This window comes from Nicotiana tabacum, chromosome 18, assembly GCF_000715075.1.
Source record: "Nicotiana tabacum cultivar K326 chromosome 18, ASM71507v2, whole genome shotgun sequence".
Taxonomy (NCBI): Eukaryota; Viridiplantae; Streptophyta; class Magnoliopsida; order Solanales; family Solanaceae; genus Nicotiana; species Nicotiana tabacum.
The window spans coordinates 28701793-28845971 of NC_134097.1; the positions used below are offsets into that span (position 1 = coordinate 28701793).

General features: G+C 38.4%; 3 protein-coding genes across 6 annotated transcripts; 1 reads left to right on the forward strand and 2 right to left on the reverse strand.

Moving 5' to 3' along the window:
• The first annotated feature begins 59602 nt into the window (after window positions 1-59602).
• On the forward strand, window positions 59603-62149 carry LOC107797283 (basic transcription factor 3). Its single transcript, XM_016620153.2, has 6 exons — window positions 59603-59723; window positions 60634-60701; window positions 61085-61233; window positions 61319-61375; window positions 61681-61719; window positions 61816-62149. Exons 2-6 carry the CDS (start codon window positions 60634-60636, stop codon window positions 61995-61997), a joined length of 495 nt encoding a protein of 164 aa, XP_016475639.1. The 5' UTR covers window positions 59603-59723; the 3' UTR covers window positions 61998-62149.
• Window positions 62150-64320: 2171 nt separating this feature from the next.
• LOC107797282 (pathogenesis-related homeodomain protein) lies at window positions 64321-71969 on the reverse strand. Of its 4 annotated transcripts, none has more exons than XM_016620152.2 (12): window positions 71708-71969; window positions 70733-70806; window positions 70062-70541; window positions 68077-68242; window positions 67680-67803; window positions 67466-67578; window positions 67001-67360; window positions 66677-66913; window positions 66495-66584; window positions 66119-66169; window positions 65557-65793; window positions 64321-64884 (listed from the first exon to the last, which is right to left on the reverse strand). In XM_016620152.2, the coding sequence occupies exons 3-12, from the start codon at window positions 70511-70513 to the stop codon at window positions 64612-64614; spliced, it is 2103 nt and encodes a 700-aa protein (XP_016475638.1). In that variant the 5' UTR covers window positions 70514-70541; window positions 70733-70806; window positions 71708-71969; the 3' UTR covers window positions 64321-64611. The 4 variants fall into 4 exon arrangements, with proteins under 4 accessions (XP_016475638.1, XP_016475636.1, XP_075092813.1 ...); XM_016620150.2 differs by having other exon boundaries at window positions 65557-65796; XM_075236712.1 differs by lacking the exon at window positions 70733-70806 and having other exon boundaries at window positions 71708-71959.
• Window positions 71970-72727: 758 nt separating this feature from the next.
• Window positions 72728-100357, reverse strand: LOC142172459 (uncharacterized). Its single transcript, XM_075236081.1, has 3 exons — window positions 100013-100357; window positions 99083-99913; window positions 72728-73090 (listed from the first exon to the last, which is right to left on the reverse strand). The coding sequence occupies exons 1-3, from the start codon at window positions 100355-100357 to the stop codon at window positions 72728-72730; spliced, it is 1539 nt and encodes a 512-aa protein (XP_075092182.1).
• Window positions 100358-144179: the final 43822 nt, after the last annotated feature.

Genomic DNA, 144179 nt, shown 5'->3' on the forward strand with positions numbered 1-144179 from the left:
AAAAAAAAATTAAGCGCAGCCCGCCAGAGCCTGTGTGAGCCCTAACCCATACGGGCCCATGAAAACCCAAAAAATCCCAGCCCTATAATAGCCCGTTATCCCTAGCCCGCTAACAGACCGCCCGCTAACCGAACGGGCTGGGTTTTTCCCGTTCAGCCCATCCCAGCCCGCCCGATAAACACCCTTGGTATTTTGACTCCTTGATGGAGTTGTTTTCCAATAATTTTCCAACCTCTTCGTGTACTACACCGTTGATTGCAGAATTGAACCTACATCGGACCTGTCTCACCGGGGGGTGGAGTGGGTCGACGTTCAGCTTGTGCATGGCGATTTCCTTCGGTATACATGGCATATCTGCATGGCTAAAAACAAACAACTCCACATTAGTGGTTAAAAATTGACGAAATTTACCTAGTTCTTGGAGCTTGGATCTGATGTAGGCTTTCTTTCTGTAATCGTTGCCATCTAATTAGACGGGGTCGAGGTCTTCTACGGTCGATTATGCGGCTTCGACCGTATCAGGATCTTTGATGACGTCCTCGTCAGACCTCGACCCAGTTGATTGCAATGCCTCTTTTTCTTTGTACCTCATTTCTTGAGTGGTCGTACTGTCTAGAGTGATGCGGTAGCATTCCTGGGATCTCCGATATTCTCTCGTATGCTAAATATTCCCCATGGAGTTGGGAATTTGATGACTCGATACAAATTGGAGGGGATAGCCCTCATGGTGTGTATCTATGGTCGCCCTATTATGGCGTTGTATGTTGTGTCTTAGTCCATGATATGGAATGTGGTCTCTAGAGTGACTCCACCGGCTAGGACGGGGAGCGTGATATCGTCGGATGTCTACTCAACTACATTATTAAAACCTGTTAGCATGATGCAACGCGACACTATCTTATCCTCAAGTTTCATTTGTGTAAGCACTCGAGGATGGATAATGCACGCGCCGCTTCCATCATCTACCATAATGCATCTCACATCAGTATCTAAAATTCGTAAAGTGATAACAAGATCATCATAGTGGGGGAAAGCCAAATCGTTGGTATCCAACTTATCAAAGATGATACTTTCTTCAAGTTCTTCATACTATTCATGGGTGATTGAGCATTTGAGCTTGTGGTTTGTGGTGAATTTCACGTTGTTGATAGAAGCATCGTGGCCGCCTCCAGTGATCATGTGGATGGTGCAGGTTGGCGAGTCTAGCTTTGGTAGTCCTTGAGGTTTTACGACCTCATGCATTAGAGCGATGCAATCCTCAGTTTTGTGTCCTCGTTCTTGGTAATTCACACAGGGCATCTCATTTTTGATATTCGGATCTGATCTCATCTTTTGCGGCCACTTCACCGTAGGTCCGAGCTTCTCCAAAGCGTGTTGATACCCAAATTTTTCCTATATATTTTTAATATATAAAATAACTTCAAAATAGCATATGTATGCATATATAAGTACGTCCAAATGTTTTATTATTTTTCCTTAATTTTTAAAGGTTTTTAAATTAATTTATTCCCCTATTTTATCCATAAAAACCCAATAATTATTATCAAAAATTATTATTTTTGGTAATTCATTTATTGGACTTTTATATTTGTGCTAAAATATAGCTAAGGTAATTTTTTCATATTTTACAAATTTATTTAGTATTTTTAAAGCTAAATTGCATATAATTGCAATATTATCCTCTTTTAGGATTTAATTGCGTTTATATTCATAAAAATTAAGTCCAGTATTTTTAAATTGATAATTATATATTATAAATCATTTTAGTACTATTTATTTCCTGAAATTAATTTACTATGTTTATAATTTTAAAAGAGGGATAACTGGCTATTTAAATGATAGACCAATTTCATTTCAATTGTAGCCTAATTTGAACCCCAAATCAGACCCAATTTCCCCGGCCCAATTTCGTTTAAACCCGACCCCTAACCCAACTAAACCGACCCAACCTGGATCCCCACCTAACCCCTTTAATCCTAGCTGTTGATTATTTAAATCAACGGCCACTATACGCCCTTTCCATTTTTAACCTTAAACGACCCCTTACCCTACCTCATTCTTTAACAAACGCCGCCTCTGAATCCCTTTCCCTCCCAATTCTCTCTGCAACCTCTTATGAACCCTAGTTGCCGCCCTCTAACCCCAACCTAATCCACCCTAATACCTTCCTAATTCATGGCCCCTCGTGGTCATTTGAGACATGTATCAGCCTCTCATGGCTCTTGGGTGTTTATTTCTATGGTTTCATGGCCAGTCCTCGAAGGAATCTGGTCCAATCTTTGCTCGACTTTAGTTCATGGCCTTTCTCCAGCCATCCACGACCTTTCTCCGGCCATTCATGGCCTTTAGAGGCAGATCCTTGACTTTCCTGGTTAGATCGGAATCTTTCAAGGTCTTTCTCACATTTTCTGGATTTTTCGAAACCCTAATCTTTAAAATCTTTTGATTTTTGTTCAGATCTACTTTAGATATGTACTTGCTATGAACGTTTTAAGTATTTTTCTCGAAAGTTCTTCAGCTTTTCTTTCAAAACGACTTTTCGTTAAGGTTTTCCTTTAAGTTTTTCAAAAGATCTCTTCTCTGATTCTCGATGTTGTTTGTGATTTTGTTATTTTTTGCTCATGTTGTTCTTCTATCCGAGTCAGCATGTTAAAACCCTAGTTCCCTTTTTGTCTCATCCGAGTTCTGAACTGTATGTTTAAATGTGTACTGGTTTGATTAAGTTCTTCGTTCTTGTTTGACTTACTTGATTCTGAGTTTTACCATCTTTTAAACTCGTTTATTATGGAAAACCATAGGTCTTTTGGTCTGAGACTGTTTGTTTGAAAGTATACTTGACTCGATTAAAGGTTCCTTGTTTCAAACCCTCTTTTCTTTATGTGACTTATCTGATTCCGAGTTTTACTCGACTATGGTTGAAACCCTAATTTCTCAAAAGGTTTCCTCACTTGTTGTTGTGAGACCTTTATTTATTTCCGATTCTCTTTACCTATTGCTATGATTTCTTCACTGTTGATTCTATGTAACTACCTGTCATACTTGACTACTATGCTTCGAATATTTTTCTTACTACTGAATCCTATGCTTATTTCTGCTACTCTTGCATGTTGTTTTTTCTACCAATGTGCTTGGCCTCGCATGTCTGATGCTTCTATTCACTCTATTTATATACTGATTGATCTTCCTTGATTGATCTTGATATTGAGACTGATTGCAAAAAAAGTTTTCTTACGAGCCCTAATTTCTACTCATCTATTTAAAGTTAATTGATTCCTTTCCTTTACTATGATATTTTACCTTACTGAATTTTTCCCAAAATAAGCATTGTGAGCAAGTGATTTTTGCCCTACAAGAACTACTCCCAAAAATTCAAAATAAAATGGTTTTGTGTTGTTTGTGATTTATTTGTATTTTTGTCTGTGCATGTTTATTTCTACTTTAATTAAGAAAAATACAAAAATATGTGTTGCATGTGCATTTAGGATTTAATTTTACAATTAGGAATTAATTAAACAATATTTGAATTTGCGAGAATGAAAATCACAAAAAATATGCACTTTGCATTTTTTGGCGTTTAATATCAAATTGTGTGATTATCTTTGTATTTAATTTTGTGTGATAATTATCATTGAGGGTTAATTAGTATTTTTCTAAGTTAATTTTGGCTTTACAATTTATTTTGGAATTTTGGTAATTACGAATTAAAAAGAAAATAAAAGGAAAAAAAGAAACAAGAGAAGAAGGGTAAAAATCGGACTGGGCCAGTTTTAAAAAGGAAATGTTCAGGCCCAATGTCACACCCCATGTCCAGGCCCAACCGGCCGGTCCAAGAGACCATACCAAACGACGTTGTTTCATCGCCAATCAATCTCGACCGTTCAACCATCCAATCCAACGGTCCAGATCACCCCTCCCATAACCCGTGTTGACCCATTCCCCATATCCGTTCCAATACCCGAACCGCCCCAGTACTACTCCAAACGACACCCTTCCTCCTTAATGAAGTGATCAAGGCCGTTGATCGTGAATGATCCAACGACCAAGATCAAATCCCCACCCCACTATATATTCATAAACCATACCCCGCCCCCTAAGCCATACCCCCCCTTCGCTTTCGTCTCTAACCTAGAGACATGCCCCAACACCCGCCGCCTTCAACCACCGCCCTCCGCCCACCGGAAATCGCCTCACGGCGGTTCCGGTGGTCCAAACAGCCCCAAAATTACACCATAGCCTCCCCACAACGTCCTCTTTATAAATCCCATATCAGCTTTCCTCGAATCAGTACCCAACGATTCGAATATTAGATCGAAGAATCGAATCAAACCCTAATCCGTCCAATGACCACCAAAATTACACCATAGCTTCCCCTCGACCTCCCCAACCTAACCCCTCTAACCATCACCCTCGAATCGTGGACGACTGCTTCGAATTTCAAATCGAAGGCAAACCCTAGAGGAACCAGCTTCAGACTGTGTACGAAGTTAAAGGTTTGAGGTCTTAACCGACTTTAGTCGAGTGTTCTCAGTCGAGAACACTCGATTAAGGTCCGTTTTGGCTTCAAAAGCTTCAAGACGAAGTTCAGACTGAAACGGATTGGGTTTGGTCTGAAGTTTCGAGGTATTTCTTTTTGTTTGCCTTTTTCTTTTGTTGTTGTCTTATTTCTGACTGATTAGTTCGTCATTTAGGTCAACTAATCCTCCTCCTCTTCCGGACCTTTTTTTTGGTCCAGTTTTTCTCATCTTGGTCGATTGGTATATGTTGAATCAATTGAATGGTCTGTATATAAACTGTTACGAAACTTTTCTCTTCTCATCATCGGGGATGTGCTCGCTGGTCGAGACTCCTTATTCTGTTAGTGTCATACCTTGAAATTAGAAAGAGGCTCGGACAATTTACTAAGCCGGATGGCCTTTTGGTTCCCGGTACGTAACCCCCTCCTCGACTCGAGTTGTCCGCTCAGGTACACAGGCTAGAACAAATACCCAGGTTATAAACCTAAAATAACTCAGCTTCATGCCGGATCCTTAGTAGGAACGTTTGTTTGCATCACGTGCATTTGACTTTGGAGGCTCAACACAGGGGTTGGGTCTGTCTAGGACAGGTGTACCGAAATGGCAAAAGACCATCCTGATGCATCTTACTTGCTACTTGTGCATCTGTTTGCTTCGGACTTGCATGCTGACCGGATTTTGAATATTTTGAGGAAAGAGAGATAGGGGTACGAGGGTTAAGGAGAGTTAATCGCCTATTTTGAAAAAAACCAATGTCCAAATAGTGTCGAAATTTTGCCGAATTTTTGAGAAAATGAAAAAAAAAGAAAAAAAAAGAGAAAAATAGTTTTATTTGCCAATGAAAAGAAGTCTTGTTTTATCAGCCCGAACTACGCTAGTTTGATTCTCACAGGGTGTGAGAACGTAGGCAACCCTCATCGGCTCCAACTTCCCTTTTGCAAAAATAGCCGGAAAAAAAAAATGTCAAATTTTTAAATCTTTCGTCATAAATAAGTCAGGTGATGCCATTCTTGTAAAAATAGCCGAATGTCCCTAAAAAGATGCCAGAAGGCTGTTTTTGCGAGAACAGCCACCTTTGGTCATTTTCAAGGTTTTTGTTCGACACAGCCTTTAAATCTTCTTCGAAGTACTGAAAGGCCGTATTATCAATACTGGAGTTTTATTTAAAGGTGTGTCAATTTTAGTTTATTCTTTCTTTGAGTCCAATGAGTCTTAATCACCCCAAACAAACATGCAGAATGAGCACGAGTCCAAGACTGCCGGTAACAGTTAGGAGCAAGATCCCTTTAGAGTTGCGCTTGTGGTGGAAGGATTTGGAAAAATCAGAGCGAGATAAGATCAAACTACATCTGGGAGGTCTCACCAGTTTGTTAAACGTTAGACCCAGATGTGACATCATAAAGGCTTTGGTTACATTTTGAGACCCGACCCACAACGTATTCCACTTCTCAGATTTTGAATTCACCCCAACCTTAGAAGAGGTAGCAGGTTATATGGACATTGCTGAGGGACTAAGGCACAAATATCTGATTGCTCCAAGAGCCGTCAATGCGCACAAGTTCATGGATCTACTGAAGATAAGCAAGGGAGGCCCGTACTCTGAGTTGGATAGGGGTTTTTCTACTCTGCAGTTCATATACCAGAGGTATGAGCAAATAGGAGGGATTCGACGATCCAAAAAGCGGGGTTTGCAGCAAAGGGAATCAGACAAAATGGGATGAACATAGGCGGTTCGCCTTCATGGTAGCATTCTTGGACATTGTGGTGTTTCCCCAGAAAGATAGAAACATTTATTTAAAGGTGGCGAGAGTCGTCAAAACCCTGATTACCAACAACAAAAGCACGCTTGCCCCTATGATAGTATCCGAGATATACCGAGCTCTCACAGTTTGTAAAGCGGGGGCAGATTTCTTCGAGGGGTGCAAATTGTCATTGCAGATGTGTATGATCGAGCACTTGTGTCATCATCCTCAGTACATGAGCTATAGATCTACAGACAAAAGCTGCAGTGAAGAATATAACAAGAGGGTTTTAGGGCTCAGATTGTCGGAAGGGTTTGAAGACTGGGTATCCTATCTCCGTGCCGTCACCACGGTACAAATAGATTGGACATTGGATTGGCTTCCTGTTGAAGAAATTGTGTATATGCCCGCCACTGGTCCTTACTTCCTCTTAATGGGATTCCGAGGTATTCAACCTTATGCGCCTTACCGGGTGATGAGACAATTGGGAAGATGTCAGGTGGTACACCCAGATGAAGATCTCAGTATTTATGCAGTCGAGGTTAGCAACGACGGCCAATTTCATGAAAAGACCGTTCATTATATATGGAGCGAATGCCAGTATTTGCCGGTAAATACTCGAGTGTGGGACCTATCCAGAGGCGAAGTCTCACCTGCTTATCTCGCCTGGTATAGGAAGAAGAGCATTGCAAGAGACGAACCAGAACGGCCAACCAAAAGACCTCACCTCCAAGATTTTGCCGAGTCATCGCAAGAACAATGGGGTTGGCTTGCAAAAGAAGAAAACTACAGGATAGAAATAGGCAAGCTGAAACAACAGATTAGGGACCTGGAGTTTGAAAAAAGTGTGCAAGTTGCTGCCGAAAAAGGGGAAAAGAACAAATTGGCCCAGAAAATGGGGCGCCGAAGGCCCAAACCCGACAAATAAGAAAAGATGCTGACAACTAACAAAGGAGTCGGTCGGACGAAAGGTTGATAAATGGGCTAAAAAATCAAATCACCGAATGTCAAAAAGGTTTAAAGAGATCGGAAGCTAGCGTGACGAGAATCCGAGCTAGATGGGCAAAGGGTACAGAAGCGCAAGCAAAGCATATGCGGCAAATAAAGAGGGATTACGAAGGGAACATCGCTATATTAAGACAAACAATATCCACTCTCAAAGAGCGGATCTTCAGACAAGCCCGAGATGCTAGAATAGATAGGAAGTGCTACTATGATCTGATGGCCCAAATGGAGAAACAGATAAATGAGTTTCAGGATCGACTCTTTTACAATGCTCAAGTGCTGGGGACGCGGAATCAACAAATAGAGCGATTGCTTATGGAAAGGGACAGAATCAAGGGAAGAATCGACGATATCGGGCACTACATCACCATAAAGTGCCTAGCTTGTGAGGATATGTCCCGTACCACCTTCTTTGCTTTAATAATGATTTATGTCCACCAGATCATGGAAGATTTGAAAGATCTGCAGAGGGGCCTTGCACCAAAGCCCGTGGCGAGGCCGAACGACGCCCCGCGAGCGCCAAAATTCAAAACTCTGAGACATTCATAGTTTGAGTCTGTATTTTCCTTGTCTTCACAGTCTGTTGTCTGTTGGAGTTTGCATTTCCCTTTTTGCATAAAGTCTATAGTCTGTATCAAGTCTGTCAGTTTCCTTTCAAAAATGTTTTGCCTTGTAATAGAACGTTTTGCTACTGAAGATTGAAAAATCCAAAAATGGTGTCTTTATTTTTTGCACTTATGGTCAGAACTACGCACGGTCTGATTCATGCGGGGACATGATACGTAGGCAATCCACATAAGATTCGACCACCATCAAAAAGAAAAAATGTATATATATATATAGAAAAGAGAAAAAAGGAGAAAACAAAGAAAATAAAGGAAGGCGTTCAAAAGGAGCACAATTATAAGAAGCCGGAATGACGCACGTAACTGAAGCAAATGCATGATAGAAAGGGTTAACTGCCTAGTTGCATTACATCCACAATGTGTGTTTTCCTATCTGTTGAAAACCCTAACGCTAACAGGTTGCTCCCATTTTGTTCTCTTTCAATTACCAGAAAGGTGGTTGGTTGTGGTTCTAAAGTAACGCTTCCCTGCAACACAAAGGCAAAAAACAATGGTAGAGAACAACAAAACTAAGTGGGTTGGTACCGATGCCCGAAAACAGTTGGTTGAACAGGACTACGGATTGGTAGAAGAGGTAAAAATATTGAGACAGCATGTGGCAGACATGTATCGGGCATGGATGACTGGGAAAGCACCACCCCTGCCACCGCCTAGCTTCCTGAACTCTGTCCTTACCCAAACACCTAACACGATAACGGATGATCCTCCATACTCTCCATATCTACCCACTTATGACAGCTTTCCCAGCCACCCGAGTAGCTCCATCACTCGTCGTCCAACTATATTTTTTCAACGCTACTCCCCTCCCCAATGCTACTTCTCTCCACGGGACTCCCAAAGACATGTTTCACTTTCCAAGTACCCAACTCCATAAAATGCCTATCCACCCCCACGAGCACAACAGAAACCCCCTGGATCAGGTTTTAGGCCAAATCAGGCATTTAGGAACGAGAGGTTGCTGAAACGAGAAAAGACTCTTACCCCTATCGGAGAACCTTATGCAAGTCTGTTTGAAAAGCTAAAGCATGCTGGCCTAATTGAGCCGCTCCCCGGATATACTCCAGATCCACTTGCAAGAAGCTTTGATCCTACTGCACGATGCGCATACCACTCTAATGTCCCAGGGCATAGCATTGAGAGTTGTCATTCGTTGAAAAGGGAAATAGAAAGAATGATTCACGAAGGAGTGATTGCGATCGACGACAGTAATAAAGAGCATATGAATCCTCTTAGGATATTGACTAAAGTTGAAGATGTTGAAGCGGATAGTGGTCTTGATGCGATACTCAGTGACTAAGATGACGTGCTTGGTAATTGGGAAGACACTCCTTTTCTTGGTCAGTCGGAGCGGAGCTTTGGTGGTTCATTTTGTTGTCATTTCTATTGTCCAGGTTATTTGCAGGGTTGTAATCCGGACATTGTCTTGTGTCAAACCCTCTTATCCTTCCATTTTTCTCATAGTGGTTTGTTTAGTGTTGTCTAGGTTTGTTTAGGTTTGTTCCAAGGTTGTACCCCAGTTGTTTTGCTTGTTTTGTTATACGAACCGTTTCACCGCTTGTCTAATGCAAATTCCGGTCTTGTGTTATTTCCAGTCATCTTCTTTGTTTAGTTCTTTTTATCCTTTTGTTTTGTCTTTGTTCATGCCGATTCTAGTGACATGACATGCGCGCATAGTTTGGGCCTAATCTTAAAAGTTAATTATAAAGTCATTGGGAAATGATCGGGACACTTAAGGGAAATAGGAACAGCTTGAGGTCATTCGAAGCCCGAGCCACGTGAAACTGGGGCAAGTAAAACATAAAGAAAACCATAAAAGCAAGTTATCCATATTGGCAAGGGGGTCGTTCATGGTAACGGAAGTGAGAGTGTTGCCCACGGTGCTTTAAAAATGACAAATGAAAAGGCGAATGTGTGGATATGGTTATCAAGTCTGGCACAATCAGAAGATGTGGCGAATGTTTAATTGTGTTGTTTGTGCTTGACATGTTTTGAAGATTGGAATGACGAAGGCATTTTATTCTTCTATCTAAACACTTTATCCTTCGTTAACCCTTTGAGCCTTATTGGTTTTCTTTCATACCCCTCGTTCGGAATCAGAAGCAAAGATTAGAAAACACAAGCATGGAAGATCAAGAAAAATAAAAAGAAAGAGGAAAAGAAAACAACAAAAACAACAAAACAACAAAAGAGAAAGGAGAAAGGAGAAATGAGAAAAGAGAAAGAAAAAGAAAAAGAAAAAGAAAAGAAAATAATAAATAAGTGAAAAGGAAAACAAAAAAGGAATTGGGAACTACGTTTGACCTGATTCCTCAAAGAGGATATGTAGGCGCTTCACGGCTCGGTCATAGTGTAACAAAATCAAAAATCCCCAAGCAAGAAACTGGGGCAGAAGTTGTGTTTGATGTAAAGAAATCTGGTTCCGAAGGTTGTAAATTTTGAACCCAAATTGATTCATTTTGAGTTGCTAATACCCTTTCTTTCTAGCCCTATCCAAAATCCCACGTTACGGTCCAAAGAAAGACCTTTTGACCAGTCTTCGTAAGATGCCAAGTCATGCAAATGGAAGTCGAGAATAACACTCTGATCCCTGGCAGAAAAGTAATAAAATGAAAGAGTCTTATCGGTGAAAACCTTCACGGGCACCTTGAGGCGGCTATAAGTTGAGAGAAAAACCAAAATGAGAGAGGCTTGATAGTGAAAACCCTTCGGGCACTACAAGTCGAATAAAGATTGAGAATCAGATAGGAAAGCACCAGACGAAGATTGTGAAAGGCGATTAACGACGGAGGATAGGCCACATGTGCATGTCATGGACAATAGAGTTGGTATCCACATCTAATAGGTTTTTCTTGTTAGGAGTCATCTCTTTCTTTTGTCTTTTACTCCGTTCCTTTTACCTTTGTCATTTACTCTTCTTGAGTCTTTTTGGTCAGATCAAGTGAGAAATGACTTCAAAATTTGCTATCAGCTTTCCAATTACGCAAGACGAAATCTGACTAGTACATCAAAGTGGTATAAGTCAGGAAAGAACAAGCGCAATGAGCTGGTAATAGTCAACATGCTTTGAGGTTCGCGCAAAATACCCAAGATTGGTCCATATCAATTCATGGACAATGCAACAAAAGAAGGTCTAGGGTGATTGAACCAAGGGTATATTCAATGATGAGATTGACAAAAGGGTGGATTAGTGTCAAGAAGGATATCTCCAGCAGAAATCGAAGGTTATAAGGCCAAGGCCAGTGGAAAAATCAAGAAATAACAACGCGGAGAGCGATGGACATAATTTGGAAATTCATAGGAGACTCAAAGGTTGGGGAAATGCCAGTTCACGAACAGTACCACAAAAGAAGATATTGGGGCTACACGGGAAAAAAGGTATTTCAGTAACACAGAGGATGGAGAAAGTGGTTAATCAATAAACATACAAGATCTTCAAGTGAAATCAGCTGTCATGAAAAATACATGGGGTCAGATAAGAAGACTGGGAAAATGGTTGAGAGGTTTGTGAATAAGGAATCGTCAAGAAGGTCGGAAGGTATCAGCCAAGGCATAACATGAAAAAAAAGGAAAACCATCCCCAGCAGGAGTATCACAACCAACCACCACGTTTTAAACTGACCAAATTCTTTCTTTGATTTGAAATAGGGACAGGAAATGCTATTGATGACGGAAAGGTATGATATAAGGAAAGTTATCAAATTGGGGCAGAAAAATTTTCGTTCATTTTTTGAAAATTTTCCTGAAGTCAGGTACCCACTTGAGGAAGAAGGAAGATAACACAAGTTTTAAGGGAGGTAGTCTTTGAAGGAAGAAGATAACAGGAAAAAAGAGGGAAACAGTTTGTAGAGGAATGAAACACCAGTCTTAAGGGAAGTAGTCTTTGAAGGAGGAAGATAACATATTTTGAAAAGAAAAAAAAGTGTTATCCCCAGCAGTTTTGCGGAGGAATGAAACACCAGTTTTGAGGGAAGTAGTTTTGAAGAAGGAAGACAATACAAGTTTTGAGGGAAGCAGTTCTGAAGAAAGATAATTCAAGTTAGAAGGAAAATGGTTCAGGAGGCAAGGGGGAACAATGGCAATGCGTTTTATTTTGAAGTTGTTGTTGAAGTCAGGAGCCCGCCTGAAGAAAGGAATGGCGTTTTATTTTCGAAGTTGTTGTTGAAGTCAGGAGCCCGCCTGAAGAGAGGAATGACGCTTTATTTTTGAAGTTGTTGTTAAAGTCAGGGGCCCGCCTGAAGAGAGGAATGATGTTTTATTTTGGAAGTTGTTGTTGAAGTCAGGATCCCGCCTGAAGAGAGGAATGGCGTTTTATTTTCGAAGTTGTTGTTGAAGTCACGAGCCCGCCTGAAGAGAGGAATGGCGTTTTATTTTTTAAAGTTGTTGTTGAAGTCAGGAGCCCGCCTGAAGATAGGAATGGCATTTTATTTTCTAAGTTGTTGGTTGAAGTTAGGAGTCCGCCTGGAGATCTGAATGGCGTTTTATTTTCTAAATTGTTGTTGAAGTCAGGAGCCCGCCTGAAGAGAGGAATGGCATTTTATTTTCCAAGTTGTTGTTGAAGTCAGGAGCCCGCCTGAAGAGAGGAATGGCGTTTTATTTTCGAAGTTGTTGTTGAAGTTAGGAGCCCGCCTGAAGAGAGGAATGACATTTTATTTTCGAAGTTGTTGTTGAAGTCAGGAGCCCGCCTGAAGAGAGGAATGTCATTTTATTTTCTAAGTTGTTGTTGAAGTCAGGGGCCCGGATGAAGAGAGGAATGACGTTTTATTTTCGAAGTTGTTTTTGAAGTCAGGAGCCCGCCTGAAGAGAGGAATGACGTTTTATTTTTTAAGTTGTTGTTGAAGTCAGGAGCCCACCTGAAGAGAGGAATGGCGTTTTATTTTTAAGTTGTTGTTGAAGTCAGGAGCCCGCCTGAAGAGAGGAATGACGTTTTACATTTCAAGTCTTGAAGTTGGGAGCCCGCCCATATAACAGAGGAATACATTTCAGTCTTTACGTTTCAAGTTTTGAAGTCGGGAGCCCGCCCGTATAACAGAGGAATACATTGAAGTTTGAAGTCAGTAAAGCGGAGGGTTACAACAAAGATCCCCAGCATAAATTAAAGTTCAGAAGTCGGAAGGAAGGCAACACTAGTCAGAAGAAGGCAGTTTAAGATTCGAAGGAAAATAATGCGAAGCTCACAAAAAGGAAATAAGAAGTTCAAGTTCGGCAATCAAGAGAGAATACAAGTCAAGTCAGAAGTAAAGAAACATTGGAGGAAACACAAGGCAACAAGACAGTGAGGCAACAAGGCAACAACAGTCACATGACCAAGTTTGAGAATAAATCTTTGTAATTCATAGACCATAGCTTAATATAACTTCTTTATTTTTATCAAGGTGTAACAAGGAGGTCAGTAAGCAGGTAGCAGCAGCAGCAATAGCAATGACAACAAAACTACAGCTTCATGGTAGTCCCAGCTACCGAAACTTCCCGAACTACATTGACTTGATTCCCTCTTAGTCAGGGATATGTAGGAAACCTTTGAAGCAGAGGTTCGATCAAATCTTTCAAAAATGCTTCACACGGAATAGCCTAACGGTCAAAAATCGCTCGTATCCACTCACTTTATCTTTGCACGAAAACTCTCCGTGTTTCCGGACAAAGAGGGGAAGCTGTGAGCACGTGATTTTTGCCCTACAAGAACTACTCCCAAAAATTCAAAATAAAATGGTTTTGTGTTGTTTGTGATTTATTTGTATTTTTGTCTGTGCATGTTTATTTCTACTTTAATTAAGAAAAATACAAAAATATGTGTTGCATGTGCATTTAGGATTTAATTTTACAATTAGGAATTAATTAAACAATATTTGGATTTGCGAGAATGAAAATCACAAAAATATGTACTTTGCATTTTTTGGCGTTTAATATCAAATTGTGTGATTATCTTTGTATTTAATTTTGTGTGATAATTATCATTGAGGGTTAATTAGTATTTTTCTAAGTTAATTTTGGCTTTACAATTTATTTTGGAATTTTGGTAATTAGGAATTAAAAAGAAAATAAAAGGAAAAAAAGAAACAAGAGAAGAAGGGTAAAAATCGGACTGGGCCAGTTTTAAAAAGGAAATGTTCAGGCCCAATGTCACACCCCATGTCCAAGCCCAACCGGTCGGTCCAAGAGACCATACCAAACGACGTCGTTTCATCGCTAATCAATCTCGACCGTTCAACCATCTAATCCAATGGTCCAAATCACCCCTCCTATAACCCGTGTTGACCCATTCCCCATACTCGTTCCAATACCCGGACCGCCCCAGTACTACTCCAAACGACACCATTCCTCCTTAGTGAAGTGATCAAGGTCGTTGATCGTGAATGATCCAACGGCCAAGATCAAATCCCCACCCCACTATATATTCCTAAACACCTCGCCCCCTAAGCCATACCTCCCCCCCTTCGCTTTCGTCTCTAACCTAGAGACAGGACCCAACACTCGCCGCCTTCAACCACCGCCCTCCGCCCACCGGAAATTGCCTCACAGCGGTTCTGGTGGTCCAAACAGCCCCAAAATTACACCATAGCCTCCCCACAACATCCTCTTTCCAAATCCCATATCAGCTTTCCTCGAATCAGTACCCAACGATTCGAATCTTAGATCAAAGAATCGAACCAAACCCTAATCCGTCCAATGACCACCAAAATTACACCACAGTTTCCCCTCGACCTCCCCAACCTAACCCCTCTAACCATCACCCTCGAATCGTGGTCGACTACTTTGAATTTCAAATCGAAGGCAAACCCTAGAGGAACCAGCTTCAGACTGTGTACGAGGTTAAAGGTTTGAGGTCTTAACCGACTTTAGTCGAGTGTTCTCAGTCGAGAACACTCGATTAAGGCCGTTTTGGCTTCAAAAGTTTCAAGACGAAGTTCAGACTGAAACGGATTGGGTTTGGTCTGAAGTTTCGAGGTATTTCTTTTTGTTTGCCTTTTTCTTTTGTTGTTGTCTTATTTCTGACTGATTAGTTCGTCATTTAGGTCAACTAATCCTCCTCCTCTTCCGGACCTTTTTTCTGGTCTAGTTTTTCTCATCTTGGTCGATTGGTATATGTTGAATCAATTGAATGGTCTCGTCGATTGACCCATTCATGTATATAGTTTAGTAGTTCTCATCAAGTTGTTTGGTGTCGTTTGTTTTGTTCTCAGCCTCAGGGTTCCATTCAGTATATCCTCAGGGCCCCTACATTTTGTGTTTAAAGCTATTTTAGAACTATGAGTGTGCTGTTATTATTGGTTCGAATTGTTTTATTTTATGTGATGTTTGGTTCCCTTTTCTTTGTTGTCCATCATTTTGCATATGAGTTCAGTTTGTTTGTCGATTCAGTACGTTTACAGTGATCGTTCATTTTTGCCTAAGTTTGATTTAGAATTATGAATGCAGTCAGTTATTCCCATATACATGTGCATCTTAGCAGCCTTGCATCAGTCTGCTATTTGATCTAATCTGAGTTCTAAGTTCGAACTGCTAGGTGAATTAAATTAAATTGGTTATAGCTGTTGTAGTTTGGTGATTAATTAGGAATCAGTTTAGTTATCTGATTAAGGAGATTGGTTATAGCTGATGAGGTAAAAGGGATTGGGTAGGACAGTAATTTTAGGGACTCTAGGAGGGTATTTTGGGATTTAAAAGGTTTGAAATTGGTTTAAGTTGAATGGTCTGACAGTAGGGTACTAAAGTGCCATTAAACTAATGAATTGTTTAAGTGCTAATGGGGAACAAAACATAATGGTAGGGGAAGGTTTAAAGGAAATGGATTAACAAATAGGTGCCCATACCTATTTGAATTTAAATAAGGAAAGGACAAGGGATAATGGGAAAAAGGGACTCTAGTGGAATTGAAAAAGAGATCATGGGCAGAATTAGTTTAAGAATTCTGCATGAGTGCTCTTGAGAGCTGGCAAGGTTAGTGTTTGGTATAAATAGGGGTCTGGACAGAGTTAAAAGGGGTCCTTTTTTTTGAGTCTGGGTCTTGGTCTTTTCTTTTGGGGGTCAGTCTTTGAGAGAGTGCTTTAGACAACCATCTCACACTGTTACATTGATCTCAAGAGCAGAAGTAGTTCAAATCTTTCTGTTCTTGTTCTGTGCTTGGGTATTCAGGACATTTGAAGATATTTGGGGATTTACTCGAGGGGGCTGGGTATTGCCTGAATTGTTGAAAGGTGTCTTATGACTGCCTAGTCTAATTTCTAGTAGATTCAGTGTTTTGGTTAAGCTTCTTTCTTCCTGGGCTTTGTGACTGTGGTTTGGTCTTGAGCTTGGCCCTGTTTGTTGCTGTTGATTGTCAACCTGTTGGTGTTATTGTTTGTTGCTGCTACTGTTGCATTGCTGTGGCTGATCTTTTCTTCTTCCATTGTAATTGATTTCCAGGTACACAACTATAACTTTGGCATTTGTAAGCTGAAAACATGGAGTTTGAATATACGTGAAGAGTTGAAATTTTATTTTGGTTTCTATATGACTGATGTATTTAAATTATTCAATCATTGCTGTTAGTATATAGATCCCTGTTAGTATGTAGTAAGTGGACTGAAATGGAGTTGTATGAGAATTATTTTAATATAGTTCATACTGAAACATGTTAGCATCTGGTAACTGATTCTTGTAGTTAAAAATGAGCTTGTTAGACTATTAAATTAATCTGGACTGTGACTGTTAGATTACTGGATCATTGGATTATGTTCGACTAATTCTGAATGTCAATTTTTATGCCAATGGCTAATTCAGGAAAGTACCACATCAATTGAAAGGAAAAGGAAAGTGTAGAATGTAAATAGTATTGGAATTTGGTTAAAGCATCGACTGTAGGCATTAGCTATAGTTAGTTTAGTGTGTGTGTTCAGTTTAAACACTTAAAGCTAGAAATAACTGGAGTTAGCATTCTATTTTGGAACCTGTGATATTGTGCTTGCATTAAGGGCCGTTGTTCAAATTGGTGATAGCAGTCATGTAAATGTCGAACTAGATGTTAGGATGGCAGTGGCATAAGACGTTGGCTGATCGGTTAGTTAAAAACAGAGTTGGGGTGTCAATTGCATGTTTTGGAAAATACAAAATCATTTTGCGAGTTGTTTACCTGCTTTCAGTGCATTATTAATTCGTTTTAATTACAATAGGTAATGAATTAGTGAATTGGTATTAAACTAATGGCTTAGAAATTTCATTCAGGATCGTTTAAGTTAATATGAGCAGTCTGGGCCATACCGTGGCCCAATTGTATGGATCATTCGAATTTGGTAACAAGCCCACCCCCATTTAGGCCACTAACATGCTTGCTAGCCCGATGCTTTGATCAAAGGCCCCAAAATTGGGCATTTTTAAACACGCAGGTTTTTAAATATAGTAGTTCATAAATTAACTAAGTTTTTTTTTATTATTAGAGACAATGATATTAAATAGAAAATCGTAGTTTACTTTAGGTTTTCCTTTAATAATAAAACGAGACGAGCCTCGCCAAAGAAGAGAAAAAAAAACAAAGATCGCGGGGCTCTCGTTAAATGTATATATTAAAATACTGAGATTTCGGTACGGGCCGTTTAGCGAATTTTGCGGTTTTCCCCAAAATAATAACGTGCTAGCCACTTTAGGCGCGCTCTTAATAATTTACTCTCTTAAACTCGGGTGCGCATTTATGTGACCCAAATCCAAATCTCAACGGAGTCGAAATGTGTCAATAACGACGGGTGCATTTATGTGGCGCAGTTTGAGACGCATTTTCACGATGTTGAAATTCTCTTTTAAAATAATAGTAACAAAAGCGGTAAAAAGTTAAAATTTGCACATAGGTTCAACATTTATTAAAATCAGATAAATAAGCCAAATATGACAGTTGAGCGACCGTGCTAGAACCACGGAACTCGGGAATGCCTAACACCTTCTCCCGGGTTAACAGAATTCCTTACTCGAATTTTTGGTTCGCGGACTGTAATACAGAGTCAATCTTTTCCTCGATTCGGGATTCAACCGGTGACTTGGGACACCATAAATCTCCCAAGTGACGACTCTGAATCTTTAAATAAAATCCCGTTTCGATTGTCCTTTAATTGGAAAAACTCCCCTACGCCCCTCCGGGCGCAGGTAAAAAGGAGGTGTGACAAGCATATTTTTGCACTTAGACTCGATTGTTTCCTTCATGCTTTTACTTCCCCTTTTATGGCAATAATCAGTCTGTCTCCAAACTGATTTTCTTTCCTTAATTGGACATTCTGCTACCCGTTAAACAATGATTCCTTAATTAAAGGGGAATCATTTGGGTTAATTGATTCTGACTTGTGATTGTTTACATGTTTGTGTTAATACTTTGCTTATTGTCACCTACTTTCAAAACTATAAATACCCACTCTCTTTTCTTTCGAACACACGAACCATCTGAGTTCAGAACACACATTTCACTCAAAATTCTCTCTTTTCTCTACTACTACTTGTGCTATTGCTTTGTCTAGCCGGCTGAGCCAAGGCTAGGCTGTGGAAATTTGCTTACCTTTCCTTTCTGCACTTTGTTTCTTACTGGTATGTCCTTGTTAATTTTCAAGCATCAACAACAACATGTTCTGTAATTGTTCCAACTTCTCTCATGTTTGTCTATTTCTGCTTATGTTTATGCAATCAAGTTACATTACTAGCATGTTGAAATGTGTCTCCTTTCCCCTTTTAAATTAAAGCTCTCCTATGTATGAATCCCAAACCCCACATTCCCTCTTTGTGTTTGTGTTCTCTGGCTGGTTTGTGGGCATGCCAACATCATCTATTGTTGTGCATGTCCAAACCTGACTCTTCCTGGGTCATATGCTTCATGCAATGTATTCTCAAAACCCCTGACCCCTTTGTGCAACTGCTGATTCTCAAGCTTTACTACTACTGTTTTTAAATCCCCTTTACCATTTACTATTTTCAAATAAATCTCTTTCAACTGTGTTCTGCACTTCCTCTATACTCTTAGAACCTAGGTTTTGCCCCTCTTGTGTGAGCCTTGCCTTGAGACCCTTGAGCTCCCTCTGAACTTGGACACATAAGGGCTGGCCCCTTTCACACTGCACTCATCTCTATCTGGTTATGCAAACCTGGGTGTAAGCACTGCCCGCGGTCCCTTGAGACCCTCGGGGAACTTTGACACACCCAGGCCTGAAAAAGTCTTTGAAACAAGTGGTACTTGAGGTGGTTTATTCCATAACTCAGAGAGAAAGTCAGAATCATGCTTCCTATGGTTGTAACTTCTTATTTTGCTTTTCTGGTGTAATTTATTCATTTTTTGTCTGTAATAATTTGTAACAAATATTGGGGTTGGCTAGTAAAGATGGATGGGTAATTATGCATGTTTAGCTATTAGAAGGGTCGAGAACATGCTTATAGGATCTGTTTCTTTAAATTCTGCATGTTTTAATTCTACATTTAGATAACATGCCTATAGGATCTGTTTTAAATTTTGCATGTTTTATTACCACACTTAGACACCATGCCCATAGGATCTAAATGGCTATAATCAGACGTCATATTCATAAGGTTAAAATCAGTATTTTTCATAGAAATCATGCCTATAGAAATTTCAAGTAAATCCTGCGTGCTTGTTTCAAGTTCAACTAGATATTATGTCTACAAGAATTAAAAAATCAGTGATAATAGAGATCATGCCTATAGGATCTGAAACTAGTCTAGTTTAAAATCAGTTTGACTCGTACTGTTCTGAATCAGTTTTAAACAACCTACTATTTTTATTAATACAGTTTATAAAGCATGCCTATAGGATCCAAATTGCTCGTTTAAAATTGTCTCTGCTTTGCTCCATTCTGAATCAGTAATAGATATCATGCTTATAGGATATCACCAATGCACACTTAGGCAAGCCTTAAGTGATAGTGATAAAACTAAATCCCCCTTTGTTTAATTAGCAACTGCTACAACCAGCAGGCAGGCCTGATTTGGACTTCTTATATAAGTTATGTAATAAATTGGTCTACTTCAACAATTAAAACTCCCCTGCCTTAGTACTTTAAATTCTGACCTTAAATGTAAGTCATGCTATTTATATGCTTTACTTGAGGAGGTATATATGAGCCTCCTAGTTGTTTATATGTTTCCCTAATGTGCAGTCCTATGTGTTTTGAATGTCACCTTAGTCTCTTACCTTTAAAAACTCAAGAGTCAGTCTAAAATCCTCCCTCTTATAGGTATAGTAGTCCTAAGTTCCTCCGGGACTGATAGGAATAGGACGGGTAATAGCATGCAATAGAGGTCGAGACCAATCCACGCTTTAATACCTTAATGGGGTGGGAAGGGTAGGTATGGATATGATGACCGGTGCGCTAATACCACGTATATCCCCTCTTCTGAGGAGTGTCATATCGAGTATTGCATTGATATGATCCATATTATAAATAAACCTAGGACCCCCTCCTTCTATATTTTCAAGTATTTTTTTTCAAAATTCGCCTTTTAATTATTTTCAATCTCTTATGTGTTCAAACCCAAATCCCCTACTACTTGAGCCTATACTTGTCTCTTTGCTAATTGTACAAATTCACAAAACCATCTGGCCGAGAACCACACTAGTGGATCCTGAGGGGTGCCTAACACCTTTTCCTTGGGATAATTTCAAGCCCTTACCCTATCTCTGGTTATCAAGAAAACTTAGAAATGAACCCTATAGGTGTCCTAATGCACCTTAAATCATTAAGTGGAGACTCTTCAAATGCAAACCCAGTTCCAAAAGGAATGAGTTGTCATATACCCAAAATGTCATAAACCCTATTTTTCGATGCGAAGAGGGAAAAAGGGGGCGTGACAAAGTGTACACTATTTTTGTAGGCAATACACAAAAATTGTAAGCGGATAATAGGGGGCATACTCTTTCATTCTAGTGAGTCCATGATCTTGGTCAGGATGGGCCCTCTTCGTGGTGCTGAGAGGATGTGATGGCGATTCTGACATACGGTAGATGTCGTTCCTTGTTGGGTCGTGGAGGTCCCTCCAGATATCATTCCTTTGATCTTTTCTGGATTTGGCTTGCACCGAGGTCAGTCAATGAGTTAGCCCATTGAGATCGTTTTTGTCTGCTCGGACCTCGGCATAATATGCATTGTGTAGTTCATCCCAAATAGTCAGGGGATACTTCATAAGTCGACTTAATAGCTTTCTTGTCGCTCTTGAGCCATTTCTGCTCAGCTCGTTCTGGAAAGCTGCAACAGCCATTCCTTCTTACACATTAGGTAAAGTCATTCTTACTCGGTTGAATCGGGCGAGGAACTCCCTCAGTCCTTCTCCCGACGATTGTTTGATAGTGAATATGTCGTTCACTCCTGCCTCTACCTTTTTGGCCCTTACATGGGACGTTACGAACTTATAAGCCATTTCTTTGAATGTTTCAATGGAGCGTGCAGACAATTGTGAGTACCATGTTAATGCTCCTCCAGTGAGGTTCTCATCAATTTTTTTCGACAAAATAGAAGATACTTGCTCTTTGCAGAGATCATTGCCTTTCACGGCGGTGACATAGTGAGTTACATCACATGGTTTTCGGGATCTCATATTAAAGGTCTTTGGTATGGCATGCGGGGTAGCTTCATCACTGTATGGTTGCTCAACGAACCGACCAACATCTCTCTTTGGTAGAAGCTTTGGGGCACCTGGTATTTTGTCGACCATTTCTTGATTTTCTCTCATTTGGTCACGAAGTGCTTTGTTCTCGTTCTCCATTTCCTCCATCTTTTTCAAAATGGTTGCGAGGGTGTCATCATATGCACCATTAACGACGTTATGAGTAATACCTATTGTCGGAGGGGGAAGTGGGTTACGACTCGACCATTGGTGGTATAACACAAGTCCTTGCATTTTCTGCGACCGTCTCGTGAGCGGGCTTGTAGAGGATGTCGGTTAGCGTGTCAGTTAGCCAAGCCTCGAGGAGCTTTTTTTACTGCTGGTGGCGTCTCTTCCACCACGAACGTGGAAGCTCTTTTACCGAGAGATGTTGTGATGCTGCAGTGAGGAGGAGGTGATCCGTCTCGCTTGGTAAAGGCATTGGGCGTTGTATTCTTGCCCTCTACTTCAAACATCTCATCAATGGTGTTCAAGAGATTGGTTGTCAGGTCGCCCATTATCCTCGTTCTTTCTTTTTTGTTACCTGCCATATCAGATCTGTGCATACAAGAAAAATGGAATCTTGTTCTGTTTTTTTTTTTTAACAATCCATGTTAGTTGCATATCTAGAGGGAACTAAAAATTTAACTGGGAAATCCCCACAGACAGCGCCAAATTGTTTGACCAAAAAGTATAAACTTTCGGTTAAACTATTAAATTTTATATAATAGGGGGTTAAACTTAGTTAATGATAATATCTCTTGACAACACGGGTAACATAAGATAGCATCAATTTGAGATCGAAAGTAATACACATTTAATATTCAGAAAAGGCGTGAGCAATAATGGGGGAATAATAAGCAATAAATGACATTTAAGTAAATAGAGAGAACGATTTACTTTTAATTTTTTCTCTTTAAAGATCGAAATTTCATTTAATTTTCTCTCTTTCTCTTCTATTTTCTCTCGTTTTTAAACCTTTTCTTAGTTTCACTTGATCGTACATAAATAGAAGAATAAAACTCAATTAATTGGGTTCATAGTTACTTCCATACTTGTATTTATAAACTAAGAGCCATTTCAAAGAAAAAAGTAGAATTTTCTATATATTTTACTTTATGTACAAACTAAACCATTTGACGAATCAATTACGCCTCACTTATGAATTAATTGTGCTTAGAAGTGGCAAATGAACATGCTTGGTCAAATTTAAATGGACCAAAAGATCAACCCAACAAACTTATATGAACGGGTCTACTTAAATTTTACTTGCATAAAAACGGGTTGGTCATGTTAGGCGAATTGGATCGTTGCCTTTTGAAACAAATGTAAAAGCTAATAAAATTTTTTGATAGGAAATTAAGCAATTTTGTTTTGTCTTATAATACCTTCGTCATTAGGAAGAAATTTCCTTAACACCTAATGAAGTTCCAACCTAAGGTTAATTAAATCATAATCAAAAGACGAAGGGTAAATTTGGACTTTTATTCTCAAAGAAAACATGTGAAGTTCACTAATTTTACTCTTCTCCTTCTTTGGGGGTCGATGTTGGGCTCTACGAAACCTTTACTTCATATCAAAGGGTTTGAGATTGGAAGTTAGGCTTGCTAATGCTCAACTTCATACCCCACATGTTTAAAATTGATTTTGAAGCGATTAAATTTTAAATTTTTATAAAGTTTAATTAATTTTTAGATATGTATCCTAAAAACGTACATTGACTGGGTTAGACAAGGTACAAATTGATCCTGTCACCTTTACTTGTGCCCAAACTAAGTAACAAAAATAATAATCTGTTATGAATAGTTTGTATATTGGATACTACTTTGTATACTACATTGGATGTTATATTGAATGCCCATATGTGAATAACTTAAAGATTAAATTTCATATTTTATGTCCATCATCTTTACTTTTTATGCCTATAAAAGGCCATGTAATTGCAATGGAAAAATACACCAAAGTGAAAGAAGAAAACACTTCTCCCTTCTTTCTATCTCTTCTTATTTACATTTTACTGCATTACTTTTATTTTATAACACGTTATCAGCACGAAGCTCTAATTTTATTCTTAACTCCCGATAAGTTGAGCCATATTTTATTAAGGTATGTATCATTATAATCATCTTATTTATGGCAGTACATATCATATGCTCACTGTTTGCAGATTACTTGTGCGCTTGGGCATCTTAAATAGTTTAAGTACATTGCAGTGATTAAATAACTATTTCCTTCCGTGCTCAACTCTTAGAGGACCTCAAAGTCATCAAACTAGCTATGCACTAATGTCATGGACTCCCTGGATCAAAACATATCTTTAAGGCATTTTGAAGAACTGTGAGAAATGAATTGACAAGCAATAATTTTTTAATTACTTTATATTTATTGGAACATATAAATAATGTTAGTCATATTCAATTCTATTAACACATATATATCAATAATATAAAGTGAAATGAAACAAGTATGTAATTTCTACTTTATGGCAAGAATAAAATGAAATAGTAGATTGTTAACATGATATAGCTCTATTTTCATTTCTTTTACCTTAATCGTTTTGTTTTCATTAATTGTTTATTATTATAATTATTTCTCTAACTTATTCATCTTTTATGATAGTTTTCACTATGTCAAATTTATCAAAACTTGAATTTGTGGCACTTGACATCACCGGAAGGAACTATTTATCATGGGTTCTTGATGCTGAAATTCACCTTGACGCTAAAGGTCTTGGAAATACTATTATACAAGGAAATGAAGCATCAAATCAGGATAAAGCGAAGGCCATGATTTTCCTTCGTCATCATTTACATGAAGGGTTAAAAACTGAATATTTAACCGTAAAAGATCCACTTGAATTATGGATTAATTTGAAGGATCGATATGACCACCTAAAACTTACGGTATTACCGAAAGCTCGGTATGAGTGAATACATTTAAAGTTGCGAGACTTTAAAATCGTAAGTGAGTATAATTTTGCTATCTTTAAAGTAAGTTCTCTATTAAAATTATGTGGAGACACTATCACAGATGAAGACTTATTGGAAAAAATATTTTCTACTTTTCACGCTTCAAATGTGGTGCTACAACAACAATACCGTGAAAAGGGTTTTAAGAAATATTCTGAGTGAATCACATGCCTACTTGTGGCTGAGTAGAATAATACTCTATTAATGAAAAATCATGAAGCTCATCCCACCGGGTCAGCTCCATTTCCGGAAGTGAATGATGTAGCAACATATGATAAGTTTGAAAGAAAACAAAATAATTACCATGGTCGTGGACATGGTCGTAAACGTGGACGTGGCAGGGGGCGAAACAATTATCGTCATTATGGTGGAAATAAATTGGAGAACAATAAGGGTTCTCAAATTAATCATTCAAAAGGTAAAGCTAGTATGTGTCACCGATGTGGTATGAGAGGTCATTGGGCACGCATTTGTCGTACGCCAGAACATTTTGTCAAACTTTATCAAGCCTCCCTCAAGAAAAAAGAAAATAATGTGGAGGCACACTTGACCTTTCAAAATAATGATGATGAAGCAGGTCCCTCAAATAAATATGATTCTAAGGCACATCTTGCATATAAAGATGATGATTTTGAAGGCCTAACAAATATTACATATTTAGAAGTTGGAGACTTCTTTGAGGATATTGACTGAAGAACTAATTATCTTACTGGGGAATGAAGCTATAAAAGTTGTTATTTTTATGTTTGCAACTAGTTTATTTTTCTTGAGTGTATTTTCCTAATGCATCATGTGTTGCTAGTTTCTACATTCCTAATGTATTTCTTAATTTTTTTTCCGCTTGTCTTTCATATTTCTTATGATGTATTATTTTTTTTATGAAGAAGAATATGAAAATTCCCCAGTCTTCAGTTGGACTCAAGATTAATAAAGATGATATATCTCTTCTGGATAGTGCTACAACACACACTATTTTAAAAGATAAGAGATATTTCTCTTATTTGGTAATGAAAGAAGCGAATGTTAATACAATATCCGGTAGTACAAGATTAATTGAAGGTTCTGGAAGAGCCAATTTATTACTACCAGGAGGAACAAATTTGGCTATTGATGAAGCACTATATTGTAGTAAATCTCAAAGAAACTTATTAAGTTTCAAAGATATTCGCCAAAATGGCTATCATATTGAGACTACAAATGATGAAAAGATTGAATATCTTTATATTACTACAATAATGTCCGGTAAGAAATATGTACTTGAAATGTTATCTGCTCTTTCCTCCGTCTTATACTACACAAGTATTAGCAGGATTGAAACACATGCCATAGTAAACGAGAAGTTTACTAATCAAGATAATTTTATTATTTGGCATGACCGGTTAGGCCATCCTGGTTCTAATATGATGCGTAAAATAATTGAGAATTCACATGGACATGCAATGAAGAATCAGAAGATTCTTCAATTTAAGGAATTCTCTTGTGCTGCATGTTCTCAAGAAAAATTAATTATTAGACCATCAACTATTAAAGTTAGAATGGAATCCCCTGCATTTCTGGAACGTATACAGGGTGATATATGTGGGCCTATTCACCCTCCATGTGGACCATTCAAATATTATATGGTTTTGGTAGATGCATCTACAAGATGGTCACATGTGTACTTACTATCAACTCGCAATATGACATTTGCGAGATTGTTGGCTCAAATAATAAAGCTAAGAGCACAATTTCCAGATTATGCAATTAAGACAATTTGTCTTGATAATGATTGCCACACCTCCTTTTCGCCCACGCCACCGCAAAGGGGCGCAAATGGAGTTTTTCCAATTAAAAGACAATCGAAAAGGAATTTTATTTAAAGATTCAGAGTCGCCACTTGGGAGATTTATGGTGTCCCAAGTCACCGGTTGAATCCCGAATCGAGGAAAATATTGATCTCTGTATTATAGTCCGCGAACCAGAAATCCGAGTAAGGAATTCTGTTAACCCGAGAGAAGGTGATAGGCATTCCCGAGTTTCGTGGTTCTTGCACGGTCGCTCAACTGTCATATTAGGCTTATTTATCTGATTTTTAATACATGTTGAATCTATGTGCAAATTTTAACGGTGTACCACTCTTATTATTATTATTTTTTACCGAGAATTGCAACATCATGAAAATACATATCGAACCATGTCACATCAATGCACCCGTGGTTATTGACACATTTCAACCCTGTTGAGATTTGGATCTGGGTCACATAAATGTGCACCCGAGTTTAAGAAGATAACATTATTAAATACGCGCCTAAAGCGACTAGCGTATCATTATTTTGGGTAGGGCCGTGAAATTTTGCTAAACGGCCCATCCTGAAGTCTAAGTAATTTTACCAACACGTATAGAGGGCCCCGCAACTTGTGTATTTTTGTTTGTCGAGGCTCGTCTCATTCATTATTTTTAAAAGGAATTTGCAACGTCGTGGAAATGCATCACGAACCACGTCACAATCAATGTACCCGTGAATAGCGACACATTTCGACTTCGTTGAGATTTGGATTTGGGTCACATAAATGTGCACCCGAGTTTAAGAAAGTAAATTATTTAAAGCGCGTCGGAAGTGACTTGCGCGTTGTTACCTTTTGGGGAAGGCCGTGAAATTGGCTAAACGGCCCATCCTTAAGTCTAAGTATTTTAAAACAAATATTTATTGAGGGCCCCGCAATTCTGTATTTTTTATTCGGCGAGACTCATCTCATTTTTATTCAAGGATATCCTAAAGCGACTATATTTTTCTATTAAGTTCGTCTCTAAAATAAAAGAGAAGAGGTCCTAATTAGTTACGTGTTTATAAGCTCGTGCCTCTTATTATTTATTAGATTAAGACAAATGCAAACAGAAAATTGCAACAAAGCTTACTCAAGGGAGATTGTATCGTTCCTTATTCTATTAGTTAATAACACTAAAGTTGAGATTATGAATAGAACACGAGATTGACACCCAGTAATATCAAAACAAACTAACTATTCTTTGATTAATTTAAACTAACATTATTAAATGAATTGAACTATTGAAATTACTATGTGTAATACAAAGCCATTTTTTTAAACTCTTTTTACGACTTGTCGAAGAAATGCGTCAATGCTTAAAAACTGACATCAGGCTGACATCAATCACTAACATTTGAGAATATTAGTTACTAACATTATTCACATTGCTATTTAAAATGATGTTACTTACTCAAGTGAACTCGCAATTTCAGAACTAACCCTATTAAACCAACATGCTGATTTCCATGAACTATTTGAACCTGTTTTGTGGCATAACCTATTTGAAACTATTACACGACTACTGAAAAAGAATTAACTACAATATATTTCATAACTAGTAATCACAAACTAAGATTAATTACAATTGATATTGACATATTTGTAGAAATAGATTCAACAGTCCAGTTTATGCATTCCAAAGTCATTCTAATACATACTATGCGATATCAAGTGAACTACTGCTTATACATTAAATTAAACGCAAAGAAACAGGAGAAATTCAGAAATCCATTCTAACAACTCTTTACTTCCTTTCCATTAAATTTGAAAGCTTTAGAACATGTACCTGGATAATGGAAATACAAGAAGATGAAGGAGCAGTCAGCAACAATAGTAACACAGCAAAACAACAGCAACGCAACAGCAGCAATTCAAACCAAATTCGAGGCTCAATTTTTTTTGAAGAAAACCAAACAAGCTCGATAGAACAGCCCCAAAAGTTTGTAAAAGACTAAACAACAACAACCAACATCACCACAAACAGACTCAACCACGCGTGTATTAAACCCAAAACTGAACTCGTAGACCACTGAACCAATTAAGCATTCAAAAAGGAATCAGGTTCACTATCCCGAATTCGAGTTAATCCTACGGATGCAATGAAAAAACCCTATCTTTCTTTTTGTTTTCCTCTTTTTAAACTCTTCAACACTCTTTTTAGATTTTCAGAATCTTTTTTTTTTCTAAACTGTGTAAAACTCCTCTTATTTATATCCAAACTTTCTTAACTTTCCAGCTCTTAGGAGCATTCTGATTAAGAAAGTATTTCCCTCCATGATATTCCCTGCAGCCCATTATCAAGTGTCTTCTTGTTTGAAGTTATTTTGTTCCCCACACTTGCATGCCTTGTTCCCCACTACTATATGTCTTGTGCTCTTTTTAATTCACTTGTCCCCCACTACCCTTATCTTTTATTTATTTAATTCCGTTATTCCCCACTACTATATGTTTTGTCCCCCACTATATTAAACAATGTATTATTTTAACATTATTAGTGCTTAGTGGACGAAGCACTCAAATTAATCATTTTTTAAAACTTTAAATCCCAAAATACCCTTGAAACTACTGAAATTACCATCCTACCCCGATCCTTTTTAATCTGTACTACAAACCATATCAGCTATAACCAAATCAAGCCTAACAATTGATTAATTGAACACATGAAACTAACTTCTAATCAACAACATTAGGACAAATCAACAAAGCCAGATTCATATCAAAACAAACTTAGCAGAACAAACAAGTAGATCCAAATCACTAAACACAATCATCAATTGAACTCAAAACAGTAGGAAAGTCGTCAAAACGCACGCACATATAATTTCAATGAATATGCCGTAGGATACTTCATGCAAAAATTTTATCAAAATGAACTCACATATTAAAACGAAACCACAAATAGGTCCGTGAATAACATAGATTCGAGGTAAGAGATATGACCTTTACTACTGCACTTTCTTGCTCCGTTACACACAGTGAAAACGAAATTCCAAAGAAAAAGCAAAAAAAATCCGTGAACGAGCTATGGCTGACCTTTATGCTAATGATCTGACGTCGAACAATGATGAACTTCCGATGAAACACAGCTTTGTTCACGACACTGTTTCGACGCTTGATTAACAGACACGGACTCGAACGGAACCTCGACGCACTGCTTTGACGTACGACTGAGCCCGACCTCGGATGACTGGTCTCGTTTTGGACTGGAGGGTGGTTATGGAGAAGGATTGGGAGACGATGAAGGGGTCGTTGGCGTGACAGTGGAGCTGGAGCAGCAGTGGCTTGGAGATGTTGCTGCTCGACGGAAAAGGGTGGTCGATGGTCAGCTGGCGACGGGCTGGCTTGGCTGGAGGTGAACGGCGAAGTGAGGAAGACGTGAAGCAGTTGATGATGAAGCTCAGGCGTGGTGGTTTGGAGATTAGCATAACACCCTCACTCTCATTACCACGAATGGCCCCTGCCGATTTGGGCAGACTTGACCGATGCGACATGATACATTTCGATAGGGTTTCTTTATGTTCTATCTACCCCAGTTTCACACAATTCGGGCTTGAAGGGATCTCAAAATGCCTTTACTTATTTCCCTCAAATGTCCCTATCATTTCCCAAAATTGTTTCATTGTTTCATGACTAAACCGACTTCTAAAACCAGGCCTAGAATTACGCGTGCATGTCATGTCACTAGAATCAATCAGGAAAAGAAAGAGAACTAAACGAAAATGACTGGAAATTACAGAAAACAGAAAATTGCATTAAATAGATGGTGAAAGGGTTTGGACGACAAAACAAACAAACTAAACTGGGGTCACAAACCTAGAATAAACCTAGACAACACTAGACGGGTTACTATGACTAAATAAACTAGGAAAAATAAAAGGATAGAAGGGTTTGAGTCACGAGACGATATCTGGATTACAACCCTGAAATAACTCGGATAACAGAAATGACAACAAAATAAACCACCAAAAACTCCTCCCTGACTAACCAAGAAATGAGCGTCTTTCCAATTGTCAAGCTTGGCATCTTATCCACTGAATTCTGCATCAACATTACTGGGACCTTCACAAACGTCCATCTCATTGTTCTTAACAAATTGCTTTTGGGTTCCCTTTGCTGGCTCGTTCTTAAGATCAACCTCTGATAGTACCGAAAACTTTACAGCGTGCGGACCTCCGAGGATCTCAGAAGAATTCTCATATTCCTTTTCAAAACAAGTCATATTCACCATATGCATCTCATTACGAATAGGCGATGGACTTTGGCTAGTGTCTGTTGCATTTGGATTTTGCACAACAATGTCACCTGCATCAATAAGCTTCTGAATTGCTTTCTTCAAATTCCAACACTTCTCTATGTCATGCCCCGGGGCATCTGAGCAATATGCGCACCTTCGAGAAAAATCAAACTTCTTTGACAGAGGGTTTGGCATTTTTATATGAATCGGCTTCAACATGTCCAATTGCTTCAACTTTTGGAACAAACTGGCATATGATCCTCCAATAGGGGTGAAAGCCTTTTCTTTTTTCAGCAACCTCTCATTCTTAAATGCTTGATTGGGCCGGAAACCTGATCCAGAGGGCTTTCGGTAGACTTGTGAGGGTGGATAGGCATTTTGTGGAGCTGGGTACTGGGAAAGTGATGCACGATTTTGGGAGTTCCGTGGAGAGAAGTGGCATTGGGGAGGATCATTTGGTGCACAAGGATATCCACGGGGACGATGTCGAGACTGGAAGTGTTGATCGGGAAAGCCCATCGGATCATCTTTTCTGTTTCTCTTACTTCCACTCAAACTTACTGGGGTGTTCTGAATGTCTTTCGAACAACTCATGATTTTGCCTGACTTGATTCCCTCTTCTATGAGATCCCCCATTTTTAACACATCTTTGAAAGGCTTTCCCAAGGCCGGGATCAAATGACTGAAGTAGGTGGGCCCCTGGGCTTATAGGACAAGCTCAACCATTTCTTCTTCACCAATCGGGGTATTGACTCGAACAGCTTGCTCCCTCCATCTGAGCCCAAATTCCCTAAAGCTTTCCTCCGGCTTCTTTTCCATTTTGACTAGGGAGGAACGATCTGGGGTAATTCCTGATCTGTACTGAAAGTATAGAACAAAATCTTGAGCCATGTCACCCAAGTAGGCCACTTACCAACATATTGACGAATATACCAGTCCAAAGCTGCCTCAGTCAGGCTCTTACTGAAATATGCCATCAGCAGGTCATCTTTCTCACCAACGCCTCTCATTTCACTGCAATAGACCCTCAGGTGGTCTACCGGATCTCCATACCCATCATACAAGTTAAATTTTGGCACTTTGAACCCCACAGGCAGGCGAACGTTAGGGGACACAGACAGTTCTTTGTAAGTCATGCTACCTTGGTCTTCCCTGCCTTGTTTGTTTTTCAAGGATTGTTCCAAGCCTTTCAGCTTCCTGGGTATCCCATCTTTCCCTTCTCTTCCTGTGAACCTTTCATTTTCAATGTGTAACTTATCCCGAAGGCTCTGTTTGCCTGAGTTGGGAACTTTGTGGGCAACCTCTGAGGGGTAATATTGAGCATCGTGAGCTTGGAGATAAGGGGGTAGATTTGAGGGTATGGAGGATCATCTGGCATTGTGTTCAGAGCTTGGGTAAGGGCGACATCTAGGAATCTAGGTGGAGGGGGTGGTGCCTTCCCATTCATCCAGGCCTGATACATGTCCGCCATGTGCTGTTTTCGGTTATCGGTACCAACCCACTCAGTTCTATTATTCTCTGCCATTGTCTTTTGCCTTTGTGATGCAGGGAAGCGTTACCTTTAGAACCACAACCAACCACCTTTCTAAAAATTGAAAAAGAACAAAACGAGAGCAACATGTTAGCGTTAAGGTTTTTAACAGATAGGAAAATGCACATTGAGGATGCAATGCAACTAGGTAGTTAACCCTTTCTATCATGCATTTGCTTCAGTTACGTGCGTCATTCCGGCTTCTTATAATTGTGCTCCCTTTGAATGCCTTCCTTTATTTTCTTTATTTTCTCATTTTTCTCTTTTCTATATATTTTTTCTTTTTGATGGAGGTCGAATCTTATGTGGATTGCCTACGTATCATGTCCCCACATGAATCAGACCGGGCGTAGTTCTGCCACATAAGTGCGAAAGTAAATTTTTGGGAATTTTCCATTTTCTTTTGAAACATTATAATACAAACTAAACATTTTTTGGAAAGGAGAACAAACACGAAGTAAAACCAATTATGGACTAAAAAAAAAACTACTGACACATTTTGATGCAAAAGAGAATATACAGACAGACAACAGACTCTAAAAACAAAAACACTGACTCGAACTATGAATACATTAAAGCTCCAAAAGTTGGTGCCCGCGAGGCATCGTTCGGCCTTGCCGTGGGCTTAGGTGCGAGATACCTTTCAAGTTGCTCCAGTTCGTACATTGTCCATTTGACGAAAATCATTACTGCTGACAAGAAGGTAGTGCGGGTCATGTCTTCACACTCCCCATATTTCCTGGTGATAGCCCGAGCAATAGTCAGAATCTTGTTCCTGGCTCGGTCTTTCTCTAGGAGTAGGCGTTCTATCTGATCCCCTCTAGCCTTCAAAACCCGAGAGTCATGCAGATGTTGTTTCTGTGAATGTTGTATTTCATCTTCCATCGAGGCCATTGGATTATAGCAGTGTTTACTCTCGGTTTCAAAAGCCTTGGCTTGTTTAGCCGCCTCGCTCTCTAGGGTGGTCACCTTCCTTTTTAGACTGACAATGGTCTTTTCATGATCTTTCCTTGCCTACTGTAAGTACTGTGTGCGCTCTTTCGTTCTCTTTGCCCATTGTGCCCGGAGTTGTGCTATGGTATCCTCAGACTTCTTCAAATCATCCCGGCACTTACCGATTTCCTTTGCTGCAAACCCCGCTTTCCAGATCGTCGAACCTTCCTATATGCCCATACCTTTGGTATATGAACTGCAAAGTAGAAAAACCCATATCCAATTTAGAGTATGGGACTCCCTTGCTTATCTTTAGCAGATCCATGAACTTGTGCGAACTGACGGCTCTTGGAGCAATCAGATATTTGTGCCTTAGCCCCTCAGTAATGTCCATATAACCTCCTACCTCTTCTAAGGTTGGGGTGAGTTCAAAATCCGAGAAGTGGAATACGTTGTGGGCCGGGTCCCAAAATGTAATCAAAGCCTTTATGATGTCACATCTGGGTCTGACGTTCAACAAACTGGTGAGACCTCCCAAATGTAGTTTGATCTTATCTCGCTCTGACTTTTCCAAATCCTCCCACCACAAACGCAACTCCAAAGGGATCTTGCTCCTAACTGTTACCGGCAAACTTGGACCCGGGCTCATTCTGTATGTTTGATTGGGGTGATTAACACTTATTGGACTCAAAGAAAGAATAAACAAAAATTGACACACATTTAATTAAAATTATGGTCTTGTCAATACGGCCTTTCAGCACTTCGAAGAAGATTTAAAGGTTGTGTTTTACCAACCGGACAAAAGCTTGAAAATGACCAAAAGTGGCTATTTTCGCAAAAACAGCCTTCCGGCGTCTTTTTAGGGACATTTGACTATTTTTACAAGAATGGAATCACCCGACTTATTTATGACGAAAGATTAAAATTTTTGACATTTTTTTTTTGCTATTTTTGCAAAAAGGGAGGTTGGACCCGATGAGGGTTGCCTACGTATCCCGCACCCTGTGAGAATCAAACCGGCGATTAACTACCTATTTCGACGCTATTTGGACATTGATTTTTCAAAACCGGCGATTAACTACCTCTATCTCTCTTTCCTCAAAGTGTTCAAAAGCCAGTCAGCATGCAGGTCTGCAACAACAAATGCACAGGTAGCAAGTTGGATGCATCAGGATGGTCATTTCATTTTTGGTAAGCCTGTCCTAGATAGACCCAACCCCTGTGTTGAGCCTCCAAAGTCAAATGCACGTCATGCAAACAAATGCTCCTACTAGAGATCCGGCATGAAGCTGAGTTATTCTAGGTTTGTAACCTGGGTATTTGTTCTAGATTGTGTACCCGAGCGGATAACTCGAATCGAGGAGGGGGCTACGTACCGGGGACCCGCGGGATCGTCCGACTTTGTAACTTGTCCGGCCTCTTTCCTATTTCAAGGTATGACACTAACAGAATAGGGAGTCTCGACCAGCAAGCTTATCCCCGGAGGTAAGAAGAGAAGGGTTTCGGTACAGTTTATACACAGTTCAGATAACATCAAAGCGGTAAAAGCAGCATTTAGCACATCAGGCCCAAACATGTAACAAAAATCAGATAAAGCCAAATATAACAATTTATCTTAGCTCGAATTCTGAACCCTGAACTAGAGATTCTGGGTGTTCTCCCCAGCAGAGTCGCCAGAGCTGTCACACCTCCTTTTCGCCCACGTCACCGCAAAGGGGCGCAGAGGGAGTTTTTCCAATTAAAGGACAATCGAAACGGGATTTTATTTAAAGATTCAAAGTCGTCACTTGGGAGATTTATGGTGTCTCAAGTCACCGGTTGAATACCGAATCGAGAAAAATATTGATCTCTGTATTACAGTCCGCGAACCAGAAATCCAAGTAAGGAATTCTATTAACCCGAGAGAAGGAGTTAGGCATTCCCGAGTTCCGTGGTTCTTGCACGGTCGCTCAACTGTCATATTAGGCTTATTTATCTAATTTTTAATACATGTTGAATCTATGTGCAAATTTTAACGATGTACCACTCTTATTATTATTATTTTTTACCGAGAATTACAACATCGTAAAAATACATATCGAACCATGTCACATCAATACACCCGTGGTTATTGACACATTTCAACCCTGTTGAGATTTGGATCTGGGTCACATAAATGTGCACCCGAGTTTAAGAAGATAACATTATTAAATACGCGCCTAAAGCGACTAGCGTATCATTATTTTGGGTAGGGCCGTGAAATTTTGCTAAACGGCCCATCCCGAAGTCTAAGTAATTTTACCAACACGTATAGAGGGCCCCACAACTTGTGTATTTTTGGTTGTCGAGGCTCGTCTCATTCATTATTTTTAAAAGGAATTTGCAACGTCGTGGAAATGCATCTCGAACCACGTCACAATCAATGTACCCGTGATTAGCGACACATTTCGACTTCGTTGAGATTTGGATTTGGGTCACATAAATGTGCACCCGAGTTTAAGAAAGTAAATTATTTAAAGTGCGCCGGAAGTGACTTGCGCGTTGTTATCTTTTGGGGAAGGCCGTGAAATTGGCTAAATGGCCCGTCCCTAAGTCTAAGTATTTTAAAATAAATATTTATTGAGGGCCCCGCAATTCTATATTTTTTATTCGGCGAGACTCATCTCATTTTTATTCAAGGATATCCTAAAGCGACTATATTTTTCTATTAAGTTCGTCTCTAAAATAAAAGAGAAGAGGTCCTAATTAGTTACGTGTTTATAAGATCGTGCCTCTTATTATTTATTAGATTAAGACAAATGCAAACGGAAAATTGCAACAGAGCTTACTCAAGGGAGATTGTATCATTCCTTATTCTATTAGTTAATAACACTAAAGTTGAGATTATGAATAGAACACGAGATTGACACCCAGTAATATCAAAGCAAACTAACTATTCTTTGATTAATTTAAACTAACATTATTAGATGAATTGAACTATTGAAATTAACTATGTGTAATACAAAACCATTTTTTTTTAACTCTTTTTATGACTTGTCGAAGAAATGCGTCAATGCTTAAAAACTGACATCAGGCTAACATCAATCACTAACATTTGAGAATATTAGTTACTAACATTATTCACATTGCTATTTAAAATGATGTTACTTACTCAAGTGAACTCGCAATTTCAGAACTAACCCTATTAAACCAACATGCTGATTTCCATGAACTATTTGAACCTGTTTTGTGGCATAACCTATTTGAAACTATTACACGACTACTGAAAAAGAATTAACTACAATATATTTCATAACTAGTAATCACAAACTAAGATTAATTACAATTGATATTCACATGTTTGTATAAATAGATTCAACAGTCCAGTTTATGCATTCCAAAGTCATTCTAATACATACTATGCGATATCAAGTGAACTACTGCTTATACATTAAATTAAACACAAAGAAATAGGAGAAATTCAGAAATCCATTCCAACAACTCTTTACTTCCTTTCCATTAAATTTGAGAGCTTTAGAACATGTACCTGGATAATGGAAATACAAGAAGATGAAGGAGCAGTCAGCAACAGTAGTAATACAGCAACCCAACAGCAGCAATTCAAACCAAATTCGAGGCTCAAAATTTTTTGAAGAAAACCAAACAAGCTCGATAGAACAGCCCCAAAAGTTTGTAAAAGACTAAACAGCAACAACCAACATCACCACAAACAGACTCAACCACGCGTGTATTAAACCCAAAACTGAACTCGTAGACCACTGAACCAATTAAGCATTCAAAAAGAAATCAGGTTAAGTGTCCCGAATTCGAGTTACTCCTACGGATGCAATGAAAAAACCCTATCTTTCTTTTTGTTTTCCTCTTTTTAAACTCTCCATCACTCTTTTTAGATTTTCAGAATCTTTTTTTTTTCTAAACTGTGTAAAACTCCTTTTATTTATATCCAAACTTTCTTAACTTTCCAGCTTTTAGGAGCATTCTGATTAAGAAAGTATTTCCCTCCATGATATTCCCTGCAGCCCATTATCAAGTGTCTTCTTGTTTGAAGTTATTTTGTTCTCCACACTTGCATACCTTGTTCCCCACTACTATATGTCTTGTGCTCTTTTTAATTCACTTGTCCCCTACTACCCTTATCTTTTCTTTATTTAATTCCGTTATTCCCCACTACTATATGTTTTGTCCCCCACTATATTAAACAATGTATTATTTTAACATTATTAGTGCTTAGTGGACGAAGCACTCAAATTAATCATTTTTTAAGACTTTAAATCCCAAAATACCCTTGAAACTACTGAAATTACCATCCTACCCCGATCCCTTTTAATATGTACTACAAACCATATCAGCTATAACCAAATCAAGCCTAACAATTGATTAATTGAACACATGAAACTAACTTCCAATCAACAATATTAGGACAAATCAACAAAGCCAAATTCATATCAAAACAAACTTAGCAGAACAAACAAGTAGATCCAAATCACTAAACACAATCATCAATTGAACTCAAAACAGTAGGAAAGTCGTCAAAACGCACGCACATATAATTTCAATGAATATGCCGTAGGATACTTCATGCGAAAATTTTATCAAAATGAACTCACATATTAAAACGAAACCACAAATAGGTCCGTGAATAACATAGATTCGAGGTAAGAGATATGACCTTTACTACTGCACTTTCTTGCTCCGTTACAAATAGTGAAAACGAAATTCCAAAGAAAAAGCAAAAAAAAATCCGTGAACGAGCTATGGCTGACCTTTATGCTAATGATCTGACGTCGAACAATGATGAACTTCCGATGAAACACAGCTTTGTTCACGACACTATTTCGACGCTTGATTAACAGACACAGACTCGAACGAAACCTCGACGCACTGCTTTGACGTACGACTGAGCCCGACCTCGGATGGCTGGTCTCGTTTTGGACTGGAGGGTGGTTATGGAGAAGGACTGGGAAACGACGAAGGGGTCGTTGGCGTGACAGTGGAGCTGTTGCAGCAGTGGCTTGGAGATGTTGCTGCTCGTTGCTGCTCGACGGAAAAGGGTGGTCGATGGTCAGCTGGCGACGGGCTGGCTTGGCTGGAGGTGAACGACGAAGTGAGGAAGACGTGAAGTTGTTGATGATGAAGCTCAGGCATGGTGGTTTTGAGATGGACGTTTGTCTGTGGTCGGAGAGCTGATGGAGTCGATGGTGAGGCTGGTTGGTCGTGTCGCTGGTTTGGTGGTTCGTCGACGGGAATGGAGATGGCAGTTGCTCGACTGAAGAGTGGTCGACGGGCGTTCGAGCTGGAGTTGCTCGCTAGTGGTTATGGGGATAACAGAGGCAGACTAGTCGCTTGGTTTCGACGATGAGGCGGAGGCTGGGCTGTTGGTGGTCGCCGCTGGAGAAGACGACGAAGAAGATGAAGCAGCAGGGGTGGGGCGGGTGTCTTTCTTTTTAGGGTTTTTTTGTTGTTGTTAGGGAATGAAAAATGAAAAATAGAAAAGGGGTGTTGGGGTTCGTTTGGGTTATGGGGCGGACTGGGTCGGGTCGACCCGGTGGGGGTTTAGTTCTTTTGGCCTGTGGTTTAAAATTGAAGAAAAGGCCCAATCCGATTTTCTTCTTCTTTTATTTCCATTGCTTCTTTTTCTTTTTTGTTTTCTTAAAATAAAACTAAAATTCTAAAAATTCTAAATTAACCTATAGAACTAAATTAATTTATAAAAGTACTAATTAACTCTTAAAACAATTAAGACACAATTACATAGCAATTAACGATAAAATCACACAATTTGGACATTAAATGCTAAAACTGCAACGTACATTATTTTTATGATTTTTGTTATTGTAAAACCAACTTAATTACTCCTAATTGTAGAATCGAAAATGCAGATGCAAACATTTTTGTATTCTTTTTATTAATTTAACACATATAACCCAAAATTCACAACAATTGCAAACAAACGAAAATTATTTTATTTTGAGTTTTTTTTTTGGGAGTAGTTCTCGTAGGGAAAAAATCACGTGCTCACAGCTGCCCCTCTTTGTCCAGAAAGACGAAGAGTTTTCATACAAAGATAAAGTGAGCGTATACGAGCGATTTTTGCCCGTTCGGCTACTCCGTGTGAAGCATTTTTGAAAGATTTGACCGAACCTCTGCTTCAAAGGTTTCCTACATATCCCTGGCTAGAAGGGAATCAGGTTAATGTAGTTCGGGGAAACTTTGGTAGCTGGGACTACCGTGGAGCTGTTATTTTGTTGTTACTGCTGTTGCTGCTGATGTTACCGCTTACTGACCTCCTTATTACACCTTGATGAAAGATAAAGAAGTTATACTAAGCTATGATCTATGAATTACAAGGATTTATTCTCAAACTTGGTTATGTGACTGTTGCTGCCTTTGTTGCCTGGTGTTTCCTCTGGTATTTCTTTATTTCTGATTTGACTTGTATTCTCCCTTTATTGCCTATCTCGAACTGCTTATTTCCTTCTTGTGAACTTCGCGTTATTTTTCCTTCGAATCTTGAACTGCCTTCCTCTGCTGGGGATTTTTTTTTTGTTTTCCGCTGGGGATTTTGGTTGTATTCATCTACTTTACTGACTTCAATACCAATTACTTCTTAAAATATAACACCTCTATTCTCCAGGCGGGCTCCTGACTTCAACAACTTCTTAAAAATATATCACCTCTATTCTCCAGGCGGGCTCCTGACTTTAACAACTTCTTGAAAATATAACACCTCTATTCTCCAGGCGGGCTCCTGACTTCAACAACTTATTAAAAATATAACACCTCCATTCTCCAGGCGGGCTCCTGACTTCAACTACTTCTAAAAAATATAACACCTCCATTCTCTAGGCGGGCTCCTGACTTCAACTGCTTCTTCAAAATATAACACCTCCATTCTCCAGGCGGGCTCCTGACTTTAACTACTTCTTAAACTGTAACACCTCCATTCTCTAGGCGGGCTCCTGACTTCAACTATTTCTTAAAACATAACACCTTCATTCTCCAGGCGGGCTCCTGACTTCAACTATTTCTTAAAACATAACACCTCCATTCTCCAGGCGGGCTCCTGACTTTAACAACTTCTTAAAATGTAACACCTTCATTCTCCAGGCGGGCTCCTGACTTCAACTACTTCTTAAACTGTAACACCTCCATTCTCCAGACGGGCTCCTCACTTCAACTATTTCTTAAAACATAACACCTCCATTCTCCAGGTGGGCTCCTGACTTCAATAAACCTTAAAATATAACTCCTCCATTCTCCAGCGGGCTCATGACTTCAACTACTTCTTAAATATACGTTTTATTGATGTTGCTCCTTTCTGCCTCCCGAACCATTTTCCTTCTAGCTTGAATCATCTTCATTCAACTGCTTCCCTCAAAACTGGTGTCTTATTCCTCCGAAAATTCCTGCGGATAACCCCGGTGTTTTACTCACAACTATGTTATTTTCCTTCTTCACATACTACTTTCTTTAAAGCTGGTGCCTTCCTTCCACTGGAACTACTTCCCTCAAACTTGTGTTTTCACTTCTCTGAAACCTGTCGAGGATAACACTGCTGGGGAATTATCTTCCTTCTTTAAGACTAGTTACTTTCCTCCCTTTAACAATGGTGGGGATGACACTGATTCAAAGACCACTACTCTTAAAACTCGGGTTATCTTGCTTCTTCCAAGATTGTTTTCTTTAAAACTTGTATTGCCTTCTCCCGTAAACTGCTGGGGATTCCACTTCCTTCAAAACTTGTGTTATCTTCCATCTTCCCCAAGTGGGTATCTGATTTCAAGAAAATTTTCGCAATGAGAGAAAATTTTCTGCCCCAGTTTGATAATCTTCTTTGTGGCCATGTCTTCCCACTGTCAATAACATTTCCTTTCCCTGATTCAAATCAAAGAAAAAATTTGTTATTTTAAAATGTGGTGAGTGGTCGTGCCACTCTTGCTGGGGATGGTTTTTCCCTTTTTCCTTTCCCTGCTTTGCGTTTTATTACAAAACTTGCTGGGGATGATATTATTTGCTGGGGATGATATTCCTGCTGGAGATGGTTTTTCTTTTCTCTTCCTTCTCCGCTCTGTGTTGTCCGACCATCGCGGAACTTAGTCAATAATCTGTCGGAGTTGTTCCTGTATCTCGCAAATCTGCTGGGGATCCTCTTGGAGTTTGATCCATAATTTTTCCACTAGTGTTTTTCTGTTTTTCCCCAACTTCCCCCGGAATCCTAGATCAATCCATCATTTGGTCTTGCAACGAACGTCTTTCTCGTTCTATTGCATTATTGTTTGGCCCGTCCTATCCACATTGTGCTTTTGCACCATCTTGGCAACTGGTAAATAAGCTCTGAAAATCCTTTTCAAAAACAAACTACTGGGGAGATAAAGTCTTTAAACCAAGAAATGAAAAAGTGATGATTTTAAAAGATAAAAAGAAGAAATTTTTCTGAATAAATGCTGGGGAAAAGGAAAGAAAAGAACTCATCTGAATGATATAACCGATCCCAATGATCATGTCGTGCATTCCGGATTAACCAACCCAGTCTATTTGTATCAATCAATCTTTCGGATGACGTCATCTTGCTGGGGATAAACAAGCACTCAACTCTTTGCCAAATGCGGATCCTTTCCGCCAATCTTGTCTTGTCGCCTCATAGTGCCCTTCGAGGGTTTTTTACTAATAAGACTCTCTCGTTTCTCTCAACTCCCATCGTCTTATGGTGCCTGTGAATGTTTTCACCGATAAGACTCTCTCGTTTTATTTCTCTCATCTTCCGTCGCCTTATGGTGCCTGTGAAGGTTTTCACCGATAAGACTCTCTCATTTTATTTTATTTTTCAGCTGGGGATTGGAGTGCCGCCGATATGACTCTCTCTGCTGGGGATTCTTTTCGGCTATCAATTCATTTCTAGTTCATGATCCTCTTCTCTGCTGGGGATCAGAGTGTTATTCCCGACTTCCGTTTGCATGACTTGGCACTTCTCGGATACTGATCGGGAGGTCTTTTTGGACATCAATATGGGTTTTTGTGTATGGCTAAAAGAAAAGAGGGTAAAAGGTTCAAAAATAATTTTGATGGGTAAAACATTACAACTCTTGGAATCAACTTTCTTTCCCAAAATTATAAACACAACTTCTGCCCCAGTTTTTCTTGCTTGGGGATTTTTTTTTTTCACTATGACCGAGCCGTGAGGCGCCTACGTATCCTTCTTTGAGGAATCAGGTCAAACGTAGTTCCCAACTGAATCTCCTTGTTGTTATATTTTTCACTTCTTTTCTTTTCTCTTTTTCTTTTTTTTTCTTTTTTTTTCTTTTCTTCTTTTTTTTTCTTTTTTTTTCTTTTTGAATCACTTTCCTTGCATTGCTTCGTTCCTGTTTCAAGCAAAGAAAATTTGTTAGTTTTGAAAGTGATGGCTGGTTTGTGGCCTTGACTTTGAGGGCGATTGCTCCTTCATTTCCCATGATGACTGATTTCCAATCGATGACCTTGCTTGCTTATGGACCAACTAATTTCTCTGCCATCCTTATCTCAAAAAATACCATTTCTCAGTTCAGACCCAATTCCCTCTATCTGTTGCTCTATTCATGAATTGATATATACCAACCTTTGCATTTCTGATGGACCCCAAAGCATGTTGATTATTACCAACTCAGTGCGCTCGTTGTTCTTTCCTGACTTATGCTACTTTGATGTGCTGGCCAGATCCCGTCTTGTGGAATTGGAAAGTTGGTGGAAAATTTTGAAACTTATTTTGACCAAACAGACTTAGGAAGAGGAAGTAAACAAGACAAAAAGGAACAGAGTAAAGGACAAGGAAAAAGATGATTCCTAACAAAAAATCTACAAAGTAAAATCCTATCAGACGTGGATACCAACTCTAATGACTATGACATGCACATGTGGCCTATTCTGTCAAGTAAGCCTGATGTTCGACTTTTGTGGTACCTTTAAACCATGAAACTAGGCTTCGATGCTCCGATTATCCAGCCACAATCCTTATTCGACTTGTAGTGCCCGAAGGGTTTTCACCATCTGTTACAACCCATATCCACATGTGTTAGTTCATGCCATATATTAGTTAACATAAATCCAAGAAGAAATTATCTTTGAGATGATAAGAAGTCAATCTTATTGGTCTTAAGTGATACAAGAGTGTATAAGGGTGATTAACCAGTATTAGAAGTTAAACGAATCAAGGATGTTGTAACTCGTATTTTCAGGTAATCTAGCGGTGCTTAATACACTGAAGAGGTCATTTATTAAGGTATTTTAATCATATAATATCCGTATCATAAGTCTTGAAGTCAAACAAGTTATGAAACAAAAGTCGACAAAAGTTGTCGCAACTTAGGTTCATAATTTTACTTAAACATTAGGTCAAATGTTTCTAGTCTTTTCTCATAATTTACAAGGAATTACGGGGTGATATACCAACCAAATTAAAGATTTATGCGTCTAGTTTCCAACGCATTAAACAGTTCATCTATACGATCTTGGAGTAGATAGATATTCGAATTTTCGCAAGACTGCGCCAAGCAACTCTCTATGGGACCCACTAAGGCGGTTTAAGATATTTGGACCTATATAGGATGCCTCCAACCCGTTTTAAGTCATTTCTTCTCACTATTTTCAGACCTTAGAATCCTAGGAACATCCTCTCAAGGTTCTCTCAAGATTCAAGACCCAAAAAAGGGCAAACAACACAAATCAAGTGTCGGGAATTCCGTGGCGCTAGTAAGTCTCTTGTTCTTCTTGTTGTTGCTCATTTTTGTGTCGTTCCAGCTCGTGTGGGAGGTTGTTTTAAAGGGTTTATGTTCTGTAAATACTCCCTCATGTTCTTAATATCAATCCTAGGTGATTTCAAGCCTTCTAAAGTGATTCTAGTGCCGAAAAACACTAATTGATCGCTAGTTTCGCTTTTTTGTTGTTGTGGCAGCATTGGAGGGATATTTCATGGAAATTTAAGGTCAAATTGGAGTTGTTCTTTCTGTATAAAGGTAAGGAACCTCTTACTCTATATGTATTTAAGATTATCCAAGTTGCAGCTAAGCCATTGAAGCTAGAACTTGTGAAATATATATCGAAAGGCTTGGAAGTAATGTTATTGTTTTGTGGCCTGTTTTGCGTTATTGTTGGGCTGCATATTTTACTACTATCTTGTGGAGCTTTGGAGGAGTAAGGGTGTGGATAAACACCATATATATGTAGGGTTATGGGCTGATAGTTATTCGTAACATTTCCAGGTTGTTTGACACGACTACGGTGGTCGTCGTATGTATGAAGTGATTAGGCTGTGTGTGGACTATTTTGGGAGGCTCAATATGTTTATTATTGATGTTGTTTGGGCTGTTTGGTGACTGTTTTGAATGGTGTGAGGTCATATATATAGGGGAGGTGCTGTCCGTTTCATCGTAAAATAGGTTGTGGTCGATACATAATAGTTATGACGCTTAAATGATAACGATAGTATCGTTTCTCTTATTGTAGACTAAGGAGTTTTGACAATTGCATAGCTTGAGATTGGGGCAGTATATACAAGGTATGTGAGGCTATCCCTTTCCTTCTTTTGCACGACTTCGATTGTACATAATGTAATGAACGATCTTCCAAGATACTCTACTCTTAGAAGCTAGCAGTACTTACATTGTTTTCCCTCTTATGGAACGATTGATGTTAATGTTGCTTCTCTTAGTCTTATGTTATCAATGTTGTTGGTACTTCCTGATTCTTATAAGGTTCATAGTGAAGAGTTAGTCCTAATAACGTGTACAGAGGATACCAACCTTACGTCACCCCGAAAGGTTTAAAATGTGATTCCATGAGTCGAGCATGCATTATATATATGTATCTATTTTACTCTACCGAGCCACGCTATAGTTGGCCGGGTACGGCACCTATTGTGCAACCACTGATCAGTTGGGTTTTACCGAGCTCCACGTGGCCGGGTACAATTCTACCGAGCCTATTATGGCCGGGTACGATATGATGATGATGATGCCCCCACAGAGGCAAATGCTTTAAAGGTTTATGTATTTATACATATGTATCATGCATTTCATGTAAGTAGCCCTCAGAGGTACTAAGATGTTACAGGTTGTATATTCTCTATCCTTGCTTACATTACTGATCGTATTTATGGTTCCTTGCCTTACATACTCAGTACTTTATTCGTACTGACGTCCTTTTATTTGTGGACGCTGCATGTCGTGCTGCAGGTCCTGATAGACAGGTAGGTGCAGCTCCCCCACCACAGTAGACTATCCAATTCAGCGGTGATTGGCGAGATCCCTTCTCCGGACTTGCCTTGGTCTTGGTATGCAATTTTTATTATAGACATTATGGGTATGTCGGGGCCCTGTTCCGGCTATGTTGCAACACTTATGTTCTTTTAGAGGCTCATAGACAGGTGTCGGCTCATGTATAGTTTGGTACGCCTTGTCGGCTAGTTTTTGTTGTGTAGTCTTTCATAGTAGCGTGGTAGCTCATACCTTATATGTAGTTTCTTGATTGTCTGGTCATCCCCTGCTATGTATGTTCATGTCGTCATATTTTATTGCTGGTTGTCTATGATCTAGGTCTACCATTTATATTGATCTCGTCAGCCCTAAAAGATAATAATGAAGGTTAGATGAAATGTGCATTGGTGCTCGGCAAGTGTGGTCGGGTGCTAGTCATGGCCCTTCAGTTTGGGTCGTAACACCATCAAGCCTCTCTCATTTTGTTCTTTCTCTCAACTTATCGTCGCCTTACGGTGCTCGCGAGGGTTTTCACAAATAAGACTCTCATTTTTCCTTTCCCTTGTTTGGATCGGAGTGTTTCCCCTGATATGATTCACCTCTACTTGCTCGACTTGGCATCTCTCGAAGACTGATCGGAAGGTCTTTCTTTGGACCGTAACGTGGGCTTTTGGATAGGGTTTCAAAAAGAAAGGGAATCAAAAAGGCTCAAAACAATTCACATGGGTTCAAAATTACAACTTTTGGAATCAGATTTACTACCACCACCACAACTTCTGCCCCAGTTTCTTTGCTTGGGGACTGTGGATTTTTATTTTGATGGGACCGAACCGTGAGGCTGCCTATGTATCCTTAAAAGGAATCAGGTCGAACGTATCGTGTCATAGAAATTACCTTGTTGTTATGTTTTTCTTTCCTTCTTTTCACTTTTCGTTGTTTTGTTGTTTTTACTTCTTTTTTTTCATTTTTCTTTTTCTTCTCTTCTTCTTTTTTTTCTTTTTTTTCTTTTCATTCTTCTTCTTTTCTATTTTTTCTTTACTTATCTTTCACGCTTGCGTTTCTGATCTTTGCTACTGATTCCAAAAGAGGGGTATGAAAGAAAATAAATAAATAAGGCTCAAAAGGGGTAACGAATGATAAAGTGTTTAGACAGCAGAACAAAATGTCTTCGTCATTCCAATCTTCAAAACATGCCACGTACAAACAACACAATTAAACAAACCAAGGAAAACATTCGTAACATCTTTTGATTGTACCAGACTTGATAACCATGTCCACACATGCGCATTATATATCTGTCAACTACAGAGCACCATAGGACAACACCATAACTCTCATTACCACGAACGACCCCTGCCAATTTGGGCAGACTTGCCCGATGCGACATGATACATTTCGATAGGGTTTCTTTATGTTCTATCTACCCCAGTTTCACACAATTCGGGCTTGAAGGGGTCTCAAAATGCCTTTACTTATTTCCCTCAAATGTCCCTATCATTTCCCAAAATTGTTTCATTGTTTCATGACTAAACCGACTTCTAAAACCAGGCCTAGAATTACGCGTGCATGTCATGTCACTAGAATCAATCAGGAAAAGAAAGAGAACTAAACGAAAATGAATGGAAATTATAGAAAACAGAAAATTGCATTAAATAGATGGTGAAAGGGTTTGGACGACAAAACAAACAAACTAAACTGGGGTCACAAACCTAGAACAAACCTAGACAATACTAGACGAGTTAATATGACTAAATAAACTAGGAAAAATAAAAGGTTAGAAGGGTTTTAGTCACGAGACGATATCTGGATTACAACCCTGAAATAACTCGGACAACAGAAATGACAACAAAATACACCACCAAAAACTCCTCCCTTACTCACCAAGAAATGAGCGTCTTTCCAATTGCCAAGCTTGGCATCTTAGACACTGAATTCTGCATCAACATTACTGGGACCTTCACAAACGTCCATCTCATTATTCTTAACAAATTGCTTTTGGGTTCCCTTTGCTGGCTCGTTCTTAAGATCACCTCTGATAGTACCGAAAACTTTACAGTGCGCGGACCTCCGAGGATCTCAGAAGAATTCTCATATTCCTTTTCAAAACAAGTCAAATTCACCATATGCATCTCATTACGAATAGGCGATGGACTTTGGCTAGTGTCTGTTGCATCTGGATTATGCACAACATTGTCACCTGCATCAATAAGCTTCTGAATTGCTTTCTTCAAATTCCAACACTTCTCTATGTCATGCCCCGGGGCATCTGAGCAATATGCGCACCTTCGAGAAAAATCAAACTTCTTTGACAGAGGGTTTGGCATTTTTATATGAATCGGCTTCAACATGTCCAATTGCTTCAACTTTTGGAACAAACTGGCATATGATCCTCCAATAGGGGTGAAAGCCTTTTCTTTTTTCAGCAACCTCTCATTCTTAAATGCTTGATTGGGCCGGAAACCTGATCTAGAGGGCTTTCGGTAGACTTGTGAGGGTGGATAGACATTTTGTGGAGCTGGGTACTGGGAAAGTGATGCACGATTTTGGGAGTTCCGTGGAGAGAAGTGGCATTGGGGAGGATCATTTGGTGCACAAGGATATCCACGGGGACGATGTCGAGGCTGGAAGTGTTGATCGGGAAAGCCCATCGGATCATCTTTTCTGTTTCTCTTCCTTCCACTCAAACTTACTGGGGTGTTCTGAATGTCTTTCGAACAACTCATGATTTTGCCTGACTTGATTCCCTCTTCTACGAGCTCCCCTATTTTTAACACATCTTTGAAAGGCTTTCTCAAGGCCGGGATCAAATGACTGAAGTAGGTGGGCCCCTGGGCTTATAGGAAAAACTCAACCATTTCTTCTTCACCAATCGGGGTATTGACTAGAGCAGCTTGCTCCCTCCATCTGAGCCCAAATTCCCTAAAGCTTTCCTTTGGCTTCTTTTCCATTTTGGCTAGGGAGGAACGATCTGGGGTAACGCCTGATCTGTACAGAAAGTATCGAACAAAATCTTAAGCCATGTCACCCAATGTAGGCCACTTACCAATATCTTGACAAATATACCAGTCCAAAGTTGCCTCAGTCATGCTCTTACTGAAATATGCCATCAGTAGGTCATCTTTCTCACCAACGCCTCTCATTTCACTACAATAGACCCTCAGGTGGTCTGCCGGATCTCCACACCCATCATACAAGTTAAATTTTGGCACTTTGAACCCCACAGGCAGGCGAACGTTAGGGGACACAGACAGTTCTTTGTAAGTCATGCTACCTTGGTTTTCCCTGCCTTGTTTGTTTTTCAAGGATTGTTCCAAGCCTTTCAGCTTCCTGGGTATCCCATCTTTCCCTTCTCTTCCTGTGAACCTTTCATTTTCAATGTGTAACTTATCCCGAAGGCTCTGTTTGCATGAGTTGGGAACTTTGTGGGCAACCTCTGAGGGGTAATATTGGGCATCGTGAGCTTGGAGATAAGGGGGTAGATTTGGAGGGTATGGAGGATCATCTGGCATTGTGTTCAGAGCTTGGGTAAGGGCGGCATCTAGGAATCTAGGTGGTGGAGGGGGTGGTGCCTTCCCATTCATCCAGGCCTGATACATGTCTGCCATGTGCTGTCTCAACATTTTTACCTCTTCTACCAACCCGTAGTCTTGTTCAACCAGTCGTTTTCGGTTATCGGTACCAACCCACTCAGTTCTGTTATTCTCTGCCATTGTCTTTTGCCTTTGTGTTGCAGGGAAGCGTTACCTTTATAACCACAACCAACCACCTTTCTAAAGATTGAAAAAGAACAAAATGAGAGCAACATGTTAGCGTTAGGGTTTTTAACAGATAGGAAAACGCACATTGAGGATGCAATGCAACTAAGTAGTTAACCCTTTCTATCATGCATTTGCTTCAGTTACGTGCGTCATTCCGGCTTCTTATAATTGTGCTCCCTTTGAACGCCTTCCTTTATTTTCTTTGTTTTCTCATTTTTCTCTTTTCTATATATTTTTTCTTTTTGATGGTGGTCGAATCTTATATGGATTGCCTACGTATCATGTCCCCGCATGAATCAGACCGGGCGTAGTTCTGCCACATAAGTGCGAAAGCAAATTTTTGGGAATTTTCCATTTTCTTTACTGAAACATTATAATACAAACTAAACATTTTTTGGAAAGGAGAACAAACACGAAGTAAAACCAATTATGGACTAAAAAAAACTACTGACACATTTTGATGCAAAAGAGAATATACAGACAGACAACAGACTCTAAAAATGAAAACACTGATTCGAACTATGAATACATTAAAGCTCCAAAAGTTGGTGCCCGCGAGGCATCGTTCGGCCTTGCCGCGGACTTAGGTGCGAGATCCCTTTCAAGTTGCTCCAGTTCGTACATTGTCCGTTTGACGAAAATCATTACTGCTGACAAGAAGGTAGTGCGGGTCATGTCTTCACACTCCCGACATTTCCTGGTGATAGCCCGAGCAATAGTCAGAATCTTGTTCCTGGCTCGGTCTTTCTCTAGGAGTAGGCGTTCTATCTAATCCCCTCTAGCCTTCAAAACCCGAGAATCATACATGCGTTGTTTCCGTAACTGCTATATTTCATCTTCCATTGAGGCCATCAGATTATAGCAATGTTTACTCTCGGATTCAAAATCCTTGGCTTGTTTAGCTGCCTCGCTCTCTAGGGTGGTCACCTTCCTTTTTAGACTGACAATGGTCTTTTCATGATCTTTCTTTGCCTGTTGTAAGTACTGTGTGTGCTCTTTCGTTCTCTTTGCCCATTGTGCCCGGAGTTGTGCTATGGTATCCTCAGACTTCTTCAAATCATCCCGGCACTTACCGATTTCCTTTGCTGCAAACCCCGCTTTCCAGATCGTCGAACCCTCCTATATGCCCATACCTCTGGTATATGAACTGCAGAGTAGAAAAAGCCATATCCAATTTAGAGTACGGGACTCCCTTGCTTATCTTTAGCAGATCCATGAACTTGTGCGTACTGACGACTCTTGGAGCAATCAGATATTTGTGCATTAGCCCCTCAGTAATGTCCATATAACCTCCTACCTCTTCTAAGGTTGGGGTGAGTTTAAAATTCGAGAAGTGGAATATGTTGTGGGTCGGGTCCCAAAATGTAACCAAAGCCTTTATGATGTCACATCTGGGTCTGACGTTCAACAAACTGGTGAGACCTCCCAGATGTAGTTTGATCTTATCTCGCGTACTGACGACTCTTGGAGCAATCGGATATTTGTGCATTAGCCCCTCAGTAATGTCCATATAACCTCCTACCTCTTCTAAGGTTGGGGTGAGTTTAAAATTCGAGAAGTGGAATATGTTGTGGGCCGGGTCCCAAAATGTAACCAAAGCCTTTATGATGTCACATCTGGGTCTGACGTTCAACAAACTGGTGAGACCTCCCAGATGTAGTTTGATCTTATCTCGCTCTGACTTTTCCAAATCCTCCCACCACAAGCGCAACTCCAAAGGGATCTTGCTCTTAACTGTTACCGACAAACTTGGACCCGGACTCATTCTGTATGTTTGATTGGGGTGATTAACACTCATTGGACTCAAAGAAAGAATAAACAAAAATTGACACACATTTAAATAAAATTCCGGTCTTGTCAATACGGCCTTTCAGCACTTCGAAGAAGATTTAAAGGCTATGTTTTACCAACCGGACAAAACCTTGAAAATGACCAAAAGTGGTTATTTTCGCAAAAACAGCCTTCCGGCGTCTTTTTAGGGACATTCGACTATTTTTACAAGAATGGAATCACCCGACTTATTTATGACGAAAGATTAAAATTTTTGACATTTTTTTTTGGCTATTTTTGCAAAAAGGGAGGTTGGACCCGATGAGGGTTGCCTACGTATCCCGCACCCTGTGAGAATCAGATCGGCATAGTTCGGGTAGATAAAACAAACTTCTTTTAAAAACAAGACTCTTTCAATGGCAAATAAAACCATTTTTCATAAACAAAACCCCTTTCTTTTTTTCCTCTTTTTTATTTTCTCAAAAAAATCGACAGAGTTTCGACGCTATTTGGACATTGATTTTTCAAAACCGGCGATTAACTACCTCTATCTATCTTTCCTCAAAGTGTTCAAAATCCAGTCAGCATGCAGGTCCGCAACAACAAATGCACAGGTAGCAAGTTGGATGCATCAGGATGGTCATTTCATTTTTGGTACACCTGTCCTAGATAGACCCAACCCCTGTGTTGAGCCTCCAAAGTCAAATGCACGTGATGCAAACAAACGCTCCTACTAGGGATCCGGCATGAAGCTGAGTTATTCTAGGTTTGTAACCTGGGTATTTGTTCTAGACTGTGTACCCGAGCGGACAACTCGAATCGAGGAGGGGGCTACGTACCGGGGACCCGCGGGATCGTCCGGCTTTGTAACTTGTCCGGCCTCTTTCTTATTTCAAGGTATAACACTAACAGAATAGGGAGTCTTGACCAGCAAGCTCATACCCGTAGGTAAGAAAAGAAGGGTTTCGGCACAGTTTATACACAGTTCAGATAACATCAAAGCGGTAAAAGAAGCATTTAGCACATCACGCCCAAACATGTAACAAAAATCAGATAAAGCCAAATATAACAATTTATCTTAGCTCGAATTCTGAACCCTGAACCAGAGATTCTGGGTGTTCTCCCCAGCAGAGTCGCCAGAGCTGTCACACCTCCTTTTCTCCCACGCCACCGCAAAGGGGCACAGAGGGAGTTTTTCCAATTAAAGGACAATCGAAACGAGATTTTATTTAAAGATTCAGAGTCGCCATTTGGGAGATTTATGGTGTCCTAAGTCACCGGTTGAATCCCGAATCGAGGAAAATATTGATCTCTGTATTACAGTCCGCGAACCAGAAATCCGAGTAAGGAATTCTGTTAACCCGGAAGAAGGTGTTAGGCATTCCCGAGTTCCGTGGTTCTAGCACGGTCGCTCAACTGTCATATTAGGCTTATTTATCTGATTTTTAATACATGTTGAATCTATGTGCAAATTTTAACTGTGTACCGCTCTTATTATTATTTTTATTATTTTTTACCGAGAATTGCAACATCGTGAAAATACATCTCGAACCACGTCACATCAATACACCCGTAGTTATTGACACATTTCAACCCTGTTGAGATTTGGATCTGGGTCACATAAATGTGCACCCGAGTTTAAGAAGATAACATTATTAAATACGCGCCTAAAGCGACTAGCATATCATTATTTTGGGTAGGGCCGTGAAATTTTGCTAAACGGCCCATCCCGAAGTCTAAGTAATTTTACCAACACGTATAGAGGGCCCCGCAGCTTGTGTATTTTTGTTTGTCGAGGCTCGTCTCATTCATTATTTTTAAAAGGAATTTGCAACGTCGTGGAAATGCATCTCGAACCACGTCACAATCAATGTACCCGTGATTAGCGACACATTTCGACTTCGTTGAGATTTGGATTTGGGTCACATAAATGTGCACCCGAGTTTAAGAAAGTAAATTATTTAAAGCATGCCAGAAGTGACCTGCGTGTTGTTATCTTTTGGGGAAGGCCGTGAAATTGGCTAAACGGCCCGTCCCTAAGTCTAAATATTTTAAAACAAATATTTATTGAGGGCCCCGCAATTCTGTATTTTTTATTCGGCGAGGCTCATCTCATTTTTATTCAAGGATATCCTAAAGCGACTATATTTTTCTATTAAGTTCGTCTCTAAAATAAAAGAGAAGAGGTCCTAATTAGTTACGTGTTTATAAGCTCGTGCCTCTTATTATTTATTAGATTAAGACAAATGCAAACGGAAAATTGCAACAGAGCTTACTCAAGGGAGATTGTATCGTTCCTTATTCTATTAGTTAATAACACTAAAGTTGAGATTATGAATAGAACACGAGATTGACACCCAGTAATATCAAAACAAACTAACTATTCTTTAATTAATTTAAACTAACATTATTAGATGAATTGAACTATTGGAATTAACTATGTGCAATACAAAGCCATTTTTTAACTCTTTTTACGACTTGTCGAAGAAATGCGTGAATGCTAAAAAACTGACATCAGGCCAACATCAATCACTAACATTTGAGAATATTAGTTACTAACATTATTCACATTGCTATTTAAAATGATGTTACTTACTCAAGTGAACTCGCAATTTCAGAACTAACCCTATTAAACCAACATGCTGATTTCCATGAACTATTTGAACCTGTTTTGTGGCATAACCTATTTGAAACTATTACACGACTACTGAAAAAGAATTAACTACACTATATTTCATAACTAGTAATCACAAACTAAGATTAATTACAATTGATATTCACATGTTTGTAGAAATAGATTCAACAGTCCAGTTTATGCATTCCAAAGTCATTCTAATACATACTATGCGATATCAAGTGAACTACTGCTTATACATTAAATTAAACACAAAGAAACAGGAGAAATTCAGAAATCTATTCCAACAACTCTTTACTTCCTTTCCATTAAATTTGAGAGCTTTAGAACATGTACTTGGATAATGGAAATACAAGAAGATGAAAGAGCAGTCAGCAACAGTAGTAACACAGCAAAACAACAACAGCAATTCAAACCAAATTCGAGGCTCAAAAAAATTTAAAGAAAACCAAACAAGCTCGATAGAACAGCCCCAAAAGTTTGTAAAAGACTAAACAGCAACAACCAACATCACCACAAACAGACTCAACCACGCGTGTATTAAACCCAAAACTGAACTCGTAGACCACTGAACCAATTAAGCATTCAAAAAGGAATCAGGTTCATTGTCCCGAATTCGAGTTACTCCTACGGATGCAATGAAAAAATCCTATATTTCTTTTTGTTTTCCTCTTTTTAAACTCTCCAACACTCTTTTTAGATTTTCAGAATCTTTTTTCTAAACTGTGTAAAACTCCTCTTATTTATATCCAAACTTTCTTAACTTTCCAGCTCTTAGGAGCATTCTGATTAAGAAAGTATTTCCCTCCATGATATTCCCTGCAACCCATTATCAAGTGTCTTCTTGTTTGAAGTTATTTTGTTCCCCACACTTGCATGCCTTGTTCCCCACTACTATATGTCTTGTGCTCTTTTTAATTCACTTGTTCCCCACTACCCTTATCTTTTCTTTATTTAATTCCATTATTCCACACTACTATATATTTTGTCTCCCACTATATTAAACAATGTATTATTTTAACATTATTAGTATTTAGTGGACGAAGCACTCAAATTAATCATTTTTTAAGACTTTAAATCCCAAAATACCCTTGAAACTACTGAAATTACCATCCTACCCCGATCCCCTTTAATCTGTACTACAAACCATATCAACTATAACCAAATCAAGCCTAACAATTGATTAATTGAACACATGAAACTAACTTCCAATCAACAACATTAGGACAAATCAACAAAGCCAGATTCATATCAAAACAAACTTAGCAGAACAAACAAGTAGATCCAAATCACTAAACACAATCATCAATTGAACTCAAAATAGTAGGAAAGTCGTCAAAACGCACGCACATATAATTTCAATGAATATGTCGTAGGATACTTCATTTGAAAATTTTATCAAAATGAACTCACATATTAAAACGAAACCACAAATAGGTCCGTGAATAGCATAGATTCGAGGTAAGAGATATGACCTTTACTACTGCACTTTCTTGCTCCGTTACACACAGTGAAAACGAAATTCCAAAGAAAAAGCAAAAAAAATCCGTGAACGAGCTATGGCTGACCTTTATGCTAATGATCCGACGTCGAACAATGATGAACTTCCTATGAAACACAGTTTCGTTCACGACACTGTTTTGACGCTTGATTAACAGATACAAACTCGAACGGAACCTCGACGCACTCCTTTGACGTATGACTGAGCTCGACCTCGGATGGCTGGTCTCGTTTTGGATTGGAGGGTGGTTATGAAGAAGGACTGGGAGACGACGAATGGGTCGTTGGTGTGATAGTGGAGCTGGAGCAGCAGTGGCTTGGAGATGTTGCTGCTCGTTGCTGCTCGACGGAAAAGGGTGGTCGATGGTCAGCTGGCGACGGGCTGGCTTGGCTGGAGGTGAACGATGAAGTGAGGAAGACGTGAAGCAGTTGATGATGAAACTCAGGCGTGGTGGTTTGGAGATGGACGTTCGTCTGTGGTCGGAGAGCTGATGGAGTCGACGGTGAGGCTGGTTGGTCACGTCGCTGGTTTGGTGGTTCGTCGACGGGAATGGAGATGGCAGTTGCTCAACTGAAGAGTGGTCGAGGGGCGTTCGAGCTGGAGTTGCTCGCTGATGGTTATGGGGATAACAGAAGCAGACTGGTCGCTTGGTTTCGACGACGAGGCGGAGGTTGGGCTATTGGTGGTCGCCGCTGGAAAGACGACGAAGAAGATAAAGCAACAGGGGTGGGGTGGGTGTCTTTCTTTTTAGGGATTTTTGTTGTTGTTAGGGAATGAAAAATGAAAAATTGAAAAGGGGGGTTGGGGTTCGTTTGGGTTATGGGGCGGACCGGGTTGGGTCGACCCGGTGGGGGTTTGGTTCTTTGAGCCTGTGGTTTAAAATTGAAGAAAAGGCCCAATCCGATTTTCTTCTTCTTTTATTTCCATTGCTTCTTTTTCTTTTTTGTTTTCTTAAAATAAAACTAAAATTCTAAAAATTCTAAATTAACCTATAGAACTAAATTAATTTATAAAAGTACTAATTAACTCTTAATAATAATTAAGACACAATTACATAGCAATTAACGATAAAATCACATAATTTGGACATTAAATGTTAAAACTTCAACGTACATTATTTTTATGATTTTTGTTCTTGTAAAACCAACTTAATTACTCCTAATTGTAGAATCGAATCCTAAATGCAGATGCAAACATTTTTGTATTCTTTTTATTAATTTAACACATAAACATGCACGAACGAAATGCAAACAATATAAGAAAAATAACCCAAAATTCACAACAATTGCAAACAAACGAAAATTATTTTATTTTGATTTTTTTTTGGGAGTAGTTCTCGTAGGGCAAAAATCACGTGCTCACAATGATGGTGAGTTTATATCCCAAGCCTTTAATAATTATTGTATTTCAACTGGGATAACAATTGAGCATCCGGTTGCTCATGTTCATACATAAAATGGTCTAGCAGAATCATTGATCAAACGCCTCTAATTAATTGCTAGACCAATGCTTATGAGAACAAAACTTCTCATTTCAGTATGGGGTCATGCTATTTTGCACGCAGCAGCACTTGTGCGGATAAGGCCCACAAGTTATCATAAAGTCTCCCCATTACAATTGGCTTTTGGTCAGGAGCCAAATATTTCCTATCTTAGGATCTTTGGTTGTGCGATATATGTTCCAATTGCTCCACCACAACGCACAAAGATGGGTCCTCAAAGAAGGTTGGGGATATATGTTGGATATGAATCTCCTTCTATTATAAAATATCTAGAGCCGATGGTTGGAGATTTATTTACGGCAAGATTTTCTGATTGCCATTTTGATGAATCAGTATATCCAACATTAGGGGAGAAAATAAGCAGCTGAAAAAGAAGATAGATTGGAATGCATTATCACTGTCTCATTTAGATCCTCGAACAAATCAATGTGAACAAGAGGTTCAAAAGATTATTCATTTACAAAATATTGCAAATCAATTGCCAGATGCATTCACTGACCTACCAAGGGTGACTAAGTCACATATTCCAGCTGCTAATGCTCCAATTCGAGTTGATATCCCGGCAGGACAATTAATTAAAGCAAATGAGTCTAAGCCATGCTTGAAACGTGGTAGACCAATCAGTTCTAAAGATAAAAATCCTCGAAGAAGAAAAGGAGCAAGTGATCAAAGTGAACATAACACAGAGGTAGTGGCTCAAGAAGAGCCCCAAGATGTAACAAATGATAAGACCATAGGAGAGGTCCAGGTACCTGAAAATAATGAAAATGAAGAGATATCAATAACTTATGTCTCAACCGGAAAAAGATGGAACCGAAATAATATTGTTATCGATAACATTTTTGCTTATAATGTTGCTGTTGAAATAATGCAACAAGATGAGGATCTTGAACCAAAATCTGTCAATGAATGTAGACAGAGAAATGATTGGCTAAGATGGAAAAACGCTATCCAGGCAGAGTTAACTTCACTTGGAAAACGTAAAGTCTTCGGACCCATAGTTCGAACACCTGAAGGCATAAAACCAGTAGGGTATAAATGGATTTTTGTGCGAAAACGAAATGATAAAAATGAAGTCGTTAGATATAAAGCGCGACTTGTGGCACAAGGGTTTTCCCAAAGGCCTCGAATTGATTATATAGAGACATATTCTCCTGTAGTGGATGCTATCACCTTCAGGTATCTCATAAATATGGCAGTGCAAGAAAAACTTGATATGCATCTAATGGATGTTGTTACAACCTATTTGTATGGATCATTAGACAACGAATTTTTTATGAAAGTACCTGAGGGATTTAAAGTGCCAGAAGCATATAAAAGTTTTCGAGAAACTTGTTCAATAAAGCTTCAGAAATCTTTATACGGATTGAAACAATCAGGTCGTATGTGGTACAATCGCCTAAGTGAATACCTGTTGAAAGAAGGGTACAAGAATGATCCAATTATCCTTGTGTCTTTATAAAAAGGTCTGGATCTGAATTTGTTATAATCGCCGTGTATGTTGATGATTTAAATATCATTGGAACTCCTGGGGAGCTTCCAAAAATAGTAGATTGTTTGAAGAAAAAATTTGAAATGAAAGATCTTGGAAAGACAAAATTTTGTCTTGGTCTACAAATTGAGTATATGAAAGATGGAATATTTGTCCATCAATCAACATACACCGAAAAGATTTTAAAGCGATTCTATATGGATAAAGCACATCCATTGAGTACCCCGATGGTTGTGAGATCACTTGATATAAAGAAAGATCCATTCCGACCTCATGAAAATAATGAAGTGCTTCTTGGTGCCGAAGTACCATATCTTAGTGCAATTGGGGCATTAATGTATCTTGCCAATAATTCCCGACCAGATATAGCTTTCTCAGTAAGCTTATTGGCAAGATTTAGTACTTTGCCAACACAAAGACACTGGAATAGTATTAATCATATATTCAAATACCTCCAAGGGACCATTGATATGAATTTATTTTATTCAAATGAATCCAAGCCATCATTGATTGGTTATGCAGATGCAGGATATTTGTCTGATCCACACAAAGGTCGATCTCAGACAGGCTATTTATTTACAAGTGGAGGTACAACCATATCATGGCGTTCGACAAAACAAACTATGGTTGCTACTTCTTCAAATCATGCAGAGATAATAGCCATTCACGAAGCAAGTCGAGAATGCGTTTAGTTAAGATCTATAACTCAACACATTCAGCAAACATGTGGTCTTTCTTCGAAAGAGAATATTCCAACAATATTGTATGAAGACAATGCTGCATGCATAGCTCAATTGAAATGAGGATATATCAAAGGAGATAGAACAAAACACATTTCACCGAAATTCTTTTTCACTCATGATCTTCAAAAGAATGGTGAAATAGATGTACAACAAGTTCGTTCAAGTGATAATTTGGCTGAGCTGTTCACTAAGGCGTTACCAACCTCAATATTTGAAAAGCTGATATATAAAATTGGAATGCGTCGTCTTCGAGACATTAAGTGATTTTTCATCAGGGGGAGTAACTACACGCTGCACTCTTTTCCTTAACCAAGGTTTTGTCCCACTGGGTTTTCCTGGTAAGGTTTTTAATGAGGCAGCAAGCAATGCATATTATAAATAACTATGTACATCCCAATATTTTTTTTTAAAGTTTTTAATGAGGCACATTATCTTACATGGACATCCAAGGGGGAGTGTTATGAATAGTTTGTACATTGAATACTACTTTGGATACTACATTGGATGCTACATTGGATGTCCATGTTGTGAATAACTTAAAGATTAAATTTTCTATTTTATGTCTATCATCTTTACTTTTTATGCCTATAAAAGGCCATGTAATTGCAATGGAAAAATACACCAAAGTGAAAGAAGAAAACACTTCTCCCTTCTTTCTATCTCTTCTTATTTACATTTTACTGCATTACTTTTATTTTATAACATAATCTACTTTCCGTCACATTTCCTCTACTTTCTTTGCTAGTACTTCCTTTGTCTTACTTCATACGACATAATTTTTAGGGCCAAATTAAAATTTGGATATACAATCTTTAAATTTAGTGCAATAAAAGTTATATATATATTTTAAAATTACATAAAAATATACTATAAATTATAATAATTAATTATTTAACATATTTAAAAAGCATATAAAAAAGTCACGACCAAACATAAGTCTGGATAACTCTCTAAATAATAAATTATATCACATAAAGAACATCATTAAGCGCTATTTACAAACGTCTTTTGAAATGAAAAGGGCAAAAAGGGAAATCCAGAAATCATACGCATTATATAGCATGATAAAGTTATCGGATACCAAGCAAACCCTCCATCTGTCTTTCATTTTACAGCCCCTTTGCTTCCCACTGCTGCTAGGGTTTTAGCTCACTCTTCAAGGTTAGCTCTCTGTACCCCCTACCACCCCACCCACCCACCCTACTAATCTCTGTAATGGGTCTCCAATTTTATGCTTTTCTTAATTATTCTTGTTTGTATGCATCTTTATTTGTACATATCTCTAATTCTGTGTTAGTATGGTTTTTTTAATGGGATAATATTATTGAAGAATAGCTTGTATTTATATTATTGATGGGCTTGGATGAATCTGTTTTATTGATTGGATTATGGTTTATGTTTATTGGATCTTAATCTGTTGAAAAAGTTGCAACCTTGTGCTGGGTTCCAGGTATCCAGTGGAATTAGGCGACGGGCATGTAAGGTGGCCTGGACACTATAATCATAAGAGCAGTTGCAAACTTTATGGAACTTTGACTGTTTTCTCCTATACTAAAAGTGTGTGTATATGGTACAATAAGGATATTTTTGCGTTGCCAAATTTTTCTTTCTGTTAGATAATGCAGTTCCAAGTGTAAAGTGAATTTGGACATTATTTTTTAAATTTTAATTAAATTTTACATATTCTTGAACTATATTAAAGGGTTGTTGGTGACAAATTTATGGTTTAAAATATTCATAACATAGTTTAGAGCGATAGTTGAGGGAACTGGTGCTTACCTCTAAATATGAGAGTATTGTTCTTGGGGGTAATGATATACTTAAGATGTTCTCTGGTCTTGCTTTTGTTTAGTTGGTACCTACTGTTAGCTCTAGTACTCATGTATACACTTGTGTTTCAGACTCCTATAGTATTTTTTTTAGTTTCAACTTTGTGGCTGTTGTTTAGTGTAGTTTATACTTGGAGGTTGTTACAGATATACTGTGCCTAATGAAATAGAAATGCAAGTTTTTAATACATTATTTTGTTTTTTTTTGAGAAATATTGATTTATGGTGATTTTCTTGGACAGATGAATGTAGAAAAGCTGCGTAAGATGGCCGGTTCGGTCAGAACTGGTGGAAAGGGTACCATGAGAAGGTCTGTTTATTTTTCTGTAGCTGCTGTAACTAGTCAACTACACCACATGGGAACGGGTAGTGTACTGTATTAAAAAAGAATGTCTGTCTTGTTGCAAACTTAAAAGATATAGGTTATGCAGTTTTATTAAGGTCAGAACTTAAGCAAAGAAAGGAGAAAAAAAGGAGGGCTTATTGTCTCCTTTCGTATCTTAAAAAAAGGGAAAATAAGAGCGAGATAGTCGCTAACCTTGCGCCTTCCCTTCTGCTTACACCATTTCTTTGTGAATGCTCCATCCAACACCTTATCAAGAAAAAAAAGGGGAAGCAGGAGGAGAATGATAAGGTATCTCTTTGTGTCCTGTCATGTTTTTAAATAGCGCTTAATGAGTGCTTCTTCTGCAGAAAGAAGAAGGCCGTTCACAAAACAACTACAACCGATGACAAAAGACTACAGAGCACCTTGAAAAGAATAGGTGTCAATGCCATTCCTGCTATTGAAGAAGTCAACATTTTCAAGGAGGATGTTGTTATCCAATTCATTAACCCCAAAGGTATCAAATATATTTATATTTCACTTATTAGTTTAGTCATTTGTTATTTGCCATTTTAATAACCTTTTTTTTGAATTCTTTTCAGTTCAAGCATCTATTGCTGCAAACACATGGGTCGTTAGTGGTTCCCCCCAGACAAAGAGTATGTGTTCTACTCTTTCCTCATGCTTTGGTTTTACTAGGTAGCTGCTACATTGTGAATAAAACCACAGCTTACCTCTATAAACTATGTCCAAAAGAAAAAATAGCATTTTCTTCTACCGATTTTTCCGATGTAAGGGTCCTTGGTTGTTTGAGGATATACTCTTCTGCACTGTTTACCTCCTTTTGCTTAATGTTTTGAGCACGTATTAGTATTAAAACTCTTGGAATTGGTGATAAGGCGCTCATTCTTGTTTCTTGTATGATGCATGACAATTTCTAAGCTATATTTCTTTCTTCTTGCAGAATTGCAGGATATCCTTCCTCAAATTATTCACCAATTGGGTATGTAGTCATTATTTTGACTGCAGTTTAGATATGACCACTGCTTTTGAACAACTAAACATATATTGATTTTTCAAAAAATTACAAATTTTTCAGGTCCTGATAATTTGGAGAATTTGAAGAAGTTGGCTGAGCAGTTCCAGAAGCAGGGTGCTGCTGCAGGTACAGGTGAGGCTGCAGGTGCGGCCGCAGCACAGGAAGACGATGATGATGAAGTACCAGATCTCGTGGCTGGTGAAACTTTTGAAGGTGCTGCCGAGGAGGGTCACACTTCTTGAAGTTTTTGTTAAATTTTGTGGCATCCCTTACTTTCAATGTTTTGATGTCAGTTTTACATTTTAGCTTTTGAGTGTTCTATTTGATTTCTATTTGCGACACATCTCAAAAGAATTCCTTAAATGCTTTTAAGTAAGCTACTTTGCCCTTCAAAGTCTACTCATCTATGTGGGAATAGTATGTGTTGATCTGTACTATCTAGTCTTTACTGGCCTCTCAGCCATCGGGTGATAAATTGTGGGGAGAACTTATTTTTCTTCTCGTTTTAAAAGGCCAATGCTAATTGTGTCTGGATTTCTTTGCTGTGCTTAGTAACACAGAAGTTTGAGTAGTTATAGTTCTCAGATTGCTAGGGCAGCTCTCTCGACGGACGACTTATAAACTTCTAAGTTGCAATTGCAATGAAGTAGAACATTTGTTAGTGATTTCTTTTACACATTTCAATTCCAAACTAATTATAGAGATCAGTATGAATCTTTGGTATACATTACATCTTCAAGATTTTTGGTAGTCTAAGGGATTGTCAGGGGTGCATCAACTGTTGTTAGGTAGGTTTTTAATTTATTGCACTTCACCTTTTTCTATTTGAAGTTGGAATTGTTTATGCTTTATCTCACATTTATTGTTCAGCGCTCAGTGATATGCCATGAAACCTATAGCTGATAATGCAAAGCAACTATCCTGGGAATTGAGTGAGCGTTGTAAAACAGGCTCCTATGTTTGGCAACTTATTTGAAAGAAATCACTGGATACCATTATGTCAATGTGTTCCCTAAAGTTTAAAAATAAGCTCAAATTGAATCATCCAAATGAAAAATAAAATATAAAAGAGGTTGGTACAATCGGGAGTTGCAACTAGTTGATGTGAGGCGTTTAGGTGTTGTAAAAATAGCCTTGGCGTTGCACAAAACACAAATGGGAGAAGGACAGTCACGTTTGTTAAATGGTTCACAAGTTCTACCGAATGACAAAATTTGGTATATATAGTTGGTCATATGCATGTGTTGTTCAATTGTTGACAACGGCAAAACCTTGATACTATCTTCATTCTATTTATCTTGTTTAATTATTCATAAGTTTAGCAAATGACTTTCTATTTTCATGATATACCAATCAGAATGAGGGTCCTACCTACGTACATGACGTGTGGGTGGGTGGGGGTAGGGAGGGGCGGGGGTTCAACTTAATGCGGGAGAGGCATGAGTGCAGTTCGATCTTGTGGTGTATTCGTTTATAGCCTCTTTCTCGTTGATCATTGTCGAATGGAAAAATCTTGCTTGTGTTCAATTTTTCACAAGTTTTGCAAGACAAACAAAACTTGATATTATCTTCATTCTGCCTATCTTGTTGAATTGTTTACAAATTTTGCCGAATGGATAAATCATGTCTGTGTTGTACATATGTTCACTCAACATTTGTCAACGATTCAATAGCAGAGGCATGAAGGGTGGACAGTGCGGACTTCACAGACGACATAAAAAATAGATGGAGTAATGTTCCAATTTGTCATCGATTCAAGTGGTCAGAAAATAATTCTCACTGACAGTGAATCATTCTTTCATATCAAACTGTCTAGTGAGTCAGAAAGAAGAATAGCCTCTCTTTTATGTACACAACATTTATCTACATTAAGAATGAGAATCACAAATCAAGAGCTGGTTCCCAATGACCGGAGAAGCAATGTGTTCCCAAATAGAGCAACAAGTAACAAAACAGTAACTGCGTGCTGTCATAAGGTATTGGTGTTGGTGTAACCAGAAAACAAGATGAAGCGAGTAGAACGTAATATGCCTCAATTGTTAGGCTACTACGCGTTTTGCTTTAGGGTGTGGCCTAGCGGTCTAAGCATTAATAAGGTGACCTACCAGTCAATGAAATGAATTGAAAGTTATGAAAAATCACGGTCCAAATACAAGCAATGTAAAAAGCCAATCAGGTTATAAACCAAAGTGGATAGGAGTTACCTATACATGCGAATAGTGAGAGGTAGTTGGATGATAGTTATGAAAAATCAGGGTTCAATTCTTAGTGCGGGTACCAAACGTTAGATGATTTCTTCTCATTTATCTAAGACAGGTGGGTAGCCTAATGAAATAGACGATGAGCGTGCAAATGAGTCTGCGCATCATCATTTATCAAATGGAAAATGCCTTTTATACATTTCCTTTCAGAGAAATATCATATAACAAAGTTCTAATGCAACTCAATAAGTAAGGCAGATTTGTAAAAGTCAATAAGCCAGAACTCCAAAGTAGAGAACAAAATATATTGCAAAACAAACAAGCATGCACCATTGCGCACTTGCATCCGAGACAACACATCGCATTCAAAATTTAATATTGCAGGAAACATTATGTGAAACTTCTCTCAAGATCCTCATGCCACATTTTGAAGGTTAAGCACCGAAAAACAAATGCCCCGGTTACCTATTCATGTAACTGGAATTGATCTACTAAAAAAAGTTACCATCTTGTACACTATTTAATCATAAGTCCTACGAAAAATTGAAAACTGTACATGTATATGCTAAAAAGAAGAATTATGCTTCTATATTTGCCTGGAATAACCTCCTTGTTTGTCATTTGTTGATTTGTCAAAAGAAAAGGATGTGAAAAATCACCTTTTCTCCTGTAATTCTGCAACAGGTACAAAGATAACCGAAGATTCATCTACACGTGAAGCATCTGCTCTTCTATATCTGCGATTTGGAAGCCTTAGTAAAATGTCCTGTAGTCTCGCTATTTTGTCCTTGATTCCGCAAAGCTTCTGCATCTCAGCTTCAGCTTCTTGGATTCTTTCCCTTTCCTTGGAATTGAGTTTTCTCCTTTCCTTTTTTGCTCTCTCTCTCAGTAGTTTCAAGCTCACATCATCGCCAAATTCTACAGTTGTCTGCTTGGAACAGAAAATTCTTAGAACACAAATATAACGTACCTCGGCCTTTCAAATAGACTTCTCAAGTGAAAAATGACTAAAATGGGAAATAAATCTGTTTTTTCAACTAGAGTACACATTGAACAATAACTAAGAAAGGAATACGGGAAATGCTACTTGTATAAACTTCTACGAAAACTGAAAAAGTTTGAATTTTGAAATAGGAAATAGCAAGCAAATTGTGCTTGAAATAGCATGCATTGAGATAAAAACGGGAGGGTTTCCACGATTGCGTTCATAGATTGGTTGCCTATTTCTGCAGCTAAATTTGCATTCATTATTTTTTGAAAACCTGTAGTACATGTCACTTCAGTCATGGTCACGATCCTCTAACCGGCAAAAAGTATCTTCTCACCCAGATGATAAGCTATTTTCTTTCCTAATACTCTTTTGCCTTTGTTAATTTCCTTTTAATTATTCTTTTAAATAATTTTCTTTTTCTGATAGTTAAACCCACATGATAACTTTCTCTAGAGAGAATATGATCCCGAGCTAAGAAATGAAGCGCAGGCAAAGACTATTTTCTTATACTTCAGAATAGAAATCAGTCATCCAATATGCTATAGCATATATTTATTAATGTAGAAGACACCAAATAGAACTGCACATGGGTTCTCCGATAAAATGTACCTCTAATTTGTCAATTGATGGTTTTACGGCTTTTTTGCCATGCTTTTTCTTGGAAGTACTGATCATCAAGTTGGCAGTTTCTTCATTAGGTGATCTCTCAAGGTTACATGCATGGGCTGCATTTTCTTCTTCATCCCTTGACGAAATCTGATCTGCAGGTTTATCCTTTACAGTCTCATATACACATCCTTCTGATGTTGTAGGACTAGTAACTTGGCACGGTTCTGCACTCTCAACCTGCTGATACCCATGAATGTAAAAGGACTTCAGAACAGAAATATTCAGCTCTGGGCCAAATGTACGTCAGCCCCTGAAGTTTAGAGTTCATAAAGTAGCCCGTAAAAGAACAGAAAAGTAACTGATAAAATGATAATGCCAAAGGTAATGTAATGATCATCATAGTCATGACAAAAGCAGAAATGGCAAGAAAAAAGATGGAGAAGGCTCTGAGAAACTTAAGGACTAAAATTGAAGTACGGATCATCAAGGAGAATCGGAAGAGGCTCTGGGTAACTTAAGGACTAAAATTGACGGACACCTGTAACTTTAGCTCAATCCTTACCTTTCGAGCTTTAAGAGCCATATACCGTGCATTCTTGAACCATTTGTTAACCTAGAAATAGCATGAAAAAGACAAATAAGCAAACGGCAACAAAATATAAAGCTAATAGTTTAAAGTAGCTTCCACCAACCTATCCCTCAACAGACATCTCATCAGGCCTTAAGGTTTAGGCTTTCGAACATTCAATTTATACCCCGAACATGTAACAATATCAGTTGCTAGAGTAACACATTAAACTTCGTGGATTATTGACCAATTAAGTTGCCAATTTCTAACAGTTTTGGCTTCAAACGTTAGCTTTAATAATAATGGAAGACTACAGTACTACAGGAATTAAACTTCCAGGTGTTTATCAACAAACTAATATTATCATTACCTTCTCCGATTCAAGTCCTAGCTGCTTGGAGAGGTTCTCCCTCATTTCTTTAGATGGAAGTTCATTCTCAGCAAATGCACGGCGAAGTTCCTGGTAAAGATCAGAAGTATTGAACGGTTAGAATAGTGTAAAAGATGATACTCTTTGATGTAACAGCAAATAATGCAAAGACGCATATCTACCTCGACCGCATCAGGAGGAATCCTGAATATTGCTCTCTTCGCTGGTTTATCAAAAGACTCTTTTTCCTCATCATCCGCTCTTTTTTCAGGACAATTTTTCTCACTTTCTAAAAGGGTTATAAGGGTGCTTGCAGCATCTGATTCAGACTCCTTTCTTCTACGCTTTCTTTTACCTGGACCCCAATCTTCGTCTTCACTATTTTGCTCGATTGCAGGAGCATGCTTTCCAAACATTTCCTGTGCCACATAAGAGCATCAATGGTTTCTCGCTAACAGCATGCAGTAGAAAGTTAAATAGCAACTTATGGACACTAATGTACTCACATCATTTAATTTGATATAATCAACAGCTTTTCTCTGTCGGGGCCCAGATAGAACTTCAAAGTCAGTCATCTCCTCATAATCTAACCCAGCAATCTGTTCAGAAAGATAATCTTTTCCACTGCTTCCGTCTTCTGGCTTTCCTGTTAAGGCTAACAATTCATCCTCAAGTGATCCCAACATGCTTGCACTGCTTGCTTCACTGGAAGAACCACTCTCAAAGCTGTCAGTACTACTATGACTATAAGCAATTTTTTCGGGATCATAGTCATCATCTTCAGAGTCATCAGATGGCCAGTCTTGTTCTGGGCATAACAGGGATTCCCCACCTTCGGGCAGAAGAGCTTCTTCCTTAAAGATATCCTATATTAATCGAATAGATACATAATCATTAAATACTGATCAATAGATATTTCTTGGAGGGGTGAAAGATGATTTTATGAAGAGTACAACAATGTATTAGCCAACCTCCCAATTACTATCCATAGCAAAGTGGGTGCCGATATGAGCATTTGTTGCGTCTATTATTTCCATCTTACATTTGCAAAATTTGCAAAACCAGCCTTCATCATCTGGCGGTACTGCAAGTTAACAGAAGTTACAAATTTAGACGTAACACGCTGCTCTGCATAAGCAGTGGAAGAAAAAGGAGCAATAAAAACACATATTCAAGCGAACTTACTATTTTCTGTTGATAGTGGAGGATCAAGACACTTCTGATGGAACGCGCAGTTGCATGTACCATCACAAAGTATGATATCATTGTCAGGGAATGCCTCTTGCAATTTGCATTTGGCACAGATAATCTGAAAATAAAGCAGGAAAAATCTAAATTCTGTACCAAGTTTGATTATCTGTCTATTTATGCATTTTCCCCCTATTTCAGCTTTGATGCTGCTATAAGTTTGTAAGAGGGTAGGGAAAAAGGGAAGTTGTGCAAACATAAGTATGCACAAGCAAAAACATGAAATGAAGTGTAATAACAAATAGAAAAGAGAATCAGCCACTCATGGTACTGGGTGACACGCAAGAGTTAATTAACAGTCGAAGACAAAAACGTATTGTGAAAGGATGCTTACATGTTCATGATGGACAGATCCATCAGGAGCAATAGCAGAATCCTCGATCTGCCCGGGAGAGCTAAGCAAATCCAGACGGTGAACTATCTCCCTTATTCCAAGCTTGCATTTTAATATTTGTTTCTTCGCTCTTTGTAATTCTCTTTCTGGCCTAATTTTTTCTCGGCTGAATGAAAAACCGAAAGCTGTCACTTGTCACATGAGCTGCTCACTTGAAAGCAAAAAGTTATACTAGCATTTACAAATTGAATATGTCTAAAGTGGACACTGAGTGTAATTGATCCTTTCATTCTGCTGATTCTACTGTCAGAGGTTTAATTTTGGGGTAGTCACTTGTGGAGTCAAACAATATTCGGATTGCAGGTCAGAAAATGATGGGCATGGAAATTGTTACCCTAGTTTAAGACATAAATACATCTTCTGGACTGGAAAAAAATTATATCGTGTTTTCTCTTGTCATATACGAAGGCATCGCTGATGCTCAGATCCATATTAATGTTTTAGATCTTTACTATTTTTTTATTTATAATGGTGGTGTCCGGTCCAACTTGTGTGTAGCATCGTATATTAGAAGTAATCAATCTAATATTTCCCTCATTATTCCAATCTCAAATTTGATGCATATCGTCTTTTATTTCTCAAACCACATAACGGATCTTACTCACTATTTTCCTTTTTCGATTGAACTTACTCTTTTTCAGCATCAATATCATCATTAGCAATGAATGATCAAAAATAAAGAAACATTAAAGAAAAATCATATACAATGTTCAAGACCCATTTGGCCTTGGATGGAAATCCAAATAGATCTCTCTATCTCTCTCTCTCTCTCTCTCTATATACCATAAATGGAGTGCGAGAGAGAGGAGCTACGTGTGGTTTGGGTAAATGACTGAAGCAGTAGAGAAGATTAGAAATAATTACGTCTGTCAAAGGTGCTAGTATCACACATAAAGGCTAACTTCAGAGAAAGTGGCATGAGATGGTTTGGCCATGTCATACGCAGACCTCTAAAATGCACAAGCTAAGAGATGTGACACTATAATGATTGAAAATGCTGAAAAGGTACGAGATAGATCTAAAACTACTTGAGGAAAATTGCCTCAAGACCTACAATCTCTTGAAACCTATCCAAACTTAGTGAATAAGAACATAATGGAAGCAAAGAATTTATAAAGGAGATACCAACTAGTCAGGTTTCTGTTGTTGAAACACTTAATACATTTGTCTTCTAATATCTTGCAACTCAAAACTCAAACAGGATAATCTTTCCCGCTATTTGAACTAACTATACATTAATATCTAAAATAGAAGGTCGATCCAATTTCTTTTCCAATTTAATATCAAAATGGTACATCTTTTCAACTTGCAATGTTAAAAACCATACAGAAGTTGAACCAGGATATTCCGTTTGAAGCAGAGCAAACTACATGAGCTATTATGAACAACATGGAGTCCCTCATTAACAATGGGCTGAAATTTTCTTTCTGCTAAACCTCTTACTAGAAGCAGTCCTCCCAATACCACACTCTAACTTAAAGAGCAGATAGTGATATTTGCATAATAACTTTATACCCTTCAGTATATCAGTTAGTCAACCGGTTGAAGCAACTGCCCAGCACCATTAAGATTTAACAGCAAAGGAATGTTGAATATCTTTAGCGCCAAATATTTCAAGTTCCTCAATTTCTCATTCTTTTAGAGCACAAGACAAGTTTCAAAAATTACCTAAAAAGGCTTATTGGATTAGAGCATTCAACTAAAAGCTTAAAGCAAAAAAGTTGAAACTTTTTAGTTAATGGTTAACGAGGAAACAAATCCATCAAACATGCATATTTATCACACCTTCGACCAAGCGGACACAAACATTTTTACTTTTGCAATTTGTTTCTTACCATTTGAGGACCAAAACAGTTCAGATACTCGGTATAGAGTCTCTAGGCAAGTAAATCCGTCTATGTAGATAAGAGGGATAAGGCACGCACCTCTGACCTTTCCAGCCTTCTGCAGAATAAGCATCAATAAGGTTCTGCTCTAGCTTCATCTTAATCAAGAGGTATCTCGTCCTCCTTTGTAAACGTGAAACATCATCGGGATCTGCATTATGTTTTCTCTTTTTCCTTCTCCTTCTCTTTAACTTCTCAGACCCGGTATCCACGTTTTCATGTTTTAAGTTGACTTTTGAGTTGCAAGCTTGAAGCTCTTCTCCTCGACAGCTCAATTTAGACTGCTTCTTTGACGATTTAGCTTTTTGCGGAATTTCCTTTCTCTTACCTTCACCAGCAACTGTTCTCTTTGATGAAGATGCACGAGCAGCCCTCCCGTGAGATTTTGATTTCAGCTTTGATCTCTTTTTGTCTAATCTTCTCAATGCATCTTTTACTTGTGACAAGTTTGCAACCGTTTTGTGCATATCTTTGTTTGTTTTCCCAGCCATAATAGTTTGTTGCTTGACATGAAAAGTCCTGCATGGACAAGAGGAATCAGTGATCAATGAACTCTAAGACAACGCGACAAGGCAGTATGAAAATTGTAAGTTTAGTTTCATTATTCACAGAAAAGAAGAAGAGAAAAAAGAAAGAAAGAAAGAAAGAAAGAAAAACTGCGTACAGGCATAGTAACTCTTAGTTAACTGAGAAGCATGAGTGCAGTATACCTATCAATTAGGAGACTAAGTACACAAATCTGAAGAGCCTAAAATGTGGATGTTCATCTCCATGAGAATCTTTTCTGTTACAGGCAAGAAATTTCATCTATGTTAAAATTGTTTACTTTCCTCGACTGAAGCTGTCAATGAAGCATGATAAAGAATAAGCAAGACATCTGAGCAAATACCAATATATACACAAGAGTAACCTCTACGATCTAAACATTGACAAGTATCAAGACCCAGCTAATGAAGAAAAGTGAATTATGCTAATTGAGATATCCACGAAAAGAAGCAACCTTCTTGAAAACAAATAGTACATACTTACTATTAAAGTAAAACTAGTTTACTCTTGGATCAGATTGGGTTTTGAGACACCAGAGAACTGTACTGAAAGTTATCAGACAATGTAACATGCCAATGGATAACGACTGTTCGACAATGGACTTGTGTTTTTCTAATTCTTTTCCTCTGATATACAGTTTCAATTGATTAATTGGGGAAAAAGTTGAAATGGGGTATTGGCTTTCATCAAATAGAAATCATCAATCTAATAAATCAAACTCTCAATCAGGATCCAATCTTTCATTAAATCTTCCCCCAAATAAACCCCAATTCAAGTCACTCTATGCACAACCAGCAAAGCTCAATGTATTCAAGAAACACAAAAAAAAACTTACAACAATGATTCATGTATCACTTAGTGTAATAACAAAAGGTGAAAACTTTACAAATACCCATAAAATAATTAACCAAGAATTCTCAAAGAAACCACTAAACACACACATTTACACAGCAAAAAATCCAAATTTCAACTCATGATCAATCAGTTCCCAACCCCAACTAGGCACAAAAGACTCAAAACTTTACCAAGAATTCTCAAATAAACCAACAAAAACTTACTTACAACAGTAAAAGATTCAAACTTTACATAATTAATCAAATGGGTATCCTTAAAAAGATGGAGAAACCAAATGGGTTTACCTTATAATGGAGGAAAAGAAAGATCTTGAGAGTAGCAGAGATTCATCAAACGGACGGTTAAGTATCTTACTAGTCTTTTTGAATGCACAATTCTACCTTCTTGCTCTTTGAGAATTTGGATTAAGGAAGTACTTATTGCTTAAGTGCTTCTAATTACTCAATCATAATGAATAATAGGAATAACAATACATGATTTATTGTTCATATATAGTACTACTACTTAATAATCTTCAGTAACTTGATATGCCTACCGTTTCTGTTTGTTTCTTTTCTTTAATCACTTCTAAGTATTGATGAGTTTCATGTTTGGTTTGGTAATTTTTATTACCACATTTATCATTATTATATCTCGTCATATTAAATTCATGGACATTTGAGAATGAAAAAAAAACTTAATGGAGAGCGTTTTTCTTTTAATGATCTCACATAAATTTGAATTCGATCAATTAAAAAAATATCATGTAAATTTGAATTAAGCGGCTCAATACTAATACTAAACACCAAGCAGAAAACAAAGTAATCAAGTTCTTGTCACAATTTATTAGATTATACTATGATAATATTATGTCGAAGTGTAATTGATACTTGCTTATGAGTTTGTTCTGAATTGCCTTCTAAGCGTTGATAAGCAGGGGTGTATGTCGTACGGATTAATCAGTTTTTACTTAAAAAGGATCAAAATACTATGCCAATTATTTTTTCAATATTTGCTCGTGCTTTTTATCTTTTATTTTTTGTGATCACATACACATACTCACATATCATATATTTAAAAGTTTTACTGTAATAATTTATGTTGAAAATAAAAAATAAAAGATTTTTTTGAACATAAAAAAATATTTATTTATTTATAATAACTAGAGTACGGACAGTAGCGAACTACCGTCTAATTGCCTCGATGGGCTATAGTTATGCCTCTTAGGGCATTATCATTAACTAAGGTAGCCAACTTACAACACAAAATATTCGTAACTTTCCCTACACAAACAAAACATTCCTGGTCTTTGTGATAGGCATCTATCATTGATTCAAAAGGTGAAACAAAAATAACAATTTATTATAACTAGGGTGCATACGAGCTTCCTTTGCCAAGAGATGTGCCACACTATTTCCTTCACGAAAGTTATGTTTCACCACGATCTCCTCTATTTGCATTGCCTTCTCCATTAAACACCTGCTATCATAGATTAAATCATTGTAAGTTGGATAATCATCATGCAGAAATCTTATAATCTCCATAGCATCTGTTTCCATTTCGACTGTGATTATTTTTTCCCTGACAATGATTTGATGTGCCTGCTTCAGTGCTTGTAATTCTACATGTATGCCATTTCCCACTGGCCCTTGCTGTTTCGGATGGCTCCGCTTATTCCTCCCTGTAGGCTGTCGCTTTTAAAAGCACCATCAATATTGATTTTGTACCAACCCTTTGAAGGAGCTTGCCAGTTGATGCTAATATTTTTCTTTAAGTTATTAGTAGTAGGATTAGAAGTTAAGAGTTTGTATTTTATAGCTTGGTCAATAATCCTTTTTATATGTATAGTTTTGGTTATTATGATTTCTATTGTTCCATATAGTTCACAGGGTGAATGGGAATAGTTCTTCCCATGTTACGTACTTGTTTTTTATGTTGATATTAGCAATTTTGAGCCTATCAACCCAGTGTATTGCAATAGTTTGAGGAGTTATATTCTATTCCATTAATCCCAATACGATTTTGTAATGTTACATTCCCAGAAGATGTGGGCTATTGTCTTATTTGTGTTCTTGCATACTCAGCAGTTAGGATCAATATTAACACCAATTTTACTAAGGTAAGCCCTGCTTGGAAGTCTGTTATGATAGCATTTTCACATAAACTTAATTTTATTAGGACATTTTAAGTCTCATATCCAATTGAAGTTATTATTATGAGATTCTTGATCGTTAATTAACTTATAGCAAGAACTTATAGAAAACACGCCACTAGAATTTATATTCCATGGGAGATTATTGGGAGATCTAACAGGCTTGTTTGGGGTTAGCGCATTAATGTTATTTATAATATTTTCTGGGAGTTTAAAAGAGATTTTTCCCAGATCCCATATTCCTTTATCACATATAACCTTTATTCTCAAATTGCTCTTTTTCATTGTTAATGGGCCAGTAATATTGCTCCTAAGGTTAGTAATGTTTGGAATCCAATTTGTGTCCCAAATGTTTAAATCAAAGTGTTGGTTTATCGTCCACCTAATGCCCTTGTTGCAAAAGGACCATCCTTTTAGGAGACTATTCTGTAATGACCCGGCCGGTCATTTTTAGAATTAACGTCCCGATCCCCTATTAACTACTTTCCCCAAGTTTATTTCTGCCAATTTGATTTGTCGGGACGTTCGGTTTTGAGTTTCGGAGAATTTTGGGACACTTAGTCCCTAAATGAGAGCTTAAGTGTTGGAAAGTTGACCGTAGTCGGAGCAGTGTGAAGATGGGCTCAAAATGGAAATCCGATGGTTCCGTTAGCTCCGTTAGGTGATTTCGGGGTTAAGAGCGTGATCAAAATGTATTTTGGAGGTCCGTAGCTAATTTAGGCTTGAAATGCCGAAGTTTGAATTTTTGAAGTTTCGGGTCCAATAGTGAGATTTTGATTCGAGGGTCAGAATGAAATTTCGGAAGTTCCGTTATGTCATTTGGGATGTGTGTGCAAAATTTCAGGTCATTCAGACGTGGTTTTGTTATGTTTCTGATCGAAAGCGTATTTTGGGAAATTTGGAGTTCTTAGGCTTAAATTCTTAATTAATTCGAGGTTTCGATGTTGTTTTAGGTGTTTTAAGGATTGGAACAAGTTTGAATGAGGTATTAGGTGATGTTGGTGCTTTTGGTTGAGGTCCGGGGGGCCTCAGGATGATTTCGGATGGATGACGGAAGAATTTTTGAAGTTGAGAGATTGCTGATGCAGCTGGTACCTGTCATAACTGCACCTGCGGTTTGGGTTCCGCAGGTGCGGAGCCGCAGAAGCGGATTTTTGGCTTCTTCTTCAGTTTCCACAGATGCGGAATGTATACCGCAGAAGCGGTTGCGTATCTGCGAAAGAGTGATCGCAGATACGGTCTCTGGCCTTTTTAATGATAGCCGCAGATGCGATGTTGTGTCCGCAGAAGCGGGACCGCAGATGCGGTTCCTTTGTCGCAAATGCGGAAATCGCTGGGCAGAACATATAAATAGTTGCCTTTGCAAAAATTGGCTATTCTTCCACCATTTTCATCCGGGTTTGAAGCTTTTGAGAGGTATTGTTGAGGAAAACAAAGGGAAATCACATGGAGGTAACGTCCTTGACTTCATAACTCGTTTTTATGTGATTAAAGACCTAATTAATGGTGAAAATTTTGGGAAAATGGGAAATTATGGCTTGAGTTTATGAGACCTTTAATTGAGGAATTGAAGGGCCATTTGGACTCCGATTTCAGTGTTCTTGTTATGTATAGACTCGTGAGAGTACTAGGCTTCTGAAAATATAAATTTCACCCGATTCCGAGACGTGGGTCTAAGGGGCATTTTGGTCATTTTACATGATTTCGCTTATTAGCTTAGAATTTAATTGTAGAATCAGTTACTTGAAGTATTATTTACATTATGAAATTGAATTGAATAGATTTGGGCCATTTGGAGTCGAGTACTCGTAGCAAGAGTGTGGTATCCGGTTGAGTATTGAGCCGGTTCGAGGTAAGTGGCTTGTCTAATCTTGTGTGGGGGACCTTCTCCTTAGGATATGATATTTGATACTTGAAATGCCTTGCACGTGAAGTGACGAGTGCGTACTTGAGCTAATTGTTGAAAATACAATTTTATTTTAAGTATGTAAACTGAGTTCCTTTCTTTCCTGTATTATTCTACTTGTAAACTTAGCATGTGTTAGTTTAGAGAAACATGCTTAGATGACTTAATTGCTTATTTGCTTAAACTGCCTTAATTGCATTTCGTGGAGCATGTTAGACTAGAATTAATTGTTTATTTAGTACGAAATTAGCATGTTATTGAATATTCTTGTGTTGCTACTGTGTGTTTAAATTTGGGACTACAGGACGATATCCCGGGAGATCCCCTTCACGTATTTATGATCTGGACTGAGGTGTGGGATACCAAGAGATACCTGGCACGTATATTGAGGATACTGAGATATCCTCGGGATACTAAGAGATCCCTGTCACATATTGAGGATACCGAGAGATCCTATATTGAGGATACCAAGAGATCCTCGGGATATTAAGAGATCCCAGATTATTATCCTTGTTGTGAGTGGTATTTTCTTGTAGTTTTCCTTTATCTCTGTTTCCGTTATTGCACTCTTATTATATTGTGTAGATCCTTAATATAGATTCTCAGTTTTACTGCTTATTTATCCTGTCATTTTATTATTTATTAACCTCAGTAGGGCCCTGACCTTCCTCGTCACTACCCGACCGAGGTTAGGCTTGACACTTATTGAGTACCGCTGTGGTGTACTCACGCCTTTTCTACGCATGTTTTTCAAGTGCAGATCTAGGTACTTCTACCCATGCCTACCATCATTGAGGGAGACATCTGCTACGGAGACTTCGAGGTACATCTGCCGCATCCGCAGATCGAGGAGTCTCTTTCCTTTCTAGCTGTTGAACATTTTACCCCTTTTGTATTTTTCCTTCTTGTTAGATATTCTGGAGTTAGACTGTTAGATATTCCAAAGGCTTATGTTCCCGTGAGTTTTCGGGTTTTGGGATAGTGTTTTAGAAATTATGAGATGTTGAGCTGTATATGCCGAGTGACATTCTATTTACTGTTTCTCGTTGGTTATTCTTGGCTTTTAATTTATATTTTTGCAAGTTTCTAACTATTTTCGCGTTTGTTAGGCTTACCTAGTCGTAGAGACTAGGTGCCGTTGACAGTTCACAGAGGGCGAACTGGGGTCGTGACAAGTTGGTATCAGAGCTCTAGGTTCATAGGAGTCACGGATCACAAGCCGGTTTATTAGAGTCTCGCTGATCGGTATGGAGACGTCTGTACTTATCTACAAGAGGCTATGTAGTTGTTAGGAAAATTCCACTTCATTTGATTTCCTTGTCGTGCGATATTTTGACATCATAATTCTAAACTTTTGTCTTCTATTCTCTCACAGATAGTGAGGACACGTGCCACTCGAGATGATGAGGCACCCGCGCCCCCTATTGTAGCCGCCAGATGCCGGGGCCGGGGTAGAGGCCGAGGGCGCGCACATGGTGCAGCCAGAGCACCTGCGCGAGCTGCCGCCGAGGTACCACCAGTAGATCCAGCCGGAGTCCAGGCACCTGACACGCCTACTGATACTACTACTCCAGCCCTTCAGGAGACTGGCACAATTCATGAGCATGTACACCACTTTGGCTCAGGCAGGGTTGCTTCCCCTTGCTGCAGCCACATCCCAGGCCGGGGGAGGAGCACAGACTTCCGCCGCCCGCACTCCTGAGCAGCGAGTGCATGTTGAGCAGGTCCTTGAGATTATTCCTGCACCGCATGCAGTGCCAGTTCAGCCCGAGGGCATGGCAGCGGCTTCCGAGCAGGAGCAGCTGAGACTTGAGAGGTTCAAGAGGTATAAGCCTCCTGAGTTCAGTGGTCTAGCATCGGAGGATGCTTTGGGATTTCTTGATGAGTGTTACCGCATTCTCCATACTATGGGTATCTCAGATCGAGCGGGGTTTCTTTCACTACTTTCCAGCTTCGAGGAGCTACCTATGATGGGTGGCGCACCTATGAGTTAGACAGTCCAGATGAGGCTGCTTCACTGACTTGGGCTCAGTTTTCGGATTTGTTCTTGAGAGAGTATGTTCCTCAAAGCCTCATGGACGCATGGCACGCAGAGTTTGAACATTTACACCAGGGCGCTATGACCGTTTCAGAGTATGCTGTCCGTTACACCAGTTTGGCTAGGCATGCACCAGCCTTGGTTGCTACTGTTCGTGAGAGGCTTCGTCGGTTTATCGGGAGGCTTATTCCCAGCATCAGGTCTAGCATGGCTCATGAGTTGGGGATGGATATTTCTTATCAGTAGGTGGTGAGCATTGCTAGGAGGATTGGGGTATGCATACTAGAGAGAAGGAGGAGAGGGAGGCCAAGAGGTTTCGAGAGTCGAGCCATTTCTCTGGTGCCCGTGCCCCAGCTTTAGGTCGTCATGGTAGGGTTATATGAGTCGCCCCGTTCATTCAGCTCTTCCAGCAGCCAGCAGTGCTCCAGCACTTCCTAGGCCTCACGAGCCTTATTATGCACCTCCGGTTTCTAGCGCGCCTCCTGCGCGGGGTGCTTTCAGAGGTTAGTACAGCAGACCTGGCCCGAGCCAGTCATAGCCACCACGTCCTCCCATAGCTTGTTTTGAGTGTGGTGACACCCTCCATGTGGTGCGGTATTTCCCTAGACTTGGGAGGAGTGCACCTTCATAGACTTCTCAGCCACAGCGTGCCCCACAGAGTTCTCAGGCTATGATTACAGCTCCAGTTGCTACCCCACCTGCTCAGCTAGCTAGAGGTGGAGGTCGAGGAGGTAGAGGTCGCCCTAGAGGGGAAGGCCATGCCAGATATTATGCTCTTCCTACCCGTACCGAGGCTGTTGCCTCCGATTCTGTCATCACAGGTATTGTCATGGTTTGTCATAGAGATGCATTGGTTGTATTCGATCCAGGATCCACTTATTCTTATGTGTCTTCTTATTTTGATCCGCATTTGGGAGTACCTCGGGATTCTTTGAGTTCCCCTGTTTATGTTTCTACTTCTGTGAGAGATTCTCTTATTATGGACCGCGTTTATCGGTCGTGTTTGGTTGCTCTTAGTGGTTTTGAGACCAGAGATGATTTATTGTTACTCATAATGGTTTATTTTGATATTATCTTGGGCATGGACTAGTTGTTGCCCCATTATGCTATTCTTGATTGTCACGCCAAGACCGTGATGCTGGCTATGCCAGGTGTACCACGTGTTGAGTGGAGGGGTGCTTTAGATCATACTCCCAGTAGAGTTATTTCCTTCCTTAAGGCTCAGCGTATGGTTGAGAATGGGTGTGACGCGTATCTAGCTTATGTGAGAGATGTCAGTATTGATACCCCTTCTATTGATTCAGTCCCTATAGTACGGGACTTTCCCGATGTGTTTCCAGCTGATCTTCCGGGTATGCTGTCTGATAGAGATATTGATTTTGGCATTGATCTGTTGTCGGGCATGCATCCCATTTTCATTCCTCCTAAGTTGAAGGATCAGTTATAGGAATTGCTTGATAAGGGTTTTATTCAGCCCAGTGTTTCACCTTGGGGGTGCTCCGGTCTTGTTTGTGAAGAAAAAGGATAGTTCTATGCATATGCGTATTGATTATTGCCAGTTGAACAAGGTTACAGTGAAGAACCGTTATCCTTTACCTCATATTGATGATCTTTTTGACCAGCTTCAGGGCGCACATGTGTTTTCTAAGATTGACTTGCGCTTAGGTTACCATCAGTTGAAGATTCGGGAGCCAAATATCGCGAAGACTGCCTTCCGGACTCGGTATGGTCATTACGAGTTCCTTGTCATGTCATTTGGGCTGACCAATGCCCCAACAGCTTTCATGCATTTGATACACAGTGTGTTCAGGCCATATCTCGACTCATTCGTCATTGTCTTTATTGATGATATTTTTGTGTACTCTCGAAGTCAAGAAGATCATAAGCAACACCTGAGGACAGTGCTTCAGACTCTGAGAGAAAAGAAATTATATGCAAAGTTCTCGAAATGTGAGTTTTGGTTGGATTCCGTGGCTTTCTTGGGTCACGTGGTGTCGAGTGAGGGTATACAGGTGGATCCGAAGAAAGTAGAGACAGTACAAAGTTGGCCCAGACCATCCACAGCTATAGAGATTTGCAGTTTCCTTGGCTTGGAGGGTTATTATCGTCGATTTGTTGAGGGGTTTTCATCCATTGCAACACCTAGGACTAGACTGACCCAGAAGGGTGATCCGTTTCAGTGGACGGAAGAGTGTGAGGCAAGCTGAAGACAGCTTTGACTACAGTCCCAGTTTTGATATTGCCTACAGGTTCGGGTTCTTATACTGTCTATTGTGATGCCTCAAGGATTGTCCTTGGAGCGATTTTGATGCAGAAAGGTAGGGTGATTGCCTACGTGTCTAGACAGTTGAAGGTACATGAGAAGAATTATCCTGTCCATGATCTTGAGTTAGCTGCTATTGTTCACGCCCTGAAGATCTAGCGCCATTATTTTATACGGGGTTCCCTATGAGATTTATACTGATCATCGGAGCTTGCAGCACTTGTTCAAGCAAAAGGATCTAAATTTGCGCCAGAGGAGGTGGTTAGAGTTGCTGAAGGACTATGATATCACTATTTTGTATCACTCGGGCAAGGCCAATGTGGTGGCCGATGCCTTGAGTCGCCGGGCGGAGAGTTTGGCATATCTACCAACATCAGAGAGGCCTATGGCGAGGGATGTTCAGGCCTTAGCCATCCAGTTTGTGATATTGGATCTTTCGGAGCCCAGTCGGGTTCTAGCTTGCGTGGTTTCTCGGTCTTCCTTAATTGATCGTATCAGGGAGCGGCAGTATGATGACTCTCATTTGTTTGTCCTCAAGGACAGGGTTCAGCATGGCGATGCCAGGATGTGACTATTGGTGATGATGTGGTATTGAGGATGCAGAGTCGGGTTTGTGTACCCAATGTTGATGGTATTCGGGAGTTGATATTAGAGGAGGCTCATAGTTTGCGGTATTTTATTCATCCGGGTCCTGCGAAGATGCATCAGGATTTGAGGAAGCACTATTGGTGGAGGTGGATGAAGAAAGACATAGTGGGATTTGTAGCTCGGTGCCTCAACTGTGAGCAGGTGAAGTATGAGCACTAGAGGCTGGGTGGATTGCTCCAGCAGATAGAGATTCCGGAGTGGAAATGGAAGAGGATCACCATGGACTTTGTAGTTAGACTCCATCGGACTGCGAAGAAGTTCGATGCCATTTGGGTGATTGTGGATCGGCTGACCAAGTTCGCGCACTTCATTCCTATGTGTACTATTTATTCCTCGGAGCGGTTAGCAGAGATTTATATTCGGGAGATTGTTCGTCTATATGGTATTCCAGTTTCCATCATTTCAGACAGAGGTACACAGTTCACATCATGGTTCTGGAGGGCCATTCAGCAGGAGTTGGGTACTCGGGTGGAGTTGAGCACATCATTTCACCCTCAGACGGACGGACAATCCGAGCGCACTATTCAGATTCTTGAGGATATGCTCCGTGCGTGCGTGATTGAGTTTGGAGGGTCTTGGGATTAGTTCTTGCCATTGACAGAGTTTGCTTACAACAACAGTTATCAGTCCAGCATTCAGATGGCACCGTATGGGGCTTTATATGGTAGGAGGTGCAGGTCTCCGGTGGGTTGGTTTGAGTCGGGTGAGGCTAGACTATTGGGCACAGACTTGGTTCAGGATGCTTTGGAGAAGGTTAAGGTGATTCAGGATAGACTCCGTACAGCCCAGTCCAGACAGAAGAGTTACGCGGATCGGAAGGTTCGTGATGTTTCCTATATGGTTGGTGAGCGGGTTCTGCTTCGGGTCTCGCCTATGAAGGGCGTCATGAGATTTGGGAAGAAAGGGAAGTTAAGTTAGATATTTATTGGCCCTTTTGAGATATTAAGGCGTGTTGGGGAGGTCACTTATGAGCTTGCCTTACCTCCCAGCTTGGCAGGAGTTCATCTGGTATTTCATGTTTCAATGCTCCGAAGGTATCACGGTGATTCGTCGCACGTGTGGGATTTCAGTTCAGTCCAGTTGGACAAGGATCTATCCTATATTGAGGAGCCAGTGGCAATATTGGACATGCAGGTCAGAAAGCTGAGGTCAAAGAACATTGCATCGGTGAAGGTTCAGTGGCGGGGTCAGCCGGTCGAGGAGGCGACCTGGGAGACCGAGCAGGATATGCGCAACCGATACCCTTATCTTTTCACTACTTCAGGTATGTCTCTATGCTCGTTCGAGGATGAACGAATATTTAAGTGTGGGAGGATGTAACGACCCGACCGATCATTTATAGAATTAACGCCCCAATCCCCGATTAACTGCTTTCCCCAAATTTATTTCTACTAATTTGATTTGCCGGGACGTTCGGTTTTGAGTTTTGAAGAGTTTTGGGACACTTAGTCCCTAAATGAGAGCTTAAGTGTTGGAAAGTTGACCATAGTCGGAGCAGTGTGAAGACGGCCTCAGTGGAAATCCGATGGTTCTGTTAGCTCCGTTAGGTGATTTCATTGTTAGGAGCGTGATCAGAATGTGTTTTGGAGGTCCGTAGCTAATTTAGGCTTGAAATGCCGAAGTTTGAATTTTTCAAGTTTCTGGTCCGATAGTGAAATTTTAATCCGAGGGTTAGAATGGAATTCTGGAAGTTGCAGTAGTTCTGTTATGTCATTTGGGATGTGTGTGCAAAATTTTAGTTCATTCGGACGTGGTTTGGTTAGGTTTCTGATCGAAAGCGTATTTTTGGGAAATTTAGAGTTCTTAGGCTTAAATCCTTGATTAATTCTAGGTTTCGATGTTGTTTTAGGTGTTTTAAGGATTGGAACAAGTTTGAATGAGGTATTAGGTGATGTTGGTGCTTTTGGTTGATGTCCGGGGGGCCTCGGGATGATTTCGGATGGTTGACGAAGGATTTTTGAAGTTGAAAGATTGCTGATGTAGCTGGGTTCCGCAGGTGCGGAGCCGCAGAAGCGAGGTTGGAGCAGCAGAAGCGGATTTTTGGCTTCTCCTTCAGTTTCCGCAGATGCGGAATGTATACCGCAGAAGCGATTGCGTATCTGCGAAAGAGTGATCGCAGATGCGGTCTCTGGCCTTTTTAATGATAGTCGCAGATGCGACGTCGTGTCCGCAGAAGCGGGACCACATATGCGGTTCCTTTGTCGCAAATGCGAAACTCGCTGGGCAGAACATATAAATAGTTGCCTTTGCGAAAATTGGCTATTCTTTCACCATTTTCATCCGGGTTTGAAGCTTTTAAGAGGGATTGTTGAGGAAAACAAAGGGAAGTCACTTGGAGGTAACGTCCTTGACTTCATAACCCGTTTTTATGTGATTAAAGACCTAATTAATGGTGAGAAATTTAGGGAAAATGGGAAATTAGGGCTTGAGTTTAGAAGACCTTTAATTGAGGAATTGAAGGGTCATTTGGACTCTGATTTTAGAGTTCTTGTTATGTATAGACTCGTGAGAGTACGAGGTTTCTAAAAATATAAATTTCACCCGATTCTGAGACATGGGCTTGAGGGGCATTTTGGTCATTTTACATAATTTCGCGTATTTGCTTAGAATTTAATTGTAGAATTAGTTACTTGAAGTATTATTTACATTATGAAATTGAATTGAATAGATTTGGGCCATTTAGAGTCGAGTACTCGTGGCAAGAGCGTGGTATCGGGTTGAGTATTGAGCCGGTTCGAGGTAAGTAGCTTGTCTAACCTTGTGTGGGGGACCTTCCCCTTAGGATATGATATTTGATACTTGAAATGCCTTGTACATGAGGTGACGAGTGCGTACTTGAGCTAATTTTTGAAAATACGATTTTACTTTAAGTATGTAAACTTAGTTCATTTCTTTCCTGTTTTATTCTACTTGTGTTAGCCTGTGTTAGTTTAGAGAAGCATGATTAGATGACTTAATTGCTTATTTGCTTAAACTGCCTTAATTGCATTTCGTGAAGCATGTTAGACTAGAATTAACTGTTTACTTAGTACGAAATTAGCATGTTATTGAATATTCTTGTGTTGCTACTGTCACACCTCCTTTTTCCGCCCCCGCGGCGGTGAAGGAGTTTTCTCCAATTGAAGGACAGTCGAAACGGGATTTATTTAATTATTTCAGAGTCACCACCTGGGAATTTTAAGGCGTCCCAAGTCACCGGTTTTAATCCCTGAATCGAGGAGAATATGACTCTGTTTATTATTCTGCGAACCAGAAATCCCGAGTAAGGAATTCTGTTAATCCGGAAGAAGGTGTTAGGCATTTCCGAATTCCGTGGTTCTAGCACGGTCGCTTAACTGTTTTTATTCTTGGCTTAATTATCTCGATTTTACGTTTTTTATTGCATGATTTTGTTATCGCTTCTGTTTAGATTGTTTATAATTAAAGACCTTTCTTCGAATCGAATCACGCATACGTGTATCCGTTTTATATATTATATATTTTTTAACGTGAAAAATCGTGTTACGCGTACGTATACACAATGATATTGATAATATAATATGATAATTATTTTTTTTTTCGAAATTTTTTTTTATTATAAAAATAGACTTAAGTTCGAAATTGTGCTTAAAATAAAATTAAGAACGTCTGTCGCTCTTGTATGATTAAATAGTGAACTGCACATCTCGGGTTATATGAAATTAATTTGATATTCTCCGAAGAACCCCTTTTTAATAAAAATTTGCTCGAAGTTGCGCGAACGCATAATCCGAATTGCCTTTAGAAGTATAATCAAGTCACGCGAACGCATCCTTAATTATGCAAATATTCTTTTCAGTAATATAAATTCTCTACAAAAGTTTATTGCATCCATCTATTTTTAAATGTAAGAGCCATGGAGAATCACCGATTGGGATGCCACCAAATTTCTTGACAAAGAATTCAAAATTTATTAGGCGTTGACTGCGAGTTATATTTTACGCGTATGAATTATATTCCTCCAAGTCATTCGAATTTAAGGAGTAAAAATGAACAACGTGTGATTACTACCATTTGTAGTGAATACATTATTTGCCTACCCAAATAAACAACGTGCGAATTACGTATAAACATTGGGAAAGAATTGATGTAAGAAAGGAAATGATATTTTCCAAGAATTTTCATCATTCTATTTGAGGCGAATACTATATTTTTTTTTATATTTTTTTAAAATGTTATAATCTATAGACCTAATCACCTTCTACGTTACTTGTTTTTAATCCAAAGTTATAATCGTTTAGTTAATTTGTTTTCAATGGTAGATAAGAATCAAGTTGATAAGAAAGAGAACTATTATACAAATTGATTCAATAAAATTGCATCACATGCAGTATAGTTGTACGTTTGGACCATTCCTAATATTCTAAACTCGTAACAAGCTATATATGAACATATAACTTATATCAATCTAAACCAAAATCAGATTTTTTGCAAGATATACTAATAATGTAATTTCTTGATACTTCCATTCTATTTTACATTTAGCTAACAATATTACGGGATGTAATTAATGGCCCATTTTATACCATGTTCCCTACCTTGATATTTCAATCATGACTTCGCTTAATGAAAATTCCGAAATAGGTGATATTATTACAACACTTAAACGAACTTTATGAGGTAACAATTATCTTATATTCATTACGTCAAACGTACTACTATATTAATCAACTGAAACAAAAAACCAAATTTTAAACTAATGAATCTTGAACGAATGGAAAACAGAATTATAATTCCCGAACTTCATTAATTTGTCATGTTGAAGCTTTTCATGACATGAATTTACAGATATGTACCTGATATTGGAAGCAAAAGAAAATGATGATGAGAATCAGCAGCAGTAATAACAGTACAATAGCAACAACTGCCCAGCAACAGTAACAACCCAGTAACAGACCGGTGGAGTAGTAATCCCAAAAATAAAAGCTTTAAGCTTTGAATGAAACAACAACCATTAATACTAATTTCAAACAAAGAAAGAAAGCAGAAGAATTTTTAGTTTTTATTTTTTATTTTGAAAGCTTAAATATTTTTCGGAATTTTTCTTTCTCTTAAATGTTCAGCCCTTTTTTCTCTCTTCTATTCTCTGTCGGTTTTTTTTCTCTCTATCTGTATGTCTATTTTTTCTTATCTCGTATCTCTCTTTGTATTTTTCTTGTCTTGTGTTCAAGACCTCCTATATATAATCCCAACCCTTTAATCAATTAAAATCAATCCATCTTCTCTACCAAACTCATTATCTTCCCACTCATCCCCATTACATTAAATAAACATATCACACCACCCCATTATATTTTGTCCCCCATGCCTATATTAAACAAGTACAAGATTCCTCCCACTAAATTTTGTCTTGTCCCCCCTTTATATTAAACAACTATATCACAACCCACCCCATTTCATTTTGTCCCCCATGCTTCATATAAATAATTAAAAAATGTACAATTCCTAAACTACCCCTCCGACCCTATTACAAATTACTATTTTACCCCCCGAAAGTACTATAAATTACCAAACTACCCATCAGCTATAACACATCAATTAATCAAACTTAACCAAAATATAGACAATATGATTAATTTCTAATAATGTTCAAACAACAAATTTCATGAACATGATTTCTTCAACATTTCAACAACAAATCACATGAATATGATTTCTTCAACATTTCAACAACAAATCATATGAACACAAATTGAACAACAAAGAACAACTAAAATTTGATTGAACAATATTTTAGCAACAAACAATCCTATTTTCGGATTCAACAACAACAACAAACAAGTATATTTAGATTTCTAAATTCAATAATATTGAACTTAAAATCCACTCTAACAACATTACAACAAACAATTCTTATATTAAACTTTAAACAAGATTATGAGACCAATTCAAGAAATAATCATAAATGGTAAACAAGAAATCAAACTATACACATTTCGGATTCAAAATCAAACAAACATAATATGAACATGAATTAAATCTAAAAATAAAAACGACGGATTCAAATGATTAAAACCAACATACTTCCCTTATTACAACTAAATTCTTTTAGGCAAATGACAAAACAAAAACTAAGAAGAAACAATTATGAATTTAAACTTGAACTTAACAATATTAACAATTTCCGGAAAATACATAAAATACATGAAACAAATTGAAGAAACAATTAATTAAACTTCAATTTGTATCTAACTAATATTAAACTAACAAATATTCACTTAAACAATAATACAAACATGAAATAAACATGAAAACAACTAATTAAACTTCCATTTTGAAATCTGAAAATTAATTTAACAAACAACACATGAACATGAACTAAAAATTAATTCAAACGATAAACAAAACAAACATTTGTTGATTTTAGATTCGAAAATATCAAAACAAAATACGGACAAAATAAAACTCAAAAACTACTAACCGGATCGAAAGACGAACAACGACCAAACAAACAACGAACTTGACGATGAACTCACGACGTACAGGATCTTCACTTGACGAAAAACCCTCGACCTTTGCCGGACTTTAACCGGACTGCCTTGCGTCGTCAACAACAGTACAATGGTGAGCAACCAAACGGCAGACTCATGGGGTCGTCGACGGCAGTACGCAGCAGCGAAGGAGACGACGTGAAACAGCAACAGTCCGAAGCAGCGAGCAGCAGCACGGCGCGGACAGCCATGGACGACGACATGGTCGACGTCGAAGCTCGTCCATGGCTGGACGTAGTAGAAGGCAGAAGAAGATGGGGACGACGGGGAGAAGAAGAAACATCGGCAGAAGCAGCGATGGGGAGGTTGACGATGAAGCAGCTGCGACACGAGTGTTTGGACGTAAGGTTTGAGCTGGTCGACGAGCAAAACGCAGCAACAACGTTGCTCGTCAATGGCGGACGGTGGAGGGGTCTGGTTTTGGTGGAGATGGTGAAGTAGCCATTGATGGAGCTTGTCTTTCTTGAGGAAGAAGAAGAAAAAAAAAGATAGAAAAGGGGGGGGGGGTAGTTTAGTGTTTAGGGTTTTTGTCTTCTTTTTGTTTTGTTTTGTTTTGTAAAATGTAAGACAAAGGGGTTTGGGTCTTTTGGGTTATGGACTGGGTCGACCCAGTTCGAAATGGACTGGGTCGTAGGAAAGATTGGGCCATTTCTTGGGCTTGTGGCTTGAAATCGAAGAAGAGGCCCAATTCCGACTTTCTTTATATTTTTGCTCTCTTTTCTTCTTTTATTTTTTTAAAACTAAATTATAAAAATACTTAAACTATTATTAAGAATTAAATTAAGTTATAAAAGCGCAAATTAACTCCCAATATCAATTAACGCCCAATTAAGTAGTAATTAAGCATAAAATTGTATATTTGGACATTAAATGCTAAAAATGCAAACGATGCCTATTTTTGTAATTTTTAATTTTTGTAAAACAAATTTAATTACTAACAATTGTAGAATTAAATCCTACATGCAAAATACGACATATTTTTGTATTTTTTATTAATTTAGCAAATAAACATGCACAGACAAATGCAAATAATTATTCAAAATATCACAAAATTGCACACCAAAGAAAAATCATTTTATTTTTGAATTTTTTGGGAGTAATTCTCATATTGGGCAAAAATCACGTGCTTACAGCTACTGTGTGTTTAAATTTGGGACTATGGGACGACATTCCGGGAGATCCCCTGCACCTATTTATGATCTGGACTAAGATGCGGAATACCAAGAGATCTCTGGCACATATATTGAGGATACTGAGAGATCCTCGGGATACTAAGAGATCCCTGACACATATTGAGGATACCAAGAGATTCCTAGCACATATTAAGGATACCGAGAGATCCTATATTGAGGATACCAAGAGATCCTCGGGATACTAAGAGATCCCCGATTATTATCCTTGTTGTGAGTGGTATTTCCTTGTAGTTTGCCTTTTTCTCTGTTTCCGTTATTGTACTCTTATTATACTGTATAGATTCTTAATATAGATTCTCGGTTTTACTGCTTATTTTATCCTTTCATTTTATTATTTATTAACCCCAGTAGGGCCTTGACCTTACTCATCACTACCCGACCGAGGTTATGCTTGGCACTTACTGAGTACCGCTGTGGTGTACTCATGCCCTTTCTGCGCATGTTTTTCATATGCAGATCCAAGTACTTATACCTAGGCCTACCATCCTTGAGGGAGGCATCTGCTACGGAGACTTCGAGGTACATCTACCGCGTCCGTATACCGAGGAGTCTCTTTCCTTTCTAGCTATTGAACATTTTACCCCTTCTGTATTTTTCCTTCTTGTTAGATATTCTGGAGTTAGACTGTTAGATATTCCAAAGGCTTGTGTTCCCGTGAGTTTCCGGGTTTGGGATAGTGTTTTAGAAATTCTGAGATGTTGAGCTGTATATGCCGAGCGACATTCTATTTACTGTTTCTCGTTGGTTATTCCTGGCTTTTTATTTATATTTTTGCAAGTTTGTAATTATTTCCGCGTTTGTTAGGCTTACCTAGTCGTAGAGACTAGGTGCCGTCACAACAGTTCACGGAGGGCGAACTAGGGTCGTGACATATTCCAAGTACGTGAACCACTCTTAGTATTTTTAGTCTTCCTATATTTACCAATTAGAACTTTTGCCCAAAGAGATGACGGGTTGTTAAGGATTCTCCATGCCACGCTGGTTGATAGATCTAAGTTTTTTGACTTAGCTTTTCTAATACCTAAGCCACCATGAGTTTTTGTTCTGGTAATAGTGTCCCACTTAATTAAGTGAAGTTTTTTCTTCTCTGCAGTAGTACCCCATAAGAAGTCTCTTTGTATTTTGTCGATTTCTTTCAGTCTTTTTTTAGGTAGAAGGGATATTTGCTGAGGTGATTTAGAATGGTGTTGAGGGTAGATGAAACTAAGGTACTTCTACCAGTCATGCTTAACCACCTAGCATAACAATTGTTTAGCCTTGCTCACATTTTATCAATCAAGAATTGACAATCCTTGTGCTTTGGATTATTATTGAGTATTGGGAATTCTAGGTATATCCCAAAATTATTACTAATTTTTATGTCAAAGAAACTGGTCAAAAGGTTTTTGGTTGAAGCTTTACAAATTTTGGAGACAATTAGATTCGATTTTTCTCTATCGATATTCAGTCCACAATAGTTACAAAAACTATCCATGCTCCACCAAATTGTATGAATTGTTTTGTCATTGCCTTCCCCATCAGGGTTACAAAAAATAGATGAGATAGGGGAGGGCTTCTATGGTTTAATTTAATAGGATCTCAATTCCTGATGTCTACTTGATTTTTAATATTTTTGGAGAGCATATCCATGCATAAGATAAATAGATATGGGGACATGAAGTCTCTTTGTCTTACGCCCCTTGTAGGAATGAATTCTTTTGTTTTGTTTCCGTTCACTCGAATGAATATAGTACTAGTTGAGTTGCAGCTAGCCACTTGAGTGGAAATTAAGGGAGTTAATAGGTTATTATCATCTAGTGGATTAATTTGATTAGACTTATCCAAATCATTTGGTATTAGTATAGCAAATTGATTAGTGGTTAGTATAGGGGTTATAGGTTTTTCAGAAATATTATGAGTATTAAGTATATGAGTAGTACTATTAATGGTTAATTTTGTAAAAGGAAGATTATTAGGGGTTGTAGATACATACTTACCTGAAGCCTTTGTAAGAGTAGCACCCAAAGGTGGCACTGATTGTAGTTGATTTGCTTTGTAAGGATTGATTGACATGGAATTTTTTCGTTTGGGGAATTACACCGTCTTCTATTCCTCAGTAGATGTAACATAATTATTTGTTAAGTTAGGGGTGGGAATGGTTGAAGGTGTAGTGGTAGACATATCAGTAGTAATTTGATCTTGTAATTGATAGGTACAACCTCCACTTCCAACCGAGAGGTTGTGAGTTCGAGTCTCCCCAAGAGCAAGGTGGGAAGTTCTTGGAGGGAAGGATGCCGGGGGTCTATTTGGAAACAGTCTCTCTACCCTAGGGTAGGGGTAAGGTCTGCGTACACACTACCCTCCCCAGACCCCACTAAGTGGGATTATACTGGGTTGTTGTTGTTGTTGTTGTTGTTGGTATATGTATTGGGAAAAAACTGAGTTTATATTAAATCCGACCACACTTAGTACATAGCAAATTTAATCCTTCATAAAGGATATTTTGCTTATGAGTTCCAAGGTAAATATGTGTATGTAAAGGTTGATCCACTGGTATTTCAACACATAACCTGGCATATCTTCCTCTAGTTGTGGAAGAGGTGCAAGTATCAACAGTTAATAATTTCCCATTTTGTTACCTACTTTCTGAAGAATCTGAAAATCATAAAATTCCGTAGGTAATTCAGATAATCGCAACCATATAGCAGAGTAATTATTTTTGTTTCAGAAGCCATAAATTTAGGTTCCCATTGACGAACAGATAGAAAGTGACTTAAGATGAACCAATTTCCATCATGTAGTGCACGATTCTTATTTTCTTCTTTTTGGAATTTAAGAAGAAAAAATCCGATCCTAAATCAATGAGAGGTAGATTTTACTGATAGCATCCTAGGAAGATCAAATCTATTCAAGGACAAGGATGAAGCTTTGGAATCTCAAAGAGGGCATTTAACAAGATCTCAAGCTAAAAAGCTATAAAACAAGGTCATTGGACTTCACGAGCGATCAAAGAAGTTGTTAGTTGAGAGGAAGAGCTTAAGGATAAACTATATGAGTTATCTAGGTGTTATAATTATTTTATGGCCCAAGTTCATGTCCAAGAAGAGGTGGATTAGATCCCAAGAAACATCATCTGAAGAAAGTCCAAATCAGGCCATTGTTGGACAATTTTGGTAAACTTTTATCAAAGTCTGTTCGTTTTTTCTATTCGTTTTTTCTACACTTAAACCACACTCCCAATCCATCAATCAAGAAGATGTTTTCACCCAATCTAAATTACCTACGCAGACTACAAACTACACCCAGGAAACCCACTCATCGTCTCCAACACAACAACACTCCATTCACTCCATTCTCCCACCCTCCTCCACATCTGATAATGGAGCCCAATACCATTATCTATACAGCTCAAACCCCTCATGCACCAACACATCTCACTTTCTGGCTCGATACAGGCTTACAGAATCATGCCTTAACTTTCACGATGGAGGTCAATCATCAAGAGGTGACAATTCTAATCAACCATCCCAGGGACCTAGCACAAATAGTAGCGGAGGGCATGCAGTTAAGGACGAAGATTTATGGGAGATACCATTGGTCCATGATGCAAGTACCCTACCTTGCGCCTTATCACCTAATTCCTCTCCCAACACCATATTGAGATCCCCTTCATCTTCACCCACATCTTCTCCAAATGCCATTTTACCCACCACCTACTCCTACCATACCATGGATCCAACCTTACATGGATCCACCGATAAATATACTACCACTGGAACCAATAACACCTCCAACACCAACTTCATCACCAATTCACTCACCACCCCACATTCCCAATCCAGTAGAACAAGACATCAACTTTCAAGCAGAACTAGAAGCAATAGTCCTTTACAACAGAGAAACACGACCAATTCATTTATGACTCGACGGAATCAAGGTCTTTGTCCAGAAGGAGGAGTACAAAAGAAAGATATACATAAGGTGTCCTCTGAATCTACTAAAAACATCATTCAGACTAAGGTCAACTACAAATCCATACGTGGGGAAGTATGCCATGCTTTTATTTCCTACGTTTCTACTTCGACCAGGGCAGTCAAGCAATCAGAGGAACCACAGGAGCAGTCCGCAGCTTGAACCAATCCTTAGCTATATGAATTTTATTATTTGGAATTGTATGGGTGCTCAGTCAAATGATTTTAGAAGAAATTTTCGTTCACTACTTGACTACAATAGACCATCATTGGTTGTATTGTTGGAAACTCACTGCCAAAGTCATCAAACAGTTAAGGAGGATTTTAATTTTATTGGATTAATTGAAGTTGCTGCAACTGGCCAGTCGAGAGGAATTGCTATTTCATGGCTTTCAGATGTACTTTATGTGAAACCAGTGGCCACTACCTCTCAGGAAATCCATTGCCATATTCAGGTGCTCCCTTTTCCATTTAAAGTTTTATTTACTGCCATCTATGCTAGTACTGACTTAGCAACTAGACAATCTTTATGGCATAATATAATGTGTGTATATGATCATTATACGGGTCCATGGTTATTAGGTGGTGATTTTAATGAGATACTGCATGCAAATGATAAATTTGGTGGTTTATCTATTAATAATTCAAGATCTAATAAATTATTAGGCTGTTTAAATTATTCACGTTTAACGGATTTGGGATACAAAGGCAGTCGTTATACATGTATAAATGGTAGACATAATAGTTTTAATATACTTGAATGCATTGATCATCTTACGGCTAATTATGATTGGCTCAAACAATACCCTGATGCACTGGTTACACATCTTCCCCGTACACATTCAGACTATTGTCCTATAAAATTAGAACTTTAACACTGTCCTTTACCTCGTAATTTTTTTTTAGTTTTGAAACTATTTGGACTACACACCCTACTTTTCCATCTATAGTTCAACAAGCATGGCTTGATAATTTATATTTACTACCTGCTATTAATCAATTCGCTAGTACAATACAAGAGTGGAACAAATCAATTTTTGATAATTTATTTAATCATAAAAAGAAAATAATGGCTCGTTTGAATGGTATTCAATCCTCTATCAATTACCCAACTAGTACTTTTCTACACAACCTGGAATATACATTAACTGGAATTTAATAAAATCCTTAGACTTGAGGAGGAGTTTTGAAAATTAAAGTCACGTATTGACTGGTTAAATGATGGAGATGCAAATACTAAATTTTTTCATCTTACCACTCTAAATCGTAGAAGACATAATCATATCACTGCTCTTCAAGACCAAGGAAAAAATTGGATAACTGATCATTATCATATTCGGGATCATATTACACAATACTATCCACATCTATTTACTACTCAACAAATAATTTCTACTACAAACAATAATTTACATCCTTTCAATATTTTAACAATATATGAACAAGCTGCTTTAACTAATCGGTTGCAAGACTGTGAAATTATTAATGCTATTAATTCTTTTAAATCACTAAAAGCACCAGGACAAGATGGATTTCATCCCTTATTTTACCAAAAATATTGGCACATAATTGGTAATTCTGTTAAAAACTATTGTCATAAAGTTTTTTACGAACATCAGATTGATCCTTCTATTAATACAACTTTCATTTGCTTAATTCCTAAAAATAATACTGCATCCACAATATCACAATTCCGACCTATTAGTCTTTGTAATACGAGCTATAAAATTATTACAAAAATAATTGTAAACAGACTAAAACCTATTCTGGACAATATTATTCATCCAACTCAATCCAGTTTCCAGAAAAATAAAAGGGCAGCTGATAATGCTATCATTGTACAAGAAATTCTTACCAAATTCCAAAAAATGAAGGGTAATAACTTAAACATGCTCTTGAAGCTGGATTTGGAAAAAGCTTTTGATAAATTAGAGTGGTCGTTTATATATAATTCACTAATCACTCTTAATTTCCCATCTTCTTTTATTTAACTCATTATATCATGTATAACAACTAATACTACTTCTATTTTGATTAATGGTAACCCTAAAGAATACTTCACACCCTCAAGAGGTATTAGACAGGGAGATCTTTTATCACCATACTTATTTATTCTATGCTTGGAAATGCTTTCGCGAAAAATAAATACATCAGTGCATTATCATAATTGGATGCCAATATCAATGGAGAATAATGGGCCTCAGTTATCCCACTTATTTTTTGCTGATGATATTATTCTCACATCTAAAATAACTGATAAATCTTGTCAATCCATTGTTAATACTATCGCTCATTTTACATATCACTCGGGACAAACTATAAATTTTGATAAATCTAAAATCTTCTTCTCTAATAATTGCTCACCTAATATAAGATCTACTGTACTACAAATTTTCAAAATGAATGAAGGAAAAAGTTTTGAAAAAATACTTAGGTTTTTCCATATTTACTAAGAAGCCTACTAAAAGTGATTATCAATTCCTAACTGACAATTTCAAGAACTAATTAGTAGGGTGGAAAACCAGCTTTTTATCAAAAGCATGCAGGACTACTCTAATTCCTTCCACTTTAAACCATCTTCCCAATCACATTATGCAATACATTAAAATCCCTTCTTATATACTTTCCTATCTAAATCGTTATCAATGTAACTTTCTCTGGGGAACAACTCAACAAAAGAAAAAAATTACATTTAATAAAGTGGGCTACCAATACACAACCTCTGGATCAAGGAGGATTAGGCATACAAAACCTCTCTACAAAAAATCAAGCATTACATGCAAGTCTTGCTTGGAGGTTGTTTCAGAACCCTCATCAGCTATAGGAACAAGTGTTATTACACTATTACGTACGACCACCACATTTGATCAAAAAACAAAATTCAATAACTTGGCGTAATATTATGAAAGGATGGTCCTACTGTTGTCTAGGGTATAAATGGAATCTAACCACGGAAAATCATGTAAAATTCTGGAATGATCCTTGGATTAGTCAGAATTATTTAATTCGTAATTGTATATATGAACCCCTTCAACAATATGAGGACAAAAAAATTATTTCACACTACTATTACAATCACAAATGACACTTTAACATGTTACCTTTTTGTTTACCTCCTAACTTACAAACTGCAATCACTGATATTTATATGCCATTTGCATCCTCAACATATGATAAAATATTTTGGGCTCTCACACATAATGGCATTTTTCAGTCAAATCAATGTACACTGCTATCATAAATAACACATCTCCTACAACAACTGCTCCACTCTATGCTTTTAAATGGATTTGGCAATTGCATATTCCTCCAAAAATTTCTTTCTTCTTATGGTTAATTTGTCATGATCGACTTCCAACAACTGCACTCACAAGAATAGGTATTCTTAATTCCTCTATATGTCCACAGTGCCATATGGCCCCTGAAACATTACAGCATCTCTTCTTAGAATGTCCGACTACCATACAATTATGGACTATGCTTAAGATGTCAACTATCAATGAAAATTTCCCTCTATCCCACAATGCTACTATAAATTGGTTATACCAATTTATACATCAACAGTCAATATTCAAACATCATACAATTCCAAATACCACCCTCATACCCTTTGCATTATGGGAGCTTTGGATTATACGTAATAAAAATACACTAGATCATAAGAAAACCTTTTTGAATATATCTTTCATATTAAAAAAGGCTGCAGAATTTTATTACCTCACAAATCCAATATCAAAAAATTATACTCTCATACCTTTATATATAAAATGGCACCCCCCCAAACAATCCCTTTTACAAGCTTAACATTGAGGGTTCTTGCTCAATCCAACAGAATAACTATGGTATTGGTGGTATTTTTCGTAATCATCTAGGCAATTGGATCATAGGATTTGCAGAAACAACACTACATGGGGCACCTCTCTAGACAAAACTTCTAGCTTTGCTCATGGGATTGAAACTTGCTGTCCAAAAGAACCTCAAATCACTCATCATTGAGACAGATGCACAAGCCCTACTCGGTATGTTTAATAGCACTACAATGCAATACACTAATATAATTAATGATTGTAGGTTATTACTACTACAGCTGGATAGTCCCCCTCTCCAAACCATCTATAAGGAGTAAATTTGTGTGGCAGATTGTCAGGCCAACTATGGAGCTTTGCATGCAAAGGAAACCTGTATCATTTTTGAAAGTCCACCACTTTTTGCTTCCACTTTACATCAACAAGATCAAGGAGGGATGCTTAGAAAAAGGTTGATTAAAAAACAGTCTGTTTTGTGTAATAATAGGTCTTCCACTAGTACTGTACTAAGTAACTATAGTAATGTTTTAGCTAGTTCAAGTTTAGTTCGTAGTAATGGTTCCTATACGGGGGCCTTAAAAACAATCACTACTAATGTAAATCTGATGCCACTAATGCATCTTCTAAACGGTTCTTTTGTACGAGCTTAGCTATATATATATATATATATATATATATATATATATATATATATATATATATATATATATAACTATCTTTTTGACCAAAAAAATAATAATTAGAGAAGAAATATTTGGAGGGAATTTAAATTTTTTTAAAGTTTTGTAAATGTAAGACCATTCTAATTTATCAAAAGCCTTCTCCAAATCAATCTTAAGGATTAAGCTAGGCCTGCCCATTGATGAATTGATCTTCTTCATGACTTCTTGGATAACGATAGCATTATCACTAGCCCAACTATATTTTAAAAAGCTAGATTGTTGTTGGTTGATAAGTTGGTGTAGGAAGGGCTTGATTCGATTGGCAATGATTTTTGTTATAACTTTATAGATGGTGTTACATAGGCTTATAGGCCAAAAGTTCTTAGAAATTGTTTGTATTATTGAATTTGGGGATGAGGCATAGGTAAGTGTTATTAATGTCCGGTGGCATTGTTTTTGTTTGAAATTTTTTTGGCACAAATTTATGACCTTGCATATAATGTGCCAATATTTTTGGAAGAAAAAGGAGTGCAACCCGTCCGGGCCTGGAGCTTTGTATGGTTTAAATGAGAAGACTTTCCTTATTTCATGATTTCTTAAGGGATCATCAAGGCTTGAGAGGTCAATATTACGAAAGCTTTTCTTGTCACTTTTGATAATCGACCAATCAGTTTTTACATGGGAGGTTGTGAAAATGTTTAAGAAATAATTCCTTGTATGGTTCATTAGAGAAATTTAGTCATCTATCCAATTCCCATTATTATCTTTGAAGAAAACAATGTTGCTTTTCCTCCTTTGTTGGTTGCCTTAATATGAAAAAAATTTATATTTGTATCGCCATTATTTAGCCAAGTTAAATACAATTACATAGACTATAAATCAAGATGAGTAATAAAAATATAAAATAAAGACCGTACACTAATAAAATTGCACAAGTATCAAATATAAAATCATTTTGGTTCTTACTCTACATATTGGCAAGACGAATTATAAGAAGCAACGCCAACTATTATTAATACAAAATCATTTTGGAATCCTCTATAACAGTCTATGAAAATACTTTTCTTATTTTTCCTCAAAAAAAAACAAAAATTGTAAACTAGCACCATAATGATCATATATGAAGTATTCCAAAATTATAAACACGTCAAACTGTCATTCAAGATAGATAAATCTATTCAGAAATAATAATTAGAACTTACAAAAGAGGAACCTAAATGCAAGTGAACCGATGTTTCTTTCTTTTGTTATTACAATATAATAAGAGCTAAAGAGATGGAGGAAGGAAGCGAAAAGGAATGATACTTATAAAATCTAGTTGAACAAAACTGTAAAACTTTTCTACCAAAAATATTTTATTGGATTTCTTTCTTAAGTAATCAATTCCATTTTTCTTCAAGTTTTGATTTCCTATTACAATAACAACCACCACCCAATATAATCCCAGAAGTGGGGTCTGGGGATGATAGGATATACGCAGCCTTACCCCTACCTTGGATGGGCAGAGAGACTATTTATGATAGACCCCCGGCTAAAGAAGGTGAAAGAAGCCCTGATATCAAGTAATAGCAAGGCAAATAATTAAAAAACTAAATCAAAAGTAGCAACAGAGAATATGAAAGGGGTATCGATAGCAAGTAATAGCAAGTTAATATGTTTAGAAAACTAAATCCAAGGCAACAAACGAGAATATGAACGAAGTACTGCTAGCAAACTACGGAATTACCGATGGCAAGTAATAACGAAACAAAACATGCGAATATAGCAAACTAAGAAAAAAAGGGATACCGTACTAGTACTAATACTATCGAACTGAGAAGACAAAGGGAAACACATGACTACCTACTAACCTTTTATCCTAATCTTCAACCTCCACACTTTTCTATCTAGGGTCATGTCCTCGGTTAGCTCAAGCTGCGCCATCTCCCGCCTGATCACCTCTCCCCAAGACTTCTTTGTCCTACCTCTATCCCTCCTCCCACCTCCCAAGGCCAACCTCTCACATCTCCTGATTGGGGCATCTGTGCTTCTCCTCTTAACATGCCCGAACCATCTCAACCTTGCTTTACGCATCTTTGCCTCCATAAGAGCTACTCCCACCTTGTCCCGAATAATTTCATTCCTAATTCTATCCAACCTAGTATGCCCACACATCCATCTCAATATCCTCGTTTCCGCTACTTTCATCTGCTGGATATGAGAGTTTTTGACTGGCCAATACTCTGCCCCATACAACATAGTCAATCTAACCACTACCTTGTAGAACTTACCCTTAGGTCTCAACAACATATTCTTATCACACAAGACATCGGAAGCGAGCCTCCACTTCATCCACTCTGCTCTGATACGGTGTGTGAAATCCTCATCTATCTCCCAATCCTTCTGAATTATAGATCTCAGATACTTGAAACTCTCTCTCCTGGGAATGACTTGCGTATCGAGTCTCACATTCCCGTCTGCCTCCTGGGTAACACTGCTGAACTTGCACTCCAAGTATTCTGTCTTGGTCCTACTCAACTTGAAACCCTTAGACTCCAGAGTATGTCTCCAGACCTCCAACCTCTCGTTAACGCCACATCGCGTCTCATCAATCAGGACTATGTCATATGCAAATAACAAGTACCAAGGCACCTCCCCTTGAATGTGACGCGTCAAAGAATCCATCGCCAAGAAAAACAAAAACGGGATAAGTGCTGATCCCTGATGCAACCCCATCTCAACCGGAAAGTAGTCAGAGTCTCCTTCTGTTGTCCTAACCCGTGTCTTAGCTCTATCATACAAGTCCTGAATCACTCTAATATACGCTACATGCACTCCTCTAGCTTCCAAATATCTCCATAGAACCTCTCTTGGGACTTTGTCATAGGCTTTCTCCAGGCCAATGCACACCATATGCAAATCCTTATTCACCACCCTATACTGCTCCACCAACCTTTTCACAATGTGAATGGCCTCAGTAGTCGACCGTTCCGGCATGAAACCAAATTGGTTCTCGGAAATAGACACACACCTCCTCAACCTTCCTTCAATCATCATCTCCCACACTTTCATCGTATGGCTTAACAACTTGATACCCTTATAGTTAGTGTAGTTTTGGACATCCCCCTTGTTCCTGTACATCGGGATTATCGTACTCCTCCTCCAGTCTTCGGGAATCTTCTTTGTCCTAAAAATGACGTTAAACAACCTAGCAATCCATTCCAATCCCTCCTTACTCACGCTCTTCCATAATTCCACCGGAATCTCGTTCGGTCCAATCGCTCTACCTCTGCTCATCCTGCGCATTGCCCTTATAACCTCCCCCACTCGTATGTGTCTACAGTATCCAAAATCTCGTTGCCGCTCCGAGTACTCTAACTCCTCCAGCATAATGCCCCTATATCCCTTTTCATTCAAGAGTTTTTGGAAGTAAGATTGTCATCTCTGCCTAATCTGTGCCCACTCCAATAAAACTTTTCCCTCCTCATCTTTTATGCATCTCACTTGGTCCAGATCCCGGGCCTTCCGCTCCCTCACCTTCGCTAGCCTGTACAACTTCTTATCCCCGCCTTTATCCCCAATTTCTTTGTATAAACGACTAAACACTGCGGTCTTAACCGTAATAACCGCCAACTTCGCCTCCTTCCTAGCCTTCTCATACCCCTCCCTGTTGGTACTCTTCTGCCTCTCGTCTATACTTTCTACTAGCTTCAAATTTGCTGCTTTCTTGGCTTCCACTTTCCTCTGAACCTCTTCGTTCCACCACCAACCCCCTTTATGGCCACCAGAAAAACCCTTTGAGACCGCTAACACCTCTCTCGCCGCCTCTCTAATACAATTTGCTGTCATTGACCATATACAACTCGCGTCCCCGCTACTCCTCTAGGTTCCCATAGCCAACAACTTCTCCCCCAACTCCTGGACCTTGTCCTTAGTCAATGCACCACACCTAACCCTAGGTATAGCCCTCTTCTTCCTCGTCCACTTGATCTCTAAGTCCATAATCAAAAGCATATGCTGGGTCGTAAGATTCTCACTCGGGATGACCTTGCAATCCGTGCATAAACCTCTATCACATTTTCGGAGAAGTAGATAATCAATCTGGGTCTTGTCCACCGTACTCCGAAAAGTTATCATCGCCTTCTTCGGGTAACACGAGTTAGCGATCACCAGCTCAAAAGCTTTAACGTACTCCAGCAGCGAAGTACCTCCTCCATTTCTATCTCCAAAATCGAAGCCACCATGCACACCGTCATATCACCCGGGCGACCTCCCAATGTGGCCGTTAAAATCACCCCATATGCTTCTCGGTGGACGACATACCCCGCACCAACCCATCCAAATCTTCCTAGAAGCGTCTTTTAACCTCCTCGCCCAAACCCACCTGAGGCGCGTAAACACTAATTATGTTCAGAGTATACCCTCCCACGACTATCTTAATGGCCATCAACCTGCCATTCATCCTCTTAACCTCAACGAAAAGCTCCCTTAGATCTTTATCAACTAAAATGCCTACCCGTTCTTCCCTCTCACCCTCCCTAAATAGCACAACTTAAACCCATCAGCCTCCCGAACCCTGTTCCCCACCCATCTAGTCTCCTGGGCACAAGCTATGTTAATCTTCCTCTTATGGAGAATCTTTGCTAACTCTCCAGACTTCCCTTTAAGAGTCCCTATGTTCCATGACCCCACTCTCAACCTAGAAGGTGCCTTAGCCCCCCTTGCCACCCTTACCATCTACCCCCGCTCCTCTGAGGACATGCCCTCACTCTATCATAGCTCAGCGCGACCACTAGATCAGCACAAAGCAAAAAGAATAGACTCAAGTTTTTATTTCCTATTAAGGAATCATTTTTTTTAATTTTTACTATTTTATTAATTGTGTGTGTAATTTTAGTAAACTTTGTACGTATTAATAGGGTTACAGACACGAATCGTATGCCGAGAAACTAGTTAATTTAGAAGTAGAGCCATCTTGCAAAAAATACATTCAGCGACAAACATCTAAGATATAATTATCTTGAACCATGAAGAATAGAAAGAAGAAAAAGCAAAAAGAAATTTGAAATCATCTAACGAAAAGTATATTTTCAACAAATCTTTGTAATACAATCAAACATAAAATTACTTTGGGATACATGAATCATAAGTTAAAAAGACTATTCATTATAAATAAACAATTTGGATCACTCTTCTCCGTAGGATCCATAACATGAAATCTACAACTTAGTGCTTTCCATGACTTTCTTGATGTTTTTTATGTTCAAGGTGACGAAGTTCTTCAGGGAGCGCGACCAAATAAGAGAAGGCCATACCACCAAAACAAACATGATAAACGGGTTCAACTGAACTCGTTATAATGTATCTCGAATGATAATTGTCTAAGCCTTTGGCTATAAATCTTCTCACATACGAGATCATTATGACTTTGTAATCTTCAAATAGGAATTTAGAAGCAAAAAAGGATGAGGGTCTTGTAACAAATCGCAAAAGGAAGACAAAGCAGAAGTTTTAAGAATGGAGTTGGGAAAGATTTTAAAATGGAAAAAAAAAACATAAGAACTTGGGTTGTTATATACTGTGCCTTTTAACTAACGACGTGTGCCATTGTGATCCTTAAGTTGAGGATAATATGAGGTTCTCTTACTTGGGAAATTGTGGTCAAGCCCACCTTTTATTCCTCGGAATCGAGCGGGCAGCAAGAATTAGAATCAACCTATATAACATTTGTTCCCATGTAGTCGGCATTCTAGACTGCATCGCCTTAAGGCAAAAGGTAGTGAACATGCTCCACCAAGGGCATTTGAGAGAACTAATAAGCAACCGAGGAAGGGCTAAAAATGGATAAATTTTCGGATTATGAATGACGTTTACGAGCACTTATAATTCGGATACATCTTTAACGAAAATTGAATTCTCGCAAATAAAATTGTCATTGTTGAACTTGTCCAAATTTCTGATGATGGAAATATGGATACTTTTCAAAATATCATACATAGTTTCTTAAGTTCTGGGCTTGATAAATGGTCTTATCATGTTAAATAACAGACAATTGTAAAAGGTAAGAGTATTTGAAAATTTAAGAGATTACTTAAAGTTCAATTAACTACAATTCAATCTCAGATCAGTTGTGATTGGCGTCAATTTCCAACACTAAATAATAGCCATTTTAACATAACTTATTCTCTAAATTTAATTTTTTTTCTAAATCCCGCACTTAATGTTACAAGCATTTTGGTACGAGGAAATGTGAAATGAAGTGGGTAGTAGAGAAAGAGAACAGTAGTAGTGGTATTACAAAATTACCATTACTCCTCCGTTTTGAGTAAGTTGAGGTGGATCATATGAATCTTTACTGATTATGTCTTTCATTAAAGCCCGTTAAGCATGTCTCAAAGCTGAAAACAACTCCAGTTGCATAGCTCAAAGCTGCCTATGGATTAAACAAGTAAATCTGTCAGTCCACTGCAGATGCAGGTTTATACTAACCTGGGACCTCTTTCATAAGGTAGACAAGATAAATAACCCAGCGAAAAAGGAATAACAAAACAAAACCAATTTCTTTTTAGTCAATAAAGCAGTGAAAATGTAAAGAAATTTCCAATAGGAACAAAAACTGGGCATCAATGGTGACTGCAGTTGTTGTGAGATGTTCTACTAAGTTGATAGGGTGGTTTATTATAAGAAGAGACTGTAAAAGAGAGTATGAAACTCGGAGGCTCACTCTCTCCATTATAAGCTTTCCCAATTGCAGTAAATAAATCACATATTGGTTGACTCGTTTATTTGCAGAAAATGTCCGAAACCAATACAGAGAATCGAAATAAGTTGAAGTCTCCGTACACTGCTGGCAGAACACCTTTTGCTTTAATTCGCGAGGTTTGATGTTTTATCTTTCTTATTTTTTTAAATTATGAACTTGCTAACTTTATATGGAAAGATTCTTATACTTGTTTTCATGTAACTAGGCAAAAAAGAAGGAAATCTCTGATACTTCAGATACTATATCAAGTAAGGACATCTTTGCGGCTACAAGAAAAGAAAACTTGCCCGAGTATACAAAAGCTCATATGACAATACGATTAGTAAAATTGTACGAAATTTCTAATTTAAAGTTTGTCGTGCTTATTTATTTGTTCTTAATTATTGATTCAACTTTAGTTACTTAAAACTCTTTTTTCTCGCATTTTTGGTTTGTAGGCTGAAATGGAGAGAATACAATCAAATCAGAAAAGTGAAGATGACCGTCATTTAGATGACGCTTTTGCACCAGTCATGGGACCTGAACATCCAGGTCGCGTGAGATTGTATGGACGAAGGGTTACCAAGACTGTGTTAAAGGGGCAAAAAGGGAATCTTGGATCTTCTGATGAGAGGATGCATCAGAAAATGGAGGAAATGGAAGAGAGGACGCAACAAGGAATGCATGAAAATTTGAACGAACAAAAGGATGCCATGGAACAAAATATTACAATGAATGTCATCGCACGACTTCAGCGTCTGAACCCAGATTTGCGACTTGATCCTGACATGTTAAGGTTCAGTGCACGTTCACTTGTAGAAGTTTCCTCTGCACAATAAGTTGTTGTTCAACTAAACAGTCGACCATCTGCTGGTAGTAACAATCAAGGTCAGTACGTACCAAATGTTATACATCTTCTTCTATTTCTTCTTCTTCTTCTCCTCTTTCCTTGCTTGGGATTTTGCTTTGGTTCAAGGCAGAGGGGATATGGTAAAGTGTTTAGCATAATCCTCTAAGTAAGAAATGAACTGTTTTTTTGAAGGGTATTTAGGAAATTTTTTACGAAAACCAAATAATGGGAGTTGACAACAATTTGTCAAATTTTTAGGAAAACCAAGTAATAGTACCAGGATTTCTTGAAAATGATGTTGTGTGTTGACTTTGATGAAGATTCTCAAAATTGTATCCTGCATATTCTTCAGTGAGTTCCCTGCCTCTTTACACTTTCTTTTCTGCCTGCATAAAGCATGGAAAAAGAAATAGCATAAGCATAATATCATAGAAATGATACAATATTTCAACAGTGCAATTGGAAAAAAATGCCAAGGGATAATGTTCACCATTAATATACGCAAATCATTAAGTCTTTACGAATTGACTGTGCAGAAGTAAGTAACTAATACTAGCTAGTTCCAATTTTAAATATATTGAGTTATTAGTTTTAAGAATACTTTAATTCAAATTTCTTTATGCATCCAAGGACATTTGTATGATTATTAAGTTGTTATTACTGAAATGTGGTGAAAGAACTGTTGATAAATGTTGTTTATTGATCATTTTCACCGTTTAGTTAAATCGACATTAGCTTGCTTAACAATATATTTGTTGTTTCTAAATTGTTGTCAAATTTCAGTACTTTGAAAATGATTCATTATTGTCAAATAAGAATGTTGTTGGCTATCAGGTACCACAACTACTTAGCTTAACCTAGTGGTTTAAACTAGTTCCATGTAGGAAGTTTTGAAGTATCAGTTTTAGAAATACTCATGTCTCTAGAAACTGCGAGCTTCTTGTTCTTTCCTTACTTTCTTCAACCGTGATATGAGAACGAGTAAGTAAAGACTCTAGCACTACCTGTATGGTATGATATGGAGAAACATATGGTAGCGGCCTTCATCCTTGTGAAGGAAATGTAGATTTTGTTACCACATATCTTAGGGTAGAAATATTCTACCCTCTTTTTTCTTTATGTGAGAAGAATTTGGAGCAATTGTCATCTAATGAGCTGAAGCAACTATTAGTGTCTTTTCCTTGATAAATGTGGTGTGTATTTTCTTTTTTTCTCACTGGAGCTATTTTTCTTCTTCCTCACTGGTGATTGAAACTGCTAAACCAGAGGTCCAGCACCTACTATTATAGGTCCATTAACCCATAACCATTTTGGTTGTTGATCATTTTTTTCTTCTTCTTTACAAGAACCTATGTTGAGCAAAAAGAATATAGCAAAAGAAAAAGAGAAGGCACTTTTCAGTGGTTAATCCTCCATTGAAAAGAACTTGATCAGATTGGAGTAGATCTTTCTTCTGCATTAGGTTCTTGAAATAATTGTTGTCAAGCTTTTTGTCTGTGACCAAATCGAGTGGGGCCAAACTTCCATTCCCTCCATTTTTAGGACATTGCAATGTCCCTCTATATCGGATGTATTGTATATTCTGTTCCGAAATGAAGAGCAATGTGATTGGCCAATGGTGTGTGCCCCTACAAATAATCGAGTTTGATTTACAGCAAGTAATGAGAATGTTATTTGGAAAATGAAATAAGTTGACGATGATGAATATATATATTCCAACCCATTTTGAGCAAAAAGAATATGGCAAAAGAAAAGGAGAAGGCACTTTTCTGCTTTAGCCTTTTGAAAAAGAGTGTAATAACTGAGAGTTTTCTTTGTTTTTTGCACTCTGTAATAGTAGCTAGCTCTCTGTTCTTTTTTTTTTCATGGCAATTTGTACTATGAGTATTCTTAGACCGTATTCTCTTGAAGGACAATAACTTTATTTATCCTCTTTTGTAGGTGGAGTAGATCAAAAAATGGATGATGAAGACGATGAAGAACTAGACTTTACTTGAGATAATTTTGAATTGTTATAGATGAATGTTCTAGGAATCTTTTGTGACCAACATTTTTTGAAACTTATTTACCCTCTTGAAATGTACTAAACTTATGCACTCACATGGTAGAACATTTGCCTTATGAATATTATTATTTGCTTGATGGATAATTTTATATTATTAATAGTTTCATTTTATGATGTATTTAAATTTTAGTGTTATTATAATTTATTATATGTATAAATTTTATTTATAACATGTGCTATATTTTGGTTTTAATTGAACTGATACAATAGCCTACCAGAACCGTTGCAATAGGATACAAATGGTGTTCTAGTAGACAATGTAAACCGTTGCAATAGGTCCCATAACCTGTTCCAAAATGATCTACAAAACCGTTCCAAATACAAATATAACCGTTACGATAGCTTAAAGAAATTGTTGCTATATCCAACATAACCGTAGCAATAGCTTACATAAATATTTCTTTAAATAATATGGCAACGGTTAAGAACCGTTGTATAAACAATATAGTAACGGTTTTAAACCGTTCCAATTGAAAAAAATAATCGTTCCAACAGAGAAGGGGAAAACTGTTGCGATAGACATATCTATTGTCACAGCGATGCAAACCGTTGCAAGAACCGTTCCAGTAGACCTATGGGTACGCCGGCTGATGTAACGGGCGGTAAACCATTCCAAAATCCCTACGGCAACGGTTTGGCAGTCTATGGGGACGATTTCCAACCGTTACCGTAGACCAATTTTTCAGTAGTGAATTTCATTAAAGCCCGTTAAGTATGTCTCAATGTGAGGATTCATCCTAAATTGACAGATTTTATGTTGGTTGTCAACCTACCATAATTTTCATTCTTTATTCGGATTTGAGACCGATAATATAAACAAGCTCACAAATTAATAGTAGTAAGCAATGACTGATGATTTTGTTCTCATGCTTTGGTTAACCATCGTGTAATTCGTATGGATGCAGAAACTCTATTTTGGTAACAAGTGCATATGAGCTTAGTTTTTGAATTTACAATTTCAGAATGCTCTAAAATGTTTAAGGCCAATATCAGTTTATTTACTACAAAATTCATCTTTCCTAAGCAAGACTAGGAAAGATTTTGAAGTTTATGTCTTGGCTTTTTTACGTACTCAAGTATGTGAATCTCATCTTCACATCTAATTTTCCATATTAGTTCATATGTTATTAATTTGTCCATATTAGTTCATATGGAAACATCGAAGTTTTGATCCACTTGAGAACACCATCCCAAATCCTAATGTCGGAGTAGTAACAAGGTCTGCTTTAAGAAACTTATATGCCTTCACAACTTTTTTGTCTCAAATTGAACCTAAAAATATTAAAGAAGCCTGAAGTGTTGGCTAAATTGTTGTAATGCCAAAAGAACTGAACCAGTTTAAGAGAAGCAAGATTTGGAATCTAGTGTTAAGACATTATGATCGAACAGTTATTGGAACAATGTGAACAACCTAAATGATCAGAATGAAAATGTCAGACTGGTTGTTCAAGGGTATAATCAGGAAGAGAAACTTAATAGTGATGAGACATTTGTTCATGTAGCTAGAATTTAGGCTATTAGAATGCTGATAGCTTTGTATTTATGGAATTCACTTTGTATAAAAAAAGAGGAGTAGTAGGGACGCAAGCGCTATGTGAAGAGTTGTGGACCACGACCGTGCAGTGCATTAGGGAAGCCACGAGAGAGGTATAGGGGTCTCAAAGGATTACTCTGATGGTCACAAGGGAGACCGGTGATGGAATGGAGAGGTGCAATGAAAAGTGGAACCAAGAAAGCAGCGTATCTGAACCTAGTGAAAAGTGTAGACGAGGAGGAAAAGAGGGCGAATAGGGAGCACTATAAGTTGGCTAAGAAAGAGGCAAAGCTAGTAGTTACGGCGGCCAAGACTACAACTTTTAGTCGTTTGTATGAGGAACTCGAGGGCCGAGGTGGGGATAAGAGGTTGTTCAGGTTAGCCAAGGTGCAAGAAAGAAAGGCTCGTGACTTGGACCAAGTGAAGTGCATCAAGGACGAAGACGGTAGAGTTTTGTTGGATAAGAGGCTTATCTATCGGAGATGGCAGACTTACTTCCACAGTCTCTTGAACGAGGAGGGGGACAAAAGCATTGTACGGGGTGATTTGGAATTCTCCGGAAGTCGTTGTGACTCTGGGTATTGTGGGCAGCCTAGAGTTGATAAGGTTGAGGCGTAAGATGAGCAGGGACAAAGTGAACGGGCCGGTTGAAATCCCAATGGAGTTTAGGAAGAGTACGTGCAAGGCGGGCTTGAAGTGGCTCACTAGGTTATATAATGTCATTTTTAGAATAAATAAGTTATCCGAAGAGTGGATGTGGAGCACGATAGTTCCTGTATAAAAAAAACAAGGGTGATATCTAAAATTGCAATAACTATCGGGGTATCAAGCTTCTCAACCATACTATGAAAGTCTGGGAGAGAGTGATAGATCTAAGGGTGAGGAAGAGTGTGTCTATTTTCGAGAACTAGTTCGGGTTTATGCCGGGGCGTTCGACTACAGAAGTCATCCACCTTGTTAGGAGATTGACGGAGCAGTATAGGGAGAGGAAGAAGGACTTGCATATGGAGTTTATCGACTTTAAAAAGGCGTACGATAAAGTTCTGAGAGAGGAGTTTTATGGAGATGTTTGGAGGCTAGAGGTGTACCTATTGCTTACATTAGGGTGATTAAGGACATGTATAATGGAGCAAAGACCCGAGTGATAACGGTGGGTGGGGACTCGGATCATTTTCCAGTTATGATTGGATTGCATTAGGGGTCGGCACTCAACCCCTTTTTGTTTGCCCTTGCTATAGATGTGCTGACGCGCCACCTCCAAGGGGAGGTTCCGTGGTACATGCTATTTGCAGATAATATTGTAATAATTGACGAAAGGAGAGGCGGTGTGGATGTGTAGTTAGATATATGGAGGCAGACCCTAGAGTCTAAAGGTTTCAAATTAAGCAAGACCAAGACAGAATACTTGGAGTGTAAGTTCAGTGGTGAGACTCAGGGAGGGGAAGGGGAGGTGAGGCTGGACTCGCAGGTTATCCCTAGGAGAGGAAGTTTTAAGTACCTTGGGTCTATTATTCAGGGGAATGAGGATACTGATGAAGATGTCACACATCGTTTTGGGATGGAATGGATGAAATAGAGACTCGCTTCCGGTGTTTTGTGTAACAAAAAGGTGCCACCGAAACTTAAAGCTAAGTTCTACAGAGTGGTGGTTAGACCGACTATATTGTATAGGACTGAGTGTTGGCTAGTCAAGACCGCACATGTCCAGAAGATGAAAGTAACATAAATAATGATGTTGAGATAGATGTACGGGCACACCAGGTTAGATATGATTAGGAATGAGGTTATTCGCAATAATGTGGGCGTGTCCCCTATTGAGGACAAGATGCGGAAGTGCAACTTAGGTGGTTTGATCATGTGAGGAGGAGGAGCACAGACTCCCCGGTGAGGAGGTATGAGAGGTTGACAATAGAGGGCCTACGGTGAGGTAGAGTAGGGCAAAGAAGAGGTGGGGAGAGGTAATTAGGAAAGACATATCGCAACTTCAGTTGATCAAGGACATGATCTTTGATAGGAAGGTATGTAGGTTGAGGATTAAAGTAGCAGGATAGGTAGTATAGAGTGATCATAACAGTAGTATTGGCACGCAGTCTCGCTTTCTTTTGGTAGTAGGTTTTTATGACTAACCATTATTTTCTTTCATTGTTGATCACCTTACTATCTTGTTGTTTTTGTTCTGCTTTTATATGTCTTTTTGGTGGTGTCCCTTATTATTTATATTTTCGTTAATGTGGTGCTTATATTTTCTTGAGCCGAGGGTCTATTGGAAACAACCTCTCTATCCTCACAAGGTAGGGTTAAGGTCTGCATACACACTACCCTCCTAGAGTGGGATAATACTATGTATGTTGTTATTATTATTATTATTGTTGTTGTACTTTGTATCAAAATGATGTCAAAAGTGCCATCTAGAATATATAACTTAAAGAAGAAGAGTTTGTTAAATAACCATCCGGTTTTGAAGTAGATGACTTTTCAGATTTTATTAATATGCTAGACAAAGCTATGGAGTGAAGCAAGCTCTCAGATCTTGATATGAAAGGTTGTCAAAGTTTCTTCCAAAAAATTGTTTCTAGAGAGAAAAAATGAATAACATACTGTTCTTGAAAAGTAAAGGTAAAAGTCTTCTTATTGTGTAAGTTTTTGTAGATGGCATTATTTTTGGTTCAATTAGTGATGCCATGTGTCAGGAGTTTAGTACACTTATAGGGAGTGAGTTTGAGATAAGCATGATAACTGAAATACATCGAGGAACTACTTAATAGATACAACCTAGAGTCAACCAAGTCAAATGATAAACATATTATAACTGCTACAAAACTGAACTTTGATGTAGAAGAAAAGAGTGTGTATCAAAAATTATAGGGAATAATAGGATCACTCTTGTACTTAACTACTAGCAGGACTGATATTATTTTCAGTATAAGATTTTGTGCAAGGTTTCAAGCAGAACTAGAGGAGTTTCATATGAAAGTTGTAAAAACAATATTTAAATATCCGAAGGAGACAATTGATTTATGTCTGAGGTATCCCAAGGGATACAACACTTCAGGAACATCTCATTTTGTTAGTTCTTGCCTAATTTCTTGGGCGGCTAAGAAGCATAACTTAGTTGAACTTTCCACAGCTGAAACAAAATATATTATTGCAGGCCCCATGTTATGCACAGGTGTTCTGGATCAAGCAAAATTAAGGGATTATGGTATCTTTATTGATAATGCACCTATTTTCTATGATAACACCAGTGCCATTAATATTGCTAAAAATCCTCGTCAACATAAGAGAACCAGACATATAGGTATTAGGCACCATTTTCTCAGGGTCAATATAAACAAGGAAAATATCTTAATAATTTTTTGCAAAATTGAAGATCAAATGTTGTTAGGTACTAAGAAGAGATTATTTTGAAAGAAACAGACTAGATTTAGGACTAAAAAAAACTTCCTCTCTGATTATGAACCCAATGATTGGTTAGTAAGTTACATCTTTATTAAAAAAACTAGCAAGCGTTTGGCACAGTCTTATGCTGTTAAAAGAATGCATGCTAGCATTAGGAATCTAACAATTACTGATATCTGATGATATTACTGTATTGGGAAAAAACTGAGTCTGAATATTGAAGATGACGTGTCATGACACGTGGACTGGTCAAAAGGTCAAAACGCAACGAATAGCCAAGAGGCACGGGAGACAACAGATAGGGGAAAAGAAGGCAACATAGGTGTGGACCGTTACTAAAATAGGTACGAGTCTCGTACCTATTCGAGTCGTTTAAAGATTAAAGATCAGAAGAAGTTGAAGATACGAATCTGATGACACAAAAGAATCCAAATACAACATTAAATGTCAAATACGTTAGAGAATCTGAATTAAATAGAAATGATTGTGTAACGTTTCTTTTAAATATCATTTATTGCTCATAATTGCCTCATTAAGATAAAGACATTATATCTTCTCCTAAAATCAACTATAAAAGGGAAAAGACTCAACATCTGTAAGGACACGAAATACGATTAAGATCTTACTGAAATACAAAACTATTTACTACTTTACCATCATTCTCAAAAATATTTTATTTTCGTCTCATGATTATTAGTAACCCGAATTTCTTTCTAACTTTGACCAAAGACTCAGATTTTTGGTTAAACAAATTGGTTCTGTTACCGGAAATCTGATACTCGTTTCTTTTAAGCTACATCTTGTCCATTGTTATCACCATTTCAAACAACAACACCAACAATAACAATGAAAATATTTTGGGAAACCCTGAAAATCAAATCCATCAAAATCAAGGAGATTTACATAATATTGAAGTGGTTCCCTCCCCTCAAAATTCATCACGTCAATCTCGTGACGGCACTCCTGAATCTCGTGCTGATCAACAAGAACAATCTGAACACTTTGAAGGTGGTACAAATGAAGTTTTACAAAAGCTAATTGATGCACAGGTCGGCAAAGTTCTTCAGGCTCTAGTTAGTCGATTATCTGTTGCACCACCCACACCAACTCCTAATAATAATACATTGGAGAATCCTCGTTCTGGTCTTGTTAATTCTGGAAATGGAGGAACCATCAGTGAACCACAGGAAGGGGAACCAGGTAATTCAAATAATTCCTATTTGCAAAATTTAGTACTAACCTTGCAGAAACAGATTAAGGAACAAAATGAACGTATTGAGCAAATCCTTGGAGTTCCGCCTGTAATAAAAGGAGTTGACATGGACAAATACTCACAACAACCTTGGAAGCCAAGTGTTGCTCCCCTTCCAATTCCGAAAAAGTTCAAAATGCCTGACATCCCGAAATATGATGGTACTACAGACCCATGTGACCACGTGGCTGCATTTACAACAGGCGTAAAAGGCAACGACTTGACCAAACAAGAAATTGAATCAGTACTGGTCAAGAAATTTGGAGAAACACTCACCAAGGGTGCATTAACCTGGTATTCTCTTTTATCTGAAAATTCTATAAATTCTTTTGCTGAACTTGCAGATTCTTTTATTAAAGCACATTATGGAGCACAAAAGGTTGAGAATAGAATGGAAGATATTTTCAAAATCAAACAAGGAGATTCAGAGTTTCTCAGAGACTTTGTTGATAGATTCCAACGTGAAAGAATGACTCTACCCCGTGTGCCTGACAACTGGGCTGCAATAGCTTTTGCAAGTAATTTAAATGACAAAAGTTCTGAAGCCACGAGAAGACTCAAAGAAAGCCTTCGAGAATTCCCTGCAACCACGTGGAATGATGTTTACAACAGGTATAGTACGAAGCTGCGAATTGAAGAAGATACCGTACCTAAGTTTCATCATGAAGAAAGGGGTGGTTCCAGAAGATCAGAAACCGAAAAAAGATCAGGTAAAAACATGTACGATCCATATACGGGACCAGTAGGAAAAGACCCACGGTCAAAACAAGATAGCCAGCAATATGATCAAAAATCGAGGAATAGGGACTCTGGTTCTTCATCGAAATTTAGAAATGATCGGAACAAACAAGAGTCACGAGATGATGACAAAAGTTTAAAGGCACGGTTCAACGGATATAACTTTAATGTCACTACCTCCGAGCTCGTGGCTGTTTTGAGAAGTATGGGAGATAAGGTGAGGTGGCCAAAAGAGATGCGTTCAAATCCAAATAGACGCAATCCAGATCATTGGTGCGAATTCCACAATGATCACGAGCACAAAACTTCAGAATGTAGATTCTTGCAGAAGTGAAGTGGACCATCTATTGAAGCAAGGGTACCTCACTGAGTTATTTAGTGAAAAAGGTAAACAGGCCTATATGAAAAATAGGCAAGAGCCATCAAAGCCTCATTCACCCAAGAGAACAGTGAATGTGATAAGTGGGGGAGAAGATATTCACGGCATAACCTACACAGCCTCCAACAAGGTTTCTAAAGTAACAATTACACACGGGAAACAGGTACGATAGGTTTTAGAAAATGAAAGTATTTCATTTGATGATGCATATACCGAAGGAGTGATAACTCCACATAATGACGCACTGGTAATATCTTTACTTGTACGTGATACTAATGTAAAACGAGTTTTGATTGATCCAGGGAGTTCCGTAAATATTATATTACTAAGGGTATTATGTGAAATGCAAGCTGAAGACAAAATGATACCCAAGGCGCATACCTTGTCAGGCTTCGACAATTCAAGTGTGGTAATAAAAGGAGAGGTAATTCTAACAACCTTTGCTGCAGGTGTTGTTAAAGAAACTAAATTTCAGGTGGTAGATATGGAAATGGCTTACAATATGATCATGGGAAGACCGTGGATACAAGATATGGATGATATCCCATCAACTCTACATCGAGTTATTAAATTCCCATCACTATGGGGAATTTACCAAATTCGTGGGGATCAGCAAACAGCTAAGAGTATCAACGTTGTAACAGGTACGAGCACTATAAATAAAGAAAAATAGCAATTACAGGAAATAGTTGAAGGATTCAAGGATCAAACCTCAGTTGAACAAGAAAAGACGGATTTAGACTCGAGACCTGATACAATTCAAGAACCTGAAGAGAATGAAAATATCAAAACAACAATTGAAGAACTCGAAACTGTGATATTATTCGAACAGTGGCCTGAACGGAAGGTTTACATTGGAGCCAATTTAAGCTCAGATATGATAGGTATGTTGATTAAATTTTTAAAAGCTAATGTGGACTGTTTTGCTTGGTCCCACGCCGACATGACAGGGATACCACCGGATGACTCACAAATTAAACGAAGATCCATCCTTTACACCAATAAAGTAAAAGAAAAGAAAGTAAGGGGCTTTCAAAAACCAGGTGATTCAAGATGAGGTCCAAAAGCTATTAAAAATTGGGTCAATCCGCGATGTAAAGTACCCTAATTGGTTAGCCAACACAGTTGTTGTACCTAAGAAAAATGGTAAGTGGCGAGTCTGTGTAGATTATACAGATCTTAATAAAGCTTGTCCAAAAGATTTTTTTCCTTTACCACATATAGATTAGTTAATCGATGCAATTGCAGGACATGAACTTCTAAGTTTTTTAGATGTATATTCAGGGTACAACCAAATTAAAATGGACCCTAGTGATGAAGAAAAAACTTCTTTCATTACAGACAGAGGGACTTACTATTATAAAGTAATGCCTTTTGGTCTCAAAAATGTTGGGGCAACCTATCAAAGGTTGGTTACCAAAATGTTCCAAGAATATTTAGGAAAAACAATGGAGGTATATATAGACGATATGCTCGTCAAAACCCAGCAGTCTCATGATCATATTTCTCATCTATCTGTTACATTTGAAATTTTGCGAAAATTTAATATGAAACTCAACCCAGAAAAATGTGCATTTGGAGTTGCATCAGGTAAGTTTTTGGATTTTCTTATTTCTAACCGTGGTATTGAGGTAAATCCTTCTCAGATCAAAGAAATAGAAGAAATCCCTGATATCCTTACTAATAAAAAGGAAGTTCAAAGATTAACAGGAAGAATTGCAGTTTTGGGGAGATTTATTTCCAAATCCTCAGAAAAGTGTTTTAAGTTTTTCTCTGCACTCAAAAAGCAAGATCATTTTGAATGGAATGAAGATTGTCAACAAGCCCTTAGAAATTTGAAAGCTTATTTGTCAAAATCACCGTTATTGGCAAAACCAAAGGTGGGAGAAAAGCTTCTCATCTATCTGGCTGTATCTGAAGTTGCGGTAAGTGCTGTTATAGTCCGTGAGGACCAAGGTAAACAATCTCCTATTTATTATGTAAGTAAGTCCTTATTAGATGCTGAGACACGATACCCACAGCTAGAAAAGTTAGCAATAGCTTTGATCATGGCATCTAGAAAATTAAGACCTTATTTTCAATGTCATCCCATTATTGTAGTTACTGCTTTTCCGCTTCGAAATATTTTGCATAAACATGAACTGTCAGGAAGATTAGCAAAACAGGCTATAGAACTAAGTGAATACGAAATCATTTATCAACTCAGGACCGCTATAAAATCTCAAGTACTAGCTGATTTCGTGGCTGATTTTAGTCAGGGGATGCATTTAGAAGCAGAAAAAGAATTACAAGTTTTTAATGGTGCAAACCCGAGGACTTGGGTTTTATTCACTGATGGTTCATCTAATATAAAAGGAGCAGGTGGGTATAGTTCTCATACCACCTACGGGTGAAATTATTAGGCAAGCTATAAAATGTCATTCTATAACTAACAATGAAGCAGAGTACGAAGCTGTAATTGCAGGTTTGGAATTGGCAAGAGAACTCGGCATAACACAAATTATAATCAAGAGTGATTCTCAACTCGTGGTCAATCAAATGCTGGGGACTTATACAGCCAGGGAAACTCGAATGCAAGAATATCTCGAAAAGTTACGGGAACTAATTAAGCAATTCCAAACTTGGAAGGTAATGCAGATCCCAAGAGATGAGAATGTGGAGGTAGATGCTTTAGCTAATCTCGCATCTGCAGCTGACGTAGCAAACGACGCAAATGCTTCAGTCATACATTTATTTCATTCCGTTCTCGAACCTGATAAGAATGAGGTAAATTTTAATCATCTAACATGGGATTGGAGAAACGAAATTATTGTTTTTTACAGCACGAAACCGTGCCTATTGACAAAGGTAAGGGTCACGCGCTTCGCAAAAAAGCCGCTCGATATTGTTTGTATTAAGGAAATCTTTATTGAAAGATGTTCGGTGGACTACTAGCACGGTGTCTCGGACCCTCTTAAACAGAATATGTGATGAGGGAAGTGCACGAAGGACATTGTGGAAATCACGTAGGAGGAAGGTCGCTGGTAAGAACATTGATTCGAGCAGGATATTATTGGCCTAAGATGGAAGACGAGGCAAACAGTTTCGTGTCCAAATGTGATAAATGTCAAAGATACGACAATAATATGCACAGACCAGCTGAGTTACTACACCCTGTTATAGCCCCGTGACCTTTTATGAAATGGAGAATGGATATCGTAGGTCCACTTCCATAAGCAAAAGGTCAGGTAAAGTTTCTACTTGTACTCACAGATTATTTCACTAAATGGGTAGAAGCAGGAGCATTTAAACAGGTACGAGAGAAGGAAGTTAAAGACTTCATATGGCGAAATATAATATGCCGTTTTGGAGCACCAAAGGAGATCGTGTGTGACAATGGACCACAATTCATAGGAGCTCAAATCACAGAATTTCTTCAAAGTTGGCAGATTAAAAGGATAACGTCTACGCCATACCATCCAGTGGGTAATGGACAAGCGGAATCCACTAACAAAGTCATTATCAACAACTAGAAGAAGAGGTTACAGGATTCAAAAGGTAATTGGCCTGAGGTATTACCTGGAGTATTATGGGATTATCGTACAACGACAAAAACAAGCACTGGAGAAACACCATTTTCAATGGTTTATGGTGCGGAAGCCTTAATTCCAGTTGAAATAGGTAAACCAAGCACACGGTACGTTCGGGAAACGGAGGAATCTAATGATGAAGAGATGCGGGTCAACCTTGATTTGCTTGAAGGAAGAAGAGAAGCTACATTGATAAGAATGGCAGCACAAAAGCAAGTAATTGAACGATATTACAATAGGAAAACACGCCTTAGATTTTTCAAAATTGGGGACTTCGTGCTTAAAAAAGTGTTCCAATCTGCAAAGGCTGCTAATTCAGGAAAGCTAAGTCCAACGTGGGAAGGACCATACAGAGTTCGTGACATTGCGGGAAAAGGAGCATACGAGTTGGAGACAATGGACGACAAAGTTTTACCCTCACATTGGAATGCCGTCCATTTAAAGAGATATTACTTCTAAGAAAGTACCCACGGTCAGGTATCGCCATGTTAAAATTTTTCTTTTGAATTATTAAAGTTTTACAAACAATTTTAGATGCTAGGCAAAAACCCTAACTCGTGCCAAATGAAGAGTCACGACCTGCAAGGAAAAATGGAGTATTCTAAAATTCCCAGCCCAGGTTTACAATTAATCTGATGGAAATACACACGAGTTAGGCAGTCTTCATCTATAATCGCACCTCCGAGTCCCGTATATTTTTCTGTTTCAGGAAAAGGACCAAATTGAAAGAAATAAACAAGTGCTCGAGGCTTCATACTTCACCGCTCAAACACTTGGGGACTACATATTATACACAGATACGAATATCGAACAAAAGTCGGCCACAAAGAGGCAAGTGTTGAGAAAAAGTTACGAAGTCTTCAGCATTCATCATCGTGTTCAACAAACACAGGACATTCATCATAATGTTTTTCCCATGAGAACAACAGAGTCATCTCTCAAACTCATAAACGAAGTCACCTATCAAACTCTTCATATAAAGATAGGGTCATGACTATGTACTGAAACAGGTTACGAAGAAAAACCTTGTTTATTTTATATTATGTAAAAATCTGTTACAAGAAAAACAGTTACGAGGAAGTTATAGATGTATTTTAATACATGTAATAGTCAAAAAACTTGTTAAAGTTCATGAATAAAAACTTGTCAAAGTTGTTTCATACAAAACATGTGTATTCATATTTCTTTCATCGTATTATAACACCATTGTGAAGTTGAGACGTCTTCTTCATTAAGTGTCGATAAAATAAAAGGGTCCTCTTTTATAAACCTCATGTTAATAAATCATGAGAAGAATCATAAAGCATTTTCAAAGGATAAAAATGCTAAACTATTTTATAAGTCCTAAATAAGTAAGGAAAAGGCAAGAATAGAACACATTGAAGTACTAACAAAACTTCTTAATATAATTAAAAAGACTAAGTAGAAACTTAGTCAATAAAGTTTATACAAGTGCCCCATTATGATAACTGGGGACTTTCACCAAAAAATACCTGAAAAACTAAGGGATAAAACCATCATCCAATTGAAGGGGTTAGCACATCAGAAGTTGCAATATTAATTTCACTTTCAGCCACAGGCACGGTGGCAACTTCTGAAGAAGCAGCAACAAGAACGGTTTTAGCTGAGCTTGAAATGTTAGGATCAACGAGGGAAGCAGGAGTCACGGAAGCTTCAACTTCCATAGACTGAGTCATAGAAGTTTCACCCTCTGAAGCTGGAATTGCAACATTTTCAACTTCAACTGCCATAGCAACGGCTTCTTCATTTAAAGGTTCTTCAGCCACGGGAGCTTCAATTAACGGAAAGGGAAAGTCAAGTGGTTGTTGGGTTTTCTCAATGGTCTCTAAAACTTTGGCCAACTCTGAGTTTAAATCAAAGTTTTCTTGACTGGCCTTTATTAAAGCATCACGATGAGAGTTTAGAAAAGCCCAACTCACCTCTATGTTAAAATTCTCCTCAAGAAGTTCATACTCCCTTTCCCACATAGCAAGGTCATTCTTTAACACTTGATTTCCAGCTAAAGAGGATTCAAAGGATGCTTCAAGGGAGGCATGAGAACTCTCTAAGGTACGTACCTTATCAGAAGAGATTTTTAAATCAGCTTGAGCTGGAGTCAAGCTTTGCACTAACTCCCCTGCATACTCTTCTTTCTTGGCCAAGAGTACCTTAAGTTCTCTGATCTCTTCACTACAATTTGATAGTTGTTCTGAAAATGAACACTCAAGGCGCTCCTTATCTTTCTCAAATTGGCTTGAAGAAGCCTTGGCAACTGCTAGCTCAGAAGTCAAACCTCGCTTTTATTGCTCCAGGAGATTTCTACTCTCTAGCAATTCTTCTATAGTTCCCTGAGCATTCTCAAACTGCTCTTTCCAATTGGCTGCTTCTAGCTGTGCTCCCCTGGCTATTTCCTCAGCCTCGTGGATAGACTTTTCAGACTCACGGGCTTTCTTTTTTAGAAGGGAAATTCTTCCCATCAATTCTGTACCAATGAGGTTAGCCTGCAGTGACAATTTATAGAAATAAGATTTTTTTTTTAAAAAAAAACAAACTTGTTAGTAAGTAAAGGAAGAATACCTTCAAAGTAGAATGAACAATGTCATTCATCAAAGTTAAGCAGTTATGGTTGTCCATCTTCTTCTTCTCACTAACTCCAATCAAAGGCCTAAGCCAATCATCTGCTCTACCAGACTTCCTTAAAAGGCTGTTGTTAGCAGGAACTTCAAGCGTAACGCTCCTCATAGCCAAGCTTCTGCTACTACAACCCTCCTCTGCATATTGAACAGAGGAAGGGGGAGCTATAAAAGGAAGAGTGGTAGAAGAAGTGAAAATAACATGAGTCATAGGACTCGAAGTAGGTTAGGGAACAGAAGTAGGTAAAGAAGCAGGAAAAGAAGGAATGGGAACAGAGGAAGAAAGAGGAACTTCATCTAAAACTGGACCTAGTTCTCCACTTTCAAAACCACCAATGAAGAGACGATGAATAGATTCGTTGGTGTCCCTCGGAGTGGTTTCATCTTCAGAGGGAATGTGAACAGGTTCAGTAAGAGAGGCACAGACAGGGGTAACTTCAACTTCATTCTCGGAAACTATGCGTCTCCTGGCTCTTGGTCTAGCTATCAAAGAGGTGTCTTCGTCTTCATCGTCCTCAGAATATTCTTCTACAACTTTCCTCTTTGACAGCCTAGCTTGAGTTCTCTCCACAGAAAGAGAAGTACCAGAAGATGCTCGAAGGGCAGTAGCCACTTCGGTTGTCATTCCTCGAATAGCATATCCTGACAAAAAGAAGGATTTTAAAAAAAAAGTTAGAAAAAAAAATAAAGGACTTGTCATACGAAAAATGATAAAGAGATGCATACCGTGAGTTTTCACTTTCCAATCATGTAAATTGGAAATGGATTTCCACGTTCTCGCCTCCATAGGCATGACTCTCATGATTAAATCTACCCAACCACGGAAATTAGGAACAGGTTCCACATCTCCCATGGTTGCTATAGAAGAGCAAAAAAGGATGAACTTAGTAAAGAAGTTGAAATTTTTAAGAGGTAAAAACGGTAAGTAAAAAAAAACTTACGTGCAAAGTTCCACTTCTCAGGGAAGGGGATATTTGTTTCACCCACCAAATCAACTGTGCATACCGCAACATAACGAGTGTACCACCCGCGGTCCTTGTCATCTTCAGGGCTTACTAAGACCCTTTTACTTCTTGCAGTTAGAGTAAAAACTCTATTGCGAAATAACTTGGGGTGGTAAAGATGAATAACATGGGGAAAGGAAAAATCAACACCGGCTTTAATAGATAAATACCTCAAACAAGCCACTGTTCTCCATACAAGGGGACCGATTTGTCCCAAACAAATTTTGAAAAAATGACAGAAAGCAAGTATGACTGGGTCAATTGTAGGAATAAATCCCAAAGTGTAGGGGTAAGTATAAACAAAAGAAAATCCAATCCTAAAAGAAGATATTCTTTGATTTGGATTAGGAATTACTATACGAAAATCTCTTCTCCAGTTGCAATCTTTTCGAACAATAGAAACCAAAGGAACAAGTGCTCGAGGCTTCATACTTCACCGCTCAAACACTTGGGGGACTACATATTATACACAGATACGAATATCGAACAAAAGTCGGCCACAAAGAGGCAAGTGTTGAGAAAAAGTTACGAAGTCTTCAGCATTCATCATCGTGTTCAACAAACACAAGACATTCATCATAATGTTTTTCCCATGAGAACAGCAGAGTGATCTCTCAAACTCATAAACGAAGTCACCTCTCAAACTCTTCATATAAAGATAGGGTCATGACTATGTACTGAAACAGGTTATGAAGAAAAACCTTGTTTATTTTATATTATGTAAAAATTTGTTACAAGAAAAACAGTTACGAGGAAGTTATAGATGTATTTTAATACATGTAATAGTCAAAAAACTTGTTAAAGTTCATGAATAAAAACTTGTCAAAGTTGTTTCATACAAAACATGTGTATTCCTATTTCTTACATCGTATTATAACACCATTGTGAAGTTGAGACGTCTTCTTCATTAAGTGTCGATAAAATAAAAGGGTCCTCTTTTATAAACCTCATGTTAATAAGTCATGAGAAGAATCATAAAGCATTTTCAAAGGATAAAAATGCTAAACTATTTTATAAGTCCTAAATAAGTAAGGAAAAGGCAAGAATAGAACACATTGAAGTACTAACAAAACTTCTTAATATAATTAAAAAGACTAAGTAGAAACTTAGTCAATAAAAGTTTATACAAGTGCCCCATTATGATAACTGGGGACTTTCACCAAAAAATCCCTTAAAAACTAAGGGATAAAACCATCATCCAATTGAAGGGGTTAGCACATCAGAAGTTGCAATATTAATTTCACTTTCAGCCACAGGCACGGTGGCAACTTCTGAAGAAGCAGCAACATGAACGGTTTCAGCTGAGCTTGAAATGTTAGGATCAACGAGGGAAGCAGGAGTCACGGAAGCTTCAACTTCCACAGACTGAGTCATAGAAGTTTCACCCTCTGAAGCTGGAATTGCAACATTTTCAACTTCAACTGCCATAGCAACGGCTTCTTCATTTAAAGGTTCTTCAGCCACGGGAGCTTCAATTAACGGAAAGGGAAAGTCAAGTGGTTGTTGGGTTTTCTCAATGGTCTCTAAAACTTTGGCCAACTCTGAGTTTAAATCAAAGTTTTCTTGACTGGCCTTTATTAAAGCATCACGATGAGAGTTTAGAAAAGCCCAACTCACCTCTATGTTAAAATTCTCCTCAAGAAGTTCATACTCCCTTTCCCACATAGCAAGGTCATTCTTTAACACTTGATTTCCAGCTAAAGAGGATTCAAAGGATGCTTCAAGGGAGGCATGAGAACTCTCTAAGGTACGTACCTTATCAGAAGAGATTTTTAAATCAGCTTGAGCTGGAGTCAAGCTTTGCACTAACTCCCCTGCATACTCTTCTTTCTTGGCCAAGAGTACCTTAAGTTCTCTGATCTCTTCACTACGATTTGATAGTTGTTCTGAAAATGAACACTCAAGGCGCTCCTTATCTTTCTCAAATTGGCTTGAAGAAGCCTTGGCAACTGCTAGCTCAGAAGTCAAACCTCGCTTTTATTGCTCCAGGAGATTTCTACTCTCTAGCAATTCTTCTATAGTTCCCTGAGCATTCTCAAACTGCTCTTTCCAATTGGCTGCTTCTAGCTGTGCTCCCCTGGCTATTTCCTCAGCCTCGTGGATAGACTTTTCAGACTCACGGGCTTTCTTTTTCAGAAGGGAAATTCTTTCCATCAATTCTGTACCAATGAGGTTAGCCTGCAGTGATAATTTATAGAAATAAGATTTTTTTATTAAAAAAAAAACTTGTTAGTAAGTAAAGGAAGAATACCTTCAAAGTAGAATGAACAATGTCATTCATCAAAGTTAAGCAGCTATGGCTGTCCATCTTCTTCTTCTCAATATCTCCAATCAAAGGCCTAAGCCAGTCATCTGCTCCACCAGACTTCCTTAAAAGGTTGTTGTTAGCAGGAACTTCAAGCGTAACGCTCCTCATAGCCAAGCTTCTGCTACTACAACCCTCCTCTGCATATTGAACAGAGGAAGGGGGAGCTATAAAAGGAAGAGTGGTAGAAGAAATGAAAATAACAGGAGTCATAGGACTCGAAGTAGGTAAGGGAACAGAAGTAGGTAAAGAAGCAGGAAAAGAAGGAATGGGAACAGAGGAAGAAAGAGGAACTTCATCTAAAACTGGACCTAGTTCTCCACTTTCAAAACCACCAACGAAGAGACGATGAATAGATTCGTTGGTGTCCCTCGGAGTGGTTTCATCTTCAGAGGGAATGTGAACAGGTTCAGTAAGAGAGGCACAGACAGGGGTAACTTCAACTTCATTCTCGGAAACTATGCGTCTCCTGGCTCTTGGTCTAGCTATCAAAGAGGTGTCTTCGTCTTCATCGTCCTCAGAATATTTTTCTACAACTTTCCTCTTTGATAGCCTAGCTTGAGTTCTCTCCACAGAAAGAGAAGTACCAGAAGAGGCTCAAAGGGCAGTAGCCACTTCGGTTGTCATTCCTCGAATAGCATATCCTGACAAAAAAAAGGATTTTAAAAAAAAAGTTAGAAAAAAAAATAAAGGACTTGTCATACGAAAAATGATAAAGAGATGCATACCGTGAGTTTTCACTTTCCAACCATGTAAATTGGAAATGGATTTCCACGTTCTCGCCTCCATAGGCATAACTCTCATGATTAAATCTACCCAACCACGAAAATTAGGAACGGGTTCCACATCTCCCATGGTTGCTATAGAAGAGCAAAAAAGGATGAACTTAGTAAAGAAGTTGAAATTTTTAAGAGGTAAAAACGGTAAGTAAAAATAAACTTACGTGCAAAGTTCCACTTCTCAGGGAAGGGGTTATTTGTTTCACCCACCAAATCAACTGTGCGTACCGCAACATAACGAGTGTACCACCCGCGGTCCTTGTCATCTTCAGGGCTTACTAAGACCCTTTTACTTCTTGCAGTTAGAGTAAAAACTCCATTGCGAAATAACTTGGGGTGGTAAAGATGAATAACGTGGGGAAAGGAAAAATCAACACCGGCTTTAATAGATAAATACCTCAAACAAGCCACTGTTCTCCATACAAGGGGACCGATTTGTCCCAAACAAATTTTGAAAAAATGACAGAAATCAAGTATGACTGGGTCAATTGTAGGAATAAATCCCAAAGTGTAGGGGTAAGTGTAAGCACGTGATTTTTGACCCTCCCCGGGAATTTTACGTTCTTAAGCTTAAATACTTAATTTAGGACTAATATAGCTATTTTTGACTATTTTTACTTTATTTTTCTCGCAAAAGAAAAATTACAAAAAATATATATAAATTTTAGTTTATGTATCCCTCATAAACTTGAAAAAATCAAAAATTGCACTTTATTTTTTACTTTATATAATTTCGAAAATTACAAAAAAAAAATATAATTCTATTAAGGTTTTGTAGTCATTTTAATTTGGAAAAAATGCAAAAGTATTACTTTATATTTTATCTTTATATAAAAACGAAAATTACAAAAAAAAAATAGTTTTATTAATATTTTGTAGCTATTTTAAATCTTGAAAAATATTTAAAAAGATATAGTTTTGTTTAAATACTAGTCTTATTTTTGGTAGTTATTTTGCTTACATAGGACTAGTTAAGCAACGTGTTCCTATTTCTCGGGTCCGGGCAAAAGAATAATATTCGGGTTCAAACTACCCCGTTTTAGGCCTAATTTTCGGACCTAGCCCATAATAAACCGAGTCCACCACGCGTGGGACATATGCCTTGAACCCCACCACGCGTGGGGCTCATTTTTCTGGGCAAAGACTATACAAATACACGGACAAACTTTGAAAGGAGGGGATTTTTGATAAGAAAAAAGAAAAAACGGGAAAATAATTTTCGAGCACTGTTCATCTTCTTCTTCAAAAAGAAGAAGAAGAGAAAGCCCTAGGAGCCAGCCCCCCCCCCACGCTTGAACCACCTCAGGCAAAACCCATCCGGTAAAACACCAAACGACCCTTCAACCACCATCGTCAAGACCACCCAACACCACCACGACCCTCCACCTCGTCCAAACCAAACCAGTGACCCCCGCCCCCAACGCCTAAACCCCAGACCCTTCCCTCGATCCAAAAATGCCATAACCACCAGCCCCACCATCGTCAAAACCACCCAACACCACCACGACCCTCCACCTCGTCCAAACCACCCAGTCCTACACCCTAAACCATCGCCAAACCCTACACCAAACAGACCCTCCCGTCGACCCTTCCAGTTTTTCCGACGTCACTCACCGGCGACCACCTGCTGTCCACCATTGCTGCTGCACCACACTGCCCAAACGACCTCATATCAAACTATCATCCCCACCAGTCCAAAAGCTACCATGAGCAGCCCCTCCCGTCGTCACTGCCCAAGGTGACCATCCAGTCGCACCCCTACGTCCAAACGACTGCCTGCAACGTCCAGCCATGAACGACCCATCCCCCCTTGCCATGGCTGACCGAAAAACACACACACACACACCAGCTGAAGCTTAACTAAAAACGTACGAAAAGGTAGCCCGTTTCCATGGTTTCCCGTTTGAATTCCGTTCGAGTGCCGAGGTGAGGTTCCAGTTCGTTGGTCTCGTTGCGTCATTTCGCCGACTATGGCTCCATTTCGGTTTGATGAATGAGTTATAAATCCCCAGCAGTGTTTATCATTAGAGGTTCGTTTTCTAATCTTTGTTTGAGTTGCTATCGGTTACTATGTGCCCGAGCTTGAATACATGTTATGTTGAAGATTTTGCTTAAATCCGTCGAGTTTTAGTTTTGTGCTTATGTTATTGCTATCTCGAATGGGCATGCTAGACGAAAGTTGTACAAAAGTTTTCATGTTCGTGACTAGTTTGCCGAATGGGTAGGCGGATTGATTTAATAAGCTCTGTTATAATTTTATTAGTCATTATTCAGTTGTTCATCATATGGTTTAGTTCTAAATGTAGGTTCATGTTTAATTGTAATTAGTCAAAGCTTGAGATACTCTTCATTAGCCGTGTATCCTACTAGCTTCCATTGTTCGATTAATAAATTAGGATTTCTTTTTTAGAAACGAACTTAATAGAAAATATAGTCGTTGTAGGTTGACCCTTTAAAATAAAAACGAGACTAGCTTCGCCAAATAAAAATGTACAGATTGCGGAGCCCTCACAAAAATATATGTATTAAATACTTAGATTCCGGGACGGGCCGTTTAGCAAATTTCACGGCCCAGCCCAAAATAACAATACGCTAGTTGCTTTAGGCGCGCCTTTAATAATATTATCTCCTTAAACTCGGGTGCGCATTTATGTGACCCAAATCCAAATCTCAACGGAGTTGAAATGTGTCTCTAAATCGCGGGTACATTGATTATAACGCGGGTCGAGATGCATGTCCACGACGTTGCGAATTCCTTTAAAAATAAGAATGAGATGAGCCTCGTCGAATAAAAATACAAATTGCGGGGCCCTCAGTAAATACTTGTTTTAAAATTACTTAGAATTCAGGAGGTCCGCTTAGCAAATTTCACGGCCTTCCCAAAATAATAACACGCTAGTCTCTTTAGGCGCGCGTTTAATAATCTACTTTCTTAAACTCGGGTTTGTATTTCATGCGACCCAAGTCCAAATCCTAAAACATCAAATAAAATATGTTTCGGATTGTGGGTGCATTTCATGTGACACAGTCCAAAGATATGTTTTAAGCGATGTTCACATTCCTAAAAAATAATGATAATAAAGCGGTAAAAGATAAAATTTGCACATGGTTCATAATTGTATTAAAAATCAGATAAATAAGCCGAATATAACAGTTGAGCGACCGTGCTAGAACCACGGAACTCGGGAATGCCTAACACCTTCTCCCGGGTTAACAGAATTCCTTATCCAGATTTCTGGTACGCAGACTGTAATATAGAGTCATTATTTTCCTCGATTCGGGATTAAAATTGGTGACTTGGGACACCCTAAATCTCCCAAGTGGCGACTCTGAAATAAATAAGCAAATCCCGTTTCGATTGTCCTTTAATTGGAAAAAACTCCCTTGCGCCCCCTGCGGGTGCGGAAAAAGGAGGTGTGACAGCTCTGGCGACTCTGCTGGTGATTTTAGACCCAGAACCACTGGTTCAGGGTTAAGAATTCGAGCTTAAAATAATTGTTATTATTTGGCTTTATCTATTATCTGATTTTTACATGTTTGAGACTAATGTGTTAAATGCTGCTTTTACCGCTTTGATATTATTTGAACTGTATATAAACTGTGCCGAAACCCATATCCTTTTTGAGTCTTCTAAATCATGAAGAAGGGTGTACTTCGTACGATTTTTTTTCTGTATAGTGTCAAATCCCAATTTAGAACGAGGTTCGGACAAGTTGCTAAGCCGGTGAAGCTTCTGTATTCCCGGTACGCTGCCCCCCCTCGGCTCGAGCTGTCCGCTCGGGTAAGCCAGGTCTAGAACAAACACCCAGGTTCTGAACCTAGTATAACAAAGCCACATGCCGGATCCCTAGTAGGAACGTTTATTTGCATCATGTGCATTTGACTTAGGGGACTCAACACAGGGGTTGGGTCCGTCTAGGACAAGCAACCTGAAAATAATAGACCATCTTATGGCATCCTATGTGCTACATGTTGTATTCAGTCAAGGACGAATGGGTCATTTGGTCATTTCCAGCATGATGTTATTTTAATCAAAGCATGGGGAACATTTGTGGAATCCAAGAAGCCTTGGAATTCTCTATGTCCCCCACGCTTGCTTTTTGGGAAAACACATGGGGAACATTTGTGGAATCCAAGAAGTCTTGGAATTCCCATATGTCCCCCACGCTTCATATGTTGGGAAAAGCGCATGGGGAGCATTTGCGGAATCCAAGAAGTCTTGGAAATCATTATGTCTCCCATGCCACATTTTTGGAAAGAAATAATAAATATAAAAAATAAAAATACAAATAAAAACAAAGCATGAAAATTCAAAAAAGATTTTGTATGTTTTCATCATCATCCACAAGTTAGAAATAGTGGAAAAGAGGAAAAATAACAGTTTATAAATGTAACTACTTATTGTTAGAAAAGAAAAACAAATGTCCAAGTAGTGTCGAAACTCTGCCGAAATTTTGAGGATATAAAATAAGATAAAAAAATATATGTCTTATTAGTTTGTTTTATTAAAGCAAAGGAAAAGTAGAAAAAATAATCATTGTTTTGTCTTATTTTTTTCTTTTTTTAAAAAAAAAAACATTAATAGAAAAGAAAATAGTTTATCTTGCCATAAAAATGAAAAAAAAGAGTTTGTTTTAAAATATGTGTTATTTGTTTATGAAAATGACAAAATTAAAATAATCCAAAAATATTTTCTCCATTATTGACTTCTTTAGGAAGTCTTTCTAATTGTTTTCAAAAAATAATATAATATAAAAAATAAAAAAAACAAATCCGAAAATAGTTTGATTCTTTTAAAAAAAAACATTTTTTTTGAGAAGCATTTCTTTTATTAAAAGCAAAATTCCGAAAATATTTTCTTCTTCTTCTTTAGAATAAAGAAAAAAAAGAAGCAAATGAAAATTCAAAAAATATATCTTAGAAGTGTTTCTTTTAAAAAGAAAATCAATAAAAAAAAATGCTTCCTTTCTTCTTTTAAAGTAGTTCTTTTGCCCGAACTACTCGGGTTTGATTCTCACCGGATGTGAGATACGTAGGCAACCCTCATCGAGTCCAACCCCACCTTTTGCTAAAAAGCCAAAAACAAATAAATAATAATAAAAGAATAATATGTCAAATTTTAATTTTGTCATAAAGAAGTCGGGTGATGCTGTTTTGTCAGAAATAGCCGAATGTTCCCGAAAGGGACGCCGGAAGGCTGACTTTGCATAAACAGCCACTTTTGGGTCATATTTAAGATTTGGTCCAGTTTACCCACACAGCCTTAAAATCTTCGTCCCCGAGACGTTGAAAGGTCGTGTTTGCAGTATTGAGTTTTCTAATTTGAAAAATGATAAAAGAGTCGTGAATAGGTCAGGTGATGCTGTTTTGTCATAAACAGCCGAATGTTCCCGAAAGGGACGCCGGAAGGCTGACTTTGCATAAACAGCCACCTTTTGGATCATGTTTAGGATTTTTTGTCCAATTGACCCACACAGCCTTAAAAATCTTCGTCCCCGAGGCGCTGAAGGGCCGTGTTTGCAACACCAGTTTCTTTTGTAGTTTGAAAAGAAGAAAAAACAACTAGTCAACGGTCAGGTGAATACCGTTCAAATTTTGTCATAATAAGCTGAGCCAGCTTCGGCCGCGTCTTAAACCGTTCTTGCCGAAATAGCCTTAGAGTATCTTTCAGTTGTCGAAAGGTTATTTTCGTAAAAGAATGGACAAGTTTGTAAAGTGTCAAAATAATCTTCCCCGGCCTCGAAATTCATGTGAAATTTGGAAGGGGCCACATTTGCAAAAAATAACCATTTGGTTGCATTTGTCGAACAGAGAAGGGGAGCTGGAATTTTGTTTTTGAGTCTACCAATCTTTTGATTAGAACATGCGGTTTGTTTGATTTTCAAGTTTGCGGGTCATCTTTAAATCCTTGAAACCCGGTTTGTTTCAAATATGAAAATGGGGAAAAAATGTTCGTTATTGTTTATCTTTTATTGGTCCGAACTACGCAAGGTCTGATTCATGCGGGGACATGATACGTAGGCAATCTCCATAAGATTCGACCACCACTAAAATGAAAAAAAAAATAAAAAAAAATAAAAGAATATATATAATAATAAATAAATAAAAGAGAGTGTGGAAAATTTTCAGGGGGCACAATTGTCTAACTGCTTAGGTACATTGTATCTCTGATATATGATTGTATGTCCAATGCCCTAACGCTAACGTTGATGGCTTCCCTTTGCTTTGTTCATATATAGAAAAGTGGTTGGTTGTGGTAACTCCTCCCTGCAAAGCAAAATCAAAGGACAATGGCTCAGAACCGCAGAACCGAGTGGGTCGGTACTGATGACCGACAACAATTGATCGAACGGAATAGCGGGTTGGTAGAAGAAGTGAGAATGCTGAGACAACATGTGGCAGACATGTATCAGGCATGGATAACGGGAAAAGCACCACCCCCTCCACCGCCAAGTCTCTTGAGCTCGGTCATTTCCCAAGCACCCAACACCATAATGGAAGATCCCCCATACTCTCCATCCCAACCCACTTATGGCAGCTTTCCCAGCTACCCGAGTAGCTCCATCACTCCTCAATGCTTCTCCGCTCCCCAACACCACTTCTTTCCCCGCCATACTTCACTTTCCAGGCACCCGGCTCCACAAAATGCCTACCCACCTACACAAGCCTACCAAAAGCCACCTGGATCAGGTTTCCGGCCCTGTCAACATGCAAGAATGAAGAGGCTATTGAAACGAGGAAAGACTCTCACCCCTATCGGAGTATCTTATGCCAGTCTGTTTGGAAGGCTAAGGCTGCTGGCTTGATTGAGCCACTCCCCGCATGTACTCCAGATCCACTTGCAAGGAACTTTGATCCGGCAGCGCGATGCGCATACCACTCCAAAGTCGTAGGGCACAACGTTGAGAGCTGTCGTACTTTGAAAAGGGAAGTGGAGAAAATGATCCAAGAAGGGCGGATTGTGATCAATAACAGCGACATGGAGCACTCGAACCCTATCGAGAGCTTGTCGACGGAGGTTGATGATGTTGAAGCTGGCAATAGTCTTGGCAGTATTGATGCAAAGCTCAGTGGCTAAGATGCCAGTTTTTGCTAAAGTGGGAGGACGCTTCGTTTCCTTGGTCAGCAAGAGAGAAGCTTGTGGTGGCTTATTTTGTGGTCATTTCTGTTGTTCGGATTATTAAGGTTGTAATTGGGATTTTGTCCTGTGTCAAACCTTCTTATCTTTCCATTTTGTCATAACAGTTTGTTTAAATTTTGTCCAGTTTGTGTTAGGATTTTATTCTGGTTGTTTTGTTTGTTTTATTATTCAAACCATTTCGCCGGTAGTCTAATACAAAGTCGGTCTTTTGTTAGTTCCAGTCGTCTTTTGTTTAGTCCTTTTATCATTTCGTTCAATACCGATTCTAGGGACATGACATGCGCACACACTTTGGGCCTAGTCTTTAAAGTTAATCATAAAACCCTGGAAAGGAGATCAGACAATTTAAAGAAAATAAGGACGGTTTGAGATTATTCAGAGCTCGAGTCATGTCGAACTGGGGCAAGTTAAGCACAAAGAAAACCGCTAAAAGCAAGATTCGCCAAATTGGCATGAGGGTCGGTCGTGATAATGAGAGTGTCGCCCCAACGGTGCTTAGAAATGACAAAGGAAAAATAAAATGTTTAACATAATTGTCAAGTCCAGCACCATCAGAAGAGACTATAAATTTAAAGTGTGTTGTTTGCACTTGGCATGTTTTGAAGACTGAAATGACGAAGGCATTTTGTTCTGCTACCTAAACACTTTATCCTTCGTTACCCCTTTTGAGCCTTATTTATTTTTCTTTCATACCCCTCGTTCGGAATCAGTAACAACGAAAAAAAGAGAGAAAGAAAGAAAACAACAACGAAAAAAAGAGAAAAAAAAAGAAAAGAAAATTGATAACAAAGAAAAAAAGAAAATCAAATGAAAAAGAGGAATTGGGAACTACGTTTGACCTGATTCCTCAAAGAGGATACGTAGGCGCTTCACGGCTTGGTCATAGTTTTGAAAAATGAAAAAATGATGAGAAAAAAAAATCAATTAAAATATCCCCAAGCAAGAAACTGGGGCAAAAGTTGCGTTTGTTGTAAATAAATCTAATTCCGAAAGTTGTAACTAATAACCCAAAAATTAATGTATTTTTGAGCTTTTTATACCCTTTCTTTCTAGCCTATCCAAAACCCACATTACGGTCCAAAGAAAGACCTTCTGATCAGTCTTCAAAAGATGCCAAGTCAGACAAATGAAGAGTCTTACCGGCAAACATAACATTCTGTTCCACAGCAGAAAGGACTCTAATCTCCAACAGAAAGAGTCATACCGGCAACACTCAAAATCCCCAGCTGGAAAGTGATGAAATGAGAGAGTCTTATCGGTGAAAATCTTCACGGACACCATAAGACGATGAAAGCTGAGAGAAAAACTAAAATGAGAGAGGCTTGATAGTGAAAACCCTTCGGGCACTACAAGTCGAATAAGATTGGGAATCAGATGGGGAATCGCCAAATGAAGATCTTGAAAGATGATTGACGGTAGAGGATAGGCCACATACGCATGTCATGGCTATTAGAGTCGGTATCTGCGTTTGATAGATTTTTATTTATAGTTTCTTTTGTAAAAGAGTTGCGTTTCATTTGTGCTTTATTTTGTTTCTTTTATCTTTCTCCTTTCATAGAAAACCCCCCCGATAGAGTCTGTCTGGTCAGAACAAGTATGAATTGACTTCAAAATAGGCCATCAGCTTTCCAAAATGATATCTGACTAGTACATCCAAGTGGTATAGTCAGTAGGGAACAAACGCGAGGCCAGTGTCAAAAAGATATCCCCAGCAAAGGGGAATTGACAGAAGGATTGACAAGCGTCAAGAGGGATACCGTTGCCTTCATCAAAAGTTATAAACCTCAAGGCCAAAGCCCATGAACAAAGCAAGGAAAGCAGTGAGCATGATTTGGCGAAATCCATACTAGACTAAAAGGTCGGGGAAATGCCAGTTTCTGAGCTATGCCACAAAAGAAGAGGGATATCCCCAGCAGAAAGGGATTGTACCCAGCAAATAAAATTGTCCCCAACAAGTTGTGCAACGCAAAGCAAGGAAGGAAAAAAGGAAAAGTCATCCTGTTGCGAGTATCACAACCAACTACCATGTTTTAAACTAACAAATTTTATTTGATTTGAAACAGGTAAAGGAAATGGCATTGATGCAGAAACGCATGCCACAAGGGATATTATCAAACTGGGGCAGAAAATTCTGATAACATTTTACCCCCCAACAGGTGAGTAAATAATTTCCCAACAGTGTTATCCCTAGCAGTTGTGAGGAGTCCAACACAAGGTTGGAAAGTCGGTATCCTCAGCGGTTCCTTTCGGGAAAAGGCAAAACGACTCTCAAGGGAGGTAGTCTTCGAAGGAAGAAGCTATGCAAAAAAGAATAAAAAGAAAAAAGAAAAAAGAAAAAAAAAGAAAATCAAATGAAAAAGAGGAAGTGGGAACTACGTTTGACCTGATTCCTCGAAGAGGATACGTAGGCGCCTCACGGCTCGGTCATAGTGTGCATCATAGTGAATATAGGATGCATAATGTACATAATGTGCATAATAGGCACAATGTGCGTAACGCACATAAGTGTAAAAAATAAAATTCCCCAAGCAAGAAAACTGGGGCAGAGGTTATGTTTTAAGTTCCAACAAAGGTTTGATTCCAAAAGTTGTAGCACATCACCCATCAAATTATTTTCATTTTTATAGCCCTTCTTTAACTCCACACCAAAACCAACATCAACGTCCAAAAGACCTCCCGATCAATGTTCAAGAGATGTCGAGTCAGTCAAATGAGGCCGAGAATAATGCACCGATCCCCAGCAAAGAAGAGGATCGTAAGACTGGGAATGAATTGATGGTCAAAGGAATCCTCAGAAGAGAGGGTCGTATCTACAACGCCCAGATTCCTCGAAAGAAATAAAATGGGAGAGTCTTATGGGTGAAAACCTTCACAGGCACCGAGAGGCGACGTAAGATGAGGGATATGAAATGAGAGAGTCTTATTGGTGAAAACCTTCACAGGCACCATAAGGCGCCGGGAGATGAGAGAAAAGAGAGAGTCTCATTAGTGAAAACCCCTCGAAGGGCACTATGAGGCGACAAGACAGATCAACAAAAGCTACCACATTCGAAACGAAATGGACACTCCTTTATCATCCCCAGCAAATCAGACCATCGGGAAAACCCATTGGTACAAATAGACTGGGTCAGGAATCTGTGATGCACGTCATGATCACGGGGACCAGTCAGGTCCTCCAGATAAGTTCTTTTGAGTTTCTTCTCCCACCAAATATTGGTTCAGAAAGACTTTCTCCTTTTTCTATCTTTTATTTCTTTTCCTAAAATTTGTCTTGAAAGGATTTTTCAAAGCTTACTACCAGAAACCGGAGGGGAATTCATCCAATGCAGGATAGTACAAACAGTCTTAAAAGCCGATCCCAGGCAATGCAGTGATCGTGCCCGGCAATTTTGGAGGAAGTAAGCTCCTAAAGGGAGTGGTGTCGGGAGTTAAAAGCAGACTCCCACAGCATGTGCTTAAAGAGAAAGCAGAAAAGGGGATTAATTAAAAGCCAATCCCCAGCAGGCTAGAGACCCCCAGCAGGCAACTCTGCCCACTAATCAATTATGGGGACATAGAGCAAGAAAAAGAGAAGAAAGGAAAAATCATCCGCCCGAAAGGCACCCTCTACCACCACGATGAAAACTAATTAAATCCTTTTGTCTGCTGCAAGAAAACAAAGGATTGATGATGGCAGCAAGATGCAACGCTAGGGAAGTCACCAAAAACCGGGGCAAAAAACTTTCTACCGATTGTCGAAATTTTCTCGGAAGAACGGGGAAACAATTTCAAATACTTTTAAGTTCTAGGTCGCCCACCAGTATAATGAGGGAATACTTTTAAGTTCTAGGTCGCCCACCAGTAAAATGCGGGAATACATTTAAGTTCTAGGTTGCCTACCAGTATAATGCGGGAATACTTTTAAGTTTTAGGTCGCCCACCAGTAAAATGCGGGAATACATTTAAGTTCTAGGTCGCCCACCAGTAAAATGCGGGAATACATTTAAGTTCTAGGTCGCCCACCAGTAAAATGCGGGAATACATTTAAGTTCTAGGTCGCCCACCAGTAAAATGCGGGAATACATTTAAGTTCTAGGTCGCCCACCAGTATAATGCGGGAATACATTTAAGTTCTAGGTCGCCCACCAGTAAAATGCGGGAATACATTTAAGTTCTAGGTCGCCCACCAGTATAATGCGGGAATACTTTTAAGTTCTAGGTCGCCCACCAGTATAATGCGGGAATACATTTAAGTTCTAGGTCGCCCACCAGTAAAATGCGGGAATACATTTAAGTTCTAGGTCGCCCACCAGTATAATACGGGAATACTTTTAAGTTCTAGGTCGCCCACCAGTAAAATGCGGGAATACTTTTAAGTTCTAGGTCGCCCACCAGTATAATGCGGGAATACTTTTAAGTTCTAGGTCGCCCACCAGTAAAATGCGGGAATACATTTAAGTTCTAGGTCGCCCACCAGTATAATGCGGGAATACTTTTAAGTTCTAGGTCGCCCACCAGTAAAATGCGGGAATACATTTAAGTTCTAGGTCGCCCACCAGTAAAATGCGGGAATACATTTAAGTTCTAGGTCGCCCACCAGTAAAATGCGGGAATACATTTAAGTTCTAGGTCGCCCACCAGTATAATGCGGGAATACTTTTAAGTTCTAGGTCGCCCACCAGTAAAATGCGGGAATACTTTTAAGTTCTAGGTCGCCCACCAGTATAATGCGGGAATACTTTTAAGTTCTAGGTCGCCCACCAGTAAAATGCGGGAATACATTTAAGTTCTAGGTCGCCCACCAGTAAAATGCGGGAATACATTTAAGTTCTAGGTCGCCCACCAGTAAAATGCGGGAATACATTTAAGTTCTAGGTCGCCCACCAGTAAAATGCGGGAATACATTTAAGTTCTAGGTCGCCCACCAGTAAAATGCGGGAATACATTTAAGTTCTAGGTCGCCCACCAGTAAAATGCGGGAATACATTTAAGTTCTAGGTCGCCCACCAGTAAAATGCGGGAATACATTTATGTTCTAGGTCGCCCACCAGTAAAATGCGGGAATGCATTTAAGTTCTAGGTCGCCCACCAGTAAAATGCGGGAATACATTTAAGTTCTAGGTCGCCCACCAGTATAATGCGGGAATACATTTTGTCTGTTCATTCCATATTCTAGGTCGCCCACAAGTATAAATGCAGGCATGTCATTACCAATAGGAGACGCACTTCCTCAGTTTAGTTTCACCATAGGAGACGCACTTCCTAAGTTTAATCTTACCAATAGGAGACCCGCCTGTAGAACGGAGTTTGTTGTAGGACAAAGAAAAATAGAAATCAGGCGTCCACCTGGAGAACAAGGACAAAGAAAAATAGAAATCAGGCGTCCACCTGGAGAACAAGGACAAAGAAAAGAAGTAATCAGGCGTCCACCTGGAGAACAAGGACAAAGAAAAGAAGAAATCAGGCGTCCACCTGGAGAACAAGGACAAAGAAAAATAGAAATCAGGCGTCCACCTGGAGAACAAGGACAAAGAAAAGAAGTAATCAGGCGTCCACCTGGAGAATAAGGACAAAGGAAGGAAGAAATCAGGCGTCCACCTGGAGAACAAGGATAAAGAAAAGAAGAAATCAGGCGTCCACCTGGAGAACAAGGATAAAAGAAATAGAAATCAGGCACCCACCTGGAGAATAAGGGAATACGATTGAAGTATCGAAGTCAAAAGCCCGCTCATATGAGGAAGGAGCACACTTAGAATCAATGAAGCAGAGGAATACAACAGGAATCTCCAGCAGGAAGCAATAAAATCCCAGCATTCACAAAAGGCTGGTCAAAAAAGACAACAAGAAAACAAGAGGGGAAAAGAACCCAAGGTACGGAAGTGGAGAACAGATGTGGTCCGCTCAAAGAACTAGCACCTACAACTAGCAGTATCAAGGTTCAAATCTGAAGTCGATATGAATCACCATTCAAGACTCAAGACCAAGTTTCAGAAGACTTACAGATAGGAATCCCTGTAACTAGTAGCTGATAGGCTTAGTTAGTCTTTTTTCAGTTTTCATTTTTTGTTGTAATGACAGGACCGCGGACCGGAACCTCAACGGAACGGCACCTCGATCGGCTCCTCACCTCGGTACCCTCTACCATCTCTCTCATTTCCGAACTACACGTGGCCTGATTCCTGTATAACCAAGGATATGTAGGCAGCTCAGATGCCAGGGCTCGGTCACATTCCCTCCCTTTCCTTAGTGTAGTCCGTCCAAATAATGGTCGGGTCAAAAACACGTCTAGTCGTTCTTTGTCGGAAAACTCTTCGTGTTTCCAGTCAAAGAGGGGCAGCTGTAAGCACGTGATTTTTGACCCTCCCCGGGAATTTTACGTTCTTAAGCTTAAATACTTAATTTAGGACTAATATAGCTATTTTGACTATTTTTACTTTATTTTTCTCGCAAAAGAAAAATTACAAAAAATATATATAAATTTTAGTTTATGTATCCCTCATAAACTTGAAAAAATCAAAAATTGCACTTTATTTTTTACTTTATATAATTTCGAAAATTACAAAAAAAATATAATTCTATTAAGGTTTTGTAGTCATTTTAATTTGGAAAAAATGCAAAAGTATTACTTTATATTTTATCTTTATATAAAAACGAAAATTACAAAAAAAAATAGTTTTATTAATATTTTGTAGCTATTTTAAATCTTGAAAAATATTTAAAAAGATATAGTTTTGTTTAAATACTAATCTTATTTTTGGTAGTTATTTTGCTTACATAGGACTAGTTAAGCAACGTGTTCCTATTTCTCGGGTCCGGGCAAAAGAATAATATTCGGGTTCAAACTACCCGGTTTTAGGCCTAATTTTCGGACCTAGCCCATAATAAACCGAGTCCACCACGCGTGGGACATATTCCTTGAACCCCACCACGCGTGGGGCTCATTTTTCTGGGCAAAGACTATACAAATACACGGACAAACTTTGAAAGGAGGGGATTTTTGGTCAGAAAAAAGAAAAAACGGGAAAATTTTTTTCGAGCACTGTTCATCTTCTTCTTCAAAAAGAAGAAGAAGAGAAAGCCCTAGGAGCCAGCCCCCCCCCCCTTGAACCACCTCAGGCAAAACCCATCCGGTAAAACACCAAACGACCCTTCAACCACCATCGTCAAGACCACCCAACACCACCACGACCCTCCACCTCGTCCAAACCAAACCAGTGACCCCCGCCCCCAACGCCTAAACCCCAGACCCTTCCCTCGATCCAAAATCGCCATAACCACCAGCCCCACCATCGTCAAAACCACCCAACACCACCACGACCTTCCACCTCGTCCAAACCACCCAGTCCTACACCCTAAACCATCGCCAAACCCTACACCAAACAGACCCTCCCGTCGACCCTTCCAGTTTTTCCGACGTCACTCACCGGCGACCACCTGCTGTCCACCATTGCTGCTGCACCACACTGCCCAAACGACCTCATATCAAACTATCATCCCCACCAGTCCAAAAGCTACCATGAGCAGCCCCTCCCGTCGTCACTGCCCAAGGTGACCATCCAGTCGCACCCCTACGTCCAAACGACTGCCTGCACTGCCGCTGCCCAGCTCGAACGTCAAAACCAGTGGCAGCCATGTTTCATGCTCAGTCCGTTCGAGTTCGAGTTTTAGCGCGAACTATTCCGCTTGAGCTATGATGACTGTTTCCATGGTTTCCCGTTTGAAGTCCGTTCGAGTGCCGAGGTGAGGTTCCAGTTCGTTGGTCTCGTTGCGTCATTTCGCCGACTATGGCTCCATTTCGATTTGATGAATGAGTTATAAATCCCCAGCAGTGTTTATCATTAGAGGTTCGTTTTCTAATCTTTGTTTGAGTTGCTATCGGTTACTATGTGCCCGAGCTTGAATACATGTTATGTTGAAGATTTTGCTTAAATCCGTCGAGTTTTAGTTTTGTGCTTATGTTATTGCTATCTCGAATGGGCATGCTAGACGAAAGTTGTACAAAAGTTTTCATGTTCGTGACTAGTTTGCCGAATGGGTAGGCGGATTGATTTAATAAGCTCTGTTATAATTTTATTAGTCATTATTCAGTTGTTCAACATATGGTTTAGTTCTAAATGTAGGTTCATGTTTAATTGTAATTAGTCAAAGCTTGAGATACTCTTCATTAGCCGTGTATCCTACTAGCTTCCATTGTTCGATTAATAAATTAGGATTTCTTTTTTAGAAACGAACTTAATAGAAAATATAGTCGTTGTAGGTTTACCCTTTAAAATAAAAACGAGACTAGCTTCGCCAAATAAAAATGTACAGATTGCGGAGCCCTCACAAAAATATATGTATTAAATACTTAGATTCCGGGACGGGCCGTTTAGCAAATTTCACGGCCCAGCCCAAAATAACAATACGCTAGTTGCTTTAGGCGCGCCTTTAATAATATTATCTCCTTAAACTCGGGTGCGCATTTATGTGACCCAAATCCAAATCTCAACGGAGTTGAAATGTGTCTCTAAATCGCGGGTACATTGATTATAACGCGGGTCGAGATGCATGTCCACGACGTTGCGAATTCCTTTAAAAATAAGAATGAGATGAGCCTCGTCGAATAAAAATACAAATTGCGGGGCCCTCAGTAAATACTTGTTTTAAAATTACTTAGAATTCAGGAGGTCCGCTTAGCAAATTTCACGGCCTTCCCAAAATAATAACACGCTAGTCTCTTTAGGCGCGCGTTTAATAATCTACTTTCTTAAACTCGGGTTTGTATTTCATGCGACCCAAGTCCAAATCCTAAAACATCAAATAAAATATGTTTTGGATTGTGGGTGCATTTCATGTGACACAGTCCAAAGATATGTTTTAAGCGATGTTCACATTCCTAAAAAATAATGATAATAAAGCGGTAAAAGATAAAATTTGCACATGGTTCATAATTGTATTAAAAATCAGATAAATAAGCCGAATATAACAGTTGAGCGACCGTGCTAGAACCACGGAACTCGGGAATGCCTAACACCTTCTCCCGGGTTAACAGAATTCCTTATCCAGATTTCTGGTACGCAGACTGTAATATAGAGTCATTATTTTCCTCGACTCGGGATTAAAATTGGTGACTTGGGACACCCTAAATCTCCCAAGTGGCGACTCTGAAATAAATAAGCAAATCCTGTTTCGATTGTCCTTTAATTGGAAAAAACTCCCTGCGCCCCCTGCGGGTGCGGAAAAAGGAGGTGTGACAGTAAGTATAAACAAAAGAAAATCCAATCCTAAAAGAAGATATTCTTTGATTTGGATTAGGGATTACTATACGAAAATCACTTCTCCAGTTGCAATCTTTTCGAACAATAGAAACCAAAGGTTCAATGATTAAAGAAGGAAAAATGTCAGCTTTCTCTAAATTGACAACTTGCTCAAGAAGAGATTTCATATCATTCTCAAAAGATAGGTCGTTGGGTACTATTTCCTCAACTAAAGGCTCTTGAAGAGGCTCAGGAAGTTCTTTACCTTTAGAGGAAGATTTCTTAGTGATAGAACTTCTAGAAATATTACCGGAGCTAGAAGAAGGCATGACAGAACCAGAGGCACCACCACGAACGGATACTAGGCTACGAAGCCTGCCTCATCTTCCTCTTCTATGTCTTACAGGGGCGTTGAGGAAGCTATCAAGAATTGGGATTCTTTTAGGGTTAGGATTCGGAGATGACATTGCAGAGAAAAGGATGAACTCAAGGAGAAAGGAGTAGAAATAAAGAGTAAAGGATCTGTTAAGGGTTTATGAAGAAAAGGACAAAGGGAAATAGGATATATATGTATATAATAGCAACCGTCAAGCAAAGAAGTGTAATGATGGAAAGCCTATAATAAAGGCAACTATCGCTTCGTGAATATAAGGGATGAATAAACCTTGGAAAAAGGCTGCAGAATTACAAAACCAATCGGAAGGTGACACGTGTGCAGAGCATTAAATAGAAAAGACAACTGGGGCGTCAGTACTATCATAGCATTGATTACAACAAAAAATTCCCTTTTTGTGAAGGTCCACTTCCCAAATATTTAATGGATAAATAAATGGAAAGTGGGGGGACTATCTGTATTGGGAAAAAATTGAGTCTGAATATTGAAGATGACGTGTCATGACACGTGGACTGGTCAAAAGGTCAAAACGCAATGAATAGCCAAGGGGCACGGGAGACAACAGATAGGGGAAAAAGAAAGCAACATAGGTGTGGACCGTTACTAAAATAGGTACGAGTCTCGTACCTATTCGAGTCGTTTAAAGATTAAAGATCAGAAGAAGTTGAAGATACGAATCTGATGACGTAAAAGAATCCAAATACAACATTAAATGTCAAATACGTTAGAGAATCTGAATTAAATAGAAATGATTGTGTAACGTTTCTTTTAAATATCATTTATTGCTCATAATTGCCTCATTAAGACAAATGCATTATATCTTCTCCTAGAATCAACTATAAAAGGGGAAAGACTCAACATCTGTAAGGACACGAAATACGATTGAGATCTTACTGAAATACAAAACTATTTACTACTTTACCATAATTCTCAAAAATATTTTATTTTCGTCTCCTGATTATCAGTAACCCGAATTTCATTCTAACTTTGACCAAAGACTCAGATTTTTGGTTAAACAATACCTTTATTGCCTCAGGTCCCTCACCTGAAAGGCAAAGAAAACAACATCGGGTCTTGGTCCTTATTGCATCAGGTATGTGCCTCCATCTCAAATTATTTTGAAAGCCAAATTGTGTATTAAACTGTTGCAAATTTGAACCTAAAATCTTGGCACAAACTCACCAAATACCCCAATCATAAAAATTAGGAAAAATCAAATAAAATTCTTAGTTTCCATATCAAAGATGGAGTCAAGTATCGAAAAATCTGACTTTCAAATTTAAATGGAGTCAAAATCCTCTCGTTTAAGGAGTCCCATTCCGTTCAAAACTTTATGCCATATCAGGACTCATTGTCCCTTTTTTCTATAAATTCAGATCCTCTATCTTCTCCTTTCAGTCACTTCCTTCCTCCAAAACCTTAATTTTCTCTAATTTCTCTACTCCAAAGTTATGTTACCATGACGAAACAAATCAATCCACTCCAAAATATAAGTCAAATTCAAAGTCATCCACAAAAATCAAGTCTCACAAAACTAAAAGAACTAACAATCCTCCCTCCACTCTCCACTATTATCCCAAACCTTATTCCTGTACCCGTTATCTCTCCAAGTTAATTGGGAGGAGTTGGTAACTTGATTTTTTCAAAAAAGGAATGAAAAAATAGATCAAGTTATAATAATAATAATAATAATAATAATAATAATAATAATAATAATAATAATAATAATAATAATAATAATAATAATTAATAATGAAAATTAACTAAAAGATTACATTTGTGCATATTAATTATTATTACATGCTTTCAAGAGAGTGAGCACACTCTCTACGTCACATCATTACTCAAGGGACTAGGGGGCATCTAGGGGGTTCCATGGGGCACGTGAACCCATGCTCCCCTCCCTAAATCATGTATAGTAATGTTATATTTTTTTCAAAAATATTTAAATATATGTGTGTGCACCCATGCTCAAATTATTATATGATGTGATTGTTACTGAGTCTACCTCTCTAAGTGAGGTTGCGAGGTCAAATCTTATATCATTCTTATTGTTTTTTCTTCTTTTTGTTTTTCCCTAAAACTAGACGCCCAAGGGAGATGAGCATGTCTAGTATCACTTTTTGCTTATAATTAAGTACCTTTTCTTTTATTTCTTTTTTTTTGTTTGATTTATTCTTTCAATATTTTCACACATTAAAATTTCTATTCTTCTTTTTGTCACCGTAAAATCTTATATGATTAAACAAAATATGTATATTAAAACTAGTAGAAGTGTATGATGTAGCATATAATCAATGGGTTCAACTAATCCCGACTTTTTCAACATGGATAATAGATATAGATGCAAGAATTTTTTAAAATTTTAGTTTTGAACTTCAAAAGTGTAACTGGTGCGCAATAGTAAGAACTAAATGTCGAACATGTAAAATTTATATCCTGGGTTCACCCCTTTTTAATAGTGCACCCATCCTACCAAAATCCTGGATCCGCCTCTGCAAGGGACTACTTATTCCCCTCCAGAACAGTTTAAGGGGTAGTAGCACCTTCGCTAAGATTAAGTGTGTAACTAATAATTTGGCTCAAGTTGAAGGGGGTATTTATGCATTTTTCAAGCGTCAAAGTTGATCAAACTATAACATAAAAATATATGAGCATCTCATTCGTGTGAGAAAAATTCTAGCGAGTTTTACTTTTTGAAAATAAAATATGATATTAGAAAGTAGTTGAATGCTAATTCAATGAAAGTTAGGTTTGGATAGTTTACAACTTCAGACTTTGAACCGAAGTTTTTAAATTTCAGATTATGGGTCTAAGAGCCTGTTTGGCCAAGCTGCTAAAAACTACTTATTTTGAAAAACGCTTTTATTCAAAAGTACTTTATGAAAAAGTACTTTTACAAAATAAGTAATTTGTGTTTGGCCGATTCGTTTGAGTAGTGCTTTTTGCAAGCTTATCGTGTTTGGCTAATCTTTTAAAAAAACACTTTTAAGTATCAAATTACGAAAAAGGACAGTAAATGTTCAATTTGCGATTAGTATTATTTAGAAAAGAAAAATAAATTTAAACATTTATTAGAAAAGAATTCAATTAAAATATAAAACGTAAAGTAAAAATATAAATTAATATAAAATATAGTTATTCCAAAGCAACAATATTGAGTGTTTGGTAATACTTATTATTTACATGATAATTTAAATATGTCAAAATATATCATTCAATATAAATTTAAAACATACTCTTAAGAATAGGAGAAAGAGAATAAAAATTTGATTAAAATAAAAAAGAAAATAAATGTATAGCAGAAAAAAAGGAAAAGAAAAAGAAAAATTAAATAAATGAGGGATAATTTGAAAAATATAAATTTATTGTAAGGTTATTTTTGTCTTGAATAAATTAACTTTCTGCTTCTTCTTTTGCTTTTTGGAAGAAGCTAGAATTTGTAGCTTCTCCCCAAAAGCAAAAAAACTAGACTTCTGCTGCTACTAAGAAGTACTTTTTTATTTTGGCCAAACACCTTAAATTTTTTAAAAGTACTTTTTAGCCAAAAAATACGTTTGGCCTCCTAGAAGCTTGACCAAACAGACTCTAAATTAAAGTCTAACTTCATATACAAATATCTTTGTTCGAACTACTTAGACAATAATGTCTTAAGTTCGAACTGCTCAGACA

Bases quoted from the DNA above. Each gene is read 5' to 3' on its own strand.
- LOC107797283 (XM_016620153.2), top strand. From the start codon at position 60,634: ATGAATGTAGAAAAGCTGCGTAAGATGGCCGGTTCGGTCAGAACTGGT. The intron at 61,234-61,318 runs GTATCAAATATA...AATTCTTTTCAG, and splicing joins CCAATTCATTAACCCCAAAG to TTCAAGCATCTATTGCTGCA. The intron at 61,720-61,815 runs GTATGTAGTCAT...CAAATTTTTCAG, and splicing joins TCAAATTATTCACCAATTGG to GTCCTGATAATTTGGAGAAT.
- LOC107797282 (XM_016620150.2), bottom strand. From the start codon at position 70,513: ATGGCTGGGAAAACAAACAAAGATATGCACAAAACGGTTGCAAACTTG. The intron at 67,804-68,076 runs GTAAGCATCCTT...CTTTATTTTCAG, and splicing joins GATCTGTCCATCATGAACAT to ATTATCTGTGCCAAATGCAA. The intron at 67,361-67,465 runs GTTGGCTAATAC...CGATTAATATAG, and splicing joins CTATGGATAGTAATTGGGAG to GATATCTTTAAGGAAGAAGC.
- LOC142172459 (XM_075236081.1), bottom strand. From the start codon at position 100,357: ATGACAGCAAATTGTATTAGAGAGGCGGCGAGAGAGGTGTTAGCGGTC. The intron at 99,914-100,012 runs GTGAGATGCATA...TTGAATGAAAAG, and splicing joins AGGCCCGGGATCTGGACCAA to GGATATAGGGGCATTATGCT. The intron at 73,091-99,082 runs GTCTGGAGACAT...TAAAAGCGACAG, and splicing joins GCGTTAACGAGAGGTTGGAG to CCTACAGGGAGGAATAAGCG.